Consider the following 110,632-nt stretch of genomic DNA (forward strand, 5'->3'; position numbering starts at 1 on the left):
GTCTTTTGGATGTGTTGGGCTCCTCCATCACTGAAGATGATGGGAATATTTGTGGAGCTGATCCTCCATTGGAACAATCTCCTTAGAAAAGTGATATTTCAAAACCTTTCAAAACAAAATTTAGAGTAGCCAATTCTTTTTTTTTTCAATTCAAGGGCAATTTAGCGTGGCCAATCCTGCACATCTTTGGGTTGTGAGGGTGAGACCCATGCAGGCATGGGGAGAATGTGGAAACTCCACACAGACAGTGACCCAGGGCCGGGATCAAACCCAGGTCCTCCCACCGCGAGGCAGCGGTGCTAACCACTGTGCCACGTGCCGCCCTAGTATTTCAAAACCTGGTTGGAAACAAGATTAAAGATTACCTTGTCTAATGGTTCTTTTAAAGTGTTGGAAGAAGGCTGGTAGGAGGCTAGAGGACTGTGGATAATTGTACCTGGGAATGTGAATGGAATTTAAGCTTTATTTACTTATTCCCATTGAAAATTCCTGTGTCCACATTTCTAATGAAAATTATATAGATGTGCAGTAGTCTATATAGTCCATATTCCCCTGTTCACGAAAGAAGACCATTCAGCCCACCTTGCTTGTGATAGGACTTTGAAAATGTATTCAGTTAGCCTTAGTCTCTTACTCTTTCCCCAGAACCCTGCATTTGTTTTCTTATTCAAGTATTTATCCAATTCTATTTTGAAATTAATAACTGGATCTGCTTCCACCAGGTAGAGCATTCCAGGTCTTCAGTATTCACTGTTAAGAAACAATCAATCAATCTAATTTTTCCGTTATTTATTTTGCCAATTATTTTAAGTCTACATCACCTGGTTACTTACCTTCCTGCTTCTGTAAGCAGTGGCCCTTATTTTAAATACTTTATAGTTTTCAATGTCTCAATTATATCTCCCTTTACCCACTCGGTCTGTGGCTAACAAATCCAGCTTCTTCCGTCTCTCCAGATAATTGATGTCCCTCATCTCCTGCTAACATCTCCCGGCCCTCTCCTAGGCCTTGACATCCTTTCTAAAGTTTGGGGCTCAGAATTGAACACATTATTCCAGCCAAGGCCTAGCCAATGATTGCTATGTCCAATTTTCTTTTATATATGTGTGAAAATGGACCAGATATGAAAAGAAATGACTCATCTGTCTGTTAAACAGGAAAGATATCTATTAAAAAGTCCCAAACCTGGTCAACCATAAATGTTGTCACCATGGGGATGCTTCACCCTTAAAGTTCTGGGAAACTTCAGCGAATCACGACCTTCTCAAGTGCAATGAAGGATGGAAAATAAATGGCCTTGCAAGCAGCACTCACATCCAATGAAAGAATAAAATAAAATATATTGCAGCCAAAGTATTTTCAGGACCAGTGCAACCATGAGGCAAACTAGGCAGTCGTTTAGAGCAGCAAAATCTGGGGGCGAATGGTGGTGAGGCAAAAAACTAAAGAACTATTCTTGAAATGACATTGTCCTCTCCATGTAACTTTTTCAAAGAACTCAGTTACACTTTGTATTAGTTCTATTTGGCTGCCTTTTCTATTCCTAACTTCCTAGAATATATGCACCAATCTTTTAAATTGGGCACTCCAGCAGTTTGGGGGTGAAGCTTCCAGCCACTGATTCCTCCTCCCATCAATTCTCATTGTTCCTTTGCTCTGTTTTGATGTTCCACGGTAATTAAAAATTATGTGCAAATTAGCCAATACAGAACGTAAGTACAGGGCATGTCACCCACAGGGAACGAACACTACATAAAGATCAGAATATTTTCAGATTTTCAATTTAAGGGTTGAAGATTAGTCCTGATTTTAATGGCAATCAGTAGACACCATAACCCATGAGTCACTGACTCTGCCATATACTCTGCTTTAATCAGTAACCAATCAATAACTAGTTACCTTTGTTTAGTCTCAAACTCGTAGCCCAACACATCGTAGCAGATCCAGATTGGCTGTCGTTCCTGCAGATTTGATTGGACCTTAATTTTATCATTTATTTTTCTCACTGAGGAAAAGTGGATAAGTTTCATAATTTAACATGATTCATGAGAAGATCAACAATAAAAATCACAAATGAGAGTTTCTTTTTCTGTCCAAAAACGAAGAAGAACTTCAATTTGCATTCCCCTTCAAGTCAGCAGAGAGTGTGGACATTTGCCATGGGTTTTACCAGTCCCTTGATGCAAGATCTGTCTCCTTAGACGTGTGCACTCTTGGCATGTGTCTCGCTCATTGTGGAGGAGGTGCCTTGCGAAGCATAGTAATACCGGTTTTCCTGGCGCTGCGATGAAGCACCGATACAGCAGGTGATTGTTGCCCCCCCGAGCAGGCACAGCATGGTGCCAATCCAACCCAGGAAGAGCGAGTAGCCAAAATTGAAGAGGCGTGCTTCCTGGTGAACTCCCACCGGGAACCAGATTGTGGCAACGGCGGCGCAGAGTGCTGTAAGATACAAACACAAGAGAGAAATTACGCTCACATTGCATCTTTCACTGCTTCTTTTAGATGGTTATTTATAAATCAATCTCTGCACAGCTGACACCAGTAAGAAGTCTGACACCAGGTAAAAGTCCAACAGGTTTATTTGGAATCACGAGCTATCAGAGCACAGCTTCAGACTCACCTAAGGAAGGAGCAGTGCTCCGAAAGCTGGTGATTCGAAACACACCTGTTGAACTTTAACCTGGTGTCAGAAGACTTCTTACTGTGCTCACCGCAGTCCAACACCAGCATCTCCACATCATCAAGTGACACCCAGCATGGGATTTTCTGCCCCCTTGTGGTGTGTTTGGCGATGCTGGAGGAGACCTGCCATTGGTCCATGGTCGGATCTTCCGTTCCCGCCTCTGTCAATGGAGTTTCCCATTGTTTGCACTCTCTGAGGGGAACACCTGGCTCACGTCAATGTCTAAGGTGAAGATTCAGCGCACTTGTCGGGTGCGCTTGGCAGTGTGTTTCTTGATGGCAGCAGCGTGGGAAATCAACCTGCCGTTCAACGGCAATTTACCAATTTGTTTAGCCTCAGAGTGTTTCGCTCCACTGAAACGGCGCATTAGAGAGATTTGCTGCTGGCGAGCTGATCCTCGTGGCAGATATGCAGCCCCGATCCCTTCCCCCACCCCCTGGCCCACCCCCGACTTTGTGGCCCATTCAACCCCCTAACTTTGTTGAGGCCCCGGGGGAACAATCCTTCACCCCCTTTTCAATTGGCATGGTTCCTGCCCGGGCTCGAGCACTGGCAGTGCCAAACTGGCACCGAGCAAACCTGCCACTGACATTCTGGCACCGTGGATTGCCCCTGGAACCACCGCAGTGCCAACAGGTACCCTGGCAGTGCCACACTGGCATTACCAGGGTGTCAGGCTGGAAGTGCCATGTGCAGGGGGAGTGCCATGGTACCATCCCGCCCTGTCCTGCCACCCAGGGGTCTCCAATGGCCTGTGAAGCCCCCTTACAGTGCCGTTAAGCTTGGCGTGTCGACCAGTACTGAATGGCACTCTGGCAAACGTTTGTAGGCACGGCCATTGAATCCTGGGTGTCAGATGAATCTGTTCTCAGATAGATTCATTTAAATATGCAGATCTGGACCTTCACAGCGGAGTGAGTCGGGCCTGGCACCTGGTGTGGAATCTGATTTTGGTTCTCACGCGATGCACCTGTTGCGCCCAGCTCCATGTCGGGCGCACTGGGGTCGCTGAATCATGCCCTAAAGCTCCTGAAACCCAAGGCTTCCCAAAATCTGCCTCACAGATCCCAGTGGGGTTGTGAAGTAAATTACAGCACAGGAACAGGCCCTTCAGCCCTCCAAGCCATCACCTACCATGTTGCTCATCTGAACTTAAACCCCCTTCCATTCCGGGGATCATACCCCTCTATTCCCATCCTATTCACGTATTTGTCAAGATGCCCCTTAAAAGTCACTATCGTATCTGTTTCCACTACATCCCCCGGCAGCGAGTTCCAGGCACCCACCATCCTCTGTGTAAATACCTTGCCTCGTCCATCTCCTTTAAACTTTGCCCCTTGCACGTTATAACTGTGCTCCCTAGTAATTGATTCTTCCACCCCAGCTTGTGACTATCTGCTCTGTCTACGGCCTTCATAATCTTGTAGACCTCTATCAGGTCGCTCCTTAACCTCTGTCGTTCCAGTGAGAACAAACCAAGGTGATGGGATTTTCCACGTAATGTGCCACATGGTGGCAGAATGTTCTGGTCCTGCCATTGTCGATGAGTTTCCCGTTGAATGCACCCTCTCCCCCGGGGGAACCCATGGCGGGGGTGCACTGTATGTGGGATCAGATGATTCTAACAGTCTGAACCGCTGGAAAATTCTGGCCAGAGTCGGAAATGGCTGCGCGGACCTCCAGCTAATATCTGAAAGCTGTGAGGCTACTTTACGTTCTTGTGTTGCATTGTTGGTGGGTGTGGTGTCATGGACTACTCTCTGAGGCTCAATCACTACTGTAAAAAAACCTGTTACAAGGTAGGTGTTCATTTTTCTTTGTAAAAAGCCATGCCTGTTCATCAACTCACCCCACACTGAAATCCTGCTCACCCACCTTGCCTTTGTTACTAAAGCCCCCCACATTACCCCTATTACCCAGACACCACCACTCAACACCTGAAGCCCACTTCCCCCACCCTACTCAACAACTCCCACACTGGGTTCACACAAAGTTTGAGACGTTAAAATAGGATCCCACCAGGGAAATATTTGGGAAATACTGCTCTAGCCATTTACAGAGGAGGAAGTAGCATCACTCACCAGATTAAAGACACGGTGAGAGACTGTTTGTTAGAGTGTGGGATAAGGGCACTCTTCCCTGAATCAAGGTCAATGCCGATTTCTGCTGACGGTCTTTCTGAGTGAGGGTTGTCAATGAGTTCTGGACTGAAAGTTAAATGGAACTGGAGTCAGAGTGCCACTTGCCGATTACACGTGGGAACTACAGAAAGTTGCACCTTCACTTTTTCATTCGGCTCTGGGTTCAAACCCAGATCCCAGAAAAGAAATTGGGCATGTCCATTAACACACACAGAAACTCAGCCCCTTACTCAGGGAGATCTTGGGCGATGGGGCATACGATGTGGAGGGGGAGGGGGGAGATCTTTAACAGCAGTTGACTTTTACAATCCCAGTTGTTAGAACTGCTGTAACTGGGCAGAAAGATCCCAGAATGGAACTCTGGCTCAAAAGTCGATAATATTTTAACAAAACATGAAAGAACAGAGTCACAGGGCCGCTAATTAGTTTTAACAAGGAAAATACATTGATTAAACTTGAAAAATTGGCTTATATTACAATACTCCTTTACTCTCCCCTTACTTTAACAATTGCACATAGGTTTTAGGATTAATATGGATTACAAAGTGCATCTTAGTCTATAATAGTCTCATTAATACAAAGTCCCTTTAAAGCACACAAGATGACTGTGGGCAAAAACACTCTCCACTCTGAACCAAATGAACATGTGAGAATTTCCGAACTCCACTCCCAAACTCCCAAAGCATATGGGGTAGTTTCTCCGGCCCTCCGCCGGGTTGGAGAATCGCCGGGGTGCGGCGTGAATCTCACCCCGCCGCTCCAACACTTGCTACCGAATTCTCCGGCTCCGGTTTTTGGGCGGGGATCGCGCCGCGGCGGTTGGGGGCTGTTGGCAGTGGCCCCCCGGCGATTCTCCAGGCTCCGATACCGGCGGGACCTGGCTTTGAGGGTGGCTTGTGGAGTCCTCAGGGGTGAGCGGAGGGGATCTGGTCCTGGGAGTGGCCCCCCACGGTGGCCTGGTCCATGATCGGTGCCCACCAATCTGCAGGCGGGTCTGTGCCATGGGGGCACTCTTAACCTCTGTGCCAGCCTGTGTAAGGCTCCATGATGGCTGGCGCAGAAAATAAACCCTCTGCGCATGCGCAGGAATCACGGCAGCGTTTCTGCGCACTGCACATGTGCTAGAACCACTGGTGCACCTGCGCATGCGCCAACTCATGCTGGCCGGCGGAGGCCCTTCTGTGCCAGTTGGCACGGCGCCAACCACTCCAGCACCGGCCTGGCCCCCGGAAGTGCGGAAGATTCTGCACCTTCCGGGCGGCCCGACGCTGGAGTGGTTCACGCCACTCTTTGGCGCTGGGACGGCCCATCCCGCCGATTGCTGGAGAATCCCACCCAAGCTTTAAAATCTTATCTGATATGTATGCTTTGCTCAGCGGTTTACAATCAGAAATCCAGACCAGGTTTTCCAAATTACTCTTTGAAACAAAGCTTTCGCTCCACTTTTAACAGTGAATGCAGTCCAGGATTTTCCAACAATCTCATTAGGATTTTTTTGTCTTGATCGCTGTGCAAACGTTTCACAATTCCTTTAACTTTCAAATCCCAGGCTGTGTTAAAATGGCATCAGATGTTTATTTTACCTTTGAAGGCTATAGTCCCACTTTAAATCCCACTTTAAATCTGGTTACTGCAATTTTCTCTAAGTTAGAACACTTTGTTTACTCTTCCTTGAATTCTCCTGAACAATACCTTGGTCTTTGTTCATTCAACTCCTGTCATCTTAAACATTCTTTCTGTCCCAATTCCCTGGTTATCTGGACTGTAACTGGTACCCTGGGAAGCCTGCCTCTTTGCAGCCCCTGCCCTGTCCAGTCTTTCCCCTGGCAAAGGTAAGAGATGTTCACAAAGTCCTGTCTCCAACTGCCCACACATTCAACTAAAATTAAAATTAAAAAGCTTCCCGACCTTATAAGGCCCCAGCTTCTAAGCAACGGCCACATGCTGATGCCGTTTATTTATTCTCCACGCCATTTCCGTGTCTAAGCACAACAGAAACACACTTGGAACTTCACCAACCCCCACACATACAAGCAGCATAAATCTAACTATAGGTTTTTACCTTAAAAGGCACAGAAAGGTTAAATTAAATCCATCTGAAGTTGTATCTTATTTCTAATGTTTACCAGTAGAAATACAAATCTCTTAAAGCTACATTGTTTTCCAACCGTTGACACTGGGACCAGAGTGAATCAGTCAGCCATTTTACAATGAGCTTCTTTTCCAATCAAAAATTCCAATAAAACATCACTACGATGTTTAGCGACAAAGAGCAACTCAACCCTCCAGTTGCTTTTCTCCATTGGACATAAACGTCTCCTCTTTTAATCATTAATGATTGGGGTGTGTGAGAAGTTTCACACCAGCACTGTCTACTGAATGAGGATTTGTATCCTCACGCTTCACATCCTGGCACTTACCCAACAATATGTGGAGAACGGCGCCCAGCAAGCATCGCTTATATTTGGAAGAATTGGCTTCGGTTCCGAGGCGCATGCACGGTAACGCTGTCAGTATGAGGAGAGTTGCTGGAAGGCCCACGATGGAGGCAGTGATCATCAGGGCTCGGCTGGTCTGCAGGTAGGCTGCGTGAGGAAAATAAAGAGCCATTATTGAACCATCTATTTCACAAGTCGTGATTCCAGAATAACAAAGATGACTATTTTAGGCCGCTAATGATTTTAAGAGCGGCTGAGGAAGTTGAATGTATTCTTAAGTGTGAATGAGATAATAATGGGCTTAATTAGAGACTTACAGTGCCAAAGATTTGACCGTCTTCAGCTCACTGAAAAGCTGCAAGGCAACATGATGTTAAAAGTGGATTTTCAGCTTTATAAACAGGGCCATAGAGTACAAAACAATAATGATATTATCTCTTTATAAATCAGTGGTTTGGGCTCAGCAGGATATTGTGCCAATTCTGGACTGCACACTTTCAGAAGGATGCCTAGGCTTTGGAGACGGCACAGAGGAGATTTGCCAGAATGGTTCCAAAATAAGGGGCTTTGAAACAAAATTGATGGGCTGTTGGCCTTGCTGGCTTGGCCAGCATTCATTGCCCATCCCTCAATGTCCTTGAACTGAGTGTCTTGCTGGACTATTTCAGAGGACAGTTAAGAGTCAACCACACTGTTGTGGGTCTGGAGTCACCAGGTAAGGGCATCAGACTGCTTTCTCTCAAGGGCATTAAATGGGTTTTTGCAACAATCGAGAATGTTTTCATGACCATTATTGAGTTCAAATTTCACCATCTGACCTGGTAGGATTGAAACCCAGATCCCCAGAGCATTACATTGAGTCTCTAGATTATTATTCCAGTGGAAATAGCATTGCCTTTCCCCAGAGAGAATAGAGAATCTAGGATTGTTCCCCTGGGAGCAGAGAAGGTCAAGGAAAAAGATAGAAAATAGGGGTAGTCGATTCCACTGATAGGAGGAATGGTGCCCAAAATGCATGGGTGATTGGCAAAATATTCATCAGGACAGTGAGGAGATTTTGTTAATGCAGCAAATTGTTATGATCAGGAACGCAATGCTTGAACATGGTGGTGGAAGCAGGTACACAAGTAACTTTAGAAGGGAACCAGCTATGTTCTTGAAAAAATAAATTTGCTCAATTATTAGGAAAAAGCAGGGGAGTGTGACTAATAGGATAGTACTTCCAAGGTGCCTTTACAGACTTTTCCTTCTGTGCCGATATTATTATGTGATTCTATTTTTTTTCCATTAGTCCCACAGAATATACCTACAGTGCAGTAGCAGGCCACCCGACCCATCGAGGTTGCACTGACCCTCTGAAAGAGCACCCTACCTAGGCCCACACCCCTTGTCCTTTTCCCGTAACCCCACTCAACCTGCACATGTCTGGACACTAAGGGCAATTGATCATGGCCAGTCCACCTAACCTGCACATCTTTGGAATGTGGGAGGAAACCGGAGCACCCGGAGGAAACCCACTCAGGCATGCGGGAAAGTAGAAACTCCACGCAGACAGTCACTTGAGGACAAAATTGAACCCGGGTCCCAGGCACTGTGAAGCAGCAGTGCTAACCACTGTGCCACTGTGCTGCCCTGTTCCCATGAATCTGTCACACCTTTAACTCTCAGAGTAATTTCTTTGTCAAAGATTTATCTACTTTCCTTTTAAAATCTGTATTTTGAATTAATCGCTGTTTGTTTGTTGAGCGTTCAGAGAGCAATTAAGAGTCCACTATGTTAGTATGAGCTGGAGTCACAAATAGGTTATTGAGATAAGGATGGTCGGTGTTCTTCCCTAAAGGGACAACGTTGAGTGGGTTGGGTTTAAACAACAGCTTCTTTCTTGGTCCAGAATCTGCTATGGGAAAGGTCAGCAAGAGAAGGAGGTAGAGAAGCAGAAAGATTTCGGGGTGAAACTCCAGAGCATGGGGACTTGTCAGCTGAAGGCACAGCCAAAAGTGGTTGTGTGAAGAAAAGTGGCGAAACACGGCAGGTCACAGTTATGGCAAGTTCAGCGGTTGATGGCAGAGATGGAGGGTTGGGTGGGGTAGGGGGGTGTAGTTGGTGGTTGGGGATGCTGCTGTACGTTGGTGCTGAGGTTAGGTGTCGCCACACAGCCTCTCTCCCCACAGCTGTAGTAAGCTTTTGTGCATTTGAACGAGCAACACATCCCGAGTTTTTACTCGCAATCCGGTCATAATTTCTCATAAAGCTTTCATGATAAAATAGCAGAGAGCCACAAAATATTTGCGGTGAAATTAGGGCAGCACGGTAGCACGGTGGTCAGCACAACTGCTTCACAGCTCCAGGGTCCCAGGTTCGATTCCTGGCTTGGGTCACTGTCTGTGCCGAGCCTGCACATCCTCCCCGTGTGTGCGTGGGTTTCCTCCGGGTGCTCTGGTTTCCTCCCACAGTCCAAAGATGTGCAGGTTAGGTGGATTGGCCATGATAAATTGCCCTTAGTGTCCAAAATTGCCCTTAGTGTTGGGTGGGGTTACTGGGTTATGGGGATAGGGTGGAGGTGTTGACCTTGGGTAGGGTGCTCTTTCCAAGAGCCGGTGCAGACTCGATGGGCCGAATGGCCTCCTTCTGCACTGTAAATTCTATGAAATTAATAGCTTTATTACAATTGTAATTCTTTAAATACTCAACCCATGCCACTCCATCCATCCCATGACATTCCTCCCCTGCCATGGTTGTGAAAAGATATTGAGCGGGATTCTCTGTCCCACCGACTGGCCCCCTCCATCCCGGGAGGCAGCCAATGGGGTTTCCCATTGTGGCACCCCCACACCATTGGGAAATGCGTGGGCATGAGTGCGCTGCCGGCGAAGCGGAGACTCCCGCCATGGGAGAATCCTGGATTTGAGTGCTTTACCTCTCCGTGAGAAAATAGCCGAATCTGCTAAGGTCTGACAATTCCAGCTCAGACAAGAATAATGGTTACCCGACTACTGCAGTGAGTGGGTTTCGGAGGTGGTTTAAACCACGGTTGTGGCTCTGGACTCCAGAAAGAATCAGCTCCTTCAAAGCAAAAGAGGAGCGAAGTACAAGAGAAAGTGGAATTCATCTCTCAAACTACTGAGCATTTGTACAGCTGGATTCTTCCAGCCAGAATGATCAGTGATGAACCTGGTGCAGGTAGGCTCAAGTCAGGCATTCAGCAGTGATCCAGATGGTTATCTGAAACGAAACAAATTATCGTGTTACGGGAGAAGAGAAGAGAATGGCACTCAGTGAAATGCTTCTTCGGAGAGCTGGTGCAAGCGCAGTGGACGAAAGGCCACATTCTCAGCTGTTACAGTTCTGTGATTCTGTGAATTTGTGAGTGAAAAGTATTTCACCAGCCAGAGACTGAGTTCTGTTTAACTCGATTTGATGGAAGAGTTTGGGGAATGTCTGTCTTGCCCTGCGTGTGCAGAAGGAAGATATTCAAGGCCAGGAAAGGAAATCCCGGGAATTATCTGACTCATCCAGTGCCAGCATGTTTCCCGATAGATCATTGGACAGGATGTGACAATTGAAGATCCAGAATTTCAAACCTGCATGTGGTTGTGTGGCATATAATCACGGACTTGGCATTTATATTGAGGGGGCGATTTAGTGAGGAGCTTCAAAGGCAAGCTGAGATGTTGAAAGAACTTTGGATCAATGGATTGGTGTTGCTTCGTGGGTCAGACATGCACTTTCACAATTTGAGACAGGTTAATAAGACCATTAAGAAAATTTATGAAGAACTCATGGCTATCTGGAGAAGATAGAATTGAAAATGCAGAAGTTATGATCAACTTTCATTGAAACTTGTTTGGGCCACACAGATTACTGAGCGTAATTCTGATTTGTGTATTATGAAAATGATACAGAGGCATTGGAGAAGTTGTAAACATGATTTGCAAAAATAATATCCGAACTATGAAGTTATTCCTATCAAGAAAGTGTGAACAGGTAATTATTCTCTTGAAAAGAGAACGCTGAGGGGTAACCTAACTGAGATCTTCAACATTCTGATCAGAGAGGACAAGGAAAGAGAGAGAGAGAGAGAATTTCCACAATGGAGAAAAACAGAATTGGGGACTTTCAGTATGAGATAGTCACAAAGAAATTATACAGGAAATTCAGAAGAAATATTTTTACGCAAGGCATAATTAGAATGTCAAACTTGCCACCAGAGAATTAATCATAGATTCATAGTTGTAGCACAAAAGGAGACCATCGGGCCTGTTGTATTCATATCAACTTTCTGTAAGAGATATTCAATTAGTCTCACTATATGTCACAGCCTGTGGGGCCGTGGATGGAGCCATTGTCTTCCAATTCTACGACCAGAAAAAAGTGGGTAGCGAGCCATGGAAACCCACAGAGGTGGGGGGGGGGGGGGGGGGGGGGGTGTGTGTGTCTGTGTGTGTGTGTGTGCGCGAGTGTGTGTGTTGGGGGGGGGGCGTGGGGGGGGATACCTGGTCAGTGTGTCAAATGCTATCCTTTCACACTCTGAGACACTGGGTCACACACTGTCCTTTCACACTCTGGGACAGTGGGTCACACACTGTCCTTTCACACTCTGAGACACTGGGTCACACACTGTCCTTTCACACTCTGGGACAGTGGGTTACACACTGTCCTTTCACACTCTGAGACAGTGGGTCACACACTGTCCTTTCACACTCTGGGACAGTGGGTTACACACTGTCCTTTCACACTCTGGGACAGTGGGACATACACTGTCCTTTCACACTCTGGGACAGTGGGACACACACTGTCCTTTCACACTCTGGGACAGTGGGTCACACACTGTCCTTTCACACTCTGGGACAGTGGGTCACACACTGTCCTTTCACACTCTGGGACACTGGGTCACATGGTCAGTTAACACTCAGGGATAATGTGGCAAATAGTTGAAAACAATGAGCTGTGTGAATAAAATTCTTTTCCATCTTCCCCCGACTCCAATCCCCAATTCAATTTTCCATTACCTTGAATCTGTGTCCTCCGATTATCAACATGTTTCCAGTGGCAACAATTTCTGCTCGTTACTCTATTAAATCCTTTCATGATTTTGTAAACCTCTTTTAAAGCTCCCCTTAATCCTCTCTGTTCTAAGTGGAATTGTCCCAGCTTCCCCAGTCTTTCTCAGATCAACTTGGTAATCTCATTGCCTGGAAAGGCTCGCTTGTTAATGCCAGTGTTGTTTATCCAGAATTATTGATTATTCACAGGTGATAGTAACACTGTTATTAAATGCTTATTGTTGTAGCCTAAACTATGGGCTGGATTCTATTGGGGGGGGGGGGGGGGCAGGGTATTGGAGCTGAATGGACAAGGCTGAGGAAGAGGGGAAGCACAAGGCTGGGGGTTACAGCCCCAACGGTCAGTCCAACTCAATGGGCGCGTTTTCCTGGCCACGTTACACCCGGAGCCGATCCTGCCATTCACATTCCTTACTGATACAAAAATGGAAGGTGGTGTCGGTACCGTAGCGGCTGCCCTTGCGTTTCTGGTGGAAGTCCATGTGGCCCATTGCCAGAGAAGGCAGCAGCGACAACCTATCCCACGTGCAGGGGGCTGCCACACACCCAGAAGATCCGCCTGCCCATCAGGCCGAGGAGGAACCCACGGTGGGAGGCCAGCAACGGCCCATGGTGCACAGGCATTGTCAGTCTTTCGATCCCTGTGTCTGCGTGGGTTTCCTCCGGGTGCTCTGGTTTCCTCCCACAAGTCCTGAAAGACGTGCTTGTTAGGTGAATTGGACATTCTGAATTCTCCCTGTGTAACAGGCACTGGATGCGGCAACTAGGGGATTTTCACAGTAATTTTATTGCAATGTTATTGTAAGCCCACTTGTGGCAATAATAAAGGTTATAATAAAGATTATTATGAGTGTACGGACAGCTTGTAGACAGGCAACAGTTCTGTTACGTCCAGAGGAACAGGGAGGCCCTTTTCTTCACCAGATTCTCAAAGGATGAGGATGTATCCATTCGCTCACCCCACCCCCTAATTTTCCTCCCAACCCTCCATTCTTCCTTCCCCCTTCAATCCTCCCCATTCCCCATCCCAATCCCTCCTCCCTCCCCAAAGCCTCTATTCCTTCCTTCACCTCCATCCCCATCTCCCCATTTCCCTCCTTCCTCCCCAATTCCCCCTCCCCACCCTCTCACCCATTTCTATTATTCCCTCTATGCTCCCTCCTCATCTCCCTCTCCCATTTCCCTCATTCTCCCATTCCCCGCGCACCCCACCCTGTCCCCTCAGCCCCCACCCTCAGCAATGGTCCTCAGTGACTGGTCCATGCTTTGGAAATGTCCACATGCGTCTGGGACAGTAACTGCGACATGATGTTGAGGCCCTTAGCCATGGTCGGCACAGACTGAGCCATACATTGGGCAGCACTCAGTCATAGATATCGTGCTCCAGCTTCCCACTGTGGTCACCACCCCACCAGTGTTGGCCTCAGCGCTACGCATTGCCAGCACCATCTTCTACGCCTGCAGGCTATGGGACCCAACCAATTGGCTATTCACTTGCTGGAATGTTGCCGACATCCCTTCCTGAAAGTCAAGGCTCTGTCCTATCATCTGCGTCAACTCTGGGAGAACCTGATACAGAAGCTCGGCATCTGACTGGGAGCCAGCTGAGTCCCAGACCTCGGACTGCCGTCTCCCCTGAACCTTCCTGCCTCCACCTGGCGTGCATCAGCAATTGTGTGGCGCTGCGTCCCCGGTTGTGTCCCAGAGTCCTGCCCACTAATGTTAACCGCCGAGCTTTGTGTCTGCACTGATGGAAGGTGGGGGTGATAGCTGTGATGCCTTGATGGTGGTCTCCTCGGAGCTCGCCTTCGAGGTGTTTTCTTGGGGGATAGGGCGAGGAATGACTCCGGATGGCCCGGCTCCATCAGATGGAGACCCTGCGAGACAATGGACATGTGGCCAGTGAGAGGGAAGGATCAATTTGTCTGACATGAACTATTCATTTGAGAGAGACCATCTGTGTGAAGGGGCAGTGGATGCTCACCTCTCTGGGACAGGCCAACCTTGCTGTCAGTGACTGCTCTCTCCTTGGTCAACCCCGGGATTTCCTGGGCACGCATCATGTGAGGAACCGGACCTCTGGGACTCCCCTCTCCTCCACCCGCCCCCCCCCCCCCCCAACCCCCCTCTCCTCCACCCCCTAACCCCCTCTCCTCCATCCCCCCCCAACCCCCCTCTCCTCCATCCCCCCCAACCCCCCTCTCCATCACCACCTCCAACCCCCTCTACACCACCCCCCACAACCCCCCTCTCCTCCATCCCCACCCCCCCTTCTCCTCCACCCCCCAAGCCCCCCTCTACACCACCCCCCACAACCCCCCTCTACACCAACCCCCAACACCCCTCTCCTCCACCCCCCAAACCCATTAAATCACGCCCTCAGCCAGTTTTTAGGAGAATTTCACCTCATGTGTTGGAGGCAAAGATTGGTGTCAAGAAGAATTGGAACACGCCTTCATCAAAGTGTTGCACTTAAAGCTGGAGGGAGGGGCTGTGCAACGGTTGTGGGGGGAGGGCACCTCTGCCCTTTCAGTTCTCCCTCTGTTTCCCCCTGCTCTCAGTGAAAGGAACACTATGTTTAATGGCTGAACTGAGAATTGTGTTGGGAAGGTCATGGTGGGAGGAGGAAGGAAGATACATTTGTATCTTGCTTTTCAGTATGATCTCGGGCATTCCAACGCACTTTAAAGGCAATGAATTGATTTTGCTATAGTGTTGGCAAAGAGCGAGAGAGAGCGGAAGAGTGAGAGAGAGAGAGGCAGAAAAGCAGAGATGGAGGGAGCGAGAAAAGGGAAACGAATGTGGAGATCATGGGAGATAAAAAGAAAGAGACAGAGGATCAAAGAAACAAGACAGAGAGACAGTGAAATGAGGAGAAAGGCAGTCTCTCTCTGACAGGCAGACGGGTGGGGAAGATGTTCTGGCCACACAGCGTAATGTAAAAACCAGTGACAATAATAAAGGAAACTTGATCTTCACATTGGTTGTGTCTAGTTTGCACTGACATCTGTTATAATGGCCTTGTTTAAAGGGACATTGTGTTTGCCAAACTATTGGGGGTAGGATTGTCCAGCATTTTCACCAGTTCATGCCAGTAACATGTCAGAATGACTTAATTGTTTGCTTGCAACCAAACAAGGAAGAAATTAAAAGACTTGCCAACCATTCTTTTGTAAGGTCGAGGGCTTGTCCCTTTAAGCTGTTTCTGCTGCCCTAATTTCCTGCATTTGTGCAGAGCAGCAACCAGCTGCTACCAGGCTTTCATCATTAAACAGTGGCAGCTGCAAAAACATTGAGTTCAGCCGCAATGCTCACTCACACGGTGCCATCATTACCTTAAACCACAGATATAACCCTTGGAATAATAACTGCCAACTGCAGCAAATCAAAGGACTGTGAGTCATTATTTTAGCGAGATGGATTCGTGGTTGGAACTGTCGGAAGCAGCAACGGAGCTTCCCACGTGTCTCCTGAACAGCATTGTGTTTTTCAGCCACAAACAAAATAGAGGTTACAGAGTGAGATTCACTTGGTGAGTCATCGTTCAGTGAGTAGGAGAGCTGTGGGTTCAACTCCTACTCCGGTGATTGGCGCCCGTGATCCCGACTGACACACCCAGGATGGTATTGAAAACATGCTGCACTGTCAGAGGCCTTTTAGTTGAGATATTAAACCAAGGTCCAACATGCCACTTAATGGGAGGCACGGTAGCACAGTGGTAAGCACTGTTGTTTCACAGCGCCTGTGTCCCAGGTTCGATTCCCGGCTTGGGTCAATGTCTGTGCAGAGTCTGCACATTCTCCCCGTGTCTGCGTGGGTTTCCTCCGGGTGCTCCGGTTTCCTCCCACAAGTCCCGAAAGACGTGCTTGTTCAGTAATTTGGACATTCTGAATTCACCCTCTGTGTACCCGAACAGGTGCCGGAATGTGGCGACTAGGGGATTTTCACAGTAAATTCATTACAGTGTTAATGGGAACCTACTTGTGACATTGATGAAGATTATTATTTTTAGGTGAATGTAAAAAGAAAATCCCATGTCACTATTTCAGTGAAGAGCAGGGAAGTTCCCCAATATTTAGAATGTTGTTATTTACTGCAAACGGAACGGAATATTAAAAAATGCAAAATTTGCTACAATTGTACAAGACGTTGGTGAGACCACATTTTAAAAAAATTATGCGGGCGAAGTTGGTGTCTCTGGGTAGGCCAGCATTTGCTGTCCAATCTTCATCATCCTTGAGAAGGTGGTGGTGAGCTGCTTTCTTGAACTGTTGCAGTCCACGTGGTGCAGGTACATCCACAGTATTCCAGGATTTTGACCCAGTGAAAGTGAAGGAACAACGATGTATTTCCAAGTCAAGATGGTGAGTGGTTTAAAGAGTGTGGTGGCTCAAGGCAATACCAGTGAGGCCTCCGGTATAATGAACAAGGGTCCATTAGTCACCAGTACAGGTAAATTATACGCAGGAACAGAGTCACCAAACAGGTTTTCACTCTCTGGCTCCAGTGTCCACTCTGCTGGGGTCCCTGCTCCCAGGGCCCCGTGCCCTTCCCCCATTGGTCAGAATGGCTGCACGCCAGTTCGAGAGGCCGCGAGGGCGCGAGCCTCAAAGTGGCCACACTACCACATCCCTCCCCTTTTAAGCCCCTCAATAACATATTTATAGAAAAGGTTATGTATAGTTACTGTAGACAATGAGAAGGTTGAGAAACAAAAGGGAGAGAGTCCATAACAGTTGATCACAATGTCAATCTGTGGGGGATATTCTGGGTCTCTTAGTCCACAAACAATCTCCTCCAACTCTGAGGCAGCAACATTGTTGTCTTTGGCAGATTGTCTCTGAGATTTGACCACTCCAGCAGGGCCATTCCCTTCACCAGCTCACTCCTGGATCATCAACGGGGCCACCTCTGAACTCCGAGATGCCCTCGGTTCTGGCTCGCCCGCGGGAGCATTGGTGCTGGTTGCTGGCTCCAACTGGTCAGGGTTTGGAGTTGTGGCCCCATGGCATCTTGTGTGGTCAACGTGCTTCTGAACTGTCCTGTGTTCAAATCCAGGGCATACCAGACTGGGCCTGACTTTCAGCGCGAGAGGAGGAGGATAATTACAGACGGCAGTTCAGAAAATGGCATGGGACCAACCATAGCAGCTGATTGGTGAGTATGTCCTGATCAGTGTTTTCAATTGAGTAATTTCAATCTTTGAAACTAATTAATTGCTTAATACTAAGGTAGGAGCTATAAAATAAAATAAAAAGGTGTATAGAGTGATACTGTATAATTATAATGCTCTGCACTTCCCGGGGCTCGGCTGGCGCTGGAGGGGTTGGCGCTGCGCCAACCAACGCCGAAGGGCTGCCGCCGGCCGGCGCAATTTGACGCACGCGCAAGACTGCCAGCGTGTTCTGGAGCATGTGCAGAATCGCTGGCGTGTTACCTGCGCATGCACAGGGGATTTCTTCTCCGCACCGTCCATCACGGAGCCTTACAGGGGCCGGCGTGGAGGGAAAGAGTGCCCCCACGGCACAGGCCCGCCTGCAGATCAGTGGGCCCCGATCAATGGCCATGCCACCGTGGGGCCTCCTCCGGGGCCGGATACCCGTGCGCTCCCCCGAGGAGCTCGCTAGGCGGCCGACAAGCCAGGTCCCACTGGGATGGAGCATGTCCATTTCACGTCGACATGACTGGCTGAAAACGGGCGGCCGCTCGGCCCATCGGGGCCTGGAGAATTGCCGGGGGGGGGGGAAGCTGCCAACGGCTCCCCGACCGGCGAGGCCCGATCCCCGCCGCCGCCCTAAAACCAGCACTGGGCAATACGGCAGCCGGCATCTGAGCAGCTGGGCGGGATTCACGCCGCCCCCCCGGCGATTCTCCGACCTGGTGGGGGGTCAGAGAATCCCACCAAAGGTTCCTGGCAGAAGAAACAAGGCCCCTGGTTAACTTAAATTTTTGTTCTTCTTAATCAAGAGGGACATCATGGCAGGAGAGCTCGGACCTGCGATATGCTCCTCCTGCACAAAGCACAATTTGGGAAATGAGGGACGCTTCCAGCGTCTCGAGTGACCGTGTCTGCAGAAGGTTTGTCCAAATGCGGTTTCCAGCTACTCAGAGTTCAGAGCCGGAGCGGAGGGTGGACTCACTGTGGAGTATCCGCGATGCTGAGGAAGTTGTGGATAGAACATTTAGCGAGCTGGTCGCACCGCGGGTGAGGTTTGCAGAGGCAAAAACGGAATAGGTGACCATCAGGAACAGTATAAGACTGAGAAAGGTAATATCGGAGCCCCCTGTGGTCATCCAGCTCTCAAACAGAAACACCGCTTTGGATACTGATGGTCTCTCAGGGGAAAGCAGCAACAGCCAAGTTCACAGCTCCGTGGGTGCCTCTGATGCTCAGATGGGTGGGAGAAAAATGAGTGACAGGGCTATAGTGATGGAGAATTCAATAGAGAGGGGCACTGACAGATGCTTCTATGACCACAGACGTGAATCGAGGATGATATTTTGCCTCCCTGGTGCCAGGATCTTGTATTTCACGGAGCGGCTGATGTGTTCTCTGCCAAATCCTCCGATAGCAGGAAAGGAAACCGATCACCCTAAACTGTCTGGTACAGGACTTTTCTAGTGTTTGAAAGAGGAGCAAAGAGAGAGTATGGAAATAAACTGTAGCTAATATAAAGGGGAATCCAAATACACAAATAGTAAAAGAGAATGTGGATTCTCCGTTGCCCTTATCCATGATTAGGATTCCTGATCAGGCGGAGAATGGAGCTATATTGACAGCTCCTCACATCAAAAAAAGCAAAGTGATTTCATTTTATCTTCTTCACAACAGAAAGCACTTAGCTGCTTTTGATGTGGTGAGGAGTTTGCAATCATATAAAGAGTGTTTAGAAACATTGTGGTTTGCATCTAAGTTGGATACTTGAGATGCATTCAAGGGTGAAGGGAAAGATACATAAATAATCCATCAAGCACCTGCCTCTGGAATAATAAAACTCAATCACTGGCTAGTGAAATTTATTGCTGTGTGAAATTGAATGAGAGTTTATTATTTCAACACCTGTCGGGGGATTTGCCTTATCAAGTGCACTTTGCTTTTGAAGAAGCTTCTGATACTTGTAAAGCTGTCAACACTTTTTGTCTGAGGCAACAGTTGTTTGGAAAGGGTAAAAGAAAATGCAGTGATTTTTTCACTGTACTGCCTGGACTGCCCTTCAGCTTTTAGGCAGGGTGACTGATGGGGTCTACAATGGGGGCTTCTGATGGGGGTGACTGATAGGGGTATCTGATGGGGCAGTTTGATGGTGGGGTCTGATGGGGGTAACTGATGGGAGTGCCTGATTTTGGGGGGGGGGGTCTGATGGGTGGTCTGAGGGAATGGTATCATGGGAGTGACTGATGGGGGAATTGATGGGGAGTCTGATGGGGGTCTGAGGGGGAACCCATGAGGCGGTCTGACGGGATGATATGATGGGAGTGACTGATGGGATTTTCTGATGGGGCTGGCTGATGGAGGGGGTTTGGCGGGGGTATCGATGAGGGGTGGCAGGTCAGGTCATCCTCATACGTGCTTGCTGTGAGGGGTGGGTGACCCATAATAAGTAAATTCAAAGATAGTAAGTGAAGTGAGAGTGGAAATTGCAGGAGCACTGGCCATAACCTTCCAGAAATCCCGAGGCTCAGGGGTGATGCCAATCCGACGGAAGAATTACAAATGTTACACCCTTGTTCACAAAGGATGGAGAGGTGAACCCAACAATTACAGGCCAGTGAGGTCCTTGGTGATGGATAATTCAGGGCAAAATTAATCGAGGTTCACTCTGTCAAAACTGGCAGTTGGATTTTGGGTTTTGAGGCATTTTGGGTCTGGCACTTTGGGCAGGGGGCAGTTTGGAAGAATCTGGGATGGGTAGGGACAAGGCTCACCTGGAGCATGGGGATAAGCTGGTGTGCAAGGAGGAAAACAGATAACAACCCCAGCTGAATTGTGTAGGCAAGTTAATTTTAATTGAGTCAACATCCTGGAACTCCCTGCCTAACAGCACTGTGGGTGTGTCTACACCACATGGACTGCAGAGATTCAAGAAGGCAGCTCCCCAGTATTTTCTCAAGGACAATTAGGATGGGCAATAAATGCTGGCCGAGCCGGCGATTCCCACACCCTAAGAATGAATAACAGCGAAGCAAATTTTTGGGAAAAAAACGATGAATGGTACGTTCTAAAAATGTCTGGTTTTCAGACACAGATTTGTTACGGGAAAGTCATGTTCAACTAACTTGCTGGAATGTTTCGCTCAGGCAACAGAGAGGATTGATGAAGGCAATACTGTTGGCGTGGAGAATGTGCATTTCTACAAGGCATTTGAATAACAGACTTGTGGGAAATGTTATAGCTCGTGGAGCAAAAGGGTCAGAGGCAACATGGATGTGAAATTGGCCGAGTGACAGGAAACAGAAAGTAGTGGCTAATGGATGTTTTTTGAGCCGGAGGAAGGTTTTCGGTGGAATTCCCCAGGAATTGGCATCGGGTTCCATGCCCTTCCTGATATATACTAATAAACTTGGTGCACAGGGCACAGTTCCAAAACCTGCAGACGATACAAAACTTGGAAGCATTGTGAGGAGAAGAGTGGAATGGACTGTCAACTAATAGGTGAAATCTGATGCAGAGACGTGTGAAGTGATTAATTTTGCGCATAAGAATGCGGAGACAATATAAAATAAGGGGTACAATTCTAAAGGGGGTGCAGGAGCCAGGGCGCGTGTGTGTGTGTGTGTGTGTGTGTGTGGGTGCGTGGATCATTGAAGGTGGCAAGAAAGCTGGAGAATGCAGTTAATAAAGCACACAAAATCCTCGGTTTCATTAGTAGCACAGAGTGCTAAAGCAAGGAAGTTGTGCTAAACTTGTATAAAAGGCTGATTTCACCTCAAATACAATATTACACCCAGTTCTAGAACAAAGTGATGACATTGGAAAAGATTCATGAGAATGGTTTCAGCGATGAGGAACTTCAATTATGAAAGAGGAGGCAGTGGCGTTGTGGTATTGTCACTGGACTAGTAATCCAGAGGCCCAGGGTAATGCTCTGCCAACCTGGATTCAAATCCCGCCATGTTAGATGCTGAAATTTGAATTCACTAAAAATCTGGGGCGAGATTCTCCGCAAATGCGGAGAGTCATAAAGGCTGCTGTGAAACTGGCCGTGTTTCACGACAACTTTCACGCCCGTTCCCGGGACACGATTCTCCCCCCACATCGGGGCTAGGAGCGGGACCCCGGGAATCACGGCGTCGCGGCCTTAACGACCGTCGTTAAGGCCGCGCGCCAAGATGACACGCGGCTGGCATCTGTATGACGTCAGCCGCGCATGCGCAGGTTGGACCCGGCTCCAACCCGCGCATGCGTGGGTGACGTCATCACGCCATTGACGGAAACCACGCATGCGCGGCTCCGCATATCTCCACCGCCGCCTGACAAGATGTGGCGGCTTGATCTTGTCAGGCGGCAGAGGGGAAATAGTGCGTCCCTTTTGGACCTGTCCCCTCCCGAGCACAACGGTGATGCTCCCGCCACAAACGGGCCTCTGGATGCCCCAAAAGCAGGTGTGTTTGCTGCCGTGAAAAAACGGGTGTAAAGGCCCGGCCGCTCGGCCCATCGGCCGCGGAGAATCGCCGCTCGCCGTAAAAAACGGCGAGCGGCGATTCGTGACGTGGGTCGGGCGAGGGGGGGGGAAGAATTGCGGGAGGGCGCAAAAAATGTCGGGAGGCCCTCACACTATTCTCCCAACCGGCGTGGGCAGCGGAGAATCGCGCCCCTGGAATTAAAAGTCAAATGATGAACATTGTCAATTATCATTAAAAACCCACTTGGTTCGCTCGTGTCCTTCAGGGAAGGGAATCTGCCGTCCTTACCTGGTCCGGCCTACATGTGGCTCCAGACGCACAGCAATGTGGGTGACTCTTAAATGCCCCTCTGAAATGCAGTAGCAACCACTTAGTTTAAGGGCAATTGGGGATTGAAAATAAATGCTGGCCCAGACAATGACTTCCACATCCCATAAATGAATAAAAAACATAGTTTGGAGAAGTTAGGACTGTTTTCCTTGGAGAAGAGAAGGTTGAGAGAAGATTTGAGAGAGGTATTCCAAATCACCATGGGTTTGGTGGAAGGGTAGGGAAACAGAGTGCAGATTTAAGGTGATTGGGAGAGGAAGCAAACTATGCGATGCAGAAAGTAGTTGAGCCCAAAACATTGCGGGGGGGGAGGGGGGGGGGGGGATTCTCCGTGAGTGGGATCCTCCACTTCGCCGGCAGCGCACTCATGGCTGCAGATTTCCCGATGGGCGTGGGGGTGGCCACAATGGGAAACTCTATTGGCTGGCTGCCGGAACGGAGGGTCCCACTGCCGGCAGAGACGCACAGCACCAGAAAACAGGTGCGTCGGGATGGAGAATCCAGCCCTTTATGTTTTCAAGAAGCAGTTAAATATAACACGTTCGGTGAAGGGGGGTCAAAGGATATGGGGGAGGGGGAAGGCGGGATCAGGCTATTTAGTTGGATGATCAGCCATGATCATAACGAATGTGGTTCGAAGGGCTGAATGGCTTCCTCCTGTTCCTATTTTCGATGATTCCATGTTACTGAAATATTTTTCTTACACCGAGTGGTTAGGATCTGGAATGTCCTGCATGAGTATGGTGTGGAGGCAGGTTCACTTGAGGCTGTCAAGGGGCAATTGGATTGTTATCTGAAAAGGAAGAATGTGCAGGGTCGTGGGTAGGAAGTGGTGGTGAGGGTGGGGGTGGAATGGGTGAGAGATTACTATCTTGGAGAGCTGGTGCAAACAGGACAGGCTGAATGGCCCCCTTCTGGGCTCTATCCACTCTGTAAAGAGCCTCTTCCATGGATTCAGAGGAAGTTTTTGCGATTGAGGATTGCAAGAGTTAAGAAAGATCGTCTCTGAAAAGCCTCTTTGTGAAAGAAAAACCGCTTTGGATTTTCTTCTGACTCAAGGTTCGAAGTGCGTTAGAGGTGGCGCCAGTGTTGTGAAAACACATTTCTGTTCACCAGGAAGGAACAAGAGGAACTCTCTTTGAACGTCGGAATACACAAGAGCCTCTGTAAACTTTTGAAACAGAATTAATTATAAATCATTTTCAAACATTTTCGTGCATTAAGGTTTGATTCAGTTTGAGTCTTGCTGTCATCAAGGTCCTGGATTGCACATCACCATGGCAACAGAAACCAACAACAGAAAACTGCGAAAACTGATGAGGGAGTCCAGGAGCCATGTTTGGAAACAGAATTCACCAAGCTTATAATTGGGTCAGGTAAGGGTGTGGAAGGTACATGATTGGGTGGATTTTTCTGTCATCCCAGCCTTGCCTATATCATTGAATCATAGAACCCTTACAGTGCAGACGGAGGCCATTCAACCCATCGAGTCTGCACTGACCCTGTGAACGACTACATTACCTGGGCCCGATCCCCCGCCCTATCTTCAGATTTTCGGCGGGGGCGGTGGTCAGGGGTCTGTCAGGAAGGTAAATTTACCTCTTTAAAAACTTCAAAAACTTACCTTTAAGAGTGACATCACAGCAAAGCAGTGACCTGATTGGCTGGTAAGGAAAGTGCTCCAATTAGCAGTAGCTGGGAGAAATTCAACTCTTCGTGTGTTGGTAAGTATTGTGATTGGTAAGTAAAATCTTTATTCCCTTCACTTATTCATTATTTGATATTATATTTGTAATCAGTTAAGGTAAAGTGTAAATATGGCAGGAGATCCCACACCCGTGTTATGCTCCTCATGCTCAATGTGGGAGTTCAGGGACGCGGTCGATGCCCCTGACTCCTTCATCTGTGGGAAGTGTGTCCAGCTGCAGCTCCTGTTAGACCGATTGACGGCTCTGGAGCTGCGGATGGACTCACTTTGGAGCATCCGTGATGCTGAGGAGATCGTGGATAGCACGTTCAGTGAGTTGGTCACACCACATCTTTAGGATTGGTGAGGGAGACAGGGAATGGGTGACCAAAAGGCAGAGAAAGAGCAGGAAGGCAGTGCAGGTGTTCCCTGCGGTCATCTCCCTCCAAAACAGGTATACCATTTTGGATACTGTTGGGGGAGATGACTCACCAGGGGAAGGCAGTAGTAGCCAGGCTCATGGCACCGTGGCTAGCTCTGCTGCACAGAAGGGTGGGAAAAAGACTGACAGGTCTATAGTCATACGGGATTCAATTGTAAGAGGAGTAGACAGGTGTTTCTGTGGTCGAAAACGAGACTCCCAAATGGTATGTTGCCTCCCGGGTGCACGGGTCAGGGATTTCTCAGATCGGCTGCAGGGCATACTGAAGGGGGAGGGTGAACAGCCAGTTGTCGTGGTGCATATAGGCACCAACGATATAGGTAAAAAACGGGATGAGGTCCTACAATCAGAATTTAGGGAGTGAGGAGATAAGTTAAAAAGTAGGACCTCAAAGGTAGTAATCTCAGGATTGCTACCAGTGCCACGGGACAGTCAGAGTAGACATTCAAGAATAGTCAGAATGAATACGTGGCTTGAGAGATGGTGCAGGAGGGAGGGGTTCAGATTTTTGGAATATTGGAACCGGTTCTGGGGGCGGTGGGACCATTACAAACCGGATGGTCTACACCTGGGCAGGACTGGAACCAATGTCCTAGGGGGTGCTTTTGCTAAAAAACTGTTGGGGAGGCTTTAAACTAATGTGGCAGGGGGTTGGGAACCAGATTAGGAAGTTAGAGGTCAGTAAAGAGGCAGCAACTGAAGCCAGTAAGGTACTAGATAATAAACGCATTGTGACTAAGGGGAAGAGTAGACAGGGAAGAGATGATGAACGCAAAGGGACAGATGGTCTAAGGTGCATTTGTTTTAATGCGACAAGTGTAGCAGGTAAGGCAGATGAACTTAGGGCTTGGATCAGTACCTGGGAATATGAAGTTATTGGTATTACTGAGACTTGGTTGAGAGAAAGGCAAGACAGGCAACTAAATATCCCAGGGTATAGATGCTTCAGGAAGGATAGAGAGGGAGGTAAAAGAGGTGGAGGAGTTGCATTACTGGTCAGAGATGATATCACAGTTACGATTAAGGAGGGCACGATGGAGGATTCGAGCACTGAGGCAATATGGGTGGAGCTGAGAAATAGGAAGGGTGCAGTAACATTGTTGGGACTTTACTATAGGCCTCCCAAAAGCGAGCGTGAATTAAAGGTACAAATATGTAGACAGATTATGGAAAAATGTAGGAGCAGTAGGGTGGTCATGATGGGAGATTTTAACTTCCCCAACATTGAATGGGACTCGTGTAGTGTTCGAGGTGTAGATGGAGCAGAGTTTGTAAGGAGCATCCAGGAGAGTTTTTTAGAGTAGTATGTAAATAGTCCAACTCGGGAAGGGGCCATACTGGATCTGGTATTGGGGAATGATCCCAGCCAGGTGGTTGAAGCTTCAGTCGGTGATTACTTTGGGAATAGCGATCACAATTCCGTAAGTTTTAGAATACTCATGGACAAAGACGAGAGTGGTCCTAAAGGAAGAGTGCTAAATTGGGGAAAGGCCAAGTATAACAAACTTCGGCAGGAGCTTAGGAATGTGGATTAGGAGCAGCTGTTTAAGGGTAAATCCACATTTGAAATGTGGGAATCTTTTAAGGAAAGGTTGATTAGAGTGCAGGACAGACATGTCCCTGTGAAAATGAGGGATAGAAATGACAAGATTAGGGAACCATGGATGACGGGTGGAATTGTGAGACTAGCTAAGATGAAAAAGGAAGAATACATAAGATCTAGGTGACTTAAAACTGATGAAGCTTTGGAGGAATATCGGGAAAGTAGGACAAATCTCAAACGCGCAATAAAGAGGGTTAAAAGGGGTCATGAAATATCTTTGGCTAACAGGGTTAAGGAAAATCCCAAAGCCTTTTATTCGTATATAAGGAGCAAAAGGGTAACTAGAGAAAGGATTGGCCCACTCAAAGACAAAAGAGGGAATTTATGCGTGGAGTCAGAGGAAATGGGTGAGATTCTTAATGAGTACTTTGCATCGGTATTCACCAAGGGGAGGGACATAATGGATGTTGAGGCTAGAGATGGATGTTTAAATACTCTAAGTCATGTCGGCATAAGGAAGGGGGAGGTTTTGGGTATTCTAAAAGGCATTAAGGTGGACAAGTCCCCAGGTCCGGATGGGATCTATCCCAGGTTACTGAGGGAAGCAGGGGACGAAATAGCTGGGGCCTTAACAGATATCTTTGCAGCATTCTTGAGCACGGGTGAGGTCCCAGAGGACTTGAGAATTGCTAATGTTGTCCCTTTGTTTAAGAAGGGTAGCAGGGATAATCCAGGGAATTATAGACCTCTGAGCTTGACGTCAGTGGTAGGCAAACTGTTGGAGAAGATACTGAGGGACAGGATCTATTCACATTTGGAAGAACATAGACTTATCAGTGATTGGCAGCATGGTTTTGTGCAGGGAAGGTCATGTCTTACAAATATAATAGAATTCTTTGAGGAAGTGACAAAGTTAATTGATGAGGGAAGGGCTGTAGATGTCATATGCATGGACTTCAGTAAGGCGTTTGATAAAGTTTCCCATGGCAGGTTGATGAAAAAAGTGAAGTCGTATGGGGTCCAGGGTGTACTAGCTAGATGGATAAAGAACTGGCTGGGCAACAGGAGACAGAGAATGGTGGTGGAAGGGAATATCTCAAAATGGAGAAAGGTGACTAGAGGTGTTCCACAGGGATCCGTGCTCGGACCACTGTTGTTTGTGATATACATAAATGATCTGGACGAAGGTATAGGTGGTCTGATTAGCAAGTTTGCAGATGATACTAAGATTGGTGGAGTTGCCGATAGCGAGGAGGACTGTCAGAGAATACAGCAAAATATAAATAGATTGGAGAGTTAGGCAGAGAAATGGCAGATGGAGTTCAATCCAGGCAAATGCGAGGTGATGCATTTTGGAAGATCAAATTCAAGAGCGGACTATACGGTCAATGGAAGAGTCCTGGGGAAAATTAATGTACAGAGAGATCTGGAGTTCAGGTCCATTGTAGCCTGAAGGTGGCATCGGACGGGGTATTGAGTACAAGAGTCGGCAGGTCATGTTACAGTTGTATAGGACTTTGGTTCACCACATTTGGAATACTGCATGCAGTTCTGGTCGCCATATTACTAGAAGGATGTGGATGCTTTAGAGAGGATGCAGAGGAGGTTCACCAGGATGTTGCCTGGTATGGAGGGTGCGAGCTATGAAGAAAGGTTGAGTAGATTAGGATTGTTTTCATTGGAAAGACGGAGGTTGAGGGGTACCTGATTGAGGTCTACAAAATTATGAGAGGGATGGACAGGGTGGATAGCAACAAGCTTTTTCCAAGAGTGGGGGTGTCAATTACGAGTGGGTCATGATTTCAAGGTGAGAGGGGGAAAGTTTATGGGAGATGTGCGTGGAAAGTTGTTTACGCAGAGGGTGGTGGGTGCCTTGAATGCTTTGCCAGCGGTGGTGGTAGAGGGGGGCACAATAGCATCATTTAACATGCATCTAGACAGATATATGAACGGGCGAGGAACAGAGGGAAGTAGATCCTTGGAAAATAGGCGACAGGTTTAGATAAAGGATCTGGATCGGCGCAGGCTGGGAAGGCCGAAGGGCCTGTTCCTGTGCTGGTAATTTTCTTTGTTCTTTGTTCTTTGTTCTGTCCCTGTAATTCTACCCTAAGGGGCAATTTATCATGACCAATCCACCTAAACTGCATATCGTTGGACTGTGGGAAGAAACCGGAGCACCCGGAGGAAACCACGCAGACACGGGGAGAACGTGCAGACTCCACACAGAGAGTCACCCAATGTCAGAATTGAACCATGTCGGGTCAGCACGGTGGCACAGTGGTTAGCACTGCTGCCTCACGGCGCCGGAGGTCCCAGGTTCGATCCCGTGTCTGGGTCACTGTCCGTGTGGAGTTTCCACATTCTCCCCATGGTTGCGTGGGTTTCGCCCCAACAACCCAAAAATATGCAGGTAGGTGGATTGGCCATGCTAAATTGCCCCTTAATTGGAAAAAAATGAATTGGGTTCTCTAAATTAAATTAAAAAAGAAAGAATTGAACCAGGTCCCTGAAGCTGTGAGGCAGCAGTGCTAAGCACTGTGCCATCCTGCCGCCCTTCTGCCACCATGCCATGCCAAGAAGATCCCAGCAAATTTTGGGCATTCTCAGTGTGACAGCAGCAGGAGGGGCTGCGATCTGAACTGATATAAATACATCTGCAAGAAGAAGAAAAGAGTAAAGAGGCAAGTCTACCACCCAAAGGACAACAATGGATAATGTAATTCTCATTTGTACTTTGTAAACTTCTGTTCAAATGCTGGGTGCATTAAGTTCCAATTTATGCTGAAATAAATCATAACTGCCACAATATGATGTCAGCTTTGAGCGATCGAACAGATAGCTCAAAGGGATTATAAATAATTTCTTACAACAGCGGGCAATCCAGCAGCTGACTAATGGTTATCGATATATCTTGTTGCAAATGGGCTCTCAGGACTGTTGTGGTCAGCTGCCTAGCTAGCTAAGGAAGCAAACGCTTCAGTATAGGTCACCTTGATCTTGATAAAGTTTCCCAGGAGGTGCGCAAGATGTGAATTCAGTGACTGCATTTATTAAAATATTCATCCGTTTTCCTTAAATATATCCTCAGAGAGCATGGAGAGTAAAGTTTGCGGAAGTCCTTAATTGTTCTTGGGGGGGGGGGGGGGGGGGAAGGCGTTTGTAAAGGTAGGACGTTGAAGTGTGTAAAGTTGTTGTGAACTCTTTGAGCTCAGTTGCTATTGGGCATGACACCCTGCTCAGGAATAATCAATTATCCATTCAAACGTTTATCAAAGCATGTCAACCTGTGCACCTTTCTTTGGTTCTGTAGACTGTACCAGCCTCGTGATATCATCAACTGGGGGACACTGGTGAGTCATTTGCAACAAAACAAGTTGCCAACATTGAACTTTGTAGTATATGGGTCCCAAGCGATTACACCGTACTCTAGGTCTGATCAGACAAGTGTTTGGTGCATTTGTAGATTCACTGTCGTTGAAAAGTCATGAAAATTCTGTTTCACCAACCCAGCATCAGGAATGTGTATTGACTTTGAATATTCTACTTTGGATGTGGACTCCAAAAGTACAGCATTCTTGAGTAACATTAAGGGGAGAATCCTATACTGTGCAGTTAGATACTGATGGACATCGGTTGATGCTGATTTGACTCATGTTACATTTCGCTCTGTTGAATTTCATTCCCCAGGTATTGGCCCATTTGGCAGAATTATTCAGGTACCCTGAAGGGAAAGGTCTCTGTTGCTTCAGTAATAGGTGCGTAGACATACAAACATATAATCAAGGAGCAGGAGTAGGTCATTCAGCCCCTCAAGCCAAATGGGATCATGGCTGACCAAGCAATCATCTGCAAGGAATCAGGGGCGGGATTCTCCGACCCCGCGCAGGGTTGAAGAATCGCTGGCGGGCCGCACGAATCGCACCATGCCGCCACGACGCCAGCACGCAATTCTCCGCAGAGCGTAAAATCGGTGCTATTGGCGCCGGTGTGGTTGGCACGGTGCTGGTCATGGGCCGCTCTACGCGGCCGACCCACTGAATCTCCAGCCCGTATGGGCTGAGTGTCCGTAAGAAAAGAGCCGAGTCCTGCAGGCGCCATTCTAACCTGCTCTGAGCCTGTGGGACCTCGGCGTGTAAGGGTAAGGGCCGGGTGGTGGCCTTTGGGGAGGGGGGTGGGTCCGACGCTGGGGGGGCCTCCGATGTGGCCTGGCCCGCAATCGGGTCCCACCGGTCGACGGGCGGGCCTCTGTGGCTGGGGGCCTCCTTTCCCTCCCCTTCAGGCCTCCCCTGTAGTCCTGCGCCATGTTGCGTCGGGGCCGGCACATCGAAGGAGGCCAGTGCGCAAGCACGCATTGGCGCCGGTGCCACTGCGCATGTCCTCGTTGGCACCAGCACAACTGCGCATGCGTGCATCCCGCAGCACGCAGTTCGCGAAAAAGAAAGAGAGAGCGAGGAGAATCCAGAGAGAGACGGCAACATCAAAAAGAGAGAGAGAGGGAGAGGAGAATCCAGAGTGAGACAGCAGCATGTAAAAGAAAGAGAGAGGGAGAGGAGAATCCAGAGAGAGACAGCAGCATCAAAAAGAAAGAGAAAGAGAGGAGAATCCAGAGAGAGACAGCAGCATCAAAAAGAAAGAGAGAGAGAGAGGAGAATCCAGAGAGAGACGGCAACATCAAAAAGAGAGAGAGAGGGAGAGGAGAATCCAGAGTGAGACAGCAGCATGTAAAAGAGAGAGAGGGAGAGAGAGATGTGGACCCAGAGACAGACAGCAGCATCACAAAGGGAGGAGAACCCAGAGAGAGACAGCAGCATTAAAAGAGCGAGAGAGAGGAGGACCAGGAGACAGATAGCAGCATCAAAAGGAGTCTCAGAGAGGAGGGCTGCTATGTTATGTACTCTGGGATAACACAGGCTGCAACTGGATGCAGCTTTAACCAAAAGATACTCCAGACCTTGAAGTTAGTTCAATCTGATTTATTGAACCAGTAGCACAGTTCTCTATGAGTCCGACTCTCTGCTAACCTCAGTGTGGTTACTCTGTCTGACTGAACCAGACTAGCTCTTAGCCACGTGCGGGAGGTGTGATACTGTACATACACCCTGACTCACTCTGTAGATGTTCATCAGTGGAAAGAGGCGGGGTGTGAGTGCCTCGTGCCTTTTATAGTGAGATACCACCCCTGACTGTCCTGCCTGCTCATTGGTCATGTCCTGTTCCCTGTGTTCATTAGCTGCCTGTCTGTATATCATTATCTGCATACCATGACAAGGACCAGGAGACAGATCACGCTCACAACTGCTCTCTTTGCAGGAATGGACATGTGGAACTACAAAGTAAGCATTGAAGCTGGAATTTCTCACTGCCCCTGTCTGGGCTGCTCTTTAGTTTCCATGGCAATGGTGTATTTTCGGGGGGGGGGGGGGGGAGGTGCAGGGGATCCCTGTGGGGCATTCCCCTATTACATGGGTCCCTTTGGTGGGGGGGGGGGGGGGGGGGGGGGGGGGTTATGGGGAGGCTTTTGGTCAATGGGTCTCTGGGGGTGTCACTTATTACAGGCGTCCCTGTGGGGGGGGGTGGGGGGAGGGGGGGGAGTCTCCTCATTACAGGGGTCTGGGGGGGGGGGAGGTCTCCCTATTACAGGGGTCCCTGTGGGGCAGTCTTCTTATTATAGGGGTCCCTGGAGGGGGCTCCCTATTACAGGGGTCTCTTGGGGAGGGGAGGTCTCCCTATTACAGGGGTCCCTGGGGGGGTCTCTCTATTACAGGAGTCCTAGGGAGTCTGCCTATTACAGGGGTCCCTGGGGGGTCTCCCTATTACAGGGGTCCGGGGGGGGAGGTCTTCCTATTACAGGAGTCCCTGGGGTGGGGGGGGGGGGTGGTCCGCCTATTACAGGGGTCCCTGGGGAGAGTGGAGGGTGGGTTCACTCCCCTACTTCGGGAAGCTTGGGGCGCCCAGTCAATCTGGGGCTGGGGTCAGATTTGCGTGCGGTGGGGGTGGGGGATGCTGAGTGGTGTGTGTGGGGGGTCGGGGGTGGGGTGTGTGTGGGGGGGGGGGATGCTGAGTGGTGTGTGTGGGGGGTCGGGGGTGGGGAATGCTGAGTGGTGTGTGGGGCTGGGGGTGGGGGGGTTGGGGGTGGGGAATGCTGAGTGGTGTGTGGGGGTGGGGGGTCGGGGTGGGGAATGCTGAGTGGTGTGTGGGGGTGGGGGGGTCGGGGTGGGGAATGCTGAGTGGTGTGTGTGGGGGTGGGGGTGGGGAATGCTGAGTGGTGTGTGTGGGGGTGGGGGTGGGGGTGGGGAATGCTGAGTGGTGTGTGGGGGTGGGGTGTCGGGGTGGGGAATGCTGAGTGGTGTGTGTGGGGGTGGGGGTGGGGGTGGGGGGTGGGGGGTGGGGGTGGAGGATGCTGAGTGGTGTGTGTGGGGGTGGGGGTGGGGAATGCTGAGTGGTGTGTGTGGGGATGGGGGGTGGGGGTGGGGAATGCTGAGTGGTGGGGGTGGGGGGGTTGGGGGTGGGAATGCTGAGTGGTGTGTGTGGGGATGGGGGGTGGGGGTGGGGAATGCTGAGTGGTGGGGGTGGGGGGGTTGGGGGTGGGAATGCTGAGTGGTGTGTGTGGGGGTGGGGAGGGGAATGCTGCGTGGTGTGTGTGGGGTGGGGGGGGGTGGGGGTGGGGGGATGCTGAGTGGTGTGTGTGGGGGGGTGGGGGTGGGGAATGCTGAGTGGTGTGTGTGGGGGTGGGGGTGGGGGGTGGGGAATGCTGAGTGGTGTGTGCGGGGGTGGGGGGTGGGGGTGGGGGATGCTGAGTGGTGTGTGTGGGGGTGGGGAGGGGAATGCTGAGTGGTGTGTGTGGGGGTGGGGGTGGGGGGTGGGGAATGCTGAGTGGTGTGTGGGGGGTGGGAATTGCTGTGTGGTGTTTGGGGATGGGGGTGGGGGTGGGGAATGCTGAGTGGTGTGTGTGGGGATGGGGGGTGGGGGTGGGGGGATGCTGTGTGGTGTGTGTGGGGGTGGGGGGGGAATGCTGAGTGGTGTGTGTGGGGATGGGGGTGGGGGTGGGGGGATGCTGTGTGGTGTGTGTGGGGGTGGGGAGGGAATGCTGAGTGGTGTGTGGGGATGGGGGTGGGGGTGGGGGATGCTGAGTGGTGTGTGTGGGGGTTGGGGGGTTGGGGGGGGCGGGGGTGGGGAATGCTGATTGGTGTGTGGGGATGGGGGTGGGGGTGGGGAATGCTGAGTGGTGTGTGGGGATGGGGGGTGGGTGTGGGGAATGCTGAGTGGTGTGTGTGGGGGGTTGGGGGTGGGGGTGGGGAATGCTGAGTGGTGTGTGGGGATGGGGGGTGGGGGTGGGGGGATGCTGAGTGGTGTGTGTGGGGGTGGGGGGTTGGGGGTGGGGGTGGGGAATGCTGAGTGGTGTGTGTGGGGATGGGGGCGGGGTGCGGTGGCCGCAGGATTTCGCTATTGGGCCGCTGCCAAAATGGCGGCCTGATAGCGGGATTCCCTCGGGAATCCCTCACATTCCACGCCATGCATAAATTTGCATAGGGAGGAAGACGGAATTGCTTCCTGATTTCTGACCTTAAGGGAATTGGAAAACTGGTAAAATCCAGCTCCGGCGGAATCACCCAACTGGAGAATCTTGCCCCTTTACTTAACCACCCTCAAAGTTAATCTTTCCCCATTTCTATTCCACAACTCCTCATGGATTTTTAAATCCATAGAATTCCTGGACATTTCTTTACTGCAGCGCTGTTTTCTCTTCCCTCTGAGGTGGACAGTAGTTGGTCTGATTTTAAGTCTGGTTTTGTCACACAGCCTTCTGGGAGTTCTGATCTGTCTTCCTGTCACTTCTGAAAGATCTATACAGCTAGCCCACCCCATAAACATTTCAGGGGGGGATCCTTTGTCCCACCGCACCCGCTTTCTGGTGTGCCCCCCCCCCCCCCCCCCCCCCCCACACCCCCCCCCCCCACCCCCCCCAGCCAGCAGTGGGGTCCTCCGTCCCAATGGGGTTTCCTATTGTGGGCAACCCCACGCCATTGAGAAATTCACGGGCGTGAGTGCGCTGGTGGTGAAGCGGAGGAACCCGATGACGGAGAATCCAGCCCCCAGTATTTCCTGAAATGTGCCCTTTTCCTTTTATCTTTCCATAGCCTCAGCCAATCTCTTTAGAAATGCTTTCTTCTGAAAATTGATTAATTTATTTCTTTAAAAAGAAAGAACGTCCCCTATCTATATTTTACTTACTTTTGCAAGACATTGGATAGGGCACAGCTAGAGTATATGCATAGATTCCTCTTCCAACCACACAAACCAATTCAAAACGGATTATGTTTATGTCTTTTGTAAGATTCTGATTGAAGATCTTTGTTCAAAACCACTTTTTACTGTTGTTTCGATTCCCACAGTTACCCAGCCGCTTACTCCAATTATAATACTGACAAACCTCTTGAATTCCAGTACATAAAAAATATGAAAATGATAATATGAAAATAAAAATATTACAATTCCTTTGTTTTCTTCGAGGTCTGCAGCATTGAAAGGTCCTTTGGTCCATCCGGTCTGCGCTGGTCAAAAACAACCAGCTAACTATTCCAATCTCATTTTCCAGCACTTGGGGCCACAGCCTCGGCATTGCAAATGCAAAATACTTCTTCAATGTTGTGAGTGTCTCTGCCTCCACCATCCATTCAGGCAGCGAGGTCCAGACTCCCACCACCCTCTGGGTGAAAAGGTTTTCCTCACATTCCCCCCTCCTGTCCCTTACCTAAAATCTCTTCCCCCTGGTCATTGACCCCTCCATCAAGGGGAAAGGTTTCTTCCTGTTTACATCTATGCTGCTCATAATTTTATACATCTCAATCATGTCCCTCCTCTGCTCCAAGAAAAACAACCCCAGTCTATCCAATCTCTCTTCACAGCTGAAACTCTCTATGCTCAGGCAACACCCTGGTAAATCTGCTCTGCACCCTTTCTAGTGATTACATCTCTCCTATAATTTGGATTCCAGAACTGCAATGACACACAATACTCTAGCTGTGGCCTATCCAATGTTTTGTACAGTTTCAGCATAATCTCCATGCTCTCAAACTCCATGGGTGCGATTCTCCGTCCCCCATGCCGGGTGGGAGAATAGGCCTCCCACTATTCTCCCCCCACCACGCCCGACCCACGCCACGAATCGCCGCTAGCCGTTTTTTACAGCGAGCGCCGATTCTCCAAGGCCGATGGGCCGAGCGGCCGGCCCTTCACGCCCGTTTCACCATGGCAGCAAACACACCTGCTCGCTGCCGTCGTGAAACGGGCGCCAGATGCCCGTTTGAGGCATTTAGACGCCCGATTGGCACAGGAGCACCACAACTGTGCTCGGGAGGGGACAGGCCCGCGATCGGTGCCCACCGATTGTCGGGCCATTGTCCAAAACAGACGCACTCTTTCCCCTCCGCCGCCCGGCAAGATCAAGCCGCCACATCTTGCCGGGCGGCTGAGGAGAAAGACGGCAACTGCGCATGCGTGGCTGACGTCATCGGCCGCGTCAGCCGGCGTGATGCTGGATGTGCGGCCTTGACGACGGTCGTTAAGGCCGTGCCACTGTGACGCACGGGACTGCGCTCCTAGCCCCGCCCAGGGGGGGAGAATCGTCCCCGGAAGTGGGCGTGAAGGCTGCCGTGGGTCACGGCCTGTCCCAAGGCAGCCTTTACGATTCTCCGCATTTGCGGAGAATCGCGCCCCATGCCTCTGCTAATAATCGCAAGAATACCCTGGGCGGGATTCTCCCAGCCCAGCGCCGGGCTGGATCCCCACAGCGAATCCCCACAACCGCGCCACGTCATCCCAACGCCAGCACGCGATTCTCCACAGAGCGGAGAATCGGTGCCATTGGCGCCGGCGTGTTTGGCGCGGCACCGGTTACGGGTCGCTCTACGCGGCCGGTCCGCCGATTCTCCGGCCCCAATGGGCCGAGCGGCCGCTCGGAAAAGGCAGAGTCCCGCCGGCGCCGTCCACACCTGGTCACAGCCGGCTGGAACTCTACGTGCAGGGTCGGGGGGTGGCCTGTGGGTGGAGGAGGGGGGCTCTGTCCCCAGGGGGTGCCTCCGATGGGGCCTGGCCCGCGATCGGGGCCCACCAATCGGCAGGCCAGCCCAGGCCAGCCTCTCGCCGATTTTCTTACGTGCCATGTTGTGGCGGGGCCGGCATGTTGATGGAGGCCACCGCGCATACGCGGGTTGGCTCGGCGCACAGTTTGCGCCGGAATGGGAGGTTGGAGCGGCGTGAACTGCTCCAGTGCCGCGCTGGCCCCCTGTAGGGGCCAGAATCGTTCCTCCCAGCGGCCCGTTTACGCCATCGTGAAACGCGATGGCACTTCCGACGGCGTGGACACCCTGCCACCGAATAGGAGAATCCCGCTCCATATGCCTTCTTACCCACTTTCATAGAATAGATTTCATGGAATTTACAGTGCAGAAGGAGACGATTCCATCTATCGAATGTGCACTGGCTCTTGGAAAGAGCACCCCACTTAAACTCTCACTTCAAATTATCCCTGTAACCCAGCAACCCCACCGAACCTTTTTGGACACCCAAAGCAATTTATCATGGCCAATCCACCTAACCTGCACATCTTTGGACTGTGGGAGGAAACCGGAGCACCTGGAGGAAACCCACGCAGACAGGGGGAGAACATGCAGACTCCGCACAGACAGTGACCCAAGCCAGGAATCGAACCTGGGACCCTGGAGCTGTGAAGCAACTGTGCTACCGTGCTGCACCAACTTGATCCACTTGTCCTGTTACCATAGGGGACCGTTGTACATGTACACCCAAATCCCTCTGATCCTCGGTGCTTCCTATGGTCCTGCCATTCATCATGTATTCCCTTTGCCTTGTTTGCCCTGCCCAAGTGCATCACCTCACACTTACCCGGATTGAACTCCATCTGCCAATGATCAGCCTGTCTGACAAACTTCTTTATATGCTCCTGAAATCAATGGCTTTCCTCCTCACTATTTACCACACCACCAATTTTCGTGTCATTCACAAACTTTCTGACCGACCCTCATATATTTGAAGTCCATATCCTTTATATAAACCACAATCACAACCCAACACTGACCCCTGCGGGACCTCACTGGACACAGGTTCCAGTCAGAAAAATGCCCATCGACCGTGACGCTTTGATTCCCGCTACTCTGGCAATTCGGGATCTAATTTGCCAAAGTTCCTCAGATCCCATGGGCTCTAGCCTTCCCAATCTGTCTCCCACGTGGAACCTTATTCTGACAAGCTGCAGAAAATAATCAAAAAGGCAATTGGAATGCTGCCCACTTTTTCGAGAGAGGACTGAAACTCACAGGGGTAGAATTCATGCCTCAGCTGTACAAAGCTCTAGTTAGAGCACATGACATCGCCAACTGCAAGTTACCAGTCAAGCTACATACCATCCTGACTTGGGACTATATCACCGTTCCTTCACTGTCACTGTGTACAAATCCCAGAACACCCTTCCTAACAGCACAGTGGGTGTACCTACACCACGTGGACGGCAGCGGTTCAAGAAGGCATCTCACCACCACCTTCTCAAGGAAAGTTAGGGATGGGAAGTAAATGATGGCCTAGCATTTGTGAATGAATGAATAAGACGGAAGCACCCGAGAAATGTGAACAGCACAATGAACTACACCTTACAAAGGATGTATTATTCTTGGAGGGACTACCACACAAATTACTGAAATTTTAGCCAAACCCCAAGAAACGCTGTGGGTGGGGGGGGGGATCGCTGGTCGCCGCACGAATCGCGCCATGCCGCCCCGCCCCCCGCACGAGATTCTCCCACCCCCTCGAAACCAGTGAATTGCGCCGGGCCGCTCGGAGAATCGCCGCGAGCGGCGAGTGGCGATTCTCCGGCCCGGATGGGCTGAGCGGCCGTGCGTAAACAGCCTAGTCCCTCCGGCACCGTCCACACCTGGTTGCTGCCGGCGGGTACTCGTCGCAAAGGCTTGGGGGGGGGGGGCGGGGGGGGGGGGGGGGCGGCCTGTGGGGAGGTGGAAGGGGGCTCCGTTCCCGGGGCACCGGTGCCACTGCACATGCGCTAGTTGGCGCTGGCCCAACTGCACATGCGCGTCTTTTACGCGGTGCCGAGTCTCTGACGCCACACCGGGGCACCGCCCCCGTAAATCGCATAACGCCCCTGCTAGCCCCACGGAGGGCGGAGAATAGGGGTCCGGGAACGGGCGCTGATGCCAGAGTTAAACACTCCGGTTTTTACTCCGGCCTCGGCACTTAGACTCCCGTTGGGAGAATCCCACCCCAAGGTTTAAACTTCAAGGAATGGTTAAAGAAACTAGGATTGCATTGCGAATAATTTACAAGGTTAATGAGTGATGTGTTCAAAGACTTTGAGATATTAAGAGGAACCAACAGGCTAGATAGGAAGAAATTTGCAGTTTGATTCGGGACCCAATTTCATAAGATTCAGAAAGGTAATCAGTATGTCTGATTTGGTCGTTTTCCAAATCAGATTCAGTAGCAAACATTAGGAATTGAAAATAGATTTTAAATTGATCTAGAATAGGATAAATGAGCAAAGAAACGGTCCTATCTCTTTTCCTATGGTAATGTTGCAAGATTGCTGTGTTACTACTTTAGTTCTAATGGTTCTAGGGCAGCATGGTAGCATAATGGCAGCACGGTAGCATGGTGGTTAGCATAAATGCTTCACAGCTCCAGGGTCCCAGGTTCGGTTCCCGGCTGGGTCACTGTCTGTGCGGAGTCTGCACGTCCTCCCCGTGTATGCGTGGGTTTCCTCCGGGTGCTCCGGTTTCCTCCCACAGTCCAAAGATGTGCGGGTTAGGTGGATTGGCCATGCTAAATTGCCCGTAGTGTCCTAAAAAGTAAGGTTAAGAGAGGGGGGGGGGGGGGTTGTTGGGTTACGGGTATAGGGTGGATACGTGGGTTTGAGTCGGGTGATCATGGCTCGGCACAACATCGAGGGCCGAAGGGCCTGTTCTGTGCTGCACTGTTCTATGTTCTATGGTTGTAGTTCTGCCCCTTTCCCTTTTGTGTAAGAATGGTTTTGTTTAACTGTGAAAGCTAACCCATTTAACAGTTACATCGATTGGAAAGGTGTCTGAATGTAAAGCAAAGATGACGTAATTTACTTTTTTCGCCAGCTTGTGCTATGTTTTTCTATTTTGTCTGTTCTGTACTGTGTTTGAGCAGACAGGAATAAAACATTGTCTGAATTATGGAGGTTCAGAAGCATATCGAATTGTGGAGACCAGACCCATATCGTGATCGCAGTAAAATTGCGGTTGTAAATTGTATGGAGGTCACTTGTTTTAAACATGGACCCTTCGCATCAATAATTGGCTAATGAATCACCCAGTTTATTGAATGTGAAAGACAGTGAGAAACGCTACTGTTATTGGGCAGTGTGATATCAATCTGAAAAAGTTGAGCGTGGTTCCTTTTAACTTTTTATAATTTATAACAATGGATAAAAATTTGATAATATTTGTGAGTCTTCATAGCTCATGTTTAAGAATCATTAAATAAAGTGTGGCTGAAATTTACATTAAATGGGCAAGTTTTAAAAGGCAAAACGATGATTGGTTTTATTAATTGAGAAAGGTTGATGTTATAACCTGCCTGAATGCTATTGGCTGGGGACAATTGGTTATCCGCTGACTCTTGGGGCGTATGAGCTCCTCCAATGAGGGGGGGTGGGGAACAATCACTAGTCGTTGCAGCTGCATAAACAGAGCATGGTACGAGCCAGTGAAGGATGCAGTGGTGAATTGCTGTGTACATATTGCTGTAAATAAAGTTCCTTTCTGTTTCACTCTCCAAACCCGTGCTGGATTCTTTGTGGCCCTCACAAACGTTTTCTTAAAAAAATTTGAAAAAATTGACCTTAACCCAGTGAGGATAATTTATTGCCCCGTGCAACAGAGATACAGATAGATCCATATGGAAATGGACTCGAAACCAATTGCAAGTACTTTTGCTTGAAGGTAAAACCATCAAGACCAGGTACTCTTTTATTCGAAATTGGAATTGATAAAAATAAATTTCTTCTGAGTTGCAGTTTCATGTACTCGAGGACGGAACATTTACGGAGTGGTACGGCGGCACAGTGGTAGGCACTGCTGCCTCACAGCGCCAGGGACCAGGCTTTGATTCTGGCCTTGGGATGACTGTATGGAGTTTGCACTTTCTGTGTGGGTTTCATCCGGGTGCTCCGGTTTCCGCCCACAGTCCAAAGATGTGCAGGTTCGGTGGGGTTACGAGGTTTCAGGGAAAGGGCGGGAGAGTGGGTCGAGGGAGGGTGCTCTTTTGGAGAGTCGGTGCAGACTCGACAGGCCAAGGGCCTGGTTTAGCTCACTGGGCTAAATCGCTGGCTTTGAAAGCAGACCAAGGCAGGCCAGCGGCACGGTTCGATTCCCGTACCAGCCTCCCCGGAGAGGCACTGGAAGGTGGCGACTAGGGGCTTTTCACAGTAACTTCATTGAAGCCTACTCGTGACAATAAGCGATTTTCATTTCATTTCAAATGATCTTATTCTGCAAAAATAAAGAAATGTTTACCTGACGACTGGGGTAGACTGGGATTTTTTCCTTGGAGCAGAGGAGATTGAGGGGACATCATTGAGCTGGATAATAGGCTGTTTAGCTCAGGGCTAAATTGCTGGCTTTGAAAGCAGACCAAGCAGGCCAGCAGCACGGTTCAATTTACATAACAGCCTCCCCAAACAGGCGCCGGAATGTGGCGACTAGGGGCTTTTCACAGTAACTTCATTGAAGCCTACTCGTGACAATAAGCGATTTTCATTTTCATTTCATTTTCATATTATGAGGGGCACGGGTAGAGTAGACAGGAATAAACCTTTCCCCTTCATGGAGGGGGTCAATGCCCAGGGGGAAGAGTTTTAAGGTAAGGGTCAGGAGGTTTAGAGGGGATATGAGGAAAAACCTTTTCACCCAGAGGGTGGTGGGAGTCTGGAACTCGCTGCCTGAAAGGGGGGTGGAGGCAGAGACCCTCATAACACTGAGGAAGTATTTAGAGATGTACTTGCGATGCCAAAGCAGAAAAGGCTATAGGCCAAGTACTGGAAAATGGGATTAGGATACATAAGTGGTGGTTCCTGACCAGCGCAGACAGGATGGGCAAAGGGGCCTTTTCTGTGCAGTAGACCTCTCTGACTCTGGAATTAAGGAGATTGGCATTAACAGGGGGAAAGTGAGAGCACTGTTGTCCTAGCAATAACCTGCCCACAGACGCTTAGTTTGGATTCTGCCAGGGTCATTCACTCCATTACAGCTTTGGTCTAAGCATGCACAAAACAGCTGAACTTAACAGGCAAGGTGAGGTGAGAGTGACTGGGGGGGCATGGTAGCACAGTGGTTAGCACTGTTGCTTCTCAGCTCCAGCGTCCCAGGTTCGATTCCCGGCTTGGGTCACTGTCTGTGCGGAGTCTGCACGCTCTCCCCGTGTCTGCGTGGGTTTCCTCCGGGTGCTCCGGTTTCCTCCCACAGTCCAAAGATGTGCGGGTTAGGTGGATTGGCTATGATAAATTGCCCTTCGTGTCCAATAGGGTGAGGTGGGTCTACGGGGATAGGGTGGAGGTGTGGGCTTAGGTAGGGTGCTATTTCCAAGGGCTGGTGAAGACTCGATGGGCCAAATAGCCTCCTTCTGCACTGTAAATTCTGTGACTGCCCTTGACCAAGTATGGCATCAAGGGGCTCTGGCAAAACAGTAGATAATGGGAATCATGGTGAAAACAGTAGATAATGGGAATCATCAATAAAGCACGGGAGCACAGAGGTTAGCACAGTTGCTTCACAGTGCCAGGGTCCCAGGTTCGATTCCTGGTTGGGTCACTGTCTGTGGGGAGTCTGCACATTCTCCCCATGTCTGCGTGGGTTTCCTCCGGGTGCTCTGGTTTCCTCCCACAGACCTAAGATGCACAGCTCAGGTGGATTGGCCATGCTAAATTGCTCTTAGTGTCCAAATAGCTTAGGTGGGCGACGGGTATAGGATGCAGGCATGGGCTTGGGTAGGGTGTTCTTTCCAAGGGTCGGTGCAAACCCGGTGGGCCAGATGGTCTCCCAGGACACTGGAGCCCGCCCATGCCGCCTGCTCCCGCCGATAAGGTAGGTGGTTTGATCCACGCCGGCGGGACAGGCTTGACAGCGGTGGGACTTCGGCCCATCGCGGGCCGGAGAATCGCCGGGGGGGGGGGGCACCGCTGACCGGCGCGGCGCGATTCCCGCCTCTGCCGAATCTCTGGTGGCGGAGAATTCGGGACATGGCGGGGGCTGCATTGACACCGGCCCCCGGCGATTCCCCGACCCGGCGGGGGGGTCGGAGAATCCCGCCCCTTATGTCAGACACTGAGGACTCTGTACTGCAGAAATCTGAGTGCAATACAGAAAATGCTGGGGTAAAATCCAAAAAGGAAATTAGTAAAGCAAGGAGAGGGCATGAAAGAATATTGGCAAACAAATTCAAGGGGAATCCAAAGATGCATTATCAGTATGTTCAGAGTCAGAGCATAACTCAGGTAAGAGTTGGGCCCATAAAAGACCAAAAAGGCGACCTATGTGTGGAGGCAGAGAATGTGGGTCTGGTTCTGAATGAGTACTTTGATCTGTCTTCACACAGGAGGGGGATGATGCAGGGGATTCTGTGAAGGAAGAGGAGTGTGAAGTATTGGATGTGATAAACATAGAGAGAGAGGAAGTCTCATCAACACTAAGGGCATTTAAATGGTCATTGGATAAACATATGGATGTTAAGGGAATAGTGTAGATGGACTTTAGAGTGGTTTCACAGGTCAGTGCAACATCGAGGGCCGAATGGCCTGTACTGCACTGTAATGTTCTATGTTCTATGTTCTAAACTGTCACTTAGAAAGGCCCAGGTTAATCATGGACAGTCAGCGTGGATTTGTTAAGGAAAGGTCGTATCCAAATCATTTCAACAGGTAACAAGGAGGACTGATGAGGGCAGTGCAGTTGATGTGGTCCACATAGATTTTAGCAAGGCTTTTGACAAGGTCCAAAACTAGTTTAAAAAAAGCCCATGGGATCCAGGGCAATGCAACAATCTGGATACAAAATTGGTTCAGTGTCAGGAGATAGGAGTTATTGTTGATTGGTCATTTTGTGACTTGAAGGCTGTTACCAGTGGGATTCCGCAGGGCTCAGTAATAGGTCCTCTGCCTTTTGTGGTATACATTAACAATCTGGATGGAAATATCGAGGGAATGACAAAGAGATTTGTAGATGACACAAAAATTGGCCATGGGGTAGAGTGTGAGGAGGTTCACTGCGAACTGCAGGGAAATATCAATGGACTGGATAGATGGGCAGGAAAGTGGCACATGGAATTCAACCCAGAGAAGTGTGAGATGAGGCATTTGGGAAGGTCAAACAAGGCAAAGAATTACTAAATAAATGAGAGGACATTGAGAGGTGTAGAGGAAGTGAGGGACCTCGGAGTGAACGCCCACAGATTCCCAAAATGCAGCAATAATACAGGTTGATAAAGTGGTGAAGAAGGCAAACGGAATCATTTCCTTTCCTGGCCGGGGAATAGAACAGAAGAGCAGGGAGGTTATGGTGGACCTGTCATTACTTAGGCCACAGCTTGAGCACCGTGCTCAGCTCTGGACGCCACAGGACTGAAAGGATTTAATTGCACTGGAGAGGACAGGGAGGAAATTTATAAAATGTTGCCAGGACTGGAACAGGGGCTGTTTAGCTCACAGGGCTAATCGCTAGCTTTGAAAGCAGACCAAGGCAAGCCAGCAGCACGGTTTGATTCCCGTACCAGCCTCCCCGAACAGGCGCCGGAATGTGGTGACTAGGGGCTTTTCACAGTAACTTCATTTGAAGCCTACTCATGACAATAAGCGATTATATTTCATTTCACATTTCAATCAGGAAAGATTGGACAGGCTGGGGTGTTTGCCTTGGGATTGTGAAGAGGCTGAGGGGAGGTTTGATTGAGATGTGCAAAATTGTGAGGGGGCCTAGGTAGAGTGGGTGGAAGGACCTGTTTCTTTTAGCAGATAGGTCAGTGGCTTAGTTGTCACAGATTTAAAGTGATTGGTATAAGGATTAAAGAGGAGGTGAGGATTTATTTTTTTACCCAGAGGGCACGAGGGGCCCGGAACTTTCCACCTGAAAGGATGACACCAGCACAAACCCTCAACTCATTAAAGCCTGTCTGGCTATGCGGCTGAAATGCTGGGCGCCATTCTCCTAGCCCCGCGCCGAGCCGGAGAATCGGAGCCACCGCGCCACGATGCCCCCGACGCCGGCGCGCGATTCTCCGAGGTGCGGAGAATCGGCGCCATTTGCGCCGACGTGTTTGACACGCCGCCGGCCGCGGGCTGCTGGAATCGGCGGGGCCGCCGATTCTCCGGCCCGGATGGGCCGAGCGGATACGACAGAGTCCCGTCGCCGTCGCCATTCACCCCTGGTTGCTGCCGGCGGGAACTCTGCGCCAAGGGTCGGGGGGGCAGCCTGTGGGCGGGGAAAAGTGCTCCTACACGGGGGGGGGGGGGGGGGGCTCCAATGGGGTCTGGCCCGCGATCAGGGTCCAACAATCGGCAGGCCGGCCTCCCCCCCCCCCCCCCCCCCCCGGCCGGCCCCTGGACCCCCACGCCATGTTGCACTGGGGCCGGCGCACTGAAGAAGTCCCCCGCGCATGCGCGGGTTGGTGCGACCCAACAGCGCATGCAGGGTTGGCGCGGCGTCCATTTGGCACCGGGAACGGAAGCTGGAGCCACGCTGCTCCAGCGCCATGCTGGCCCCCTGTGGGGGACAGAATCGGTCATCCCCGCGCCCGGTTCGCACCGTCGTGAAACGCGACGGCATTCATGACGGCGCGAACACTTTGTCTCCATTTTGGAGAATCGCCCCCACTGTGTCCTCCAGGGATATGGAGCCAATGCTGACAAATGGGATTAAACTGGGTGATTTGGTTTTCAGAGCGCGCAACCACAATGGACAGAGTGGCCTCTTTCGAAGCTGTAAACATTTCTACATTTTCTGAATGCCCTAAATATCTGAAAAGGGGCAACGTGCAGGGATGTGGGGAGAGGGCAGGGCAGTGGCAATACGTGAATTGCTCCTTCGGAGAGCTAGCATGGAGATGATGGGCCTCATGGTATTCATCTGTGCTGTAAGGATTCTACAATTGCATGTTTCAAAGGTGGATATCATTGAGGATGGGGAGTCACTGAGTAGAGGGAATGAAGCAAGAAAGATGTGATGGATATCTAATTGAGAATAAAAACTAGGGTCAGAAAAAACAAGAGTTTCAAAGAAGGGGCAAGAGAGCTGGAACAAGTAGAAATGCCTGATAAGTAGAAACAGAGACTAATGCGTCATTTGGTGATGCCCTTTATATTGCCAAATATCAAGTTGCCACTTTAATTCAGATTATTCCAATAATTTGCATTTTTTACTCAAATCTGTTTGTGCTTCGGAATCATTTCACAGTCAGTAAAGATAAATCTCAGGAGCAGTGATAACTACACAACCATGCATTCACCCAATGGATCTAATGCTTCACGTGAAAAGTCGAAGTAAAAAAACAGATGTTGGGGGCACAACATGAAATTAAAGTTGGAACGAAATTAAGGAGAAACCAAAGGAGGGAGGAAGGCGACAAAGTATGAATGACTCAAACGACAAACGGGAAGATTAGTTGAAAGGGTAGAAAGAGATGGAGACAGAGAGTGGGAGAATAGTTTATTTTAAATGCAGAAATAAACATGAATGGATTCAGGCTGAAAAATTAAAACGCACTGGGGAATTAACCAAAAAATTAAAAAGGGAGGCGGTACGGGAACATTAGTCTAAAAGTGATGTAGAAGTTACCTGGCATTTTCAGGATGTCGGACAGAGTCTTGCAATGATAGGTGCCAGTTGATCGGTAACATTCGGTCCACAGCCCCTGCAGTTTCAATTCATCAAAGAGACGGCAATCGCTCACTCCTGTTGAACAGCTTTGAACCCATTCCTTGGTGCCAGTGGCAATCAGAATAGCAATCCAGCCCAGGGAGCACAGCACGAATCCCAGCAAATGCAGACACACAGACGACATCCTGTCTTCAACCGACCGATCGATTCACCAGCACAAAAAATGTGGAAATATTTCAGACAGGTTCTGCTTCTCCTGTGAAATATTTTCCCCAAACGCAAAGAGCTTGGCACCGATTCTCAGAGCCTTCAGGAAACACAAGGCACCCAAAATAAAATCTGTGCGTGTTTCCAAGATAAAACCCCTTCTTGAGTTGACCGTTTCCTATGTTGGGACAAAAATCTTTGAGCAGCTCACACACACACACACACAGAAAGTGAACCTCAGTCCCAAAACCAAACTATAAGAAACTCTCAGCTGAAACTCTACAAGCCAATCAAGATGGAAGAAACATCTGGGAGTGGAGATTGGGCAGCCAATCAGTAAAGAGAAAGGAAAATTTAGTGTTTTTTTCCTGCTAATGTCTGTTTCCAGTTATTGGGAGCAAGTGCACTAACTGGAATCACTGCGATTTTATTTAATACCCAGTAATCTACAGAATCTGATTGTACGGTAAGAAAGAATTAACTTGCACGTAGATAACTTTAACACCTTCTGGTTGTCCCACAGCAGTTTAGAATCAAAGTACTTTTTTTGGGAAATGTTTTTTATTGAGTTTTCATATTTTATATCCAACAAATTACAAATTATTAGAAAAAAAAGACGCAAAAATTAACATGTATATTTACAGGCAAGCAGAATCAAAGCACTTTTAAGGGATGGTTGAAATGTTGGTCACACGGCAGCCAATTTGAGCACAGCAAGATTCCACCGTATCAGTGAACTGATGCTATTTAAATGATTTTGTAGAGCTTTAAATATCGGCCCACGACACTGGGGAGAGTCCCCCGTGTTTTTTTAAAAAACCGCACCCGGGGCATCTTTTACATCCACCTCATAGGGCAGATGGGGCCTCAGTTGAACTTCTCCTCCAAAGGATGGTGGTTCTGACAGTGCAGCACTCCCTTCATTGGGGGTCCCAAGCTAGATTTTGTGCTCAAGCCTCTTGAGTGGGACTTGAACCCACAATTTTCTGACTGAAACGTAAGGACAAAGGCCAATATGGAGGGGTCAAATGTCAGCTGTGGCTCGTGAAATGTCAAATGCCGGACTGAGGGAGGAAGGCCGCTCAGTGTGGGTGGTCTGTCCTTCAGACTGGATGTTGAGAGTCCATCTCGCTCCTCAGGTGGATGTTCTAGATTCCCTGATGCTCATGGAAGATCAGGGAGATTTCTCGTTTCTGCTGGGCAGCACGGTAGCATAGTGGTTAGCACTGTGGCTTCACAGCTCCAGGGTCCCAGGTTCGATTCCCGGCTTGGGTCACTGTCTGTGCGGAGTCTGCACATCCTCCCCAGGTCTGCGTGGGTTTCCTCCGGGTGCTCCGGTTTTCTCTCACAGTCCAAAGACGTCCAGGTTAGGCGGATTGGCCAGGATAAATTGTCCTTAGTATCCAAATGGTTTTGGTGGGGTTACTGGGTTACGGGGATGAGGTGGGCTCAGGTGGGGTGCTCTTTCCAAGGGCCGGTGCAGACTCGATGGACCAAATGGCCTCCTTCTGCATTGTAAATTCTATGATTCTTTGATTCTACGTTATGGCCAACAACAAATTAACAACCAACACCAACAAAGGCAAATTAGTCAACTTTTGTGACTCACTATAGTGTGTGGGATCTTTCTATGTATCCCCCCCCACTTCAAAGTAATTTATTGTATGTGTGGTCTGTCAAACATTTTTCAGATGTGGTAAAGTAAGGCATGTCGAAAATGGTTATTTGTAATTGGTTAAAATTCAGTCTATTGTCATGTAAAAACCATCAGTAAACAGACTCCTGAGGCTCCTTTGTGATGTACATGGTCAGCACTCAGTAATCTGGAGATGGAAAGTGAGAATTTGCTGCTCATTCTGTCTCCTGAAGGCTTTTGTTGCCCTCTAGTGCTGTATCCTTGTATTACACCATCAAGACACATAATAATACTTCTTGTATTGCCTGCCAATGGCTTTCTGCTGAAGAAAGAGTTCTCTCACTGATATATCTAATGCTGCCGATCTATTGCATGTGATAAAGAGACTCAGTGTCTGTGAAATGGCGCAGCTGGAATCTTCTCACCATTATTGCAGGATTGCTTACCCTGGTTGGACATTTTTGACCTCTTTGGAAATCAAGTAATTATAGGGGAGCTGGAAGGAATGTGCAGTTGAGTCAATCAGTCATAATCATACTGAATGGTGGAACAGCACAGGGGTTAGCATTACTGCGTCACAGCGATCCAGGGTCCCAGATTCGATTCCCGTCCTGGGTCACTGTGTCTGCGGAGTCTGCACGTTATGCTGTGTCTGGGTGGGCTCCCTCCGGGTGCTCCAGTTTCCTCCCACAAGACCCAAAAGACTTGCTGTTCAGTGAATTGGACATCCTAAATTCTCGCTCCGTGAACCCGAACAGGTGCCGAAATGTGGCGACGGGGGCCTTTTCACAGTAACTTCATTGCAATGTTAATGTAAGCCTACTTGTGACACTAATAAAGATTATTATTATTAGGTTAGAGGGGCCAAATAGTTTACTCTGGCTCCTATAACCTCTTGTCTCTCACCACCCCACTCCTGGGCAACTGACACAATCATTTTGACAACACACCATCATCCCACATCAATTCGAATCGCAAACAGTCAAATAGACTTCCTTCCTCGCTTTGTCAATTGCTAAATCAACTGAAGGAAACAGATTCCTCATCGGTACTGGAGTACTGTGTGCAGTTCGGTCGCCTCGTTTTAAGAAGGATGTGGAAGCTTTGGAAAAGGTGCAAAGGAGATTTACCAGGATGTTGCCTGGAATGGAGAGTAGGTCTTACGAGGAAAGGTTGAGGGTGCTAGGCCTTTTCTCATTAGAACGGAGTTGGATGAGGGGCGACTTGATAGAGGTTTATAAGATGATCAGGGGAATAGATAGAGTAGACAGTCAGAGACTTTTTCCCCGGGTGGAACAAACCATTACAAGGGGACATAAATTTAAGGTGAATGGTGGAAGATATAGGGGAGGATGTCAGAGGTAGGTTCTTTACCCAATGAGTAGTGGGAGCATGCAATACACTGCCTGTGGAAGTAGTTGAGTCGGAAACATTAGGGACCTTCAAGCGGCTATTGGATAGGTACATGGATTAGGGTAGAATAATGGAGTGTAGATTAATTTGTTCTTAAGGGCAGCACAGTAGCATTGTGGATAGCACAATTGCTTCACAGCTCCAGAGTCCCAGGTTCGATTCCGGCTTGGGTCACTGTCTGTGTGGAGTCTGCACATCCTCCCCGTGTGTGCGTGGGATTCCTCCGGGTGCTCCGGTTTCCTCCCACAGTCCAAAGATGTGCAGTTAGGTGGATTGGCCATGATAAATTGCCCTTAGAGTCCAAAATTGCCCTTAGTGTTGGGTGGGGTTACTGGGTTATGGGGATAGGGTGGAGGTGTTGACCTTGGGTAGGGTGCTCTTTCCAAGAGCTGGTGCAGACTCAATGGGCTGAATGGCCTCCTTCTGCACTGTAAATTCTATGATAATCTATGATTAATCTAGGACAAAGGTTCGACACAACCTTGTGGGCCAAAGGGCCTGTTCTGTGCTGTATTTTTCTATGTTCTATGTTCAATATTTCATAAATAATAAACAATCAATGACATTCAAAGAAAATTAAAAGCATTTGATTAGTTTTTACTGCCCTCTTGATCTTACTCCCAGGTTGCTTGAAGCAGAGTCCTGGTAATTAATCATTAATTTTTGTTTTATAAATTTAGAGCAGCCAATCCACCTAACATGCACATCTTTGAGTTGTGGGGGTGAAACCCATGCAGACTCAAGGCCAATGTTTGAAGGCGTTTGAATGTTATTCTGATGCCCTCAGAAGGAGAGGAGGTGGAGGTGGTGGTAGCGATGGTTGCGGAGAAGGCTTTTGATCGGGTGGAGTGGAATTACCTGTTGGAGGCGCTGGGAAGGTTTGGGTTTGGTGAGGGCTTTATTGACTGGGTTCGGTTGCTCTATCAGGCACCAGTAGCGAATGTGCGTATGAACAGGCTGAGGTCGAGGTATTTTAGACTACACTGAGGCAAGGGTTACTGTTTGCTCTGGCCATAGAGCCATTGGCCATGGCATTAAGAGCTTCTAGGACTGGAAAGGACTGCTTGGGGGGGGGGGGGGGGGGGGAGGGGGGGGGGTTGTGGAGCACCGGATCTCGCTTTACGCAGATGAGCTGCTCTTGTATATTTCAGACCCGTTGGAGGGGATGGTGGAACTTGGCAATTTTTCGGGGGATAAATTGAACATGGGGAAAAGCGAGATGTTTGCGATCCAGGCAAGAGGACACGGAAAAAGACTCGGAGAGCTGTCACTTACAGTGGTAGGAAAGAGCTTTCGGTATCTGGGAATCCAGGTGGCCCGGGAATGGGAGGCACTACACAAGTTAAATCTATCCCGGTTGGTAGAATAAATGGAAGGGGACTTTAAGAGATGGGACATGCTCCCGCTATCACTGGCGGGGAGGGTACAGACCGTGAAAATGACGGTCCTCCCCAGATTTCTGTTTGCCTTTCAGTGCCTCCCCATCTTCATCCCGAAGGCCTTTTTCAAGCGGGTGAATAAGGTGATTTTGGGCTTTGTGTGGGCGGGTAAAACCCCGCAAGTGAAGAAGGTGTTGCTTGAGCGCAGTCGGTGGAAGGGTGGGTTGGCGGTGCCGAACTTCTGCAGTTACTACTGGGTGGCTAATATAGCTATGATGAGGAAGTAGGCATTGGGGGAGGGATCGGTGTGGCAGGCGGCATCATGCAAAGACACAAGTTTGGGAGCACTGATAACGGCACCTCTTCAGTTCTCGCCGGCCCGATACTCCACAAATCCGGTGGTGGTGGCGGCTCTGAGAATCTGGGGCTAATGGAGGAGATATAAGGGAGTGGAGGGAGATCGGTTTGAAGCCCGATTTATAATAATCATCAGTTTGTACCGGGTAGGCTTGATGGTGGGTTCTGGAGATGGCAAAGGGCAGGAATTAGAAGGCTGGGGAATCTATTTATAGACGGGAGCTTTCCCAGCTTGAAAGCCTTGGAGGACAAATTGGAGTTACCAGCAGGGAATGGGTTTAGGTATTTGCAGGTGTGAGACTTCCTGAGAAAACAGGTGCCGGCCTTTCCGCTGCTGTCGCCACGGGGGATACAGGATAGAGTAGTCTCCAGTACCTGGGTGGGAGAGGGGAAGGTTTCAGATATTTACCAGGAGCTTTCGGAGGTGGAGGAAACTCCGGTGGAGGAGCTTAAGGCAAGTGGGAGGACGAGCTAGGAGAGTCAGAGGCGGGTCTATGGGTGGATGCCCTAAGCAGGGTTAATACCTCCTCATCATGTGCCAGGCTTAGCCTAATACAATTTAAGGTAGTCCACAGGGCACACATGACAGCGGCTAGGATGAGCAATTTTTTCGGGGTTGAGGATAGGTGTGCGAGGTACGCGGGAAGCCCAGCAAATCATGTCCACATGTTTTGGGCATGTCCGAAGTTTGGAGGGTTTTGGCAGGGTTTTCCTAAGGCAATGTCCACGGTACAAAAACACATGTGGTGCCGAGTCCGGAGGTAACGATCTTTGGAGTGTCGGAAGAGCCGGGAGTTCAGGGGGCGAAAGAGGCCGACGTCTTGGCCTTTGCCTCCCTGGTAGCTCGGAGACGGATCTTGTTAATGTGGAGGGACTCGAGGCCCCCGTGTGTAGAGACCTGGGTTAGTTGCACGGCTGGGTTTCTCAGCCTCGAGAAGATAAAGTTCACCTTAAGAGAGTCAATGGTCGGGTTCACCCGGAGGTGGCAACCGTTTCTCGGGAAAATTAAAATGTCAGCAGATGCAGTATTGGGAGGGGCGGGGGAGAGGGCCGGATTGTTGTTTCATGGTTTGGGTGTGTGAAGCTTGGGATGGGGGTGGAAATGTTTATTATACCATGTTTATGTCATTGTTATTGTTACTATTATTAAAATTTTCAAATACCTGAATAAAAATATTTTAAAAAAAGAAAGAATTTGGATGAGACACATGGAGACCCAGGAGTCATAATGGAGCCAGGATTCAATATGTCTAATGCCGCGCAGATACCAACGAGGCAATATAATTCCGAACCACAGGATCAAAAAATGGATCACGGTAGCACGGTAAGGGGCAGCACGGTAGCATGGTGGTTAGCATAAATGCTTCACAGCTCCAGGGTCCCAGGTTCGGTTCCCGGCTGGGTCACTGTCTGTGCGGAGTCTGCACGTCCTCCCCGTGTGTGCGTGGGTTTCCTCCGGGTGCTCCGGTTTCCTCCCACAGTCCAAAGATGTGCGGGTTAGGTGGATTGGCCATGCTAAATTGCCCTTAGTGTCCTAAAAAAGTAAGGTTAGGGGAGGGGGGGGGGGGGGGTTGTTGGGTTACGGGTATAGGGTGGATACGTGGGTTTGAGTAGGGTGATCATTGCTCGGCACAACATCGAGGGCCGAAGGGCCTGTTCTGTGCTGTACTGTTCTGTGTTCTGTGTTCTGTAAGTGGGAATAATAATCAAATCGCATTGTGAATTGGCACACTTAATCTGGAGTACCATGTCCAATTCTGGTCATCGAAAAGTAAGAAAGGCATTCCCATGCAGGCGATTCTGCAGAGACAGATCTTCAATGGAAGGGATGAATGTGGAAGTTCCAGCCTGAGATTGAGGCTTCCATGTGATATTTACAAACCCAGAGCATTGCTTGTAGTGAAACTGCCGGCATCAACCCAGTAACAGAAGTTCAAACTAGAAAGTGTATCGTCAGTGTGGAGATGTGGACACTGCATTGAGAGGGAGATTCGGGTCTGGCATAAATTTGACAAAATAATCCTGAAGACTTTTACGAAAGAATTTGGATGCTGCAACTGGAAGATGTCCAAAGGTCTCGTTGGATGAATCAGTCCAATTGACTTGCTTTTCCTGCTATTGGTTAGCGGTGATGGTTATTTAGATTTGACAGGATCTGAGTTGAATATCAGCAAAATGTGAAGAAGTTTCAAACCGCAAGGTCTAAAGATTAAGTTGTTCATTATTCAACGTACTTTCTGTTCGTGATTGATAAATGTTTTCGGTGTTTCTTGCAACAGTTTCATTTACCTATAACAAAACGAGACGTCATGTTCAGACCAAAATGTACAAGTTTCTTTGGAACGGTGATACTTCCCACAGCTGTCAGTGTTATAACTGTGTCACCTCACTGCTCTACTCTTCCCTGAGTCAGTGTTCATTTCCATAGTCACTTGGATAGTTGTGGAAGAGAAGCGACATCAAATCCATCAGTTGTTACCCGACCCGCTCGACATTCATCTCTCTCTGGTTCAATACTGCTGAGGGTGGAGGGTATAACTGGACACAGACAATTTTAATTCAACGGTTAAGACGAAATTCTACATTTTGCCAGTTTCTGAACTTTTCCCAGACTCTGCTTCTTGTTCTGAAAAGAGAAAATGACGTTTACAAACCTTCTGATTGAAAAATCTCATTTTCTTTTACCCAGAAGGAATCAAGTGAAGACACAGGGCTGCCTCTGAGATTGATCCAGCAGAAACCGGGGAGAATCCAGCAAAATGTGCGAGACGAAGGTGATGAAACTGATGCAAAAAGCCTCTTTTCTGCGCATCCACGGCGACGATGATTTCAAAATAATAGACTGCTACCAAATCTGTGGTTTTAAATTAGAAATCGGTGTGGATCCATCTTCTGGGCGAGGATATGGATCCCTGGTCTGGGAAGCTGTAAGTTCACCTCAGTTCCCTTTTGTCAAATGTGCAGGTTCAACAGGAATCATCTGGGAGCATTGATCATGTTTCTAATCTTCCAAAGCTGCATTTAACTGGCAGCGAATATGAGTTGGGTTTCGCAGTAAACCATTCGCCAGCAGTTGCTTGAGGTTGCGGTGAGGTTGACTGGAATGAACCCATCGTGGGAGTTTAACAGATGCGTGATCCTTTCTAGCTGTTGTTCATCACAGTATGAATACAATACGCATGGGTGCTGCTCTCTCAACTGTGCAATTGGTGGAGAGACATAACGGAAGGCAGTGGCTGGCGGTGTTGTTACTGGACTCGCGTTCCAGGGACCCAGGGTAAAAATGTAAATGTCACTACAGTCCCAGAGGCTGCTCTCCCCTTTGAGAGAGAGCTGTGTGGTGGCGATTTACTCGAGGATCAACACAGTTCAAGGAAGAGCAAGGTGGGTCCTTCATGGATAACCAAGGTAGCACAGTGGTTAACACTGTTGCTTTGCAACACCAGGGACACAAGTTTGATTCCCGGCTTGGGTCACTGTCTGTGTGGAGTCTACACGTTCTCCCCGTGTCTGCATGGGTTTCAACAAGGTGCACCGGTTTCCACCCACAGGTCCCGAAATGAAATGAAAATCGCTTATGGTCACGAGTAGGCTTCATTGAAGTTACTGTGAAAAGCCCCTAGTCGCCACATTCTGGTACCTGTTTGGGGAGGCTGGTACGGGAATTGAACCGTGCTGCTGGCCTGCTTGGTCTGCTTGAAAAGCCAGCGATTTAGCCCAGTGAGCTAAACCAGCCCCTCAAAGACGTGCTGTTAGGTGAATTGGTTATCCTGAATTCTCCCTTTGTGTACCCGAACAGACACCGGAATGTAGCGACAAGGGGCTTTTCATAGTAACGCATCGCAGTGTTAATGTATGCATACTTGTGACAATAATAAAGATTAAATTTATTAACCTCTGTCGGTCGGGGAATTTAATCCCTGTTGTTGGTTCGCTCCGTAAATAAGGGAGGAGGTCCTAAAAGCAGAATACAGGGAGCTAGGAAGGAAGTTAAGAAATCGGACCTTGAAGGTAGTGATCTCAGGATTACTACCGGTGCCACGTGCTAGTCAGAGTAGAAATGACAGGATATATAGGATGAATATGTGGCTGAAGGGATGGTGTCAGGGGGAGGGTTTCAGATTCCTGGGGCATTGGGTCCGGTTCTGGGGGAGGTGGGACCTGTACAAACTGAATGTGTTACACCTGGGCAGGACTGGAACTGATGTCCGAGGGGGCTATTTGCTAGAGTGGTTGGGGAGTGTTTAAACTAATGTGGCAGAGGGGTGGGAACCGATGCAGGAAGTTGGAAGGCAGTAAAACAGGGGCAGAAACAAAAGGCATTAAGGGTGAAAGTGTAAGGCAGAGAAGCCAGAGTCAAAAATCAAAAAGGGTGACAGTACAAGGTACAGTGATTGAGGGGAGCTCAGTGAATAGGCCCAGTAATACTAAAAGAAATAAAAAGGGAAGTAAAAACATAAATTGAAATTGATCAACAACAAGGAAAATTAGGAAAAACGTGAAGAGGAAAAATAACTTAGGAGAGGTTATTGATCGAGGTGTTAAGATTCAAAACAGATATAAAAGCCAACATAAGTGTACTTTACCTGAATGCTCGTAGTAGTCAGAATAAAGTAAATGAGTTGATGGCGCAAATCATCGTGAATGATATGATTTTGTGGCCATTACTGAAACATGGTTAAAGGATGGTCACGACTGGGAGTTAAATATCCAAGGGTATCAAACTGTTCGGAAGGACAGAGTCGATGGTACGGGAGGTGGTGTAGCTCTGTTATTTAAGGATGACATCCGGGCAATAGTAAGGGATGACATTGATGTTATAGAGGATAAGGTTGAATCCATTTGGGTGGAAATCGGGAATAGTGAGGCAAAAATGTAACTGATAGTAGTAGTCTATAGGCCACCAAATAGTCACATTATGGTGGGGCAGGCAATAAACAAAGTAATAACTGATGCATGTAGAAAAGGTACAGCAGTTATCATGGGGAATTTTAATCTACATGTCGATTGCTTTAACTATGTCGGTCAAGCCAGCCTTGAGGAGGAGTTTATAGAATGTATCCGCGATAGTTTCCTAGAACAGTATGTAATGGAACCTACAAGGGAACAAGTGGTCCAAGATCTGGTCCTGTGTAATGAGACAGGATTGATTAATGATCTCATAGTTAGGGATCCTCTCGGAAGGAGCGATCACAATGTGGTGGAATCTAAAATACAGACGGAGCGTGAGAAGGTAAAATCAAACATTAGTGTTTTGTGCTTAAACAAAGGAGATTACAATGGGATGAGAGAAGAGCTAGCTAAGGTAGACTGGGAGCAAATATTTTATGGTGAAACAGTTGAGGAACAGTGGAGAACCTTCCAAGTGATTTTTCACAGTGCTCAGCAAAGGTTTATACCAACAAAAAGGAAGGAAGGTAGAAAGAGGGAAAATCAACCGTAGATATCTAAGGAAATAAGGGAGAGTATCAAATTGAATGAAAAAGCATACAAAGTGGCAAAGATTAGTGGGGAGGCTAGAGGACTGGGAGATATTTAGGGGGCAACAGAAAGCTACTAAAAAAGCTATAAAGAAGAGTAAGGTAGATTATGAGAGTAAACTTGCTCAGAATATAAAAACAGATAGTAAAAATTTCTACAAATATATAAAACAAAAAAAGAGTGGCTAAGGTAATTATTGGTTCTTTAGAGGATGAGAAGGGAGATTTAATAATGGGAGATGAGGAAATGGCTGAGGAGCAGAACAGGTTTTTTGTGTCGGTCTTCACAGTGGAAGACACAAATAACATGCCAGTGACTGATGGAAATGAGCCTATGACAGCTGAGGACCTTGAGATGATTATTATCAGTAAGGAAGTAGTGATGGGCAAGCAAATAGAGCTAAAGGTAGACAAGTCTCCTGGCCCTGATGGAATGCATCCCAGAGTGCTAAAAGAGATGGCTAGGGAAATTGCAAATGCAGTAGTTGAAGTAGTCGATATGGACCTCCGTAAGACATTTAACAAGATGCCACATGGGAAACTGATGAAGAAGGGAAGAGCCATGGCATCCAGGACAATTTGGAAAGTTGAATCCCGAATTGGCTTAGTAACAGGAGGCAGAGTTTAATGATCAAAGGTGATTTTTGTGACATGAAAACTGTTTTCAGCCGTGAACTGCAGGGATTGGTGCTGGGTTACTTGCTGCTGGGAGTGTATATGAATAATCTGGACGTGAATGTGATGGTATGATCAGTGCATTTGCAGCAGGGTCAGACATGGGTGGCGGGTTAACTACCGAGCGGGAAAGCATTATTACAGAACAATGTAGGTGGGCTGGTCTGGTGGGCAGAACAGCGGCTAATGGAATTAAGCCCTGGAAAGTACGTGGATTAACAAGGCAATGGAATACATGATGGACAATAGGACACTGGGAGAGGACCAGAGAGGTCTTGGAGTGCATTTCCATAGGTTTCTGAAGGCAGCAGGGCAGTGAGAGAGATAAGGGCCGGGATTCTCCCTACCCGGCGGAAGTCTCCGCACCTTTAGGGGCCAAGCCCTCACATTGAGGGGCTAGGCCCGCGCCGAAGTGGTTGGCGCTCTGCCGGCTGGCGTGAACGGCCTTTGGCGCCATGCCAGCCGGGGCCGAAAGGACTTTGCCGGCCGGCGTAAGTCTGTGCACGCGCCAGGGCATCAGCGGCTGCTGACGTCATCCCGGCCGGCATGCGCAGGGGAGGGGGTCTCTTCCGCCTCCGGCACGGTGAAGACCATGGCGAAAGCGGATGAAAAAGAGTGCCCCCACGGCACAGGCCCGCCCGCCGATCGGTGGGCCCTGATCGCGGGCCAGGCCACCGTGGGTGCACCCCCCAGGGTCAGATCGCCCACCACTCACCCCCCCCTCCCCCCCCAGGACCCCAGCGCCTGCCCGCGCCGCCAAACCCGCCGGTAAGGTAGGTGGTTTAATCCACCAAGGTGCAGTGATTGCTTTGAGTATTCACTCTGTGGCCCCCACTCTCATCCAAACACGATGAAAGGTGTGTCGGCGAGGGTAGTGCAGTTGATGTAGCTGACATGGAATTTAGCAATGCCTTTGACATGGTCCCATATGGGAGATTAGAAAGAAGGCAAATGCACATGGGTCACAGGGTAACTTGATAAGGTGGATTCACAATTGGATTACTTGTAGGTGAGAGAGTGTGGTAACTGATGGCTGATTTAATCACTGGAAGCCGGTGTCCATCAGCGTACCACAGGTATCTGTGTTGTTCCGTTATTATTCATCATTTATATAAAAGACATAGATGACAATGTGAGAGATAGGATTAGTAATTGTGTGAATGACACAAAGATTGGCCAGGTAGTTAACAGTGAGGGTGAGTGACTTGGCTGATGGGAGTATACAGACACAATGGTCAAATGGGCAGGTAAGTGGCCGATGCCCCTGTGAGTTGATACACTTTGGAAGGAGTCATTTGACAAGGAAGTATTCAATGAACGACCTGACACTGGGAGGTTCTGAGGAACAAAGGTGTAATGATATGTCTATAGTCAGGATAGTAAAGGGTTAATAATTGCATCTATGTGCAAATCAAACACTAGAGGGCGTTACTAATTCACTGTATTTAAGACATCCTCTCTAGGAATTCTGGGAGAAGCTGATGGAGAAGCTGAAGAGAAGATGGAGAGAGCAGAGTGAGAATAGGTTAGAGATATATAGCACAAGGTGTAGTCATAGTGTAGTTAGTAGTTCGATAAAATATTGAATATTGTCGTACAAATTCAAAATCATTTGTTTATTATCTGTAACTCAGTAGAGTGTGCGAACTTCATTTCATCAGTTGTGTAATAATAAATTAGTTTGTTTCAATCTTTTGATTGGTATATTCTTTATCAACACTACATTTAGTCATTCTGGAGGAAAAGACAAAGAATACAACATATTACCAGTCATGGTAATATAACAAAAGTGACCTTGGCTTGTTTGTCCATAGACCTCTGAAAGCGGAAGAGTACACTTTTAGGGTGGTGAGAAAGGAATATGGGACACTTTGCTTTATCTATCAATCGAGGCATAGTTGAAAAAAATCAGTGAGGTCATGTTGGAGTTGAATCGAACTTTGTTGAGGCCACAATCGAGGTACTGTGTGTAATTCTGATTGACACATTATAGGAAGGATGTGATTGCAGTGGAGGGGATGGAGAACAGATTCACCAGGATGTTGCCGGGGATGGAACATTTAACTTATGAAGAGAGGTTGGATAGGCTTTAATTGTTTCCGCTGGAGAAGAAAAGACTGAGGGGCGACATGATCGACGTGTGCAAGATTAATAGGAGCATGGACAGGATGGATAGGGAGCCGCTGTTCCCCTTAGTTGAACGGAAAGATACGAGGGGACACAAGGTCAAAGTGAGGGGCAGAAGATTTAGGCAGGGTGTGAGGAAAAACATTTCAGTCCAGAGGGTGGTGAGGGTCTGGAACGCACTGACTGGGAAGGTGATGAGGGTCTGGAACGCACTGACTGGGAGGGTGGTGAGGGTCTGGAACGCACTTCCTGGGAGGGTGGTGAGGGTCTGGAACGCACTGACTGGGAGGGTGGTGAGGGTCTGGAAAGCACTGCCTGGGAGGGTGGTGAGGGTCTGGAACGCACTGACTGGGAGGGTGGTAGAGGCAGGTTGCTTCACATCCTTTAAAAAAGTACCTGGATGAGCATCTGACATGTCATAACATACAAGGCTATACAATGGCAAATGGGATTCTGTAGGTCGGTCAGATGGTCCACATATGTCGGTAGAGACTCAATGGGCTAAATATCCCCACGGAGGAGCCCAGCACATATGTACAAAATAAGGCTGAGGCATTTGAAACAGTGTTCAGCCAGTGGATGGTCCATGTCTACCTCCTCCAGAGGTCCCCAGCATCACAAATGTCAGACTTCAGTTCATATGATTCACTCCATGCGCTATTAAGAAACGGCTGAAGGCACTCAATACAGCAAAGGCTTTGGGGCCTGGCAATATCCCAACAATAGTACTGAAGACTTGTGCTTCAGAACTTGCCTCACCCGAGGCAAGCTGTTCCATTAGAGCTGCAACACTGGTATCTATCCGGCAATGTGGAACATTGCCCATGTGTGTCCTGTACATAAGAAACAGGACAAATCGAACCCAGCCAATCACCGCCCTCAGCCTACTCTCCATCATCAGCAAAGTGATGGAAGGAGTCATCAACAGTGCTATCAAGCGGCACTTACTCAGCAATAACCTGCTCACGGACGCTCCGTTTGGGTTCTGCCAGAGTCACTCAGCTCCCGACGTCATTACAGCCTTGGTTCAAACATGGACAAAAGAGCTGAATGCCAGAGGTGAGGTGAGAGTGACGGGCCTTGACATCAATGCAGCATTTGACCAAGTATGTTATCAACAAGCTCTGGCAAAACGCTCCGCTGCTTGGAGTCATTCCTGGGACAAAGGAAAGGGTTGTGGTGGTTGGAGGTCAGTCATCTCTGCTCCAGGACATCATTGCATGTGTTCCTCAGGGTAATGTCCCAGGTCCAACCACTTTCAGCTGCTTCATCAATGACCTCCCTTCCATTAAAAGGTTAGAAGTGGGGATGTTTGCGGATGACTGCACAATGTTCAGCACTATTCGCGACGCCTCAGATACTGAAGCAGTCCATGCCCAAATGTAGTAAGTGTCAAGTAACATTCGCACCACACAAGTGCCAGGCAATAACCAGCTCCTCCAAGAGTGGATCTAACCACCACCCTGTGACATTCAATGGCATTACCATCGCTGAATTCCCCATAATCAGCATCCTGGGAGTTACCATTGATCAGAAACTGAACTGGACTAGTGACATTAATACTATGTTTATCAGGGCAGATCAAAGACTCGGAATCCTGCAGTGAGTAACTCCCTCCTGACCCCTCAAAGCCTGTTCACCATCTACAAGGCACAGGTCAGGAGTGTAATGGAATACTCTCCACTTGCCTGGATGAGTGCAGCTCCAACAACACACAAGAAGGTCGACACCATCCAGGACAAAGCAGCCCCGCTTGATTGCTCCTCCTTCCACAAACATTCAAATTACCCGCCACCGACGCACATTGGCAGCCGTGTGTACCATCTACAAGATGCACTGCAGGAACTCACTGAGGTTCCTTAGACGACATCTTTCCATCCCGCAACCTCTATTATCTAGACGGGCAAGAGCATCAGATTCCTGGGAACTCCACCACCTGGAGGATCCCTTCCAAGTCACTCACCGCCCTGACTTGGAAATGTATCGCTGTTCCTTTGCTGTCGCTGGGACAAAATTCTGGAACTCCCCCTTCAACAGCACAGTGGATGTACCTACACCTCAAGAACAAAGAAAAGTACAGCACAGGAACGGGCCCTTCGGCCCTCCAAACCTGCGCCGACCACGCTGCCCGTCTAAACTAAAATCTTTTACGCTTCCTGGGTCCGTATCCCTCTATTCCCATCCTATTCATGTATTTAACTGCAGTGGTTCAAGACGGCAGCTGACCACCACTTTCTGAAGGGCAATTAGGGATGGGCAATATTTGCTGACCTAACCAGCGACCCCCATGTCCCGTAAATGAATAATGAAAAACAACTAAAAAAATAAAGGACCTCTTCTGCACTGTGAAATCTGTATTCTCTGAAAGAACCTCAACCTATTGCACAATAGCAAAGCCTGAGGCTCCTGCAATCTTTCCCTCTCGCTCCGCCATCTACCTCTCTCACAGTCACACCCTCCTGTCACTGACAACTGAACAATTCAGCAGAACGTATGCTATTTGGTATGACTTCCTCCTTGTAGAAATCATCCAGGTAACCTTCCATACCTAGCTCCTCTCCCATCACCCATGGCACCTTCCCATGCAATCGCGGAAGGTGTAACACCTGCCTCTTTACCTCTTCCATGCTTAACATCCCAGGCCTAAAACACTCATCCCAGGTTAAGCAGCGTTTCACCTGCACCTCTTTCAATCTGGTCTATTGCATTCGCTGCTCCCAATGTGGTCTCCTCTATATCGGAGAGACCAAACGTAGACTGGGTGATTGCTTTGCTGAGCATCTTTGGTCTGTGCCCATTCAGGACCCTGACCTTCCTGTTGCTTGCTATTTTACAAAGGACCCTGCTCCCATGCCCACATGTCTGTTCTTGGCCTGCTGCAATGTCCAAGTGAAGCTCAAAGCAAACTGTAGGAACAACATCTCATCTTCCCGTTAGGCACGCTTATGATGAAATATAGCCAGAGTTTCTGCATGGTTCTGACTGGATTCAAATCTTTTCTTTAAGCAGTGTCAGAAGATTTATCTTTCTCAAAGAACATCTGTAAAGCAGGCATTTCTGAGTGCTAATTGTTTTAACAGTGAACTGAGAGCTGAGGGGCGGGATTTTCTGACCCTCTGCACCAGAATCGCACCTGGCGTGGGCGCACACAATAACAGGTCATACCGGAAACCCTGCGTGACGGCGCTTCCGCGATTCTCCATGGACCCGCCAGTTGCGCGCGCGCGGTCGTCGCGGCGCCGGTCAGGGACAGCGGGCAGGTGACTGGCCAAACTCCTCCCAAGTCTCGCCCGAGTGGTTCCAACCTGGTACCACCCAGCAGGAGCTCGGACCCACAGCTTCCTGGTGGGGGGGGGGGGGGGGGGGGGGAGGATCCGACTCCCGGGGGGGAGGCCTCCACGGGGTTCAGGCCCGCGATCAGGGGCTTCTGATCGGTGGGCGCCCGCGATCTGGAGGGGGCCTACCTCCTTCCCGGTGGGCCTGCTGTAGCAGCGCAGAGACGGCAACCACCCGCATGCGCTGGCACGGAGATGTTAACCACGTGCACGCGCTGTGCCGGTTCTGCCTTTGAGCGCCGGAGCAGCGAGCAGCACTCCAGCGCTGTGCTAGCCTCCCTGAAAACCGCTGAATTGCTGGGCCACAAGGCCCGTTGACACCGGCTTACACCACTCCGGTGTTTACGCCAAAATCACTTTGGAGGATTTCGGAGGATTCCGGCCGAGATTTTTTTTGTTTTTTGTTTGAGTGGGAATAAAGATAGCAGTTAAGGATTATTGAAATCATGTTATTGATTAAGGGATCATTGTAAGTTATTTTCTGGTGTAACGTTAAAGATATTTTAATACTGTGTTGTAAAGTTAGTTTTAACCTATCCTATCCCGATCCCTATTTCAGCATGAAACCACTCCTGGAGTGAGGTAAATTTCCTCACAGTTTTACAACGTTAAAATAAAACCTTGAGGTTCGGGCAGCATGGTGGCACAGTGGTCAGCATTGCTGCCGATGGCGCTGAGGACCCGGGTTCGAAACCCGGCCCTGGGTCACTGTCCGTGTGGAGTTTGCACATTCTCCCTGTGTCTGTGTGGGTTTCACCCACACAACCCAAAAGGATGTGCAGGATAGGTGGATTGGCCACGCTAAATTGCCCCTTAATTGGAAAAATAATTGGGCGCTCTAAATTTATATAAAAAAAACACTTGAGGTTTCTGTTCAGTCCGCTATCCACTGTTTTGACCAGGATCGTAAAACACAAACCGTGCTATGTCGCACTGAAATGTCAGTTTATATCCTGCTGAAACTAAGAATTTTGATCAACCCAGTTACAGAAATAGTTATTTTGACTGTTTTCGCCAAAGAACTAAGTTCAATTATTCTTGCAATGGAGTTCTGAAAATGTACGTAAGGCTTTGGCCAGTAAATTTCAGTTAAATGCGAAATACAAACATGAGGGAGACTTTTACAAAAAGGATCAACACTCATTTACTCCTCCGTACTGCCAGTCTGATGGCTCCTCTCCACAGTGCTATCAGCATTATCTCCGTTGTCTCTTGCTGATTATAACTGCATGCACAATACTTTCCTCACAAATTTCTCTGAGATTCCTCTGTCTGTTTCACCTGTATATTCCCAGAGATGGTCCTGGTCTGCCAGAGTCTATTCAGATCGTTAGTCTCTTTCAGACTCGACCCCATCAGGAAAACAATATCGCTGCTATCCTGAAGCGTTCATGCTGTTATTTCTCTGACATACTGTAGCACGTTTGACAAACTGTTTAAATGTCATTCGTCGGTATCCTGTACAGCTTCATATTTTGACAGATTTATCCCCAGGTCAATCCATGTTGCCTCTTACCTTGTGTCATCAGTAAATTAGATCACGTTACGTTCTGCTTTTGATTCAGTTTATTTCCGTAAATCACAAACAGCTGTAGCTCGTGTTCTGTGCACTGAGTAACCACACTCTGAATTTTACCCTTGCATTCACGTATGATCTCCAACTGGGATGAATGGGAAAACTCGCAGAGTGAGTGGGCCGCATGAGTGGTACTCCTTCATCTCAATGGGCCACAATATTGAAATCAGACTCGTTCACTAATAATGTCCTCATGAATAAGGTTAAACACAGAATATTCGTGCACTGCCTGACTAGTCAACTTGCTCTGCCTGGTGATCACCCTTCCTGCCAGTGGAGTATGAACCTGCATTGTGACCGCCTCCCTACACCTGATTTCCATGATACTCTTTGCCTGGGCTTCGGGAAATGCAGCTGGAGAAACTTCCTGCACACATCCTGGTCCTGGGAACTGGAAGCTTTCCTGGCCTCACACATGGAACATTCAGAGTAAACCATGACTTGGAGTTCTCCTGCATGGTCTTACAACTTAAACCAAAATAATCCTTTTAATATCAAACAATATCAACCAGGGTCGTTCTACACACCGTGCTTTGTTATTGTAGAATATATTTCTCACAAACAATGAATCACAGGATGATATCTTAACAATTGTAACTAAAAGTAATAGTAACTACCGAACCAACTGTACTCACACAAACAGCTGTTTATCTTTCCTTTGGAGACGTAAACATCCACTCAGCTCTTTTTTGTTCTTTCAAACACCTGGTTCTGCTCTTAGATTCACATTTCTTTTATTTGCTATTTCTTTCCTTTACAAAGAATGCAACCATGTGGCCTATGGAAGAGCCAGGTATCACTGATAGAAACCTCCGGAAGTCCACTTAGAAAAGCATATGCCCAGTCAACTGAAGTTGCTGTCTGCTTTACATTGAAATGTGGGAGAGTGCTGACCATCTCCCTTCAAATGTTACAGCCAAATCAGGACCATTCCTGATGCCAGGTGACCTTGCAGGATCAATAGGAAAGTAGGAGAGAAATGGTGAAGGATTAGAAAACAAAACGTGTCTGAGTGTCGTAATACATTAATCACAAAAAGGTTAATATGGTGGCTCAGCAAGAGGTTAGGAAGGCTGGTGGAATGATCGAGTTTATTTCAAGGGAATTAGAAAATACAAGTGCGGATGTTTTGTTAGCATCGCATGTGGTGATATGATTTGCATACCTGTTTGCCATTGGGGCAGAACACCGGCTTACCATTGGCCCTGGTCGGTCATGTGCCTCTCGACCGATTGGTCGAGAGGCTGAGTTAACCACGCCTCCTTGCCGAGGTATAAATAGTCAAACGCCCAGCAGTCGTCCATTTTATTGTAGACAACCGCAGGGCTAAGTTCTAGTTTATTAAAGCCTAACTTTTGTAAAGCAACTCGTCTCTCGTGCAATTGATGGCACATCATCGCATGATTTGGATTTTTGGCTTTTGTTTATTGTCACGTGCACCAAGGTACAGTGAAAAGTATTTTTCTGCGAGCAGCTCAACAGATCATTAAGTACATGAAAAGAAAAGAAAATAGATAATAAGGCAACACGAGGTCCACAATGTAACTACATAACACCGGCATTGGGTGAAGCTTACAGGGTGTAGTGTTAATCAGGTCAGTCCATAAGAGGGTCGTTTAGGAGTCTGGTAACAGCAGGGAAGAAGCTGAGAAGCTGTTTTTGAATCTGTTTGTGCGTCTTCTCAGACTTTTGTATCTCCTGCCCGATGGAAGAATTTGGAAGAGTGAGTAAGCCGGGTGGGAGGGGTCTTTAATTATGCTGCCCGCTTTCCCCAGGCAGCAGGATGTGTAGATGGAGTCAATGAATGGGAGGCAGGTTTGTGTGATGGACTGGGCTGTGTTCACGACTTTCTGACATTTCTTGCGGTCTTGGGCTGAGCAGTTGCCATACCAGGCTGTGATGCAGCCCGATAGGATGCTCTCTATGGTGCACCTGTGAAAGTTGGTAAGAGTTACTGCCGACATGCCGAAATTCTTTATTTTCCTGAGGAAGTATAGGCGCTGTTGTTATTTCTTGGTGATAGCGTCGACGTGAGTGGACCAGGACAGATTTTTGGAAATGTGTACCCCTCGGAATTTGAAGCTGCTAACCATCTCCACCTCAGCCCCGTTGATGCTGACAGGAGTGTGCACAGTACTTTGCTTCCTGAAGTCAATGACCAACTCTTTGATTTTGCTGGCATTGAGGGATAGATTGTTGTCGCTGCACCACTCCACTAGGTTCTCTATCTCCCTCTTGTATTCTTACTTGCCGTTATTCGAGATCCGGCCCTCTCTGGTCAGATCTGGAGTACTGATAACAGTTTTGGTCTGTTTATTTAAAGAATGATAAAATAGACTCAGAAACCAATCAGAGATGCGACTGATTCCACGGATGAGGGAGCTCTGTTGTGAGGAAACGTTGGACAGGTAGGCCCGACATCCAGTCGGGTTTAGAAGAATGAGAGATGATGTGAATGAAACTTGTAAAATGCTGCGGGAAATTAAAAAGATGGATGCTAGATGGCTATTTCCCCTGATGGAAGAGTTAAAACTAAGGGATATAGTTTCAAAATTAGTGCTATCTTTTTTACAACGCTGATATACCGATCTATTCTCTCGCAGAGGATTGTGAGTTTTTGGAATACTTCACCTGAGAGAGCAGCGCAGGCTGGGTAATTGAATATCTTAGTTTCTTTAATTGATAAGGGTCAACCATATAGGGGGTAGTTTCCGGTTGCGGCTATGCGGAGATAAGCCGCACGTTCGGCAGCTCCCGCTTTAAAAGGACTTGTGGGCTCTTTTAAGGGCCCCAAACGGCGCTGATTCGATGATTCCCAGTGGATAAAGGGGTCTGGAGCAAAACCCCCCGGGATTTATGGTGCGGACTCGGAGTGGGGCGAGGAGAAAAACGGCAGTAGCTCCCCTGGAAAAGCGGGGGAAGGTGGACAAAATGGCGGCCGGTGGAGCCCCTGAGGAGTGGAGGCAGTGGGCGGAGGAGCAGCAGGCGGCCCTTCTGCGCTGTTTTACGGAGCTGAAAGGGGAGTTGTTGGAATCCCTGAATGTGACGACAAGTAAGCTGCTGGAGACCCAGACAACCCAGGGCGCAGCGATACTTGAGTTGCAGCAGCAGGCCTCTGAGTGCGAGGAGGAGGTTTTGGCCCTCGTGGGGAAGGTGGAGATACACGAGGCACTTCATAAAAAGTGGCAAGATCGGTTCGAGGAGATGGAGCTTCGGTCACGGAGGAAGAACCTGCGGATCCTGGGCCTTGAGGAGGGGCTGGAGGGGTCGGGCCTGCCGGCCTATGTGGCCGTGATGCTGAACTCGCTGGTGGGGGCAGGATCCTTCCATCTGCCCCTGGAGCTGGAGGGGGCCCACAGGGTACTGGCCAGGCGGCCTAAGGCGAATGAACCCCCGCGGGCGGTGCTGGTGCGGTTCCATCGGTTCAGTGACCGGGAGTGTGTTCTCCGGTGGGCCAAGAAGGTGAGGAGTAGTAAGTGGGAGAATTCGGTAGTGCGTATCTACCAGGACTGGAGTGCGGAGGTAGCCAAGCGGAGAGCCGGGTTTAACCAAATGAAGGCGGTGCTCCATGGAAAGCAGGTGAAGTTCGGCATGTTGCCGCCTGCGCGCCTGTGGGTCACCTACAATGACCGGCATCACTACTGTGAGTCCCCGGAGGAAGAGTGGGCCTTTGTTCAGGCTGAAAAGCTGGACTTGAACTAAAGATTGGGGGCTGTGGGAGTTTTTCTACTCTATTCATGTATCATTGTTTATGCCGTAGCGGGTTATTCTGTTTGTTTTTGTTTTTTCTCTCGCTTTCGGACGATGTGGGTTATGGTTTCGTGTTCTAAGGGGGGTACTGGGGTTTGTGGTTGATCTGTGTCTTTGTTTGTAAGGAGTTGGTGGTTGGGTTGGGACTGCGGTTTGGGAGCTGCATTGGTGGGGTGGGGCAGTGTGACAGCGCGGGCTTTTCTCTGGTTTCCCGCGCTGCGGGACGATGGGGTGGAGCTGGTGGCGAGGGGCGTGGCTATTAGACCGGGTTTCCCGCGCTGAAGCGGTGCCCAGGAACTGATGCAGGGGAGGAGGGGGGACCTCATATCGGGAGGGGTCGGAGTTAGGGCGGGAGCTACCGGGGTCAGCAGAAGTCAGCTGGCTCACGGGAGTACAGTGGAGGGAGAGTCGCAGCTAGGAGCGGTCCTAGCCTGGGGGGGGGGGGGGGGGGGGGATACCGGGTTGCTGCTGGATTGGCCAGGGAGGAGTTGGTGCGGGTCGGGGGGGTCGGGGTGAGGTTCTATCGCCGTGGGAAACGGGCCGAATGGGTGATGGCCAGGGGCGAGCAGTCGATGGGTTATGGCTAGTCGACGGGGGAGGGGGGCGGGGTGCCCCCTGATCCGGCTGATTACGTGGAACGTGAGGGGGTTGAATGGGCCGGTGAAGCCGGGTGTTTCGCATCTGAAGGGGCTGAAGGCGGACGTGGCCATGCTCCAGGAGACCCACCTGAAGGTGGCGGACCAGGTCCGTCTGAGGAAGGGGTGGGTGGGGCAGGTTTTCCACTCAGGGCTCGACTCGAAGAACCGGGGGGTGGCGATCCTGGTGGGGAAGAGGGTGGCGTTTGAGGCGTCTGAGGTTGTGGCTGATAGTGGCGGCAGATATGTGATGGTGAGCGGTAAGCTGCAGGGGGAGAGGGTGGTGTTGGTTAATCTGTACGCCCCAAATTGGGATGATGCTGGTTTCATGAGGCGTATGTTGGGCCACATTCCTGGCCTGGAGGTGGGGGGCTTGATCATGGGGGGGGGGGGGGGGACTTCAATACGGTGCTGGATGCCCTACTGGATTGTTCTAGTTCAAGGACAGAAAGGAGGCCAGCGGCGGCCAAGGTGTTGAGGGGGTTTATGGACCAGATGGGAGGAGTGGATTCCTGGAGGTTCGGGAGGCCGAGGGCTCGGGAGTACTCCTTTTTCTCCCATGTGCACAGGGTTCATTCCAGCATTGATTTCTTTGTTTTGAGTAGGAGACTGGTCCCGAGGGTGGAGGAGGCCGAGTATTCGGCTATTGCGATTTCGGACCATGCTCCGCATTGGTTGGATCTGGAGATGGGGGAGGTGCGGGACCAGCGCCCGCTTTGGCGTCTGGACATGGGGTTGTTGGCTGATGAGGAGGTGTGTAGGAGGGTTCGGGGATGTATTGAGAGGTACCTCGAGGTCAATGATACTGGGGAGGTCCAGGTGGGGATGGTGTGGGAGGCTCTGAAGGCAGTGATTAGGGGGGAGCTGATCTCCATTCAAGCCCATAGGGAGAAGGGGGGAGAGGAGGGAAAGGGAGAGACTGGTGGAGGAGCTGTTGAGTTTGGAGAGGAGGTACGCGGAGGCCCCGGAGGAGGGATTGGTTGAGGGGCTGGTTTAGCACACTGGGCTAAATCGCTGGATTTTAAAAGCAGACCAAGGCAGGCCAGCAGCACGGTTCGATTCCCGTTCCAGCCTCCCCGGACAGGCGCCGGAATGTGGCGACTAGGGGCTTTTCACAGTAACTTCATTGAAGCCTACTCGTGACAATAAGCGATTTTCATTTCATTTCATTTCATTGTTGGGGGAACGGTGTAGCTTGCAGGCCACGTTTGATTTATTGACCACCAGAAAGGCGGAGACACAGTGGAGGAAGGCGCAGGGAGCGGTCTATGAGTATGGAGAGAAGGCGAGCAGGATGCTGGCGCACCAGCTGCGTAAGCGGGACGCGGCAAGAGAGATTGGTGGAGTGAAGGATAGAGATGGGAATGTGGTGCGGCAGGGGGCAGAGGTCAATGAGGTCTTTAGGGACTTCTATAGGGAACTGTACCGGTCGGAGCCGCCGGCGGTGGGAGGGGGAATGGAGAATTTTTTGGACAGGCTCCGATTTCCAAGGGTGCAGGAGGAGCAGGTAGAGGGTCTGGGGGCGCCGATCGAGTTGGAGGAGCTGGTCAGTGGGATTGGCCACATGCAGTTGGGGAAGGCGCCGGGACCGGATGGGTTCCCGGTTGAATTTTATAAGAAATATGCGGACCTGCTGGGCCCCCTGTTGGTCAGGACCTTTAACGAGGCATGGGAGGGGGGTTTTCTGCCCACGACGATGTCTCGGGCACTAATCTCCCTGATTCTGAAGCGTGATAAGGACCCCTTGCAGTGCGGTTCATACAGGCCGATTTCACTGCTGAATGTAGACGCCAAGTTGCTGGCGAAGATCTTGGCCACTAGAATAGAGGACTGTGCCGGGGGTGATACATGAAGATCAGACGGGTTTTGTGAAGGGGAGGCAGCTGAACACTAACGTGCGAAGGCTGCTAAATGTGATAATCATGCCGGCAGCAGAAGGAGAGGCGGAGATTGTGGTGGCATTGGATGCGGAGAAGCCTTTGACAGGGTTGAGTGGGGGTACTTGTGGGAGGTGTTGGAAACGTTCGGGTTTGGGGTGGGGTTTATTAAATGGGTGAGATTGCTGTACGAGGCCCCGATGGCGAGTGTAGCGACAAATGGGAGGAGGTCCGAGTACTTCAGGCTCCACCGTGGGATGAGGCAGGGGTGCCCCCTGTCCCTCTTGCTTTTTGCGCTGGCAATTGAGCCTCTTGCCATGGCTCTCAGGGAGTCGGGGAGGTGGAGGGGTTTGGTGCAAGGGGGGGAGGAACACCAAGTGTCGCTGTATGCGGACGATTTGCTGTTGTATGTAGCAGACCCGGTGGGGGGAATGCCGGAGGTGATGGAGATTCTTGCTGAGTTTGGGAGTTTTTTGGGCAATAAGTTGAACCTGGGCAAGAGTGAGCTGTTTGTCGTGCACCCGGGAGATCAGGAAGAGGGGATTGGTAGGCTCCCGCTAAAGAGGGCAGTGAGGAGTTCTAGGTACCTGGGGGTTCAGGTGGCTAGGAGCTGGGGGACTCTGCACAAGCTCAATTTTACTAGGTTGGTGGAACAGATGGAGGAGAAATTTAAAAGGTGGGACATGCTGCTGTTGTCGTTGGCTGGTAGAGTACAGTCCGTTAAAATGACGGTGCTCCCGAGGTTTCTGTTTTTATTTCAGTGCCTCCCCGTTTTCGTTCCGAGGGCCTTTTTTAGGAGGATGAACAGCAGCATTCTGGGATTTGTTTGGGCGCACGGGACTCCGAGGGTAAGGAGGGTCTTTTTGGAGCGGGGCAGGGATAGAGGGGGGCTGGCGCTGCCCAACCTCTCTGGGTACTATTGGGCGGCTAATGTCGCGATGGTAAGCAAGTTGGTAATGGAGGAGGAGGGGGCAGCATGGAAAAGGATGGAGATGGCGTCCTGCGGAGGCACGAGCCTGAAGGCACTGGTAATGGCTCCGTTGCCGCTCCCTCCAACGTGGTACACTACGAGCCCGGTGGTGGCGGCCACCCTCAAAATTTGGGGGCAGTGGAGGCGACACAGGGGGGAAGTGGGGGGCTCGGTGGAGGCCCCGCTGCGGGGGAACCACCGGTTTGTCCCAGGAACATGGATGGCGGGTTCCTGGGGTGGCACAGGGCGGGCATTAGGATGTTGGGAGACCTGTTTATTGATGGGAGGTTTGCGAGCCTTGGTGAACTGGAGGAGAAGTTTGAGCTCCCCCCGGGGAATATGTTCAGGTACCTTCAGGTCAAGGCATTTGCTAGGCAACAGGTGGAGCGGTTCCCTTTGCTGGCCCCGCGGGGGGTAAGGGATAGGGCGCTTTTGGGGGTGTGGGTCGGGGATGGGAAGGTGTCTGACATCTATCAGGTAATGCTGGAGGTGGGGGAGGCGTCGGTAGAGGAGCTGAAGGCTAAGTGGGAGGTGGAGCTGGGGGAGTAGATTGACGAGGGGACATGGGCGGACGCCCTGGAGAGGGTGAACTCCTCCTCTTCATGTGCGAGGCTTAGTCTCATCCAGTTCAAGGTGCTGCACCGGGCCCACATGTCAGGATCTAGGATGAGTAGGTTCTTTGGGGGCGAAGACAGGTGTGTCAGGTGCTCGGGGAGTCCAGCGAACCATGCCCATATGTTCTGGGCATGCCCGGCACTGGAGGAGTTCTGTAAGGGGATGGCGGGGACCAGGGTCAAGCCAGGTTGGGGACTCGCGATATTTGGGGTTGAGGTGGAGCCGGGAGTGCAGGAGGCGAAAGAGGCCGATGTCTTGGCCTTTGCGTCCCTAGTAGCCCGGCGGAGGATCTTGCTGCAGTGGAAAGATGCGAGACCTCCGAGTGTGGAGACCTGGATTAATGACATGGTGGGATTCATTAAGTTGGAAAGGGTCAAGTTCGCCCTGAGGGGGTCGATACAAGGGTTCTTTAGGAGGTGGGCAGCATGGTAGCAGTGGGCAGCACGGTAGCATGGTGGTTAGCATAAATGCTTCACAGCTCCAGGGTCCCAGGTTCGATTCCCGGCTGGGTCACTGTCTGTGCGGAGTCTGCACGTCCTCCCCGTGTGTGCGTGGGTTTCCTCCGGGTGCTCCGGTTTCCTCCCACAGTCCAAAGATGTGCGGGTTAGGTGGATTGGCCATGATAAATTGCCCGTAGTGTCCTAAAAAGTAAGGTTAATGGTTGTTGGGTTACAGGTATGGGGTGGATACGTGGGTTTGAGTAGGGTGATCATTGCTCGGAACAACATCGAGGGCCGAAGGGCAAGTTCTGTGCTGTACTGTTCTATAACTTCTATAAGGTGGCAGCCTTTCCTTGACTTTCTGGCTCAACGATAAGGTACTAGGTCAGCAGCAGCAGCAACCCGGGGGGGGGGGGGGGGGGGGGGGGGGGGGGGGTTTAGAGGGATAGTGTTTAAGTTAATTTGCTTATTGTTAATTTATTCTGTTGTTTATTGGGGTTGGGGGGGGGGTGGGGGGTTTGTTATATGCGTTATTACGGGTGCCGTGGGGTGTTTATTATTATTATTGTTATTGTTATTATTGTATTGTTTTGTTGATATATATTTTTCAAAAAATTTCTATAAAAATTATTTTTTAAAAAACATATACGGGGTAGACAGGAAAGTAGGTTTGAGACCACATCTGACCAGCAAAACTGTTCTAAATGTTGAAGCAGGCTCGATGAACTGAATGGTTTACTGCTGCTCCTACTTTACATGTTCACATGCTGCATTGTAACACAGAAATATGTTTTTTCATGTCAAAGGCCCTTGGTCTGTGTCAGTACTTTGAGAAAGAGGGAATAAGATTTTCGGATAAGAAAGTGATTGAACTTGGAGCGGGCACTGGAATTGTGAGCATTCTTGTTGCTCTTCTGGGTGAGTAAAATACACTTTATGTACCCACAGGTGGAACAATACCTTTGAAGTGTGAATGAAATGAATGAGCAACCCTCTCTGTGTGTGTGGTGCTTGTGCATTTTTCAATACTTTCATGTGCCCTGGTTACCATTGGCTAAAGCAGCATTTATCACCTATCATGAATTGCCCATTGACAAACAACAAAACAAAGACAATACAAAGAACAGGCCCTTCGGCCCTCCACGCCTACGCCAATGAAAAAAATGAATGAAAAATGAAAATCGCTTATTGTCACGAGTAGGCTTCAAATGAAGTTACTGTGAAAAGCCCCTATTCGCCACATTCCGGCGCCTATTCTGGGAGGCTGTTACGGGAATCAAACCGTGCTGCTGGCCTGCTTTCAAAGCCAGTGATTTAGCCCTGTGCTAAACAGCCCCTGTCCTATCTAGACCAACCAGCTATATCCTCTATTCTCTGTCTGTTCATGTGACTTACCAAAATTCACTAGACTCTGGGGTGGTCCCGGTGGATTGGAAATTAGCAAACGTGACACCACTGTTTAAAAAAGGAGGTAGGCAGAGAGCAGGAAATTATAGGCCAGTGAGCTTAACTTCGGTAGTAGGGAAGATGCTGGGATCTATCATCCATGAAGAAATAGCAAGGCATCTGGATAGAAATTGTCCCATTGGGCAGATGCAGCATGGGTTCATAAAGGGCAGCTCGTGCCTAACTAATTTAGTGGAATTTTTTGAGGACATTACCAGTGCAGTAGATAACAGGGAGCCAATGGATGTGGTATATCTGGATTTCCAGAAAGCCTTTGACAAGGTGCCACACAAAAGGTTGCTGCATAAGATAAAGATGCATGGCATTAAGGGTAAAGTAGTAGCATGGATAGAGGATTGATTAATTAATAGAAAGCAAAGAGTGGGGATTAATGGGTGTTTCTCTGGTTGGCAATCAGTAGCTAGTGGTGTCCCTCAGGGATCCGTGTTGGGCCCACAATTATTCACAATTTACATAGATGATTTGGAGTTGGGGACCAAGGGCAATGTGTCCAAGTTTGCAGATGACACTAAGATGAGTGGTAAAGCGAAAAGTGCAGAGTATACTGGAAGTCTGCAGGGGGATTTGGATAGGTTAAGTGAATGGGCTGGGGTCTGGCAGATGGAATACAATGTTGACAAATGTGAGTTTATCCTTTTTGGTAGGAATAACAGCAAACGGGATTATTATTTAAATGATAAAATATTAAAGCATGCCGCTGTGCAGAGAGACCTGGGTGTGCTAGTGCATGAGTCACAGAAAGTTGGTTTACAGGTGCAACAGGTGATTAAGAAGGCAAATGGAATTTTGTCCTTCATTACTCGAGGGATGGAGTTTAAGACTAGGGAGGTTATGTTGCAATTGCATAAGGTGTTAGTGAGGCCACACCTGGAGTATTGTGTTCAGTTTTGGTCTCCTTACTTGAGAAAGGACATATTGGCACTGGAGGGTGTGCAGAGGAGATTCACCAGGTTAATCCCAGAGCTGAAGGGGTTGGATTATGAGGAGAGGTTGAGTAGACTGGGATTGTACTTTTTGGAATTTAGAAGGATGAGGGGGGATCTTATAGAAACATTTAAAATTATGAAGGGAATAGATAGGATAAATGCGGGCAGGTTGTTTCCACTGGCGGGTAAAGCAGAACTAGGGGACATAGCCTCAAAATAAGGGGAAGTAGATTTAGGACTGAGTTTAGGAGGAACTTCTTCACCCAAAGGGTTGTGAATCTATGGAATTCCTTGCCCAGTGAAGCAGTTGATGCTCCTTCATTAAATGTTTTTAAGGTAAAGATAGATAGTTTTTTGAAGAATAAAGGGATTAAGGGTTATGGTGTTTGGGCCGGAAAGTGGAGCTGAGTCCACAAAAAATCAGCCATGATCTCATTGAAAGGCGGAGCAGGCTCGAGGGGCCAGATGGCCTACTCCTGCTCCTAGTTCTTATGTTCTTATGTTCTTATGTACCCAGATAAGTCTTAAAGGTCGCTAACGTATCTGCCTCAACCACCTCACTTGGCAGTGTATTCCAGGCCACCACAACCCTCTGTGTAAAAAGACTTCCTCCCGCACATCTCCACTAAACCTTTCCCCCCCTCACCTTGAACCTGTGCCTCCTTGTAATTTTCAATTCTGCCCTGGGAAAATGCCTCCTACTGTTCACCCTATCTATACCCCGAATAATTTTATAAACTTCTATCATGTCACACCTCAGTCTCTCGAGGGAGAACAATCCTAGTTTATTAAGTCTCTCCTCACAGCTAGTACACTGCAAACCAGGCAATATCTTGGTCAACCTTTTCTGTGCTCTCTCCAAAGCCTCCACGTCCTTCTGGTAGTGTGGTGACCAGAATTGGACACAGTATTCCAAATGTGGCCTAACCAACGTTCTGGATAACTGTAACATAATTTTTGAGCTTTTATACTCGATACGCCGTTCTATGAGGGCAAGCATGCCATATGCTTTCTTAACCATCATTTCCACTTGTGCTACCACTTTTAAGGATCTGTGGACCTGCTCGTCCAGATCTCTCTGTGCATCTATGCTCCTGATGTTAAAGCTCCCACCTGAATCGAATCTACCAAAATGAAACACCTCGCATTTGTCCGGGTTAAATTCCACCTGCCATTTCTCGGCCCAATTTTGCAGCCTATCTATATCCTGTTATATTCTATGACCATCTTCACCACTCTCCGCAAATTCTAAAATCTTAATATCATCCGCAAACTTGCTTATCAGACCAGCTACATTTTCTTCCAAGTCATTTATATATATTATAAAGAGCAGAGGTCCCAGTACTGATCCCTGCGGAACACCACTAGTTACAGACCTCCATTCGGAAAAACACCCTTCCACTGCTACCCTCTGTTGCCTATGGGAAAGTCAGTTCTGAATCCATCCAGCTACTTCACCTCTGACCCCATGTGATTTAATCTTTTGCACCAGCCTGCCATGCGGGACTTTATCAAATGCTTTACTAAAGTCCATGCAGACAACATCCACAGCCCTTCCCTCATCAACGTGATGATGAACCGCTTTCTGGAGATGCTACAGTCCATGTGCAGCACAAACCATGTGCTGTTAGGGAGGGAGTTCCAGGCTTTTTTACACAGTGGTAGTGAAGGAACAGCGATATATTTCCAAATCAGGATTGTCTGTGGCTTAGAGGGGAACTTGCAGCTGGTGGAGCTCCCGGACATTTGTTGTGCTTCTCCTCCAAGCTGGTAGAGGTGTCAGTTAGAAGGTGCTATCTAAGGAGGCTTAGTAAGTTGCTGCAGTACATCATGCAGATTCTATAAAGCATGGCCAGTGTACACCACTGGTTGGAAGGAGTAAATATTGATGATGTTGAATGATGGCGACTGGGTTGCCAATCCAGTTGGCTGCTTTGTCACAGAACCACAGTCTCGGTACAGTGTAGAAGGAGACCCTTCATGAAGTGACTAATGATGTTTGGGCCTAGGACACTACCCGGCGCAACTATTGCAATAATGACCTGCGATTGACATCGTTGATCACAAAAAAAACCATCATTCTTTTTGCTCGGTATGACTAGATGTATGACTCGATGTGATGTTATTTAATGTGTTAACAACTGCTGCGGCTGAATTTTGCCAGCCAGGAATGTGGAGCACGAGTAATTTAAGATTATAAGCACAAAATCCTGAACAGCTTTTCTACATACAAATTAATAATGTTGCACGTTTTACTTGAGTGTAATTCGCGTTTATTGGAGTGTATTAACACGCCTCCGTTTAAAGGCCGTGTGCTTAACACTGCTAGGCTCTGTGTGTGTATTTTCAGCTCGGGAGTCGCCAGGTGTCGTATAACACCTCACAAATATTCCAAGGTCAGGTTCAAAGTAATAAAACGATACACCGATTAGTAAGTTCCAAACGATTAGTATTTATTATTACAAATATAATAAATACGCATGCACACGCTAAGGGACTAAGCTACAACTAAACTAAGCGATCAGAATACTTAACTAAACAGGAACAGGCAAGGTCAGGGAGCGAGGCCTTCGTTTCGATCTTGGTCTGTAACCTTCAGAGAGTGTGCTGGTCGCTGGGGGTCTAGTGGGGCTGGTTCGCGTAGCGAGCGTCGTCTTGTCACTTACGGTTCGGCGGCTGGTGCTCAACGGCTGGAGTCAGGATACAAGTCGAAGTTCTGGGTCGAAGTCAAAGCCGGAGCACGAAAACAACAGACAGGACCATGTGTGGGGGTCTATCTTTATAGGGCCCCAATGTCCGTGCCTTTTTTGGGGCGGGCTTTCACCTTCAGGTATCGATTGGATCAGATCCCAATCGATATCTTTTGAATTCCCCCAATGTGAGGGTCTCTCCTCGATGGAGGGGGCGGTCTCTATGGTGGATACTTCTGGTGCTGCTCTGTCTGGACATCCACTTAAAGTATCTATTCAAAACCCAAATGTTGCCATTGTGTGTGCCCAGATCTGGATTGCCTCATTAATATGCAAAGCGTTTTGCTATTAACACCTTTGGTTTGAGATCTTCCACCTGGCCAGAAACTAGTTTTGCTGCTTGCAAAATGCTAATCAGTCTTTGCAGACTGCTTGTCTTGGCTAAACTGTTTTTTCCCTGCAGTCTTAGCAGTTCTCCATCTTGTTAGCCCAGTGTCCATCTTAGGTGGCTACATTCCCTCCTTGTGATCCTCACAATCAAAATATTGTGAAGGATCACCTATGCACGTTGCTTCGAGTGCTTCTGGGTGCCTTCTTTGTGTTCCCTGACCTCGGCAAGTTCCTGAGCGTCTACTCTGTCCTTGGCTATGGGAAGAAAAATTTTTACCTGACATCTCTACTTGGCGCTATGTCAAAGGGGACATGCATTACCAAAAACCAGGAACCTCTACCTATCACAACTATCCTTATCTTACTTTAAACATTTCATTACAGACTAAACCTCATCCATTCATACCACATCACATAACATTTCCTGACTCGGCAGTCGAGTTCAGGACAATATAATACATGGGTATATTTTATTTTATTCACACAGTGCTTTATTCATCAAGGGGCAAAGGGGATTGATGAAACCGAAAAATAGGGGATCGAACTCCATAGACGGTTGAGGGGCAGGAACGGGAGGCTCTCCTCTTCCACTTCCTCAACCTGAGGGTCTGTACGAGTATGCAGAGGATTGCAATCACTAGCAGTGATTCAATCACATATGACAGGGAGAACCATGTCATAAATTTTGTGCACCAGGTCTGAACCTCACTGATCAGAGCTGAGCACGGGGGAGTTGTTGTGAGTGAATCATTTACGGCAGGGGTTGTGGGGGAAACGTGTCTTGCTTTGACATAAACAAATACAACATTTAAGAGCAATAGGTAGGCTTCCATCATCTTCTCTTCGTTCTTTTTCTCTTCCTCCTGTATGGCTGATCCTTGCTGTGAACCCTTTTTCGTCCTTCGAAAGCTATGGGATCAAGCACAGTATCTGTCAATACAGTCTAATATCCGTACTTGTCAGTGTATCTGTCCTCTAATTCCAATTGACCCATTAAAATGACTGGCCAAGTCACACCCTGTGACTCCCCTCATTTTTTTTTTTTCAAAAGCGAATTTATGAACACAATACACCTAACAACTTTCCTCCTGCGAGCCGTCTCGCAGGCTTTGCTCATTTACCATCCGAATGTTCCTGGATGTAAATAGCATGTGGGATGGCGGCCTAAGGGCTGCCTAACGAAAAATGAAAACAAATTGGAAACAAAAGGTCGAATGGGTTGCGTATGGGCCGCTTCGGGTACGATTTGAATGGGATCCCCGGGTAGGGCGTGCTGTGCCATACCCGAGCTTGGCTGACCAAAGTGGGTTCTCAGACAGGGCGGGTCCTCAGTGCCGTTTGTCCACTGCCTGAGTAACCTGGAGTAAACGGGCAAGAATGTGTTTACCGTGGATTTGCAGCCTCTATTCGCCTAAAAACAAGGGAGGAGCCAAGATGCTCCTTTTGAAAAATGAGCTGGGCTTCAGACATTTTAGACGATACGGTGAGCTGCTCACCATAGAAGTTCCCAGAGGTATCTGCGGACAAACTAAAGTGCGTGCGAGGTGGTCACAATCTTTTCGGCTGAAAAGATCTGCAATCAAACCCTTAACATATTAACAAACAAACATAAACTGACAAACAAAACATACGTGCAGGTTCCATCAGAAAGGACATCGCTTCCCTCAAGCGGTTCCTATTTTACATCATCTGGACACCTCACTTTTCTTCTGTCTCTGTGAACAGGGTCACAAAGGGGTTGCCGTATCGGGGTTCAGACACCGTGTCGTCCTGCTCTCCCGGATCCCACACCCTTGTGTGGATCAGGCATGAAATCTTTGAATTGTGTGACCGGGGGTCACATTCGTCGTTGCGGACAAGTCGGTACGAATTGTCCCTGTGCCAGAGTGTTGGGTCCAAAAGTGAATGGGTATTGTCGGGGTCGTCGGGGTCGGGTGGTGGGTCTGGGTTTTTAATGTAAGTGACTTCCATGGGGTCACTGGAGTCGGGGTCATAGTCGCTGCAATGTGGGCTGTAGTGTGGTGTGCTGTGGCTGTCCTCAGAGTCAGTGTCTGTATCGCTGTCTCTGCCGCGGCAGCTTGTGGGCGTTTCGGGGCGTGGTCTGTCGTGGTCAGTGGGCGGAGTCGTGGGCGAGTCCGATGAAGAACTGGTCTGTGAGGGGGATGGTGGAAACGTGTCTCTAGTGGGTGGGGTGAGGTGTTCTGCTGCGTCTAGCAGGACATGGTGAGCATGGTTAGACTGTGTTTCATATGCCTTTAACTGGTTGATATGGAACCACACGGTCTTACCATTAGGATATTTTATCCTATAAACTGAGGGGCTAATTTTATCCGAAATTGAATATGGGCCGGAATATTTTGGTGCCAAAAAACTGCTGGGGTTATATACAGATAGCATTATCCGTTGCCCAACCTGGAATTCTGTGGGGTGTACGGTCTTGTTAAAGCATGCTGTGCGTTGTCTACGCCGTTTCCCTAGCTGAACTGCGGCTGCGATCTGTGCAGACCTCACAGTCTCAACCAGGTCTTTAACTGTCTTTTCGTGTGTGAGGGCCGTCACTTCGGGGCTAGTCATGTCCAGTCCTAAAAGGAATTCTGTACCTTTCATAGGACGTCCGGTCATGAGTGTGTGTGGTGTGTATCCTGTGGAAGTTGAAACTGTATTTCTGATGAACATGAGTGCAAATGGGAGCACTGAATCCCATGTGGAGTTGTTTTCTTGTACCATTTTTCTAAGTGTGGATTTTAGGGTCCGATTCATGCGCTCTACAATCCCGCTGGACTGTGGGTGATACGCAATATGAAAGTTTTGTTTTATGCCAAATATTGTCAGGACGTTCTTCATGACCCGTCCTGTGAAGTGAGATCCCTGGTCCGAATCAATGCTTTGGGGTAAACCCCATCTCGTGAAGATGTGGTGGGTCAGGATCTTTGCAGCTGTCTTAGCTGTATTCGTTCTAGAGGGGAATGCCTCTACCCATTTGGTAAAGGTATCGATTACCACCAGAACGTATTTATAGCCATTCCTACAAGGGGGCAATGGTCCTATAAAGTCGATCTGGAGGTTTGTCCAGGGGCCATTAACTGGTCGAGTATGCCGAAGTTGTGCCTTTTTAGAATACCTCTCCGGGTTATTCTGGGCGCAAATAAGGCAATTCTCGATGTAGTGACTTACATCTGTCCTTATGTTAGGCCACCAACAGAGCTGCCTGAGGTGCCTCGTGGTTGCGTCGATCCCTTGATGCCCGTGCCCATCATGGAACAAAGCAATCATTTCATTCCTGTCCTGCTGCGGGACCACATAAAGCTGATCCTTTATGATCACACCCTCATGTGTGGTCAGTGCGTGTCTGAACTTGTCATACTGTGGCACAAAGTTGCCTTTGAAAATCTCCCTGAGATCCTCATCCTGCTTCTGTGCCTCTACTAGATCTTTAATATCGGTCTGTGAGACTTGAACTGCGCTCACAGGGGCGCTAGCTGGTGCGCTAGCTGGGGGTGTCCACAAGTGTCCTCGCCTGGAACCTGCCTTAGCCAGTGCGTCGGCTTTTACATTCCCAGGGGGGGATGACCTATGGTGGCTTCTCACTTTGATAATGCCGAAGGTCCTGTCCTTCGCTTTCTCTAAAATGTGTTGGAGTAAAGGGGCTGATGGAAGGGGTTTCCCATCTGCGGAGACAAAACCTCGTGTCCTCCACAGGGGTAGAAAATCTGTTAAACTATTACAGACATATAGACTGTCCGAATATATGTCCGCCGGGCTGGGGAAAGAATCGGGGTGGTCCACTATATATGCTATGGCCGCGAGCTCTGCTGCCTGCGCGCCTAAGTGTCCTGGTAATTTTAATGCTATCTCTTCGAGAGCGCGCCCCTGCGCGTCCTCGACATAGATGCCGCATCCTGTGATACGCTCACCTTCTAAAACCGTGGATGAACCGTCTACGTATATCCGTAGTGGTCCACACGTGTCTGTGTGTTGGGGGCTTTGTCTGGGGTTCCCTATCTTCCTGGGGGGTGTCTTCGCTATGAAGGGTCCTGTGTTGTGCAGGGGTGCTACAATTTCGCATTCATGGGGCTGTCCTGGGTATTGAAGGTTGTCGGCTAAAAATGTGTGTGTGCGGGTCCGTTTTACTGTAATGTCCCGTCCTTGTAAGAGTAGTGTCCACCTAGCTGCCCTAATCTGGCTAACTGAACCGTCCTTCAGTCGACCGTCTAGGAGTAACTGTGTGGGGGTGTGCTCGGTCAAAATGGTGATGGGGTTGAGTCCGGTAATGTACGAAAAGTATTGTACAGCCCAGAAAACTGCAAGGAGGTGCCTCTCGCAAGCTGAAAATCCTTGTTCCACTGGGTCTAACAGTCGGGAGGCATAAGCCACTGGTCTTAGCTGCTCGTGCCGTTCCTGAAGTAACACGGCCGAGAGGGTCAGATCTGTGCTCGCTACCTCTATTGCATAGGGGGAAAGTTGGTCTGGGACTTGTAGCGCGGGTGCTGCGCTAAGGGCTTTCTTTAACTCTTCCACAGCCTCTGTATGCTGCGGAAGCCATTCCCAGGGGGCTCCTTTCTTAAGGAGGTCGGAGAGTGGGGCGGCTTTTGTCGCGAATCCGTAGATGTGGTTCCGACAATAACCAACCAGTCCTAAGAACGACCGGAGGGCTGAAACATTCTGGGGAAGGGGCAATTTGACAATCGAATCAATTCTTTTGAATTCGATCTCGCGTTTGCCGTGTGTGATGACTGTTCCCAAATACATCACTTTGTGTTCCAAAATCTGGGCCTTTCTTGGGTTAACTTTACAGCCAATTGAGGTTAAAAGTTCCAGGAGTTCGGCCAGAAGCGTAATGTGCTCTGCCTTTGTGTCTGTCTGCAGTAGTAGGTCGTCCACATACTGTACCAGACATTCGGGGCGGGAAAGATTTTCTAAACCATTCGCCAGCTGTCGGTGGAAAATGGAGGGGGAATTGTGGAATCCTTGTGGAAGGCATGTCCACGTATACTGTTGAGCTTTGAAAGTGAAGGCAAATTTGTACTGGCACGCCTTTGCCAATGGTATTGACCAGAAGCCATTGCTAATGTCCAATACCGTGAAATATTTGGAGTTGAGTCCCTGTTTGAGCATGGTCTCGGGACTTGTTGCTACCGTGGGGGCTACTGCTGGGGTTACTTTATTGAGTTCCCGATAATCGATGGTCAGACGCCATGATCCGTCGGGCTTTCTCACTGGCCAAATAGGGGCATTATTGGTCGAGGCTACTGTTCTAAGCACACCTTGCTCCAATAAGCTACCTATTACCTTCTCTATTTCTCCCTCTGCTTCTAGGGGAAATCTGTACTGTTTCTGTGGTCTGGGGTCAGGTCCGGTAACGTGAATTTGTCCAGTCATTCTGCCACAGTCGTGCCGGTGACTGGCAAATGCTGTCCTATGTTTGTTTAATACTGCCTTAACTTGTCTGTCCATGTTTAGTGTAGTCAAGTCAAATGAATAGTCTCCTACTGCGCTAATCCTATTAGCGTAGTCTCCTACTGTGAGGGTAGCGGGTGCTCTGTCCGATCTTGCCATTCGCCAGACACACTGGTTCACTGGGTCGAACGACAGGCTATGGGCATTCATAAAATCTATCCCTAGGATGTGTTCTGCTGTCCGGGGAAGATTTACTAGAACAACGGGGTGTTTGGTGGAAATGTTCCCTAGCTGGATTGCTACGGGTGCTGTAATGTGTCCCTGCTGCGAGTGTCCTGTGAAACCGCTAAGTGTGATGGTGGAGGTGGTCGGCCACGTGTCTGCCTGTGCCGTGGTGGTGGAATTAATTGTGGTGCGGGACCCTCCTGTGTCCCAAAGTAACTCTATGGGCTTCCCTCTTACCTTTGCCGTGACTACCGGTCTTCCGGATGGATCCCATAGTGTGTCACAGACCCAAGTGGGGGAGCCCGAACACCGTCAGTCCGTTCCGTCCACATTGGTGGGTCCTGACTGAACGCCTATACTGTGAATTGGTTTGGCTTTATTGCGATTCAGAGTGCCTGTCTGCTGGCCTCTCTGTGATCTCTGGGGTCCATTACATTCCTTAGCCCAATGTCCTAACTGGCCACAGTTGTAGCATTCCTGCGACTTCTGTGGAGGGCTGCTCTTTCCTTCATTCACCCACGCGGGGTTTTGGTGCGCTCTCACTGCCTGCATGTCTGCTGCAGCCTGAGCTTCTTCTGGGGATTTCACTTTGCCTCTGCCCTGAACTGATTGCTCCCAAGCGCGAGACAATCTTTTCAGGACCCACTTCTCATTATGGGCCTCCTCTGAGGGGTCATAGCTGTTGCAAGCGCTCTGTCCTGCTTCTGTTGCATGAGAAATTATGGTGCGCGTCCATTTAACCATATTTTCTCGGTTCAAATGGGCTCTATTTAAATCGCCAAATACTGCGTTAAAATGGATCCACAGCCTTCCTGCGAATGCTGTGGGGTGCTCGGTTTTCTTCTGTCGGCACTTATTAAGTCCTTCTACGGGGTCACCTCGATTATACCCTATGGCATCTAAAATGGAGGTGTGCATTTCCTCTAGGGTGCCTCCGCCAACGTTCTGTGGGTCGGGGAGGGCTGCTACAACCGATGGGCCTAAACTCAGAACTGTGAGTTTAACCTGCTCTCTTTCGTCCAGGCCGTACATGGTTGCCTGTTGCTTTACCTTTGCGAAAAACTGCGGTGGGGGTCTGCGGTGGGGAGAAACGGAGTGATCTTTTCACACGCGTCCCTTAGTTGGGTTACAGTTAAGGGGGTGGTGTAAGTAATATCGGGTGCGCCTTCTGTGGTCGCTTTCCTCTGAGTGGTGACTGGATTCATTGGTACGGTAATTATCTGATCTGTGGGGGGTTGGGGTGCTTGCCTTTTCTGCTGCGCTGCTGGCGCACATGTTCCCTGAACATAACGCTGCGCTGTCTCACTTAACTCTTTCCAGTCTGGGGCATTCTCCTCATCTAACTGCGTTCCAAAGGTGCTTTGAAACCCATTTTGTACTGAAAGCAGCGATTGCAGCTCCGCAATCTGCTTCCTGCATTTCGCATGGTCTACAGTACTCTATCTTTGTTCTGTGGTGGCAGCATGGAGTGCTCTCAAAGCTGCTTTAAGGTCAGAGCATTGCCTCTGCAAAGCCTCTACCTGCTTCTCTGACTCTTCTCTTATCAGGACGGCACGTTGCACGTCCTGATAGGCCTTTTCGTACTGGGTCTGGGAACTGCTGAGATGGGCTAGACAAGACTGATGTGCCCTCTTGGCATCATCCACCTCTCTACCTTTCTCTGCCAACTTCCCTCTAAGATCCATATTTTCCTTTTCGATGTCCCTGACATCCACTTTACTCATTCTATTTCTTTCTTCTAATTCTGCCCGGAGCGTCTGAACGACCTCCTCTGTGCCTCGCAATTGTGCCAAACAGGACACAATCGCCATCGGCTTACGTGCTTTACTCATATTTTTCTTGTGAATTTGAGAGAGGTTCTCCCACCAAGTATGTCCTATACTTCCGGGACCTGTCTCCTCATTCAAACAAAACTCTTTCCAAAGGGGCCATCCCTTTCCTTGCAGATACTTGCGGAGTTCCAGCTCCCACACGGGACACTGACCTACTCGGCTACTGCTGGTCGCTGCGACCACAAACCGTTCTGGGTTCATGAGGCGTTCCATTGCCTGCATGGCCATTTTCTTCTGACTCACTTTATTTGGAACAGGGGGTGTTGAGGTTATGTCTCACGAAACGGGTAAGGCTTACGCTATGTTCCGTTCACAAAACTACCGAAAGTTTGTCGCAACAAAAATGCTTTCAGGTTTTCCTTACAACCCTGTTAGTACGCATGCACTAAACACACTTCCGAATTACGTTTATTCCTTTGAACACCTTGAATACTTGTGATTTCTTTCCTTTTTCTTTACCAGATTTCTAATTCAAATTTCAGGGTCCTCGACGGAGTGGGGGTACCACTTATAACCGTGTCCCGTCAGGATGTCGCCACTAAATGTTGCACGTTTTACTTGAGTGTAATTCGCGTTTATTGGAGTGTATTAACACGCCTCCGTTTAAAGGCCGTGTGCTTAACACTGCTAGGCTCTGTGTGTGTATTTTCAGCTCGGGAGTCGCCAGGTGTCGTATAGACACCTCACAAATATTCCAAGGTCAGGTTCAAAGTAATAAAACGATACACCGATTAGTAAGTTCCAAACGATTAGTATTTATTATTACAAATATAATAAATATGCATGCACACGCTAAGGGACTAAGCTACAACTAAACTAAGCGATCAGAATACTTAACTAAACAGGAACAGGCAAGGTCAGGGAGCGAGGCCTTCGTTTCGATCTTGGTCTGTAACCTTCAGAGAGTGTGCTGGTCGCTGGGGGTCTAGTGGGGCTGGTTCGCGTAGCGAGCGTCGTATTGTCACTTACGGTTCGGCGGCTGGTGCTCAACGGCTGGAGTCAGGATACAAGTCGAAGTTCTGGGTCGAAGTCAAAGCCGGAGCACGAAAACAACAGACAGGACCATGTGTGGGGGTCTATCTTTATAGGGCCCCAATGTCCGTGCCTTTTTTGGGGCGGGCTTTCACCTTCAGGTATCGATTGGATCAGATCCCAATCGATATCTTTTGAATTCCCCCAATGTGAGGGTCTCTCCTCGATGGAGGGGGCGGTCTCTATGGTGGATACTTCTGGTGCTGCTCTGTCTGGACATCCACTTAAAGTATCTATTCAAAACCCAAATGTTGCCATTGTGTGTGCCCAGATCTGGATTGCCTCATTAATATGCAAAGCGTTTTGCTATTAACACCTTTGGTTTGAGATCTTCCACCTGGCCAGAAACTAGTTTTGCTGCTTGCAAAATGCTAATCAGTCTTTGCAGACTGCTTGTCTTGGCTAAACTGTTTTTTCCCTGCAGTCTTAGCATGTTCTCCATCTTGTTAGCCCAGTGTCCATCTTAGGTGGCTACAATAATAATCTTTATTATTGTCAATCAGCCTTGAACAAACAATCACCAAGTCTCTACAGCTCTTTGTGGTAGAGAAGTCCATAGATTCACTACGTTCTTCCAAATCTTTGGCTTAAATGGGCGACCCCCTACTTTGAAATTAGACCCTCTGGTCCTAATTTCCCACAGGTGAATCAACTTCTCGGCATCTACCCTGTCGAGCCATCAAGGATCTAAAATGTCCCAATAAGGTAATATTTTCCATTCTGCTTAACTGCAATGAGTGCAGGCCCAAAATACTCAACATCTCCTGATAAGAAACTACCTCCATACCCAGGATCAACCAAAAGAACCTTCCGTGGACTGGCTCCAATTCCAGTATATCTTTGCTCTGGTTGGATACTATTTACCTGGTTGTTGCACCTTGAGAAGAATACAGCAGCCTTGGAGGGGATACAGGGCCAATCCAGCAGAATAATACGTACCAGATTTTAAATAGGTACATTATCAAGACAGACTGCAAAGAAGAATCTCCAATACTTTGAACTTTGCAGATTATAGGGTGATCTAAGTTCGGTGAATAGGATGATCAAAGGGCTTCATATTGTTGACAAAGGGGAACTATTTTCATTATTTGACAATTCAGAACGATGAATCACGCATTCAAATTAGAAAATGTCAGTGAAAAAAAATCAAAATGTATTATTTTCCCAACCAAAAGGTAATAATAATCAGGAAATGTCTCCCAAATATCTGTGATGCAGGCAGACAATTGAATGATTCAAAACTTCGATGGAATGATTTTTTTATTTTGGAAGGGATATTGATCAAAATTGGGACATAACGTGAAGATATGCATCTGTTGAGACGTGTGGTCATGTAATAATGATATATAATCACTAATTTCTGAGAGGGGTGGGTAAGCATGTTTTGGGGTAATTTATTCAGAATACGCACATGTGAACAGACATACATGGATATAAAGCTTGATGATGTCGGAGGTGTTGAAAGATGACAGCAAATGGGAAACAAAATGTGTATCACATGACATACTTCCTTTCTGGTGATGCTATGCTGCAATCCCATAAATGTATATTATAACAGAACCTGCTCCTCAGGCTCAGTAACCTGCCCTTCTGCCTATATTGTTCCTTATTTCCAGGACGTAACTATCTCAAATGGGGCCATCAATGCATGATTTTCCAATATTACATTTAAAAGGGTGAATTACCAGTACGTCTAACTTGCAGTCCCCTGTTGCCATGATGCTTTACCTTGAGTGCCGAGACCCGGAGAGTCACTGATAACTTGTGATGTTACCTCCAGAGAATGTTTGTAAAATGGGAAAAAGTAAATTATAGTCATGGTGCTTGGGACTAAAGTTTAGGATTTGTCCCCATTCACAGGATTCCTGTAACGGAGATAGGTCTCTGTTTTTCTTGTTTCAGGTGGAGATGTCACCATTACAGACAAGCCGGAGCTGCTGAGTGGAATAGAACGGAATGTGTCTTTCAACATCCCTTCTTCCTTCAAACCTCAGGTCAAAGTCCGTGCCCTCCGCTGGGGCCTTGACATCAATCAGTTTCCCTCAGACTACGACTATATCCTCTGCTCGGACATTATGTATATTCATGACAGTATTCCTTTAATTCTCGAGACTCTTCTACACCTCAGCAACGAAAAGACAACCATTTATTTTGCCTCTACTTTGTCCTATGGCAAGAATGTGACCAGACTGGGCCATGTGACCCTGTCTCAGTATTTTCAAACTGAGCTTGTTTGCAGATACGGTTTTAAAGATATTAACGTTTACAGAATGTGTCTCAATACTCCTACCACTCTACAACTCCACATTTAAAATGGAGAAGTTGGTTTGTTATTCCATTCGATCATTCTAAAACTGAATAATTTTCACTAAATATTTTTCATAGTTTGCATGTTGTAATTTCCTTTTCTCCCATTCTACATAAAGTCTTGCATAGTAACTTGAGGCAAGAATTATGCTGTTCAGTAATTCATATTTAAATTCAACATTACTGTTTTCTCTCAGTAGATGCACACATGATTTTCCAATGAAAATTAATAGATTACGTGTAGAAACCTTCTGTCACATCGAAAAGGAGGAGGCATTGAGTATTTTAAAGTATATTAAGGGAGATAAGTCTTGTGGGCAGATAGGATTTACCCCAGAATACTGAGGGAAGGAAGGGAAGAAATTTCTGGGGCCTTGACTGACATCTTGGTATCCTCATTGGCTACAGGTGAGATCCCAGAGGACTGGAGAATAGCTAATGTGGTACCTCTGTTCAGGAAAGGTAGCAGGGATAATTCAGCAAACTATAGACCGGTGAGCCTCACGTCGGTAGTGGATAAATTATTGGAGAAAGAACTCTCAGTGACAGGATTTATACACGTTTGGAAACAAATGGACTCATTAGTGATTGACAGCACGGTTTTGTGAAGTGGAGGTCGTGCCTCATCAAATTGATCGAGTTTTTTGAGGAGGTGACAAAGATGATTGATGAGGGGAGGATGGTGGATGTTGTTTACATGGATTTCAGTAAAACCTTTGGCAAGGTGCCTCATGGCAGACTGGCACAAAAAGATGAAGTCACATGGGATTAGAGGTGAGGTGAAAAGGTGGATACAGAACTGGCTCGGTCATAGAAGGCAGAGGGTCGCAGTGGAAGGCTGTTTTTCTGAATGGAAGGTTGTGACTAATGATGTTCCACAAGGAAGTGTGCTGGAGCCTCTGTTGTTTATAGTATATATAAACGATTTGGAGGAAAATGTAGCCGGTCTGATTAGTAAATTCGTGGATGACACCAAGGTTGGTGGAGTGGCAGATAGTGTTGTGGATTGTCAGAGGATACTGCAGGACATAGATAGTTTGAAGACATGAGCAGATAAATGGCAAATGGAGTTTAATCCAGACAAATGTGAGGTAATGCATTTTGGTAGGTCTAACATAGAGGGGAAATATACCGCGAATGACAAAACTCTGCGGAATATAGAAAGTTAGAGAGATCTGGGCGTGCAAATCCACAGATCATTGAAAGTGGCAACACAAGTAGACAAGGTGGTCAAAACAGCATACGGAATGCTTGCCTTCATTGGATGGGGCATCGAGGATACAAAATGGCAAGTCCTGCTGCAGGTGTATAGAGACTTGGTGAGGTTGCTTGCCACCAGAAAGATGTGGAGGCTTTGGAGAGGATGCAGAGGAGGTTTACCAGGATGTTGCCTGGTCTGGAGGGTGTTAGCTATGTGGAAAGGCTGAATAAACTCAGACTGTTTCCAGACGAACAACGGAGGTTTAGGGGTGACCTGGTAGAGGTCTACAAGATGATGAGGGACATGGATAGAGTGGTTGGGTGGGCACTCTTTCCCAGGGTGGAGGGGTCAGTGACCAGGGTGCATAGGTTTAAGGTCCATGGGGTAAAGTTTAGAGGGGATGTGCGAGGCAGGTCTTTTACTCAGAGGGTGGTGAGTGCCTGGAACATGTTGCCAGGGGAGGTTGTGGAAGCAGATACATTAACGGCGTTCAAAAGGCATCTTTAAAAAAAATCTTTTTATTGGCATTTTCAAAATTTACAAACCGTCGTGTACACTGTTGACCAAACTTATTTACTGTATTATACAGAAATGTTTGTCCTTCATGTTTATATTCCGTTTCAAAAGCCATCTTGACAAATACATGGATAGGATGGGTATAGAGGGACACGGCACAAGGAAGTGCTGAGGGTTTTGGCCAAGGTTGGTCCCATTACTGCTTTGGAGGACTGAAGGGCCTGTTCCTGTGTTGTATTGTTCCTTGTTCTGTCTCCAGGTGTCCGCGTTGAAGCACTGAATCTTTCTGAAAGCCCGCTTGAGCCAGAGATTATATTCTGGCACGGGCACGATTGTCCATTTGGCTCATCCTCCGGATATGAATCGCCCCTTGTCTGCCTTGGGGAGAGAAATGATTCACCCGACTCCATCCCCCTAATTTTTGCATGGCTGGAACGTCATCGGATTTCATTTTGAATGCTGCTTTTGGGCCGTCATTGTGAGCGGGCAGACCAATACCAAGTTTCCCACGCTACGCCCCCTCTTCCACCTCACAATGAAAATCCTGCTCCTCCCCACTAGCAATTAGGGGCATCCTCGCCCCCACCACAGTACACATGAGGGTAACCCCCATCAGATTACCATCAGACTCCGAGACCCAGAACCAGGGTTCTCCATTGGAATATCCTACCAGATGCCCCCATCAAATCCACAGACAAGACCCCCACCAGAGGCCTCCCATCCCATCAGACATGCCATTGGACTGTTTCACTTAACAATTACTTACATCTGCCTCGTCTAGAAAGAAGCAGTTGTTAGAAAGTTAAACAACACCCTAAGGCTTTAAACTCACTCATATCTGTTGATCTGCTTGTCTTCTATTCACTTTCAAAGAAAAAGAGCATTTATCAGGCTGTCGTTACTAGGGTCATATTCCAGCCAATTGTCTGGATTTTTAAATTTTCATTTCTCTTCACACTTGAATGTATATCAAGTACCTTGACGACAATGTTCATACACATCAAGCTATGATTGTCAGCTCATGACCACATCAAGCGCAGTTAAGTGCTTTCTGGTGAGAAATGAGGAAGTGAAAGCACTTAACTCCTAGAAGTTTATAAACATCTGCGGGAGTGGGGGGGGGGGGGGTGGTTAAGCCTTATGATATAGTTTTTGCCATAAATGATTAACAGCAGTTGCTTTATAAACATCTGTTTGAGGCAGCAGGTGTAGGGACAGGTAAGTGAAAAAGCAATTACTCCATTGTTTCTGCCTGGACTGCTAATTAGCTTTCAGCAAAGAGTGACTGATGTTTTTTTTTGGGGGGAGGGGTCTTTGATATGGGGGTGCTCTGATGTGTTCTTCGACTGGGGAGTTTCTGATGTGGGGACTGACAAGGTTCTGATGGAAGGTCTCTGTTGGAGGTGCTGATGGTAGTTGGGTGGTAGTGTAGCAGGATCTGTGTTGTGGGGGTGTTCTGGTTCACTTTGGCGGCACCTGCATTGAATACCTATCACTTTGGAAACTACATCAGGGGCACATTGGAAAATTCTTGCCCCAGTTCATGTCTGCGTGAATGCGGCCAAGAGGGTTGGAGCATCACAGATGGATAACCCAGTCCCATCCCATTGATAAGATGCAAGTGGGTTCAAATGACCTTTTACATCCATCGACCAAAATAATCGTCAATGCCACATGCAGCAGGGGACCAGAGCATCGCGATATTTTCTTCCATAGCGGAAACTTCGCTACTAGTGGTGGGCGGTGGAGGATCCTGCTCCCAATGTCTCTGTGACATAAAGTCTTGGGTACAAACTCAGTACAGGACATCGCTTAGAATCATAGAATCATACATTGCAGAGGGAGGCCATTCAGTCATTGAGTCTGCACCGTACCTCTGAAAGAGCACCCTGTTGAGGCACACACCTCATCCTATCTCCATAACACCAACTAACATTTTGGAAACTAAGGGGCAGTTTATCACGGCCAATTAACCGTTCTGTGCATGTGCGGGACCATGTTGCACATGCGGACTTTTTACCTCAGAAGACAAAACATTGCCTGAATTTCAACAGACAGTTGAAGAAAACTTTGTACATTGAAGAATATTACTCAGACATGCTGAGATATTCGGATTTGATGATTATTGTGTCAGCAACACGATTGAAAAGCTGAATACCACTCTACTAAAGGTAGATGAATTCAACACATGAATGAAATTGCATATCGTTGCTACAATGGACAACAGTAACCAGTCAAATGAACAAGAAAAAAAAGACTCCACACAGAGAGTACTGAAAGACTCCACAGAGAAAGCGATCAAAGACTCCACAGAGAGAATGATGAGAGACTCCATAGAGAGAGCAATGAAAGACTCCACAGAGAGAGCGATGAAAGACTCCACAGAGAGAGCGATGAAAGACTCCACAGAGAGAGTGATGAGAGACTCCACAGAGAGAGCGGTGAAAGACTCCACAGAGAGAGTGATGAAAGACTCCACAGAGAGAGCAATGAGAGACTCCAGAGTAAAAGCAGTGAAAGAGTCTACAGAGAGCACTGACAGACTCCAGAATGGAAGCAATGAAATACTCCAAAAAGAGAACAATGCAAGGCAAAGACTACGATGGTTTCTCTGGCTTATTTGATCAACAAGAAGACTATGAAGGTCCATCCAGTTATCTTAACAAGAAGACTATGACTGTCTACCCACAGTATTTGCAAATAGTGACACAGTGATTACAAGTAGCATACAAGATGGGCAATACAAAAGCGAGACTGACAGATATCAGCTCGACTGTACAAAAGAACATGGCAATCAAAGTAAAACAATAAATGAATCAATTGAGACCACATCTATTCTAAACAACCTACCAGAAAATAACATCTCGGAGAAGTTGACTCCAGAAGAGGAGCACCAAGAAATCAAACATACATCAGATCAGCCAGAAATGACTGATGTCACCAAGATCAATGATACATCAGACCATTCACAGGAACCTCAGATCATAAAGCTCAGCGAAACGTTAGGGACCTTCAAGTGGCTATTGGATAGGTACATGGATTAGGGTAGAATAATGGAGAGTAGGTTAACTTCTTAAGGGCAGCAAGGTAGCATTGTGGATAGCACAATTGCTTCACAGCTCCAGGGTCCCAAGTTCGATTTCAACTTGGGTCACTGTCTGTGTGGAGTCTGCACATCCTCCCCGTGACTGCATGGGTTTCCTCCGGGTACTCCGGTTTCCTCCCACAGTCCAAAGATGTGCAGGTTGGGTGGATTGGCCATGAAAAATTGTCCAAAATTCTATGATTAACCTAGGACAAAAGTTCGGCGCAATATCGTGGGCCGAAGGGCCTGTTCTGTGCTGTATTTCTCTATCTAATACAACGGACACTGATACTAAAAAGTTTGAAAATGACTCAAACAATCCAGAAGGAACAGTTATTGAGCACAAAAACAGAAACTACGAAACAGCAAATTGTACACAATGGTACAACTGTGCAACTGAAGGGCAACTGGACAGCACAGTCCACTGCAATGTTTCGACAAAAACAAAGTCATGTCAATGAATTTCCTGAATTCGTATTTGCTCAAAGACAAAAAAACAAACCAGTTGGTAAGGCAAATGACGTACAAAATCGATACCACAAGCACAGACAAAAGGCCAGGTCAGACAACAAAAGTGGTTCAACCAGTCGAACACCTGATGATGACTTGTTGGTACTTCAACACACCACGAGTAAAGACTAAGTACAGACTCAATTTGTGAATCATCACAAATGGACTGTTTAATTATTGATTTTTTCCACTACATGTTAAATTCATATGCATATCATGTATTGTGCACCGATATTTTACATTTTTCCTTTGTTAACAAAAAAGAAATGTCTCAAAAAAAGGGGGTTGTAATGATAAGGACATAGACAGGTTAGTGAAGGGTTAATAATTACATCTCTGTGTAAATCAAACACTAGAGGACGCGACCACTTCTCTGTATTTAAGTCAAACTCAGGGAATTCTGAGGGGCTGGTTTAGCACAGGGCTAAAGAGCTGGCTTTTAAAGCAGACCAAGGCAGGCCAGCAGCACGGTTCAATTCCCGTCTTAGCCTCCCCAAACAGGCGCCGGAATGTGGCGACTGGGGGCTTTTCACAGTAACTTCATTTGAAGCCTGATCGTGACAATAAGCGATTATTATTTCTGGGAGAAGCAGGAAGGAGCAGCATATGGTGGAAGCATTAGAAGAGGATTAGATTAGACAGAGTTAGCAAGAGGTTAAATCATAGTGTAGTTAGTGACTATTTAGATTATTGAGTACTGTAAGACAGATTCAATATTACTTAATTATCATCTATAGCTCAGTCGGGTGTTCGAACTTCATTTAATTAATAGTGCTGTAATAAATTAGTTTTGTTTCAATCTTTTGATTGATGAATTCTTTGTCAACAACACATCGGATCATTCTGGATCAAAGAACAAAGAATATAATATATTGCCACAAATGGTAATATAAAAGCAAGATGTCAAAGTTGGAAACTTACTGGGTGGAATAATGCACCAAGTTGAGAATTAGAAAGATCAGCTCTGGAGTGAGATTCTCTAGTCTTGCCAAGGCATGTTTCTCGGCGTGAAGAGCGGCCCGCCATTGGCTAGCAGCGGGACCTTGCTGTCAATAGGATTTCCCATTCAATCCTCCGCACGCTGCCGGGAAACCCGAGGAGAGTGCCCAGTCAGTGGGACTGGAAGATCCTGCCGGTGTGAACAAAGGGAAGATGTCACCACTTGTTCTCTGAATTCGAAGTCCCATTTTGCAAAGAAAAATAAGGATTAAAATATTCAGCCTTGTGCATTGAATTAGTGCAGTTTAACTTGTGACTTTTGAAGGAAATCATTTTCTTTCACAATATGTAACCATCTTTGATTTCTAAGATCACAATTAAGTTATGTAATTAACTTTTGTAACTCTAGTTCTTTGAATTTGTCTGTCAGTTCAATGTGATGCTGCATTGAGCAGACAAATTAATTTAAATCCTTGATTTTAAATGTATTTTACACAGACTTTGTGCTATTGCTGTAACTTTGTAGCTTTTGAAAAGCCACTCTGTATTTTGCACTGATTTGTACCGTGCACTGACAGATAAATCAAAAATACACCATAGCAAAGTAGTCGTCGCAGCAAAAATTGATAAGCCTGTTTTAGTGAAGCTCTACAGAACATATTGTCATGTGAGAGTACCTTTAAAAAATGGGTGTTTAAGCAATGTACCTTTAAGAAAATAGTGATGTCAGAAAGTGGGTGGAGCTGAGCTCAGTTCGGCCATTTTGAGGTTAGTTCTGAGTTTTAGTTTCAGTTTTGAAGAAAACTTGGGTGTAGCTGTGAGCTGCATTGCTGTCGATCTCTGCCATGAAGGACTATCTCTTAATCCTTTGGTGAAATCAGAATTGTAAACAGGTCTCAGTATTGAATATAAATCTAATGTGCTTCTGTTTGAAGGATTTGTTATGTCTTTTGGATGTGTAAAGGAACAGTTTGCAGGATTGGCTATTATTTTCGGGGTTATCTTTGAAGTAAGGGGTGTTAAGAGATCCAATGTTTATTTAAAAGGTTAATTTGAGTTCATGGAATAAACATTGTTTTGTTTTAAAAACCATGTGTCCATAATTGTAATACTACACCTGGGGAACAAGCCGTGTGCTTCAAAAGCAACAATCCATTAAAGGTGGGGGTTGGTTGAACTCCATGATACATTATGGGGTTCTGAAAACACCTCTCCCATAACAATATTGATACCCATAGATCAATGAATCCATGCTCCCAGACATCGCACGCTGCCGTACCCCAAATAAAACTACATGTCAAAACCATTATCACTTAAATTCTACTGAAAGCTGCATAACTTTGTTAGCTTCTTTATTTCCTTTAATGTAATAAGCAACGTTACCATTCGCTCCTTTATTAAATAAGAAAAGGTCGCTATTCTCCAGCGGATCACACAGCCGGATTCTCTGTTCCCTCCAGCAGTGTACCACCTGTCGTGGCTTTCCCAGCGATGTGGGGTGATTTCCATGGGTATTCCCATTGACAGCGGCGGGTCCAGAGAATCGCGCTGCCTGAAAATGATGAGCCGATGAGTAACATGCGGCGGTATGCTATGCTGTTTGAAGTGTTCCCAATCTTCCTCGCCACCTCCCGTTTCCTTAGTTGGTGTGCCAGCATCCTACTAGCCTTCTCCCCATATTCAGACACCTGCAGCTCTTACCTTTCTCACATGCCCCACCACCTCCCCTGTAGATAACAACCCAAATTCCATCAGCAGCTTCTGCTGCTCCTTCAACAACCCCACCTTCGGGTCCTCCGAGTACCTCCTGTCTACCTGGAGAATCTCCCACACTAATATATCCATCTGCGCCCGCTCCACCATCTCCCTGTGTGCCCGATATCCAAATAAATTCCCCTCTCACCATTGCCTTCAACGCCTCCCATACTGTAGCTGCCGAAATCTCCCCTGTATCGTTTATCCCCCACATACCGCCGAATGGACTCCCTGACCTGCACATACACCTCCTCCTCCTCTAATAGCCCTACATCGAACCTCCAGTGTGGGCGCTGGCCTTCCTCTAACTCACCCACACGTCCACCTATTACAGGGCATGATCCAACGCCACTATTGCCGAGTACGTAACATCCACCACCCCCGCTAGCAACGTCCTATCCATAATGAAAAAGTAAATTTGGGAGTACACTTTGTGTACATGGGAAAAAATTAGTACTCTTTCGCCCAAACCTCCAAGGATCCACCGCCCTCTCCCACCCCCCCCCCCCCCCCCCCCCCCCAACCATGGGGCCCATCATGTGTTCCATAAATCTCTTTAGTTTCTTCACAGCTGCCGACACTGTCTGTCCTCAAACTCGACCGATCCAGCCTTGAATCTATAACTATATTAAAGCCCCCCCCCCTCCCCGATTATCAACCATTGCGAGTCCAGATCAGGGATCTTCCCCAATACCTGCTTCATGAATTCTACACCATCCCAGTTCAGTGCAGAAATGTTCACCAGCATCACCGGCACCCCCTCCAACTTCCTGCTCACCATAATGTATCTACCCCCCCCCCCCCGCCCCGACTCCGCCACTATACATCCCACTTCAAACGCCACCCGCTTGTTAATCAGAATTGCCACCTTCCCCCCCTCCCTTGTTTTGGAGTGTAGCCCTGAATGAATTACCTGCCATACACACCCTATCCTCAGCTTAGTCTAATCCATCACCCTCAGGTGTGTCTCCTGCATCATTGTCACGTCCGTCTTTAAGCTGTTCAAATGAGGCTGGTTTAGCACACTGGGCTAAGTGGCTGGCTTTTAAAGCAGACCAAGGCAGGTCAGCAGCATGGTTCGATTCCTGTACCAGCCTCCACGAACAGGCGCCGGAATGTGGCGTCTAGGGGCTTTTCACAGTAACTTCATTTGAAGCCGGTGACAATAAGCGATTTTCATTTAATTTCATTTTCATTTCAAATGTACGAACACACGGGCCCTCTTGACTGGCTCATTCAACTCTCTCACATTCCATGTGATCAGCCTGGTTGGGGCCCCGCCTCCTGCTGATCAACATAACCCTCCCTGGGCTAGTTGCCAGCTCGCGTCCCGCACCTCCTCAGGCCCATCGTCATCGACCCTCACCATGTCACCCTTCAACAACCCCTCCCCTGTCAGCAGTCTTCTACATCCCTCCCTCACTCCCACCCCATAACAAACTAACAAACCAAATCCCCATCAACACGCTTGCCACCTGCTCACCCCACTGCACTTCCGTGAGCTACCCGCCCAGCTAGCCTGGTAGTGGGTGCCCATCGCATCCTAACCCCAACTGATTGCCCTCCCCCCCCTCCCCCGCTCAATCATTCTCCCACTGCAAACTTTACAATCCCCACAAAACACAAAGTGTAGAGCAGGCACCGATCCCCATCAAGAACGCGACAAACCCAAAATAGAGCAATGGCCCCAAATACAGTGCAACAGGGTTCATACAAAGCAGAAGAAAACCAAAATACGAAATGGGAACATCTCCCCCAGCGTTGAATGTCCTCCTTCTCCTGCCAGTCCATTGTCTCCAACAAATTCCATCGCCTTCTCTGGCTACCCAAAATAGAATTCCCGGCCTTCACATGTTACACACAAACGTGCTGAATGTAACATTCCGAACTTCATCCGCTTCTTGAAGACGGCCGACTTCACCTGATTGAAGCTCGCTCTCCTTTTGTCCAGCTGTACACCCAGGTCCTGATAGACTCACAGCTCACTGCCTTCCCATGTACAGCTCCTCATCTGCCTGGCCCACCTGAAAATCTGCTTCGTATCCACCATCGCCCTCGGTGGCCCGTTCCCTTGCGGGTTCCTCATTAGTACCCTGTGTGCCTGCTCTACCTCCAGGGGCCGAGCAAATGCCCCTTCTCCAGCAGCTTCTCGAACATCTGTGCCACATATGCGCCAGTGTCCGCTCCCTCACTGCCCTCCGGCAGTATTAGGTTCAGTTTTGATCGCCTTGCTATAGGACAGATGAACTTAGAGCACTAATTAGTACTTGGAATTATGATGTTGTGGCTATCACAGAAACCTGGTTAAAGGAAGGGCAGGATTGACAGCTGAACGTTGGAGGATGTAGATGCTTTAGGAGAGATGGAAGGCGATGTAAAAGGGGTGGGGGAGTGGCATAACTGGTTAAGGAGAACATTATAGCCATACTGCAGGGGGACACCTACGATGGCTCATACAAATGAAATGAAAATCGCTTATTGTCACGAGTAGACAGTGTGCTAAACCAGCCTCTATGAGGCATTCTGGGTAGAGCTCAGGAACAGGAAGGGGGAAATCATAAAGTTGGGTGTTTATTAAGGGCCCCACCAACTGCCAGCGAGGGATAGATGAGCAGACAGGTAGGGATATTTTGGATAGATGCAAAAGTAACAGGATTGTTGTGGTAGGGGATTTTAATTTCACCTATAATGTCTGGGACTGACTTAGTGCTAGGGAGTTGGATGGGACAGAATTTGTAAGGTGTTCCCAGGCAGGATACGTGATGCAGTATGTAGATAGTCAAACTAGGGGAAGGGCAGTACTGGATCTAGTATTGGGGAATGAGCCTGGGCAGGTGGTTGAGGTTTCAGTAGGTGAACATTTTGAGAGTAGTGACCACAATGCCGTAGGTTTTGGGGTACTTTTGGATAGGGATGAGGGTAACCCTCGCGTTAAGGTGTTAAACTGGGGAAAGGCAAATTATGATAACATTAGTCAGGAATTGAAGAATTTGGATTGGGTGCGGCTGCTGGATAGTCAACATTGGACATGTGGGAGTCTTTCAAGCGACAGTTGAGTAGGATTCAGGAAAAATCACGTTCCTGAGAGAATGAAGGATAAGTATGGGAGGTTTAGGGAGCCTTGAATAATAAGGGATATTGTGAACCTCGCCAAAAAGAAGGAGACTTTTGTACGATCTTGAAGGGTCGGGACAAACGATGCCCTTGAGGAGTATAAAGAAAGCAGAAATCTACTTGAGCGGCGAATTAGGAGGGCTAGAAGGGGTCATGAAATTCCTTGGCAAGTAGGATTAAGGTGAATCCCAAAACTTTTTATTCATATGTAAAAAGCAAGCAGGTGACCAGGGAAAGGAATTGACCGCTAAAGGACAGTGCGGGGAACATACCTGCTGAGCTAGAGGAAATAGACGAGGTTCAAATGGATACTTTGCATCAGTATTCACGAAAGAATGGTACTTTGTGGAAGAAGATTCTTGGGTAGGGTGTGTGGACAGCCTGGATCATGTTAACATCAAAAAGGAGTAGGTATTGGGTCTTTTAAAAGACATTAAAATAGATAAGTCTCCTGGGCCGGATGGGATTTAACCCAGAATACTCAGGGACGCAAGGGAGGAAATTGCTGGGGCTTTGACTGACATCTTTGTATCCTCATTGGCTACAGGTGAGATTCCAGAGGACTGGAGAATAGCTAATGTGGTACCGCTGTTTCAGAAAAGTAGCGGGGATAATCCTGTAAACTATATGCCGGTGAGCTTCATGTTGGTAATAGGTAAATAATTGCAGAGAATCATCAGGGACAGGATTTAAACCCATTTGGAAACAACTGGACTCATTAGCGATAGACAACATAGTTTTGTGAAGGGGAGGTCGTGCCTCACAAACTTGATCAAGTTTTTTGAGGAGGTGACAAAGATGATTGATGAGGGGCGGGTGGTGGATGTTGTTTACATGGCCTTCAGTAAAACCTTTGACAAGGTGCCGCATGGCAGACTGGTACAAAAGGTCATATGGGGCCAAAGGTGAGGTGGCAAGATGGATACAGAACTGGCTCGGTCACAGAAGGCAAAGGGTAACAGTCTGAATGGAAGGTTCTGACTAGTGGTGTTCCACAGGGACCTGTGCTGGGGCCTCTGTTGCTTGTAGTATACATAAACCATTTGGAGGACAAGGTCGCTGATCTGATTGCTAATTTCGCGGATGACACCAAGTTTGGTGGACTGGCAGACAGTGTTGAGGATTGTCAGAAGGTACATGAGGTGATGCCGTCCTTTTCTACATTACCTCAAACGAAGAACGTTTGCCTGATGAGTATTTATACCATCATTAACATAATACTAAACCAGAAGAAAAAGTAAAGGGTGTAATTTAACGGTCACAGAGTCACAGTCACAGATTTATAGCCCAAAATGAGGCCCTTCAGCCCATTGTGTCGATCTGGGCATCAAGCACCTATCTGCACTAATCCATTTCCCAGTGCTTGCTCCGTGGCCTTTTATGCTATGACGCTTGAAGTGTTCATCCAAATACTTCTGAAATATTGGGAGTGTTCCTGCACTATCACCTTTTCAGGCAGTGAGTTCCAGATTCCCACCTGTGGGTGCAAAAGATTTCCCCCAAACCCCTCTAAATACCCTGCCCATTACCTTAAATATATGCCCTTCTTGATATTGACCCATCTCGGAATGGAAACATTTTCTTCCCATCTCCCATTTCTATGTCCCACAATATTTTTTTTTTTTTTTTTTAAATAAATTTAGATTACCCAATTATTTTTCCAATTAAGGGGCAATTTAGCGTGGCCAATCCACCTACTCTGCACATATTTGGGTTGTGGGGGCGAAACCCACGCAGACACGGGGAGAATGTGCAAACTCCACACGGACAGTGACCCAGAGCCGGGATCGAACCTGGGACCTCAGCGCCGTGAGGCGGTTGTGCTAACCACTAGGCCACCGTGCTGCCCTATCCCACAATATTTAGTACACCTCAGTCCGGTCCCAGCTCAGCCTTCTCTGCTCTAAGGATAACCACCCAGCCTAACCAGCCTCTCTTCAGAGCTGAAATGCTGCAGTAAAGACAATATCCTGCTGAATCTCCAAGGCCCTTTCTAGTGTGTAGGGTGACAAAATGTGTTGGTCGTGACTCCAGCTGCAGCTGCTCAAAATGCACGTTTCAGAGTTATGAGTGGAGTCTCTGGGGAGCAACCACAAGGCTGAGAACTTCATGGGTGGCACATATGGTAATATTGTCACACTGCAGTTAAAGACGGCACAGGCAGAAAGGAAATGGGTGACCGACAGATAGAGAATAGCTACGAGGCAGGAGGTGCACAAGCTCCCAGGGACCATCTCCATCCCTAACAGGATTTATGTTTTGGATACTCCTGGGAATGTCTTAAATGCACCAGGGTGGACTGGTAATGGACACAAAATCGGAGATCAATAATGATTTCAGCGGAACAGATAAACCGTTCTGCGGTCACAGACGTGATACCTGGATGACATGTTGCCTCGCTGGTTGCAGGTTCAATGATGTGTCCACAGACGTTCTAGATGGGGGAGGGGGACGGTGTGAACAACCAATGGTTATGCTCCATATCAATACCAGCGACATAGATAAGTGGGATGAGGTCCTGAAAGCGGGATATAAGGAGTTAGGAAATAAATTTAGAGTTGTGGAAAATGAACCGTCGCATACCGTCGCAACCGGTCCACAGCAGATGCCATTTCCCTGGCTCTACACTCATCCCTAGAGCACCTTGACAACCAGGAATCCTACATCAGACTCCTATTTATTGACTACAGCTTCGCCTTCGACACCATAATCCCAGCCAAGATTATATCAAAGTTCCAAAACCTAGGATTTGGCTCCCCACTCTGCAACTGGATCCTCGATTTTCTGACCAACAGACCACAATCAGTAAGAATGAACACCAACACCTCCTCCACAATAGTCCTCAATACCCGCAAGGCTGCATACTTAGCCCCCTACTCTACTCCCTGTACACACACGACCGCGTGGCAAAATTTGGTTCCAACTCCATCTACAAGTTTGCTGACGATACGGCCATAGTGGGCCGGATCTCGAATAACGACGAGTCAGAATACAGGAGGGAGATAGAGAACCTAGTGGAGTGGTGCAGCGACAGCAATCTCTCCCTCAATGCCGGCAAAACTAAAGAGCTGGTCATTGACTTCAGGAAGCAAAGTACTGTGCACACCCCTGTCAGCATCAACGGGGCTGAGGTGGAGATGGTTAGCAGTTTCAAATTCCTAGGGGTGCACATCTCCAAAAATCTGTCCTGGTCCACTCACGTCGACGCTACCACCAAGAAAGCACAACAGCGTCAGGAAACTGAGGAAATTCGTCATGTCCACATTAACCCTTATCAACTTTTACAGATGCACCATAGAAAGCATCCTATCGGGCTGCATCACAGCCTGGTATGGCAACTGCTCGGCCCAGGATCGCAAAAAACTTCAGAGAGTTGTGAACACAGCCTAGTCCATCACACAAACCTGCCTCCCATCCATTGACTCTGTCTACACCTCCCGCTGCCTGGGGAAAGCCGGCAGCATAATCAAATACCTCTCCCACCCGGCTTACTCACTCTTCCAACTTCTTCCATGGGGCAGGAGATACAGAAGTCTGAGAACACGTACGAACAGACTCAAAAACAGCTTCTTCCCCACTGTTACCAGACCCCTAAATGATCCTCTTATGGACTGACCTCATTAACACTGCACTGTGTATGCTTCATCCGATGCTGGTGCTTATGCAGTTACATCGTACACCTTGTGTTGTCCTATTATGTATTTTATTTTATTCCCCTTCCTTCCCATGTACTTAATGATCTGTTGAGCTGCTCACAGAAAAATACTTTTCACTGTACCTCTGTACATGTGACAATAAACAAATCCAATCCAACCTGATGACCAAGCATGAATCAGCATTGGGGTGGGGAGGATAAGTGGGTAATAACAAATTTGAAGTTATGTTAGGATATCACCTGTCGGTCCTGTGTTCCCTTTCAATGCCTGTCCTGCTGCTTGTTCTGATATATGTTCTTTGGGTTGGCTGCTGCAATGTTACTGGAGCCTTTGGGATTTCTGTTTAATTTGGAGTCTTTGGACAGTGGAGAAGCCTTTCCTTTCAGTTGGGCTGGTCCGAAAACATCCCCTATTAGCTCTATGGCAGAATCTGTGATGTTGGTTGGTTGACATGGCAAGCAGCCAATCAGTGTCGATGGGATTTTCAACCTTCTGCTATCGGAGTATGTGATTGGTGAAACCAGTGTGTAACTTTCAGGAAAGAAGGAAGGCATGTCTTCTGGAGAGTACCATCTTTTGTTCAGTTCTGCGTGGAAAACCAGTGAGCAAGTATCCTGAAGACAGATTCTCTCTCTCTGTGTGCTGGGCGATTTTAAGATGTATTCGAGCCAAATATGAGAACGGTTTCCTGTGTTAAAGGAGCACAGGCAGTCAACAGGAGTGGGAAAGAGATGGAGTGTGAAAACACAAGTTTTCCCAAAGGTCAGTCACTTTCAAACTGTGTGTGTCAGGGGCTGAAGAATTAAAGCTTCAAGTGGGGGTATCTGTGATAAAACCACCAGAGTCTTGCACAGGAAACAGGCCAGTAGAAAAATGGCGAAACTCCAGGACTGGAGCCGTATTGTTCTCACAGGGAGGTGAAAGCTGCATCTGGTGGTTGAAAGGCACAAGTGCATCGGCCTGTAATTTCTGTGTACAGCACCATCTTGTGGCCGGCGACTAGAGCTGTACTGATCTGAACTCTCCGGGCTTAGCTCTCATCTCAGACCAACCCCTTCAATCCCTATTTTATATTCTTCCCCACCGACCCTTAATTTGTGGCCGTCTTGTGTGTGTTTCTCGGTAGAGGGTGAGCAGGGTCTTGGGATTAGATAGTCTGGGAGACACTTATCCAGCTATTTGCTTATATGTTCATCTTTTCTCTTTCTCATTAAACATCGAGGCCTATATCAACTCAGCGATCACCCCTCCGACGGAGGCTCAGAAGATACAGACCCTGTACTCAAGATTGAGCTCCAACGTGTTTCCGCTGATCCAGGACGCCCCGAATTATGCAGACGCCATGGCGCTCCTCAAAGAAAACTACGCACAGAAAGTGAACACCCTCTTTGCCAGGCACGTACTCGCCACTCGCTCTCAACTCCTTGGTGAGTCCAGAAAAGACTTCTGGCGGGCCCTAATCCCACTCGTCCGGGACTGTGACTGTCAGGCCATTACGGCCACTGAACATTCCAACCTTCTTATGCGTGATGCGTTTGTAACGGGGATTGGGTCGGACCTCATACGCCAAAGACTGCGAGAAGGGGCCACGCTCGACCTCGCTGAGACTAATAAGCTAGCACTCTCAATGACGGTTGCCTCACGTAATGCTCAGGCCTACCCCTCCGGCCGCGCAGCCCACCCCTCCTATCCCTCGTGAACCCCACAGACGGCCGCCCCAGCTGGGGCTTCACCCAGCCAGTACTCCTGTACCACACACCGACCCGCGCACTCCGGGGATCCCCGCTGTTACTTCTGTGACCAGCAGAAGCACCCCTGCCAACGCCGCCCGGCCCGCACTGCCATTTGCAAGGCCTGCGGCAAAAAGGAGCATTTCGCCGCAGTGTGCCAGTCCCGCGCAGACGCCGCTATCGCCCCCCTCCCCCCTGACCTACACATATTGGGCGCCGACAGCTTCGTCCCGGACCACGCGCAGCCAGTGGGCGCCGCCATCTTCACCTCCTGGGGCCGCGAGCGGCCAGTGGGCACCGCCATCTTGTCCAGCTCCCGCAGCGTGCGGCCCATGGGCACTGCCATCTTGTCCAGCTCCCGCAGCGTGCGGCCCATGGGCACTGCCATCTTGTCCAGCTCCCGCAGCGTGCGGTCCATGGGCACTGCCATCTTGTCCAGCTCCCGCAGCGTGCGGCCCATGGGCACTGCCATCTTGTCCAGCTCCCGCAGCGTGCGGCCCATGGGCACTGCCATCTTGTCCAGCTCCCGCAGCGAGCGGCCCATGGGCACCGCCATCTTGTCCAGCTCCCGCAGCGTGCGGCCCAAGGGCGTCACCATTTTATTCCCTGCAGGATCTTCAGGCGCCGCCATCCTGTCTTCCCCACGGGGCATGGACGGCGACAGCATTCCACGACCTGGGCCTCCCACGCTCTCCATCTTCTGACGCCAGCGACGATCGACCGCAGCTCGCCTCAGTGACAACCTGGTCACCGCTTCGACCAGTGTGAGAATCAACGGTCCTGTGACCTCTTGCCTGCTGGACTCCGGGAGCACCGAAAGCTTCATCCACCCGGATACGGTAAGGCGCTGCTCCCTCGCGGTCTACCCCACCCAATCAAAGAATCTCCCTGGCCTCCGGATCCCATTCCGCTGTGATCCGGGGGTTCTGCACGTTCACTCTCATGATCCAGGGCGTAGAATTCAGTGGCTTCCGCCTCTACATCCTTCCTAATCTCTGCGCTGCATTACTACTAGGCCTGGACTTCCAGTGCAATCTCCAGAGCCTTACTCTCAAATTCGGTGGGCCCCTACCACCCCTCACTGTGTGTGGTCTCGCGACCCTAAAGGTCGAACCCCTCCCTCTTTGCCAATCTAACTCCGGATTGCAAACTCGTTGCCACCAGGAGCAGATGGTACAGCACCCAGGACAAGACCTTCATCAGGTCCGAGGTCCAGCGGTTGCTTCGGGAAGGCATCATCGAGGCCAGCAACAGCCCCTGGAGAGCCCAAGTGGTAGTGGCTATAACTGGGGAGAAACACAGAATGGTCGTGGACTACAGCCAGACCATCAATCCGGACACGCAGCTCGACGCGTACCCCATCCCACGCATATCTGATATGGTCAACCAGATTACACAGTACCGGCCTACCACCAGCTCCCCATTCGTAAATCGGACCGTCCACACACTGCTTTCGAGGCGGACGGTCGTCTCTATCACTTCGTCAGTGTTCCCTTCGGCATCACTAACGGGGTCTCGGTCTTCCAAAGGGAGACGGAACGAATGGCCGTCCGGTACGGTTTGCGTGCCACCTTCCCATACCTAGACAACGTCACCATCTGCGGCCACGATCAGCAGGACCACGACGCCAACCTTGCTAAATTCCTCCGCACCGCCACTCTCCTCAACCTCACCTACAACAAGATTCAGCACAACCCGCTTAGCCATCCTTGGCTATGTGGTCCAGAACGGAGTTCTGGAGCCTGATCCCGACCGCATGCGCCCCCTCAGGGAGCTTCCCCTCCCCCACTGCCCCAAGGCCCTCAAACGCTGCCTGGGGTTCTTGTCCTACTATGCTCAGTGGGTCCCAAACTATGCGGACAAGGCCCGCCCACTCATTTAGTCCATCCACTTGCCCCTTACGGCCGAGGCATAACACGCATTCGCCCGTATCAGAGCAGACATAGCCAAGGCCGGGATGCACGCAGTAGACGAGACACTGCCCTTCCAAGTAGAAAGCAACGCATCAGACGTCGCACTTGCCGCCACCCTCAATCAGGCAGGCAGACCCGTGGTATTCTTTTCCCGCACCCTTCTTGCCTCCGAAATTCGGCACTCGTCCATCAAAAAGGAGGCCCAAGCTATCGTTGAAGCTGTGCGGCATTGGAGGCATTACCTGGCCGGCAGGAGATTCACTCTCCTCACTGACCAACGGTCGGTAGCCTTCATGTTTAACAATACGCAGCGGGGCAAGATCAAAAACGATAAAATCTTGTGGTGGAGACTCGAGCTCTCCACCTATAATTAAGAGATTCTGTATTGCCCCGGTAAACTCAACAAGCCCCCAGACTCCCTATCCCAAGGTACATGTGCCACCGCACAAGTAGACCGACTCCGGGCCCTACACGACAGCCTTTGTCACCCGGGGGTCACACGATTGTACCATCTTGTCAAGGCTCGCAACCTGCCCTACTCCGTCGAGGAAGTACGGACAGTCACCAGGGAGTGCCAGGTCTGTGCGGAGTGCAAACCGCACTTCTACCGACCGGACCATGCACACCTGGTGAAGGCCTTTCGCCCCTTTGAACGCCTCGGCGTGGATTTCAAAGGGCCCCTCCCCTCCACCGACCAAAACACATATATTCTCAGTGTGGTCGATGAGTATCCCAGATTCCCCTTCGCCATCCATAACCCGATATGACGTCTGCCACCGTCATCAAAGCCCTGAACACAATCTTTGCTCTGTTCGGTTTCCCCGTCGACACCCACAGTGACAGGGGATCCTCATTCATGAGTGATGAGCTGTGTGAGTTCCTGCTCAGCAGGGGTATCGCCTCCAGCAGGACGATCAGCTATAATATCCGGGAAAATAGGCAGGTAGAGAGGGAGAACGGGATGGTTTGGAGGGCCGTCCAACTGGCCCTACGGTCCAGGAACCTCCCAGCCTCTCGCTGGCAGGAGGTCCTCCCTGATGCACTACACTCCATCCGGTCACTACTGTGCACCGCTACGAATAACACATCCCATGAACGTCTTTTTGCCTTCCCCAGGAAGTCCATATCCAGGGTGTTGCTCCCCACTTGGCGCGCAGCTCGAGGACCGGTCCTGCTCCATAGGCATGTCTGCCTCCACAAGGCCGTTTCAGCCAAGGAACACTCAAATTTGCTAATGTGAGATGCATTTGTTACGGGAATAGGGTCTGACTACATCCGCCATCGCCTCTTAGAAGGGGCCACGCTCGACCTCGTGGCGACCAAAAAATAGCGCTCTCACTTACGCTCGCATAATGCAACATTCAGGCCTATGCGCCCCCCCCGCACGGCCCATCCCCCCTGTGCATCGTGGACTCCGCAGGCAGCCGCCCCATCGTGGATCCCATCAGCGACCGCCCTCAGCCAACCCCACGCCTGTGCCGCGCGGCAGCCAACCAACCCCGGGGGGGCCCAAATGCTACTTCTGTGGGCAGTCAAAACACCCCCGACAGTGTTGCCCGGAAGCAGGTACAGGAGGATGGCCCGCAGTCCGTACCGGTCAACCATTCAGTCCATCTCCCGTTGGAAGACTGAGACCCCATTAGTGATGCCGAAGGGAACCCTAAGGAAGTGATAAAGGCACCGTCCGCTCCAAACGCGGCGTACGGGCGGTCCGCCTTGCGAATGGGGAGCTGGTGGTAGAAAGATTTCAGGTCCACTGTCGAGAAGATGCGGTAGTGTGCAATCTGATTGACCATATCAGATATGCGTGGGAGGGGGTACGCGTCGAGCTGTGTGTACCAATTGATGGTCTGACTGTAGTCAATGACCATCCTGTTTTTCTCCCCAGTTTTCACAACTACCAGGGGTTGGTGCTGGCCTCGATAATGCTTTCCTGCAGCAGCCGCTGGACCTCAGACCTGATGAAGGTCCTGTCCTGGGCACTGTACCGTCTGCTCCTGGTGGCGATGGGTTTCCAATCCGGGGTGAGGTTCGCAAACAGAGAAGGCAGGTCGACCTTAAGGGTCGTGAGACAGCAGGCAGTAAGGGGTGGTAGGGGCCCGCCGAATTTCAGAGTGAGACTTTGGAGGTTGCACTGGAAGTCCAGGCCGAGTAGCAAGGCAGCGCAGAGGTTGGGGAGGACGTAGAGCCAGAAGTCGCTGAACTCTACGCCCTGGACGGTGAGGGTGGCAATGCAGTACCCCCGGATTGCCACGGAGTGGGATCCGGAGGCCAGGGAGATTCTCTGGTTAATGGGGTGTACCACTAGGGAGCAGTGCCTTACCGTATCGGGGTGGATGAAGCTCTCTGTGTTCCCGGAGTCAAGAAGGCATGATGACTTGTGCTCATCGACCTTTACCGTCGTCGATGTGGATGCGAGGTTGTGCGGCCAGGACTGGTCGATCGTGGTGCAGGCGAGCTGTAGCTGGTGTTGGAAGACCACTGGCTGGTCGGTGGCATTTGCAAGCAATGAGCAGCCTGATGAGGTGCCCGACAAACAGGGATCCTGAGGCGGGGAAATTGGCGGCACCTACGGGGTGCACGTGGCGGGCGGCATTAAAGATGGCAGCACCCATGGGCCGCACGTGTCCTGAGGCAAGCAAGATGGCGGCGCCCATGGGCCGCATGTGGGAGGTGCAGGAACAATGGGCCTGGTTACGGCGGTGACCAAGCGGGCCTGGCACACAGCAGCGAAATGTCCTTTCTTCCCTCAGGCCTTGCAGAGTGCGCTCCACGCCGGGCAGCGCTGCCGGGGGTGCTTTGTCTGCCCGCAGAAATAGCATTTGGGTCCCCCAGGGTTGGCTGGCTGCTGCGTGGCGCAGGCTTGGGGTTGGCTGGGGGCGGTCGCTGTTGGGGTCCACGATGGAGTGTTCACTGGTGGGGTCCACGATGTTCAGGAGGGAGGGCGCCATGCGGTCGGGGGCGTACGCTTGTACATTACGGGATGCGACCGTTAGTGAGATTGCAAGTTTCTTTGTTGCCGCAAGGTCGAGGGTAGCCCTTCCTAAGAGGCGCTGGCGGATGTACGCTGACCCTATGCCCGTAACAAAAGCGTCCCTAATTAGGAGTTTGCAATGTTCAACGGCTGAAACGGCCTGGCAATCGCAGCCCCTCACCAGGGCATGCAGGGCACACCAGAAATCTTCTATAGACTCACTGAGGAGTTGATGCCGCATGGACAGGAGGTGCCTGGCGTAGGGTTTGTTGGTCTGCTGGGTGTAGTTCTCTTTCAGCAGCGCCATGGCCTCAGCATAGGTGGGCGCATCCCGGATGAGGGGAAAGATATCGGAGCACAGCCATGTATACAGGATCTGGAGCTTCTGTGCTTCTGAGGGTGGTTCTGTCGCAGATCCGATGTGGGCTTCAAAGCAAGCTAGCCAATGGGCGAAGGCCGACTTGGCGCTGTCTGCTTGAGGGTGCAGCTGCAGGCGATCCGGCTTGATGCGGAGGTCCATCGTTGTAAAATCTCTGCTTAATAAATTAATGCACTATCAATTACGACGAGACGAGAGTAGAGAGGAATCAAGGCTTTATTAAGCAGAGATCTGTAGCCTCCCGCAGCT

General features: G+C 48.9%; 2 protein-coding genes across 7 annotated transcripts; one reads left to right on the forward strand and one right to left on the reverse strand.

Annotated features, from left to right (window-relative positions):
- Positions 1 to 264: 264 nt before the first annotated feature.
- LOC119976372 (claudin-11-like) lies at positions 265 to 46,310 on the reverse strand. Its single transcript, XM_038816866.1, has 3 exons — positions 45,832 to 46,310; positions 7,248 to 7,412; positions 265 to 2,442 (listed from the first exon to the last, which is right to left on the reverse strand). Exons 1-3 carry the CDS (start codon positions 46,055 to 46,057, stop codon positions 2,198 to 2,200), a joined length of 636 nt encoding a protein of 211 aa, XP_038672794.1. The 5' UTR covers positions 46,058 to 46,310; the 3' UTR covers positions 265 to 2,197.
- LOC119976371 (EEF1A lysine methyltransferase 3-like) lies at positions 15,613 to 88,988 on the forward strand. 6 transcript variants are annotated; one of them, XM_038816859.1, is made up of 5 exons: positions 15,613 to 15,860; positions 17,387 to 17,485; positions 53,555 to 53,792; positions 73,152 to 73,263; positions 88,207 to 88,988. In XM_038816859.1, the coding sequence occupies exons 3-5, from the start codon at positions 53,625 to 53,627 to the stop codon at positions 88,614 to 88,616; spliced, it is 690 nt and encodes a 229-aa protein (XP_038672787.1). In that variant the 5' UTR covers positions 15,613 to 15,860; positions 17,387 to 17,485; positions 53,555 to 53,624; the 3' UTR covers positions 88,617 to 88,988. The 6 variants fall into 6 exon arrangements, with proteins under 6 accessions (XP_038672787.1, XP_038672793.1, XP_038672789.1 ...); XM_038816865.1 differs by lacking the exons at positions 15,613 to 15,860; positions 17,387 to 17,485 and adding an exon at positions 23,394 to 23,658 and having other exon boundaries at positions 53,555 to 53,639; XM_038816861.1 differs by lacking the exons at positions 15,613 to 15,860; positions 17,387 to 17,485 and adding an exon at positions 50,307 to 50,408.
- Positions 88,989 to 110,632: the final 21,644 nt, after the last annotated feature.

This window comes from Scyliorhinus canicula, chromosome 13 (genome assembly GCF_902713615.1).
Source record: "Scyliorhinus canicula chromosome 13, sScyCan1.1, whole genome shotgun sequence".
NCBI lineage: Eukaryota > Metazoa > Chordata > Chondrichthyes > Carcharhiniformes > Scyliorhinidae > Scyliorhinus > Scyliorhinus canicula.

Excerpts from the sequence above, each read along its gene's own strand:
- LOC119976372 (XM_038816866.1), bottom strand. The coding sequence starts at position 46,057 with ATGTCGTCTGTGTGTCTGCATTTGCTGGGATTCGTGCTGTGCTCCCTG. Across the intron at positions 7,413-45,831 it reads CGACATCCTGAAAATGCCAG|CCTACCTGCAGACCAGCCGA; the intron begins GTAACTTCTACA and ends TTCCTCACGCAG. Across the intron at positions 2,443-7,247 it reads CGTTCTCCACATATTGTTGG|CACTCTGCGCCGCCGTTGCC; the intron begins GTAAGTGCCAGG and ends TGTATCTTACAG.
- LOC119976371 (XM_038816859.1), top strand. The coding sequence starts at position 53,625 with ATGTGCGAGACGAAGGTGATGAAACTGATGCAAAAAGCCTCTTTTCTG. Across the intron at positions 53,793-73,151 it reads GATCCCTGGTCTGGGAAGCT|GCCCTTGGTCTGTGTCAGTA; the intron begins GTAAGTTCACCT and ends TTCATGTCAAAG. Across the intron at positions 73,264-88,206 it reads CATTCTTGTTGCTCTTCTGG|GTGGAGATGTCACCATTACA; the intron begins GTGAGTAAAATA and ends TTCTTGTTTCAG.